The sequence below is a fragment of the Callospermophilus lateralis genome, unplaced genomic scaffold, assembly GCF_048772815.1.
Source record: "Callospermophilus lateralis isolate mCalLat2 unplaced genomic scaffold, mCalLat2.hap1 Scaffold_93, whole genome shotgun sequence".
NCBI lineage: Eukaryota > Metazoa > Chordata > Mammalia > Rodentia > Sciuridae > Callospermophilus > Callospermophilus lateralis.
Genome location: NW_027517451.1, coordinates 2,815,520 through 2,959,698, shown reverse-complemented (window position 1 = coordinate 2,959,698; position 144,179 = coordinate 2,815,520). Strand labels below are relative to the sequence as shown.

Sequence of the window (144,179 nt, the reverse complement as noted above, 5' to 3'; positions counted from 1 at the left end):
CATCTGGGATGTCAGATTTCAGGATTCCTAAGCCCTAAAACCCTGTGTACTTATTATCATAAAGCACAACCCTTGATTAAATTATGGTCTAATTAACTTTTAAACACTATTTTATGACCTGAAGTAATGGTAAGATAATGGTATGATGAGGTTAGTAATATAAATGAACATTTATTGCTGTTTCTGCAGCAATGTGCTGAGCATTAAATTAATGCTCACATTAATCCTCATAAGAAGAAGAAGAAAAAACTATCAAGTTTTACTGAATTGCCCATGTTTTGTTTTGTTTTTACTGTTAGGAGGGGGCTATGAACTGACATTAAACCTAGGTTACCTGATTCTTAGTAAAAATGTTATGGCGGGTAGGACTTACCTAGAGCAAATGATAAGAATGCACTTCAAACAGGCCTGCTATAATTTGGACCTGGAATTTCCTTATAGGCCCATATGTTAAAGGTTTGGTCCTCAGCTCACTGTTCTTAGAGGTGGTGGATGGGATACTAGTGGATGTAAGTTAGGTCATGGGCTTGTGTCCTTCAAGAGGCTAGTGAGACCCTGGCCTCTTTCTTTCTCAGTTTCCTAACTGGTCCACGTTTTAGCCATAGTGTGCTGCCTTGCCACAGGGCCAAAGCAGTGGTGCCAAATGATAAGGAACTGAAACCTCCAATACTATGAGCAAAAACAATTTTTTATCTTATTAACTTTCTTTATTTCAGGTATTTGATACAGCCATGAAACACTGACTAACATAATGCCCAATAAACCAAAAACATGATATCTAAGAACTTACAGAACAAGGAAAGATGGGGATGGACTCAGAATTCACTAAACATTATTAATATGTTTTCCCTTCCCCTTTTCTCAACTCTTTTGCTTTGTATGTTTGCTGACCATATTTTTCCACATAGCCACATATGCCCACAGAAACTTCAATTTATATCTGTTGGCTGAGCAAACATGAACACAAGAATTTCCTTCCTTGTAGTCATACCAGGAAATCTTAAAAGCACTCCCTGAGGAATCATAGGGAAAATTTGAATTTGCTGGGTTACTCATGTGTAGATTCTTGAGTCCAAGGAGAAGGTATTTTATCCACCAGAGTCATGTGGAGTGAGAAGGGGTTAATCACTCTCCTCTAAAAATTGTAGGGGTTAACTTCATTAATTCATTTATAGGAGAATTAGAAAAACAAAACAAAACAAATCAAAAAACAATTTGGAAAGATACGTATATTTTTTAGACTTGAAAAAATGAACAATTTGTGATTTTTTGAAAGATATAACAAAAATGAAATTTTGTTTCATTGTACTTGCATATCTTCTATTTAAAATGATCTTTTAAGATTTTTTAACTTGAAGGAGAAATAATTGAAAGAGAATATAAAAATGAATAACAACTCACAAGAAATTATTTACCAAAAATAATGATACAACTCATTAGTAATTAGTATTGAGTGAAATATTTCATCTTATTTTTCATCACTGTAGAAACATGTAATTAATGACTAAATCAAATAACAATAACTATGTTTTTAAAATTGAGAGATATTTTATATGAATTTTTGCTTTTTTGTTATAGGCCTTACTTTCCAAATTTTGGAGTATCTAGATGTAGTTAAAATTTAGGTACTTTATGCATTAAATCAATTGAAACTTATTTTCAGCTAACATTTCATTAAAATTTGCTTATGCTTCTTCTCACTTTTGTTTGTTTTCCCAACAGATTTCTTCTGGCAAGAATTTCTCACTGGTTTTTATTTATTTTTTTAACTTAAATTTACTTTACATTTTTAAGGTACAGCAGAAATTTCTGATTTTTTGAAACATTCCTTGTTCTTTTAATTGATGTCCTTTGATGATTGCCTCATCTATTTTCTTATGAGCTCTCAGAAACATGTAAATTTATACTGAATTGCTTTTTGACTATTACTGCTCTTTTTATTGCATTTGTTTCATACAATTGCTTTATCATCTTCTCATATGTGTATTAATTGAAGTATGTATATTTACAATAACATGCACAGAACCTAAATGTGCAGTTTTGTGAGTTTTGATAAATGTGTGAATATGTGTCGCTGCAGCTCCTGTTGAGGTACAGAAGATTTGTGTCACCAAAGTAAGTTTCCTATGTTTTTTTCCAATAAGTTTCTCACTACCATCATAAGCAAGATTACTCTGATATCTATTAACATAATTTGTTTTGCATATTTTTAAAATCCACATAAATTAAATGATAGAGACTTGTAATATTATATGTCTAACTGTCACATGAATTTTGGCATTTTGTATAGTTCCAGTTTCTGAATTTAGCCTAGATTTGTTTTTATATTTAAAAATGTGCCTCTTTTTAGATAGTATTTAATTCCGATGTACTGTTTATTCTGTCTGAGACTCTCTGGTTTTAATTAGAGCATTTCATTTGTTTATGTTTAATGTAACCAGTAATGGAGTTGTGCGTGAGCTGGGCATCTTGATGCTAATTGTTTTACTTGTTGTTTGTTTTATTATTCCTTCTTTTCCTGACTTTTGCTTTTTTAGTAGCTTAATTCACCGTTTCTTTGGAAATTTTAGCTATTTCTTTTTTATTACATTGTTCTCTTAATGATTGAATATATGCTAACAATATATTCCAGTCTACTTAAAATTAATGTCCTATTTTTCTACATATATCATGCAAAACTTACAGAGGAATAGGTTTGTTTACTCCAGCTTTTCCAGTTGTTATTATATATTTTAATTCCATAAAGATTAATACCTCCACAGTGTTTGGTAATGAATGTTCTTGCTAGTAATAGTTAATTGAGTTTTAAGAAACATAATTTTAAAAGAAATAATCTTTTGTATTGACTCACATATTTTTAATTTTCAGAGTTATGCATTCCTTCATGCAGTTCCCAATTTCCATCTGGTACCATTCTCCTTCAACCTGAAGAACATTTTTTTTTAAATATTTCTCACATTGCAAGTCTACTTGCAATAAATTCACTCAATATTTTTGTTGGCTATAAACTTAAGGGTTGATTTCTTTTTCTCTAAGTATTTTTAATCATGTTATTCTGTTGTCTCTGGTCTCTGTTATTTCTGAAGAGAAGTCAAGCTTCATTCTAATAATTTTTTCCCCCAGAATATAATGTGCTTTTTCTTTTTGGCTGCTCTTGATATATTTTCTTTATTTTGAGTTGTCAACAGTTTGAATATGATGTGTTTAAGTGTATTTTTCTTCATGCTTATTCTGGTAGTATTCCTTGAAACTCTTAGAAATTGATGTTGATATTGGGAAAAACCTGGCCAATATTCCTTCCTCATCCCTTCTTGTCTCTCCTTCTGGAATTTTAATTATGCTCTCCCACTTGTACAACTTGTACTTGTTCTATTGGTGTTCAGTTTGTTTAACTGTTGTTCAGTGTGTGTCATAGTGTATGTTTTTTTTTATGAACATGTTTTCAAATTCACCAAATCTTCTCATGTTTAAAAGTCTCCATTAAACCCCTATAATATTTTTTTATTTTAAATATTGTATTTTCTATTGCTAGGGTTCCCACTTGAATCTTCTTTGTATAGTTTTCATATCTCTTCTGACCCATTATATACATTTTTGAGTGTGTGTGGTGTGTGTGTGTGTAGAACTGAGAATTGAACCCAGTGGTGGTCTACCATTGATCTTTACTCTAGGTTCTGTTTATTTCTTATTTTAAAACAGGGTCTTACTGAGTTGCTCAGGCTGGCCTCAAACTTGTGATCCTCCTGTCTTAGGCTTCCAATCAGTGAAACTGCAGAATTGCACCACTGTCCAGGGTTCATTATGTTTATTCTTAGTGAAAAATAATTAATATATTTATAAATTTTGTTTTCAGTTCTTGTCTGCTAATTCCAGTATTTGATATTTTTGAGGTTTGATTCTATTAACTGTTTTATTATCTCTTGATAACTTCTTAAATAAATATTGTTGATGATTAAAACTTGAATAATATTGACTTATTATTATTATTATTATTATTATTATTATTATTATTATTTGTTCTGGCGATTGAACTCAGGGGTGCTTTATCACTGAGCTACATCCATAGTTCTTTTTATTTTCTATTTTTACATTTAAAGGTAAGAAGGATGCTCTTGGATTTAAATTTATTTTTCATCAGCCTCTGCAGATGCTGGGATTACAGGTGTGTGACACCATGCCCAGCTTGAATAATAATAATAATAATAATTATTATTATTATTATTATTATTATTATTATTATTTAACCAGGCATTGAACTCAGGGGCACTTGACCACTAAGCCACATCCTGAGCCCTATTTTGTATTTTATTCAGAAATAGGGCCTCAATTTGTTGTTTAGTGCCTTGCTTTTGCTGAGGCTGGCTTTGAACTTGTGATCCTCCTGCTTCAGCCTCCTAAGTCTCTGGGATTATAGATATGTGCCATCACACCCAGCAATCATGATTAATTCTTAAATAATAATCTTGAATACATGGATTATATATTATTGGCTATTCTCATAACTAGCATTTTTATAATTAAATTTTTTACTTTAATTTTTTTTCTTTTGTCATTCCCAATCCCTTCCTGTCATTTTCTTTTGTCTAATCCACTGAACATCTGTTCTACTCCAACACCCCCTACCCCAATGTTGTGTGTTAACATCTGTATATGTGAAAGAACATCCAACCTTGACTTGTTACTGACAATTTTCAACTAGATACCTATATTATGGACAATGAGATATGGTACATAGTATGTGTTTTATTTTTTTTCATGAAGAGTATTGAGATTTTTTTTCTAGTAATCAATTAAATTATTGAACATCTTCTTGACTGTCAGGGTGATCTAATATGCCTTTCTTCTTAGTCCAGTGAACTAATACTTAGTCAGGAAAATAATACTTAATCCCCTAACATGTTCTTCTGAGGACCTTATTAAAGCTAAAGATTTTAGTGAAGTCATGAACATGGAAGAATTTGTACTTCAAACTATGTTTACAGCATATGCATAATTTAATAAAATTTCTGCTGGACTTCTTTTCTTGCTTGTTTTGTTGTTGCTATTATTTTTTTACTATAAAAGAGTCATTCAAAGACTAAATGAGTATCTGTATGTAAATTTTGAGAATTCTTTCTTTATGGCTTTTACTTTTCCGAGTTTTTACTTTTCTCAGTTTTCAGCTACTCCAACTTCAAATTCTGGTTTTAGCATAGCAAGACTGCCACTCAGGCTTGAGGTTCATTCACTACCACCCCTGCGAGACATGAGGGTACCTTTGGGGAAAAAAGCTAGTTAAATGTGAATTTCCCCTAGTGTTATTTTCTGTCAATTGTTGCTCATCTACAGTTTCTGCCTCCTTTCAAACATTTGCTTGTTAACGTTTTCCAGAGATAGTAATTCTTATGATAGGACGATTAGTCCAGTAAGTGCTACTGTCATTACTGCAAGAAAAAATATAGAGTTCCTTCTGAGTATGTTCTTTCTGAAAAAAAAAATCACCAATATGCTGCCACAAATGTCATTAGACCTATTTTCTATGTTTAAATAAAAAGTTTAGAAGGAAAAAACTGAAAGAATAGAGGAACCCATAATGTCATAGCAGCTCCTTGATAGTGAATTAAAATAGCATATCTGCTGTAGCAAACCATGAAAGAACCCTGATAGGAAGCCCAGAAGGCCAGCAACCCATGTGAAAACTGAAAACATTATTTAGAATAGAAAAAGAATTAATAAAAGCAACAGATGTTAGTAGCATCTAAAAAGTGGTGACTGAGTAGGGGAAGGAAATCCCCTTTCCAATGAGTTGAAAGAAATTCTCACACCTAGTTTAAGAAAATCAGATACTGGTAAATTCATAATCTAAGCAGAAGATAAACTAAGAAAGAATGAGCTGCACCAGTGCAGGAGAAAACCTTGGCACTCCCCAGTGGAGATAAGGGGGAAGAGGCAATGGCTTGAAAAGACTCTTTGTTTAAACTCTCCACGTGGCAGACTAGGAATTCCTACAGGCTACCTTTGTTTTTCCTATTTTACTATTTTTTTTTTATTTTTAAATTTTTCTTTCTGTGATTTTCCTTTCCTTTCCCTTCCTCCCTCCCTCCCTCCCTCCCTCCCTCCCTTCCTTATTTCCATGCTTTCTTTCTTTCTTCCTTTATTTTTTTTCACACTTGCTTTATTTTTGAATACTCAAGACCAACCAGACACTTAAGCTCGGCTGTTTGCTGGATTGATGAATGTCCATACTGTGAATAAGGCTGAGTATAGAAATGAGACTGCAGCTCAAACTAGAGAAAAACTAAGTGTGGCCACTCATTCAGACTGTAATATGGAGAAGAGAAGGATGTTTTCATTTGAACTTGGTGGTTTGAACTCTGTGAAAAAGATTATAGCTGATGGGGAGACTGAGAATAATTAGGGTCAGACAAAAAGCAGGGAGCACTGTACCACCTCCCCCGCACACTGTCTGAGGCTGTTGAAATGAGTGGGTAGAATTCAACCTGGGCCTGTCTGTAAGCAGAGCAGATGAGAGGATTTGCAAGTGTCCCTGCTAGACTTGCTGTCCCAACCCTACACCCAATACCAAAGCCATTTCTAGCAACCAACTGAGCTATAACACCCTAAATGTGCTTTAAGCAGATAATGCTAACAAGGAGAGAATGGATCTTAGCATTAAAACTCCTCTAACAAGTTTGGGTCAGAGCTTAGAACAAATAAAATGACTTTGGTATCACCCAGTCTTGTTCACAGAAAATTGTGAAATCAAAACCCTGGAAAGAAAGGACTCTATTTCAAAAACCTCAGCAAGAATAAATCAGAATCTCTATATGACTGATATTACATTAACTGTTTGGTATTAATTGATTCCTAGTGTGTTCCCATATTTTGTGTTAAAGTTCCATCCAATTTTACATATTTCATCAATTAATTGTATTTTCTCTTTATACCTCTTTTCTTCCTTTCCATCTCCATTGCCTTCCCCACTCCTTCATACTTTATATATTCCTCATTTAAACATTTGCCTCCTTTCCCTTCCCCACCACTTTCCTTCTTTTTTCTCTCCATTTTCTTTATTTTTCACCCCTCTTTTCTTTCTAATTCATCTTATTATAATATCCTTAACACTTTATTCTAAATTATTTTTTACTCTTGGTTCTCTTTGGTCATTAAACTTGTAAAAATTATTGTTAATAAATTTTATAGCATATGTTGAACAATGAATGATTTTACAACTGTTATTGGCAGTTACTCTTTCCTTTCAAAGTGGTACTGTGTTGCTTTCAAAGTAACACTTTCATTATGACAATCAGATATGCTGAAATTAAGAAATATCCACAATGTAGGGCTTACAATAAAAAGATACTAACTCACTAAAAAACCTCACATGAAAGAAGAAGAGCAGTCTATATCAACATATGTCTAAATATAGTATCCCAAAATATATGAAGAAACTGTCCAAGAAATCACCTCCAAAAATTTATAATTATCCCACTATGTAAATACACAGGTACTAATGTGGATGTTATGCCAGATAAATAAATCAAAAGGTTTTTGATAAAAATGATCATTGAACTGAAAGAATATCTAGGGAATGAAGAAAGAGATAAAATAAAGGAAGTGAAAAAGGACCTCAATAGAAAGAGAGAGAGGTATTTTGAAAAAGAGCCAGTCAGAAATCCTGGAAAAGAAAGACTTGTTAAATCAAATTAAAAATGCAGTTGAAAGTTAACAATATATTAGATCATGTAGAAGACATAATTTTATGTTTTGAAGACAAGGTATATGAAATTGAATACTTAATCAATAGTAAAGAAAATAAGATACCATGACCAGAATATACAGAATATTAAGAGACCAAATTTAAAGAATCATTGGCATGAATGAGGGATGTGAAATATAGGCTAATGGCATAAATAAACTTTTCATAGAAATAATAACAGAACTACTTCCAAACTTGGGAATGAGATAAATAAATATCCACATACAGGAGGTATTCAGAAACCCCAATAGATAATATTAAAAATAAAACTCTCCATGACACATTATAATTATAATCAAATATATAGAACGAGGATATAGTTGTAATAGCCTAAAGAGAAAAACCATCAAGTTGTATTTAGAGGAAACCAATATGAACAATTTCTGAATTCTGAGCAGAAACTCAAAAACATAAGAGAACATAGAATGAGGTGTTTGTAAGAAAATAATTGTGAACCAAGATTGTTTTATACAGAAAAGCTATATTGCAGAATCAAAGTAGAAATAAAAACATTCAAACACGAGCATAAATTTAGAAAATTTATGACTATGAGTCAAGAACTACAGAAAATACTTTAAAAATTACTACTTACAAAAGAAGTTAAAAACAAACTCAAACCAAGGAATGGACAAATCTCATTAGAAGAGCTGATATCAAATATGAGTTAGGATTACATTGAATATTAGAAACAGAAAAGAATGGCAATAAATAATAAACATCTCTCTATATAACACTGGAAGTAATGGTCTCAACTCAATTAAAAGACATGGAGTGGCAGAGTGGATTAAAAAATGAGATGTGAATTATATGTGATCTTCAAGAGACTCATCTCTTAGGAAAAGACATCCATAACTGAAAGAAGAATGTTAGAACTGATATTTCATTCAATGGATCCTGAAAGCAAAGAGGAGTAGCTATTCTCATATCTTAATAAAGAAGACATAAAAATCAAAATTAATTAGAAGAGATAAAGGAAATCCTTTTATCTTGGTAAAAAGAGAAATCCTTGAAGAAGATATAATGATAGTAAATATTTATGACCCAAACATTGGTGAGCCTAATTAAATAAAACAAAGGCTACTCAGTATAAAGACTCAGTAACACCTAAATACAACAATAATGGGTGATTATACCATACCTCTAATACCAATGCATAGGTTATCTAGCTATAAAATAGTAAAGACTCTTAAGATCTAAAATACATATATAGATGAGTCAAAAGGACCTAACAGGTATTTATACAATATTTCACCAAACAACATCTAAATTCTCTTTTTTTATTTGCTTCTTATGGAACTTTTTCCAAAACAGATGACATTTTAGGTCCCAAAGTAAGTCATAGCAAATACAATATAACTGATACCATTTCTGCCAGCTTATCAAATCATAATTTAATTAAATTAGAAATCATAACAAGAAAAACTATATAAACACAAGGTGAGTGAGCTATACCCCTTTAATGATAAATATATTATCAATGGAATGAGGAAAGAAATTTAAAAATTTCTAGAATCAGACCAGCATAGATATACAACATACCAGGATCTCTGGGACACTCTGAAAGTGGTTCTAATAGGAAACTTTATAGTTATGGATGTCTGCCTAAAAACTTCAGAAAGATTCCAAATAAACAACTTAATAGTATATCTCAAGGTCCTAGAAAAATAAATTCCAAAGCCATAAAAAGGAAGAAAATTATTAAGATTAGAGCAAAAAATATTGAGAATTTAAAAATTCCAAAAATCAATGAAACAGAGTTGTTCATTGAAACAAAAAATAAGATTTATAAATTCTTAGTCAAACTAACAAAAAGAAAGAAAGAAGACCCAAATTGACATTAGAGATGAAAAAGAAGATATCACCACCGTTAACTCTGAACTTCAGAGTAAGATTAGGGATTACTTTGACAAGTTTTAATCCAATATATTGGAATATTTACAAGAAATGGACACACAGATCTTACCAAAATTTAACCAAGAAGATATAGAAAACCTAAAGAGAGCAATAATAAGCAGTAAGATTGAAGCAGTTATTGATAAAAGTGCTTCCAACAAACATAGCCCAAGACTAGATAGATTCTTAGCTTAATTAAATGATACCTTTAAAGAAAACTAATGTTAATGCTCCTCAAATTATTCCATAAAAAGTAAATGGAGGAAAATACTCCCAAATTCATTCTGTAAGACAAGTGTAATACTGATACCAAAATCATATTTAAATCAAGAAAAGGAAATTATATAAGATTATACCTGATGAACATAAATTAAAAGTTCTTAATATAAATCAAGGTAATCAACAGTCAAAAGCACATTAAGAAGATTATACATCAGGAAAAAGTTAGTTTTATTATAATAATGCAAGAATGATTCAATATATATATATATATATATATATATATATATATATATATATATATATATATATATCAAAAAGTATGAGTTTAATCAATAAAAATAAGGACAAAATCACATCAGGATCTCAATAGAGGCAGGAAAAATCTTATCATAAAATACAGCATGAATTCAAGTTTAAAAAAACTGAAGAAATTAGACACATAAAACTAATCTCAACATCATAATAGCTACATAAGCTAACCCCAAATTCAACACCACACTGGATGGCAAAAAACTTAAAGCACACACTAAAATCAGCAACAAAACAGTGATGTCTATTCTCACCACTCTTAATAAATATACTACATGAAAAGTTAGTCACAACAATTATTATTTTTTTAAAGAGAGAGAGAGAGAGAGAGAGAGAGAGAGAATTTCAATATTTATTTTTCAGTTTTTGGCGGACACAACATCTTTGTTTGTATGTGTTGCTGAGGATCAAACCCGGGCCACACGCATGCCAGGCGAGCATGCTATGGCTTGAGCCACATTCCTAGCCCCAAACAACAATTATTTAAGAGAAGAAAATAAGGATATAAATAAGAAAGAAGAAAGTTAAATTATCAATCTTTGCAGATGTTGTGATTCTATACTTATAACACAAAAACCTCTAATAATATTTCTAGAACTAATAAATTTAGTAAAGTAGCAGGATATTAAAACCATCCCATTCACAATAATCTCAAAATAAATAAATAAATAAATAAATAAATACAATACCTAACAAAAGAGGTGAAAGACCTATACAATAAAAACTACAGAACACTAAAGAAAGAAATTGAATAAGACTTTAGAAAATGAAAAGATCTCCCATGTTCTTGGATAGGCTGAATTAATATTGTCAAATGGCCATAGTACCAAAAGCATTATACAGATTTAATACAATTCCTGTTAAAATCCCAATGACATTCTTCATAGACCAAAAAAAAAAAAAAACAATAATGAAATACATTTGGAAAAAAATAAGAGACTCAGAAATAAGAATACTCAAGTTAATTCTTACCATGAAGAAAGAGTAAGGCAAAAGGCATCATAATATCAGATCTTAAACTATAACACAGAGCTATAGTAACAATAGTAACAAAAATAGCATGTTATTGACACCAAAATAGACATGTAGACCAATGGTACAGAATAGAAGATACAGAGACAAACCCACATAAATACGATTATCTCATACTGGACAAACATGCCAAAAACATACACTGGAGAAAAGATAGCCTCTTCAACAAATGGCGCTGGGAAAACTGGAAATCCATATGTAGCAAAATGAAATTAAATCACTATTTCTCACCATGCATAAAGCTAAACTCAAAGTGGATCAAGGACCTAGGAATTAAACCAGAGATAACTGCACCTAATAGAAGAAAAAGTAGGCCCAAATCTTCATTAAGTGGTCCTAGGACCTGACTTCCTTAACAAGGCCCTTAAGCACAAGAAGTATAATCAAGAATTGATAATGGGACGGAATCAAACTAAAAATCTCCACAAAGGAAACAATCAATAACATGAAGAGAGAACCTACAGAATGGAAGAAAATCTTTACCACAGGAACCTCAGATAGATAATTGATCTTCAGGATATATAAAAATCTCAAAAAACTTAACACCATGATTTTATTCTCTTTAAATGCTGAGTAATGTTCCATTGTGTATATATACCAAAGTTTCCCTATCTATTAATCTACTGAAGGGCATCTAGGTTGGTTCCACAGTTTAGCTATTGTGAGTTGTGATGCTATAAACATCGATATGGCTGTGTCCCTGTAGTATGCTGTTTTTAAGACCTTTGGTTATTAACCAAGGAGTGGGATAGCTACATGGCCTTTGCAGGTAAATGAATAGAGTTGGAGAATATAATGCTAAGTGAAGCAAGCCAATCCCTGAATGTTTTCTTTGATATGAGGATATTGACTCATAATGCTAATGCAGACGGGGAGGAAGCATGGGAGGAATGAAAGAACTTTTAGATAGAAAAAAGGGGAGGAGTGAGAGGGAGGGGGAAAGGGGGTAGAAATTATGTTGGAATGAGTTAGACATCATTACCTTAGTACATGTATGAAGACACAAATGGTATAAAAATACCTTGTGTACATGTGACTTGAAAAATTGTGTTCTATATGTGTAATATAAAATGAATTACATTCTGCCATCATGTATAACAAATTAGAATAAATAATTTTAAAAAACTTAACACCAAAACCAAAAATAATCAAATTAATAAATGGACCACAGAACTTAACAACTTAACTTCCCCAAAGAAGCAATACAGCTAACCAAAATACATATAAAAAAATGTTCATCATCTCTAGCAATTAGAGAACTGCAAATCGAAACTACTCTAAAATTTCATCTTATGCCCATCAGAAAGGCAATTATCAAGAATACAAGCAGCAATAATTGCTGGCGAGGATGTAGGGTGAAAAGCTCACTCATAGTTGCTGGTGGGATGGCAAATTGGTGCAATCACTATGGAAATCAGCATGGAGATTCCTTAGAAAATTTGGAATATAACCACCATTTGACCCAGTTACCTCACTCCTCAGTTTATACTCAAAGACCTTAAAATCAGCATATTACAGGGACACAGCAATGTCAATATCAATGTTTATAACAGCTCAATTTACAAAAGCTAAACTATGGAACAAAACTGGATGCTCTTCAAGAGATGAATGTATAAAGAAAATGTAATATATATATATAATATATATATATATATATATATTATATATATGTAATATATATCTATTATATATATTTATATATTTTATAAATATAATATATATAGTATGTATATATATATATACATACAAACACATATATACATATATATATATATATATATATATATATATATATATATATATATATATATACTCACACAATGAAGTGTTACTCAGCCATGAAAAAGAATAAAATTATGACATTTGCAGGGAAATGGATGGAGCTTGAAAATATCATGCTAAGCAAAATAAACAACCACCCCCATAAGCCAGAGGCTGAATGTTTTCTCTGATAAGTGGATTCTGGTCCATAATGGGGAGTGTGTAGGGAAGAATGAAGGAACTTTGGATTGGGCAAGGGGGAGTGAGGGGAATGGAGGGGGTGGAGGGTGAAAAGACTATGGACGGTGACAGACTTTATTACCCTACCTACATGTATGACTATCACTCTGCAGCATGTTCAGCCATAGGAATGAGAAGCTGTGTACCATTTGTGTGCAATGTATCAAAATGTATTCTACAGTCATGTGTAACTAATTAGAACAAATTTTAAAAAAAGATTACTGAAGAAAGAAGAGGGGTGCCAAGTTGGCAGAGTACAGAAGGTAACTTTCCAAACTGCTCTGTGGCAAAGGACTGAGAAAGAGGACAAGGAGCTTCTCTTTGTAATCAGTAAAAACAAACAAGACCAAACAAAAAGTCCTATTAGCATTTAACTCTCAGAACAACCAAGGGACACAGAGGGTTCAATAGAATAAAATAAACAAAAAATAAACAACAACAACAATAACAACAAACAAAAAACACTGCCAGCTCTGGCTGCTGCCAATGTGGATCCACTGTGAGCTGGTCTGAGGGACAGAGACTAAGAGAACCTGCATTTTGGCTGGCACCGAGGTGTGTCTTGAAATGGAGATGACAGTGATCTGAAACATTGTCAAGCCAATCCTGTGGGTGGCTGCATTTTGCTTTCATGTGAGAGAAATGCTGAGCCTCTCCCAGTGACCTGCAGGGTCAGCCACCATCTTTTTCTGTTGTGCTACTGGGGTCAGTGCATGTGGATCCAAACCCAGGTGCCTATACCTGTTTAATTCCAGCTGGGCCCAAAAATCTGAACTGGCAAAGATCTGTGAGGTGACCTAGAGTGTGATTAAAAAAAAAAAAAAGGTGAAATTCAGGTGTGGAAAGTGTTGTATTCAGGGGAATTTAAGACACTCAGACCCTAGAGATCCTAGGTATATTTCATTTTTTGCATCTTGTGGTTGGCAGGACCAGTTGGGGATGACAAGGGACTTGATTAGGCGAGAAAAAGTGGGCTCTGGGACTGAATCCAGATGGCCAAGATATGGGAGCCATGGGAGGTTGAAAGACATGAAGAACTGGCTTGTCCACCACTTGAGTTGAATGCAGGGGACATTCAATTGATGAAAATGTCCAGTGCAGACCAGAAGCACCTGGGGTATGGAGGAGTGCTGGTTTAAAAGTTTCACCAAACATCATTACAGAAAGCACCAGGGGTTGAACTAGACCCAAACCCAACCTCTAGGACCTCCACCTCTGGGAACCCCTTTCTATACAGAGACCATTTGCTGTGAGTGAAGTTCACAAAACCCTCCAACCCACCACATTTCCTACTACTGAGAACATCAGCTGAGAATAGACAACAAAAAGAAGAAATTGAGAGTCGCTGACTCCTACTCTTACACATAATACATACAATAAGAACAAACAGAAAGAAAGACAATTGGGAACTGACAACTGATATATAGTATACACAATTTTTGACCATCACTATGGAAATAATCCCTAATCTTCCCCCAAGAACCTTTTCTATTTTGGGGGGGGAGAGTTCTTTTTAAATATCCATGACAGTAGAGTATATATTATTGACATATTATACATATGCAAAGTATAATTCTCTTCTGTTTTTCAAATTGAGAACAAACAAGACATAGAGTTCTAGGAAAATAAATTATTAATAATTATAAATTAAAAAAATTATTTTTTTCTGTTAAACTTTTGTGTGCTGAATGGTCCATGGACACTTGAACAGATACATATTTGTCTCACTCTTTTTATTCCAAACATTTTTTTTTAAATGTAGTTATTGTCTTGACTGTCTTTTGAGACCTAGGGTCTTTTAGAAGTATGTGTTGGTTTTGTTTTATATTGTTCCTTTGATTCCTTTATATTGTTTTTCTCCAATTTATCTTGATTCTCTTCTTCTCTTTTGCTTACAGCCAAATTCTATTGTTTTCTTTCATTATCCCTTTAACTCTTTACTCCTACAGTCTCTCATCCTCCCTATCAATTATTACATTCTACATCTCTTCTGCATTCTCCCTGTACACGTTTTTGATATTGACATAGCAAACCATTTTGTAAATAAAATTTCTACTGTTGGCAATTGCCTACCATACCATTTCTATTTATAGTGCAAATTAACATTGAATACAAATAACCAAATACAAATAACCAAATTTCTAATAAAACACTGACACAACACATAAAAAAATACATTAAAAGGATAGTGCACTATGATCAAGTTTGTTTCATTGCAGGGATTCAAGTTTGGTTCAACACATGAAATCAATAAATGTAATTCATCAGCATTGATAAGACTTCAAAGATGAAAATCACATGATTATATCAGTAGAGAAATGAAGAAAAACCAAAAGCATCCTTAAAAAAACTGAAACAAGCCAGGGATGCCTTCTTCTTTCACCAATTTTATACAATATAGTCCTGGAAACACTAGCCAAAGCAATTAGGAAAAAGAAAAAAAAATAACGAGATGCAAATAGGAGAAGAAGAGCTCAAACTTCTGCTTTTGACCCATGACTTGTTCCTATATTTAGAAGACCCAAAAAATTTCACCAGGAAACTATTAGAACCTATAAACGAATTCAACCATGTATCAGGATATAAAATTAACACCATAAATCAATTGTGTTTCGGTATACCAATAATGAATCAAGTGAAAGAGAACTTAAGAAAACTATCCCATTCACAATAACCATAAAAAAACTGGAACTCAAATCCGGGAAATCAGTATAACAAAAGAGGTGAAAGCCCTCTACAATGAAAGTTACAGAAAACTAAAGAAAGAAATTGAAGAAGATCTTAGAAGATGAAAAGATCTCCCATGTTCTTGGATAGGCAGAATTAATGTTATCAAAATGGCAAATATATCAAAAACACTATACAGATTTAATTAAATTCCTATTAAATTCCAGTGATATTCTTTATAGAAACATAAAAATCGATCATAAAACTATTTGGAAAAATAAGTGGTGCAGAATAGGCAAAGCAATCCTTAGTAAGAAAAGTGAAGCAGGAAGCATCACAATACTAGACCTTAAATTGTACTACTTAATTAAAGTAACAACAACAACAACAACAACAAAAAGTGGTATTAGAACCCAAATGACATGAAGACCAATGGAACAGAAGACTCAGAGAGACAAAACCCATATAAATATGATTATTTCATATTGGACAAAGGTGTCATGAACTATACATTGTAGAAAAGATATCCTCTTCAAAAATGATACTGGGAAAACTGGAAATGCATATGTAGCAGACCAAAATTTAACCTATATCTCTTACCATGCACAAAAATCAACTAAAAATGCATCCAAAACCTAGGCATTGAAACCCTATAGCTTCTAGAAGAAAAAATAGGTCAAACTCTCCATCATGTCAGCCTAGGAACCAACTTCATCAAGACTCCCAAAGCACATAAAGTAAAATCAAGAATCAATGAATGGGAATGATATCAAACTAAAAAGCTTCTTCACAGCAAATGAAATACTCAATAAAATGAAGAGAGAACCTACAGAATTAGAGACAATCTTTGCCACCTGTACCTCAGATATAGATTAATTCCCAGGATATATAAAGAACTCAAAAACTGAACATCAAAAATACAAATAACCCCAACAAATGGGCAAAGGAACTGAATTGGTACTTCACAGAAGAAATGCAAATGGTCAAAAAATATGAAATGATGAACAATTGAAAACATAGGTGCAACAGACACTAGTATTGCTGTATGTATAAACGTGGCTGTATAACCAATGTGATCCTGCAATCTGTACACATGGAAAAATAAGAATTCATACCCCATTTGAATCAAATGTATGATATGTCAAGATCATTGTACTGTCTTGAGCAACTATAAAAATAAAACACCAAGGTTAGGAAATAAAACTAAGAATTAATATATTATAAGGCATTGAATTAAAAAAGCATTTATATAGTAAAGGAAACAAGTGTATGAAGAGTGAGCCTATAAAATGGAAGAAAATCTTTGCCAGTTACACTCTGACAGAAGATTAGTATCTAGAATATATAAAGAACTCAAAAAGCAACACACAAACACATAAAAGGAATAATCCAATCAGTAAATAGGCAGATTAACAAAACAGACATTTCTGAAAATAAGATACACATGGCCAACAAATTTAAAAAAAATCAACATCCTTATCAAGGAAGGAAATGGAAATCAAAACTACACTGAGATTTCATATTACTCCATTTAAAATGCAAACATCAAGAATACAAGTAATAACATATACTAGAAATGATGCAGGAGTAAAAGAAACACTTATCCCCTGATGCTGAGATTGCAAATTAGTAAAACTAATATAGAAATTAGTGTAAAGTTTCCTCAAAAGATAGAAATGGGCCAACCATAAGATGCAGATATACCATATTCTCAGTATTTAGCATAAAGAATTAAAGTAAGCACACTATAAAAAAATGTAGTAAAATTCACAATAACCAAGTTTTTTTGTCAGCTATTTTATTGCTGGAACTAAAAGTTCTAACCAGAACAACTTATAAAGGAGGAACAGTTTATTTGAGGGCTCATGCACGGTTTCAGAGGTCATAGTACATAGAAAGCCAGCTCCATTCGTCTGGGCTCAAAGTGAAGCTCAACGTCATGGAGGGAGAAGCTCACATCATGATGACCAGGAAGCAGAGAGAGTCTCCTTTCTGGAGATACAAAATACATACCCCATAGCCACGCCCCCAGTGAATGAGTTCCTCCCACCACACCCACCTGCCTTCAATCATTACTCAGTTAATCCCATCAGGTGTTGACTCAATCATTAGATTAAGGCTACAGCCCAATCATTTCTCCTCCAAAACTTCTTGCATTGTCTCACATGTGAGATTTTGGGGGACACTTTACATCCAATCTATAACACAAGATATGAAACCAGGCTAGGGTGTCTTTTAATCAATGACAAGATAAAAATATGTGTTACATATACACAATGGAGCTTTACTCACCCATTAAAAAAGAGTTAAATTATGTCATTTGCTGAAAAATAGACAGAACTGGAGAACATGTTCTAAGTGAAATAAACCCGACTCAAAATGTCAAAGGTCATATGTTTTCTATGTGGAAGCTAGAGGAAAAAAAGGCGGGATTAAAGGATCTCCTGCAAATAGAAGGGAGACAGATGTAACAGAGGATAGAGATTCTGGGAAAGGAGAAACAGAAGGAAAGGGGATGTATGGGGGGAATGAAATAGAATACATTATACTACATGCAGAAATAAATAAAACCCAACAAATCCTACTATTTTATGTAATTAAAATTAACTAAGAAAATTATCTTTAATAATTGAAGAGCGTGGAGAAAATAAAATTTTGTTATCCTTTTTGTTTTTTTTAAAAACTAATTTTCGTGGCACTTTAGTTTAGAATATTAATGAACAAAGTTCTATTCTTCTAGGGACACCTTTGTCATATCAGAGATATATGATTAAAGTTTTAAAACAAATGTCAAATATTTATTTTTGGATCCAGATATTTTTATGTAGTAAATTTTTTTTCTAGCTATAATAATTCACTTAGTACCTTTTCTTCAATACTTATTTTCCAATAAAGTAACATTGCATATACTTATAGTTGGAACATATGGTATAATAAAATGGAGATTGCCCTTGGATTCAATTTGACCTGAGGTTTATTTATTTATTTATTTGTTTGTTTATTTATTTATTTATTTATTTTAGTTGTAGTTGGACCCAATACCTTTATTTATTTATATGTGGTCCTGAGAATGGAACCCAAGGCTCTGCACATACTAGGCAAGAGCCCTACCATTGAGACACAACCCCAGCCTGTTGACCTGAGTTTTTATATCATACTTACCTTTATGAGCTAAATAACACTAAATATGTTAATATACCTGACCTTTAGATTTTTTATCTATAAAAATAGAGATAGTATCATCTATTTGTATAAAATAATGTTAACTTGAATGAATCTTTGTAATACAAAGTAAACACAAAATTATCATTATTATTTTTTATATCCTATAATATGCAATGCATATTTGTGTATATATATATATATCAAATTACCAATGTATGTTTACTATAATATTTACTATGCAGTGACATTATTAATTATCTACTAGGCATTTAAATGCTCTTGTCCAATTTTCATTTTTGTAAGTAGCCATAGGTGAGCAATAATTATAGTCTGGTTCTTAAAGTAGATATGCCAAATGAGGTAGCTAAGCATGGTGTTCTTTAACATAAATAGAGGACTAATCTAGCATCAATAATAAGACTTCCATTTTTTTCTTTTCAGTTTTATATAGATACATTTTCAGTTTATTAACATTAAAAACAGTTTTGGTCATAAAATTGGTTACATAAAACTGTCTAATTCAAATGCAAAAATTTATGTAGACACAACCTGGGTTACTTTAAGATAAAGAGCCATTATCTACAGTGCAGGATAGTACAGACCCAAATTAATAAAAGGGGTAAAAGACTGTAAGGTTATAGGCATTAACATTAAAGCCTGGTACTCTTGATTTAAGAGTAGTGAGACTGCTTAAAATCAAGACTTAAAAATTAAAGTTAAATTTAAAAGGCCAAGGAAAGCAATATTTGGCTCTTGTCTTCCAAGTCAGTCTGAATCCAGGGAACAGGGAACTTCTCTAAAGAGCTTTGAAACTCTGGGCCACATAACCTCCTGCTCAGGGAGATTAATGAGACAACTGGAGGACCAGAAAACCAATCGGTGAACTTGCTATGAAGAGGAGTCATTGGAGAAGAGAAACATCACTGATGCTTCCAAGGGAAGTCACATGGTGAGCCAGACCTTGACCCATCCTACTGAAAATGGCACTAGCAGAATTAAGAAGCTGCTTTCAAGTTCCCCCAAGAGTGACGCCCATGGGAACTCAGATGACTCTTAACAATAGATAGAAACAAAAGTCAGTTTGACCTGCTTCATCTTAACACCTAGCAAAAACAGTTAAAACAAGCACAGCCATTTCTGGGCATTAAAATATATAAAATAATAGTAGTTAAATGTAACTTAAGAAATACATTGTGTTAGTCCTGAAGAATAAGTAAGACTAGAGGCTAAAAAGAGAGATTCTTAGGAAGGAATGCCTAATAAATATCAAGTCAAACTGCTAAGTCAGAAGATTTTTAGTTAAAGGCCTACAGATCTTCCTAACCATCTACATAGATAGGATTAAGGTTTGCTAATATAATCATCTAGCTCTAAGTACCAGAATAAAGGGGTCACTAGTAAACACAGAGGTTATACCAATAAAAAAGATATTTTACAAAATCAGATGACATTAAGTAGCTTAACTACATCTTATGAGGATGGACATCTGTGACATTAAAAAATAAATGTTGTATTTACATATCCCTGATAACTCTGACAATGTTAATGGTTTACATTCCCAAATAAAAGCCTTGTCCTCTCCAGCCTTGTTGTGGGAACAACTTCTCAGCCCTCACACCTCGTGGTGAGAGATTATTGGCTTCTGTCACCATGATATTCATTGACATGTTCCAGATGCTGCAACATTTATTTTGTACTCATGTCTTTTTGTTTATCTCTCATAGAAATGTCCATCCTCGGATGACGTTACAACCAGTTCTTTCCCAGGCAGACATTTACCTATCTGACCCAACTTCTAAAAAGGAACTTCAAAACTTCTTGCTCCACCTCACCTTGCCCCCTCTCAGCTCAAAGCAGCCAGAATAGTTGTTGCCCCTTCTCTTTACAGCAGTAAGGAGTTCCTAAAATTAGAAGTGGGAGTGAAGCCACATAGACAAGGGTCAGATTCAGAGAATGGAGGAATTGAAATGTTAATATCCTTAGAGCCCTTTCTCCACCCAATCAAGACAACCTGCCCCTGATCCAACCTGTTGCTAAGGCAACCTGTCCCAGGAATTACCCCTCCCTACAAGGAGTTATAAAGTTGCTAATTAATGTGTTCTGGGCTGCTCCATCCTGCCTTTCCCCCTTAAGCCCACCTGTTTCCCACCTTTGGGCATCCCACTGAGCATTTCGTGGGCCTAGTCATCTGAGCAGGAAGGAAAGAGATAAGGGAAAGAGAGCAGGAGAACAAAGGAAGCCTAGGACATATAAAAAAGCAAAACACCCTCACTTCTTGGGATACCGGGATACCAGCTATGGCTGGAAGAAGTCTATGTTACCCCTTTTCAAATAAGCCCTGCTTTATATGCCACCCCCCAAAAAAATCAATGTAGAATATAGAATTAAATCTTCTCAAAAGAGTTTAAATTTATATACAATTATGTGCTGCAAAGTAATGTTACAGTTAATAATAGATTGATAGTCCTATGCGATTATAATAGAGCTGAAAATTTCCTATCACCTAGTGATATACTTGAAGAAAATTAAATAGAAAAGTAAACCGAAGAGCACAGAAAATTCACAGTGGAGAGGTTAGTAGTAGCTTTTACAGACCAAAGGACTTCTTCACCCAAAGGCTTTCTTCAGTAAAGAGCAATGTTGATGATGTATTACTTGTTTACAAGCAAATTCATCATTTTTTTTTAAAGAAACACACACACTAAGCAAACCAGTGTAAACTTATTTCTGAAAAGTAACACTTCCACAAGAGAAGCCTCAGGCAGTCCTTTCAGGAGGATTCCAGAAGAACCCATTTTTACAATATAACAGTCTCATGTCTGTTACTGCCCCCTAAAGACCTTCTAATGGGACAATATATGGACGAGGAAGATAGAGATACTGATGATCTGATAGAAATATTGATGATCTGAATCCTGTGTAGTCTTGGCTTAATGTGCATGTTTGTATCTTATTTTTAACAAAATTTTTTAAAGTAAAGAAAAAAAGGTTTGGACAAAGTTCATATAAAAATACAAAAAACAAAAATATTTTGTACAGCTCTATAATGTATGTGCTAAGATGTGTTACAAAAGAACTGAAAAGATTAAAAATTAATAAAGTAAAAGATCACAATAAGCAACCTTGATTTTTTTGAAGAAATAAAATACTTTTTTACATTGCATGAATTATATTTCAAAATTAAAACAATCTTGTGATTTAGGAATACACATGCAATGTATACTATTTATTTTTTAACAAAAGCAGATCCATTAATTTATGTAATTTAGTAGTAAGTGGAACACTTACTACTGCCAGAAACTTTGCACATATATTCTTTCTTTTCTTTCTATTCCTTCTTTGTTTGTTCTGTTTGTATATACATGACAATAGAGAGTATTTTGTAATATTATATATATATATATATATATATATATATATATGGAGTATAACTTATTCTAGTTAGGATCCTATTCTTGTGGCTGTATATGATGTAGAATTATACTTGTCATATATTTGTGTGTGAACATAGGAAATGTAAGCATGATTAATTCTATGGTCTTTCCTATTACCATTCCACCTCCCTTCCCTTCATTCCCCTTTGTCTAATTCAATGGACTTCTATTCCCCTCCCCACCCTCCCTTATTATGGGTTAGTATCCACATATCAGAGAGAAAATTTGGCTTTTTTTTTTATTTGGGGGGATTGGCTTATTTCACTTAACATGATATTTTCCAGTTCCTTCCATTTAGTGGCAAATGGCATAATTTCATTCTTTATACCTGAATAATATTCAATTGTGTATACCAAATTTTTTTTTATCCATTCGTCTGTTGAAGGGAACCTAGTTTGTTTCCATAACTTGGATATTCTTAATTGAGTTCCTATAAACATTGAGGTGGCTGGGTCAGCTGTAGAATGCTGATTTTAAGTCCTTTGGGTATAAACCCAGGAGTGGAATAACTGGGTCAAATGGTGGTTTCATTTCAAGTTTATTAAGGAATCTCCACACTGCTTTCCATAGTGATTGTACCAATTTGCAGTCCCACCAGCAATGTATGAGTGTACCTTTTCCCCCATACCCATGCTAACATTTATTTTTACTTGTATTCTTGTTAATTGCCATTCTGACTGGAGTGAGATATAATCTCAGTGTAGTTGTAATTTGCATTACTCTAATTGCTAGAGATATTAAACATTTAGAAAATATTTTTAAAGTAAATTTATTGTCAGGTGTTTCTAAAGTCTACAGTAATGAATGGTAGCATCCTAGTACTTTACATTCATTCATTGCTCACTCACCACTCCTCAGAAACAACTTCCTATCCTGCTAGCTCCATTTAAAGTAAGAGCCTATAAAGATGTGCCGTTTTAAAATTTATACTGTATGTTTTTTACTATACCTTTTCTCTGTTTAGATATTCTTAGACACACAAATACCATAGTATTACAATTACTTATAATATTCAGCAAAGTAACAGGTTGTATGGGTTTGTGGCCTAGGAGTCATACACCTTAGGAAGGTTGTGGCCTAGGAGTCATACACCTTAGGAAGGTTGTAGCCTGTGCCATCTAGATTTGTTTAACTACACTCTGTGACATTTACATAATGACAAGTCACCTCTATATACATTTCTCAGAGAATATCCTTGTCATTAAGTGATGCATGATTATATGCACATGAGGGGAGAGAGAGAGGTTTGCATTCTTACTTATTCTATAATCTTCTGCTTGTGTGCTGCTTTAAACTATTAAAATATACCTTCAGAGTAAGATCAAATCTTAAATATTAAAAAATCCACCTAATAAATATTAATCTTTACAATAAAAGACCTAATGATGAGAAATTTATATTATTATTGTGTTTGTGACTTTGGATTTGGCTGCACATTTCAGAGGGCTATAAGATCCCAGGTGACTCTCATCAAGGAAAATCACCTATGAGAACACTGAAATCATAGTAGAAATACAATAAATAACTTGCTAAGTCATTTCCAATTGATTGGAAGTTTTCATTTAATGTAAGTGATAGTTAAATTTCATCATACTCATTCTATCAATACCTCTTAATTATTGCAAAGGTAAACTATGATTCCCAAGGTCTTTGTTTTTGTCACTCTTCTTATTTGATCCCTAATGATATAGTTGTATATTGTTCTTTCTTGTGTTTCCTGAATTCAAACTCATTTCTCCAAAGTTTCTGTAGATGATGAATATCAAATTTGTACCATTGATATGGTAAGTCCTTTATTTCTCAATAAAATAAAAGCATCAACGATATGGTAGAGAAATTCCAGAGAACCAAAAGAAAAATTAAAACTAAAAGATAAAGAAAAAATTATACCCTATAGTAAAATTAGCTAAATTTTCACTGCATAAAGCACTTTCTTTACAATTTAGCAGAATAACATTCTATTCAACACTTCCAACATTTTTCAGAAGTCAATTCTTTCATTGTCTGTGGAAAAGAAAAAGATGAATTCTGGCAAGAAGCTCTTACATGCAGCCAGAATCTCATCTTCTAACTTTAGAGTCTTATCAGGGTTCTTATACCATATGTACAATTTTATATGACTGATTATAGGTGCACTTATTCCTAGGCATTTTTTGTTTCTTTTGTTGCATTCTGAATAAAATTTTCATGATTACATAGTAACATTGTAAATGATGTAGAATTTGAGAAGTATCTTCCAAGACTTAAAAATTTAAATTAATTTTCTATAAAAGAGTGACACTAATGTATATTATAAACTATATTGCAATAATATAGACCAAAGAATCATAACATGAACAAAATCTGAATTCATATTTATGTTCATTTTGGTATTGCTAAGAGCAACAGAAAGGTCTATCTAAATTCAATCATGTGAAAAATAACATTAGACGTGAATGGATGAAACTCACCAATTTAAACTTAGAAATTGGGACTGATGGCACAATTCATGTGTGCATAATGTGCTGGGTACTGGGTTACAACCTTAGCAACACAAAAAAAAGATGATGTTAAGGAGAAAATTATGCTGAAAATAAAGAAGAATTTAAAAATATGGATCATTCTTCCACCTATAAATACACTTAACAAAAAACTAATGTTATAAGTGTCTTCTTTTAAAGTAAAAAAATGAGTAGACTGACTAAGAAACATTGCACAATTTAGAAAATATCTACCTTTAATCAGTACAAAATTCTAGATTACACTGGGCATTAGATCTATGTTGAGCAAAGTACCACATTTGGGACCAAATTTCCAAAGGCCAGAATAACCCTCAGTAAAGAAAAATGTGGGAGAAGTGGTCCGCATGTATCTAAGGCACAGAAAATGTCTGATTTTCTAGGTATCATGAATATATTCCCAACAGTTTCATGAGCTGGGATAAATGAAAAGAAGTAGCCAAATGTCAAAGGTGCCAGTTCATCTCAAGACATTATCAGCATATTTTCTCAACTGTTCTTGCTGGCAGTATTGTATTGTGGGTGTAGCAGTGTAAAATAAAGTGAATCACCAATACCTTGAGTGAGATTTTAGACCTTCCAGAGCCCTGTCCCAACTCTGCTGACCACAGTAATAACTCCACAACTACCGAATGCTTCTAAAATAAATTTGTTTGTGCATTGAGTTTTTCAAATTTAACAATTTTTTTTTTCAAGTTATTATCTTCTGAAGTTTCCAATTTTAGATGCAAAGGTAACTGAGCATGTGCAAATATCTGTAAATTGCAAACAAATAAATTTGCATTCTTTTTCTAGGATTTTATGGACTATAGTTTCTAACAGTCATTCACAATAGAAGTCAGAAAATAAAATCCCTATTTATTCCCAAGATATCATTACACAACACTCTTACACTGGCTACTTTGCATAAACTTGTCTCAGGGATTTAATGCATAAATCAAGTAAATTTCCTGCAGCCTGTACAGTGCTTTTGGAATGGCTATTATAATAATCAAGTAGTCATACATCTAGTGGTAATATTAGGGTTACTAATTACAACAAACTGTGTTTTGCTTCGAAAATGATGATGCAATTCAAAAGTAATGTGTTATAAAAGAAATCTCAAGAAAAAGTAAGTAAAGCAACATGGAAATATACATGGGTCCTGATACAGGGAGTGAATGAAAGTAAATCATATGCATATCAATTTGTGAATTGTGGATAAAAAGATACATCCTATGATGTATCATTTCTGAAGAAAGAGGAATATAACAATTTTGAATGAAAATTTACTTCAAAATACACATCATGTTCTACATCAATATACTTTTATAGTTGTTAAACTGAGTCAATTACTATAGAAATATTAGGGTTAGTACTCAATATTCTCTGAAGTTCATTTTGAGTATTCAGAAATGAATATCTATGTCAAGAAAATGAATATTTCTGAGAAATATCTTGTGAAAAACTGATTATAAATCCACACAGATGGACATAAAAGAATCAAGGTAATATAAGTATATGACACATATATTTCATGTTTGCAAATCCAAACTATATATATATATATATATAAATACATTAAAATATAATAGTATGTATGCCAATTGAAATTCATAATGGGATATATATCCTTCACATATGTACCCAAAATATATATTTTCCTCTACATTTTTTCATGTATAATCTTGATGAAGTATAAAGCACACCACAGGTTGAATTGTCAGTTATCTCAGTGTATTGGGGGGCAGTGAGCTCTTCATGAAATTCGTATTTTTCAAAGTGAGATTACTCTCAAGAATATACCTGTGATAGCAGTAGGATTATATATATGTATATAGAAATATACATTGTGACCCAGGCGACAGAGACAGGGAGTCAGGAAGTTACATATTTGTTAATTTTGAAAATTCATGGAGAAGTAAAACGAGAAAAATGTGTGACAGGTTTTATAATATGTATCTCTGATGAAGAAAAAGGCAAATCCAAGTATACACCATGCCTCCTATCAAACGTTTCTACTTCTATTTTTTAGGATTATTTTTATCAATGTTAGGATAAGGAGTCAAAGTCTAGTAGGTTATGGGTTAGTGTCAGAGATTCAATATTTCAAATGGAAAAACAGAAAATGAGTCTAATATATATGCAAACATGTGGCACATAAAAATCTTCCACTGTCATCCACCACAATGCCTTGACATTACTATCACCCCAAATAAGACACAATGAGAGGAGAAGAGGAAAAAAATCTGTGAATACATATCTGGAATTGGAAATTCTGAGGAGCTCACAAACTTGGGTGTGGCCGAAGAGATCCCAAAAGTAGAGGACAGGGTAAACATTCCACAAACCTAGGAGCTTTGATGGCCTAATGACTTCTTGACTATCTGCCTCTGACATTTGTGCACTAGAAATATAGCTTTGTGCTTTTTCTTCCTTTGTAGTGAGACCATCAAACCTTGGTCTGAGTCTATGTGAACAGGAGGACATGGGTTCATATTTTCCAATATGAACAGGAGGAAGCAGAGCTGAATCCTCTCTTTGTAGGTAACTGTGGCTGTTGGGGTATGAATGTCTCCCTGGGTGGATTGTGAAGCCTTTGGCTCACGCTCCAGTTTTAATGGCATTTCTTGCAGCTTCCCTGGAAATTTGGTGTTTGTTTTTGAAATACAAAGAGGTCAACCGGGACACAGTGCTGGAGGGAGCTCTGTCACGTGGGGTGAGTCAGGGTCTGAAGGAAAACACACAAACTGGGCTGCTATCCCATATATCTTTCCCACTTGAGTGTAGCAACTTGATTCTGAGCATCGCACCAAATCCTCTCCCCTCAACAACATGCCTTTATATTTTAGGGTCTGCTGGCTGCACCTTGTCAGTCACATGTCATTTGGAAGCCATTGACAGAACCACAGGGGCCCACCACAGATGTTGGATCCACACCTGGACTCCATTTCTCCACGTCCAGTTCCCTGCTGGCTCCTAATCACTGGCATCTCTGTTCTTCACTATGATCATGAATTCCACTCAGTCAAAAATGTCACTCGCTGGTTCAGTCATGATGACCAGCAGGATATCTAAACGTTCTCCAGGGATTTCTGCTCATGGGATTCTCAAAAACTTCATGGTATTAGCCTAGACATATTTCACGAATGATGAAGTTGGCACTGTGGGTTTTGATTCATTCAGGAGCCATTAGGTGTTGAGGAATCTGCTTTCAGTAAAAGCTCTGGAAATCGCACACAGGCAAGACGTTTCAAGGAGTGGCGAAAGGTCACAGGAATCCAGGCCCATTGGGGTCTAAAATATGAGGTTCATGTGAGTTTTGACTCTCAACTATAGCTGAGAAGCAAAATCAGGTGAAATCCTGGCTGAGATTCCCAGTGCTGTAGAGAAAGCCACCCTCTGCCTAGATCTCAATTTACAAAGGCTCCTCTAATGCCTGGCCTTGTAAAATCCCAACTCAATTCATGGCAATAGTTTTCTGAGATCAGTTCCAGAACTCAGTCTCTAATGGCATCACACCAGAGTTCAAGCTGAGGTGGACCCAGCCATTTTTTCCAACCAAAACACAAAAGACCGCAATTCTAACAAAAACACTCCCACATGGCCCTCATCTTCTTCCATACAGACACTCATCATAACATTCTGGCTGGGGGTTTGCATAGGGGGAGCAGTCTAAGATGGTGTGCAAAGTAAGCTCTCATGCCCATCATATGCCAAATGTCTTGGTAGCCTGGACACCCTTCCTGAGAAATAGGATGCCGAAGTCCGGCTGTAGCAAAATAACTGGGGGGTGACGAATAACTTGTTTACATTGATACAGCAGGAATGGAAGCCGTTTATTGTAGAATAAGAGCGGTATTTAAACATTTTACACAGCCTATCTAATTAGCATAAAATAGATACAGCAGTCAACCAATAAGGAATCTCCACACTTAATGGCTCACTTTTGTTACTTCACAAACCACTCCCTCTGGCATTTTACCAGGCACCGTGCAGACTTGTTTACAGACTCTAACATTTCTCTGGCAAAATAACAGGTGCCAATCTGACTTGTTTACAGACCTTAACATTTCCCCCTTTTGTTTAATTTAAATAACGACCATAGTGTTTTTTACAGAAACACCATAAATAACCTGCTAGAAACAGAAAGGGAGGATACAAAATGTCACAATACCAAGCCAACTGATGGCTCCATGCAAGAAGCCTTTGGAAAAATTATACCAGCAATGACACCATTTGTAAAGATATCAAGTTACAATTTGTTGTAAATTATAGTTTGTTGTCTCAGTCCAGATAAAACAGTGTCTCAATAGATTAACTCACAGACCAGGTAAATCACAGTCCAGGTAAGTTCTGCAGGCAGCTAGCTTAAGTTGTAGCAGTAGAAACAGCAACAGCTCCGAAGTCTGGTTGGGTTCTCAGCAACACTGTAAATTCTTTCACCTTTGTTTTCACCGGCACTGGGATGAAGGCAGGAACTCCAGATAGCTAAAAAATATCCTGTAGCATTTCACTAAGAAAACAACCTTCTGAACAATTTAGTACATTATTTCAAGGTTTTTTACATTTTAAACAAGCCTTAATAGTGTTCATTATTCATCAGCTTCCAGGTGTGGAAGAACCAATGTAGTCACTGGCATTGGAAATGATCAAACTTCAGGAATGCCAGTAGCATCTTCTGCCAGCTGTAGCATTCCGGGCAGCCCCAGATGGCCCTGGGGAGAGTCCCAGACTCAAACTGCTTCCGGGCACAGGGAGCAAGAGCCTGCAAGACTGTGCCTCCAGGTCAGGTCTAGATTTGGGCTCGCAGTGGTGTTCCGCTCCCCCCGGGCAGGGGGGCGAGGAAGAGCCGGTAACTGCCCCTTGGAAAATTCTTGCTGCGCCATGATCAGCTTGGGCAGGTGGCAGCTGCCTTGTTGATTCACGCATCCTCTGGTATTGAAAAGTATTCAGTAATAGCTTTTTGCTGTAACTTTTTTCCTGATAATCCTTCTTCTTCTGAACTTTCTCTTTCTTTCTGACTAGAGTTTCTGGGATTTTATCAACACATGCCCTAACTATTCTTGGTTCCACTGGGGTGCCTTTTTCCCTTATCAATTTACTTCTCACCCCTTCCATATTTTCGTCACAAAGACAATACAACATTTCAAGACAAAACAAGACGCAAACATACTGTATCAATCTTCTCCATTTTCTCAAAATGGCCATTTTTCCTCTCGCCCTATCTGCCTAGGGACGAGAAGATTGCTCCCATCGAATCTATAGATGGGCAGCTTTTTTCATCACTTACCCCCAAGTGTCCCAGGGCTCCCCATAACGGGCCACCATCTGCCGCAGTCCGGCTGTAGCAAAATAACTGGGCGTGACAAATAACTTGTGTACATTGATACAGCAGGAATGGAAGCTGTTTAGTGTAGAATAAGAGCGGTATTTACACAATTTACCCAGCCTATCTAATTAGCATAAAATAGATACAGCAGTCAACCAATAAGGAATATCCACACTTAATGGCTCGCTTTTGTTACTTCACAAACCACTCCCTCTGGCATATTGCCAGACACCCTGCAGACTTGTTTACAGACTCTAACATTTCTCTGGCAAAATAACAGGTGCCAATCTGACTTGTTCACAGACCTTAACAATAAAAGAGATAAAATGGGCCTGTAGTTAATACTGCTCTGCTTCTCAAATTAGAGGCCTCCTGCCTGCCAGGGGTAGATTCTTTATGTGTACTGGACTCATGAACAAACCCAAACACCTGTGTGCTAGTTACTGGATGGCTTGAAACAATTCATTTGACCAAGAGGATCCCTGTTCTTACTTCATACGGGTCAGGAGCCTGACCAGAGGAAGGCAAGAGATTTCATCCAATAGTACACTTCTTTTTCAACCTTTTAGATTAGGATGGACACATGGGAATTTTCTTGAGTTTCCTGGGGTGCTGAGAATGTAATTCACAGCCACACACAGGGCCAAAAGTCTGATTCAGACACAGCTTTTACAAAGCACTTTACCTCAAAGGCACAGATTAGGCCTCTTCATTTCCATTTGAAACTGTTTTCTTGAGGATTCCCCAAGGAATGCCCCAAGGCAAACACCTCCCTGACATTCAGGGGAACAGAACAATAGGGAAGAAAGAAGCCTGGAGAAAAACTTGGCTTTAATTGAACACTGTGGCACTGACAGCTCCTAATCATGCAACTTGGGTTGCCATCTATCCAAGCAGGGATTCTCCAGAGAGATCCTTACCATTCATGATAATTTTTTAGTTTTCTGAGATGCTTGGCATTCCCTTCAGCAATACAGTCCATGGGCATGTCACATAGGATGAAGGTGATACACATCTTGGACACAAAGCCAGGCACCCCTTCAGAGAGTGGCCAAAATTCAGGAAGAATACAGGAACTTAGGATCTTGGTAGGTGTTGCCCATCTGCAAGGCAAGCAGGAGTCCATTCATAAATTGGCCATGAGGAGTCCTGCAAAGATTTCCACTAGACAGGACACATTCACGGCTGCATTCTTCTCTCTACTCTCTGTAAACACAAACCCAGTGGGATCCACTGACATAGAAAGACTCACTAGTCAACAGTCCATTTCAAAACAACCACAACAACAACAAAAAAACGTTTTTCCTTCATGTTCTCAGAACATAAGACAAAATGACAAATTGAAACACACACCAACTAAGACACACAAACCGCCCCTGTATTTGGTCTGCATCTATCCACTCTGTCCTCTGAGTAGTGGGTGAAAATATGTTCCCCAGCTGTGGCCTGCCCTGTCTCAGCTCTGGTCTCCTTGGCTGTCTCTGTGTAGTTGTCAGGAGCCTGCAATGAGCCAACACTTCTTTCTCAGGAAAGGTCCCTGTTCAGACCATTCAAGGCATTTGGCTATCCACACATCACTAGGTGCCAAGAAAGGATGACTCTGGCCTTGGTACAGACAAACAAGTGAGCCCACTGAGACTGGAACTGCCTCTGGGTGCCTTGCCTCCTGAATCCCAAGTTCAGAGAGTTCCATCACCAAGGAAGTGACGTGAGGTCACTTCCTTCAGGGAAGTGAATGAGGTCACTGCCTTGGTAACCACTTTGTCCTAACAGTTGTTTCCAAGAGTCCCATTAGATGGAGCCTGCCCCACCTTCCTGTGACATTTTCACAAGACATAAAGCTCTATATACCCTAGGAGCCTGGGATCAGCAATCCACACAGGCCTGATTGTGTTTATCTTCCCTGCATTGAGAAGAGAGAGGCTGATTCAGTCACATCCCTTCATCCTGACTGGGTTGTTGGCCATGGAAGATGACTTTAGACCTCACAGGTCCTACCTAGCTGCCTACATTTGCTCCAGGGATCATTTCTGCATCTTCCTTTGAGCTTCTCAGAAGCTGTAGGATTTCCTACATACCTGTATGGCAAGATCAACTCAGGACCTGCTGTTATGTGAAAATTGATTGAGGGAACAGAGTATGGTTAAGGGTCATATCATGTTCGATTTAGATTAGGAGTCATTCTGCTGGATGAATACGGGTATTGGGCAACTGGGATATTTGTAAGAATGTAAGGTGAAATGTAAGTATGAAAATAGAAAACTAGGTAAGATCTGAAGCACAAAAGGGTGTTGGGCCCTTGATTTAGATACATAGTTTTCAATTATGTTCTACAGAGATGAATCCTCTAAATCCATATACAATGGCATAACATCTTGTGCCTGGGACTACTGAATGTAAAAGAGAACTTCCAGTGAAATAGAGAGAGTAGGCAGGATTCCAGACTAGGGTAAGGAAGAAGAGTGAGTTTAGGATTTGGACAAAAGGCCCTTTTTGCAATCCAATGAATTTCTATTAGAGTGTAAATGGGAAAGTCAGCACACAAGAAGAGTCAGTCACAACAAGGCACTTTGGGAAATAGATATCAATAGGGATGTTAGGAGATTGGGCAAAGTATAAAATGAGTGATAGGATCAGGGATATTTTCAACAGGGGGATGGTTGAATACACTATTCTAGGAAGAAACAAGTGTATACTCACCATAGGATTGAAATTTGAAAACAATAGGCAATGCAGACATAGATGATTTTAGTAATCCATGCTGTCATTAAAATTAGGCTTTGGTAGAATCATAAGATAAGTGTGAGTTTTGCATTTTGTGTCCAGAATATGATGTGATGAAAAGAATACATGGAGCAGGTGACATGCGTATTTCTTCCACCATTTCTGGGAGCATGTTTTGAAACTCTATTATTTAGAGTTTGGGGATAAAAATAGGTGTACCCTGGGTCTACGTACATAGAGATGATGCATGAATAGACCATATGGTGAATAAAAAGTATAATAGTTTAATATTTTAAATAATGGATTGAAATGATATTTTCAAAAATACATGAAATCTGGTATTCACATACAAACATTCAATCCAAGTAGTCATACATCTCCTGGTTATATTAGGGATACTAATTACAACAAACTGTGTTTGAGTTTTGCTTTGAAAAGGATGATGGAATTCAAAAGTAATGTGTTATAAAAGAAATCTCATGAAAAAGCAAGTAAAGCAACATGGAGATATACATGGTTTCTGATACAGGGAGTGAATGAAAGTGAATCATATGCATATCAATTTGTGAATTGTGGATAAAAAGATACATCCTATGATGTATCATTTCTGAAGAAAGAGGAATGTAACAATTTTGAAGGAAAATTTACTACACATTACACACCATGTCCCATATGAATATACTTTCATAGATGTTAAACTGTGTCACTTATTGTAGAAACATTATGGTTAGTACTCAATATTCGCTGAAGTTCTCTGAGTATTCAGAAATGAATATGTATGTCAATAAAATGAATATTTCTGAGAAATATATTGTGAAAAGTTGATTGTAAATCCACACAGATGGACATGAAAGAATCAAGGTAGTATGAGTATATGACACATATATTTCATGTTTGCAAATCCAAACTACATATATATGTATATTTAATACATTATATATTTAATACATTATTAAATATATATATTTAATACATTAAAATGTAATAGTATGTATGCCAATTGAAATTCATAATGGGATATATATCCTTCCCATATGCACCCAAAATTTTTATTTTCTTCTACATTGTTTCATGTATAAACTTGATGAAGTATAAAGCACACCACAGCTTGAATTGTCAGTTACCTCAGTGTATTGGGGGGCAGTGAGCTCTTCATGAAATTCGTATTTTTCAAAGTGAGAGTACTCTCAAGAATATACCTGTGATGGCAGTAGGATTATATATATGTATATAGAAATATACATTGTGACCCAGGCGACAGAGACAGGGAGTCAGGAAGTTACATATTTGTTAATTTTGAAAATTCATGGAGAAGTAAAACGAGAAAAATGTGTGACATGTTTTATAATATGTATCTCTGATGAAGAAAAAGGCAAATCCAAGTATACACCATGCCTCCTATCAAATGTTTCTACTTCTATTTTTTAGGATTATTTTTATCGATGTTAGGATAAGGAGTCAAAGTCTAGTAGGTTATGGGTTAGTGTCAGAGATTCAATATTTCAAATGGAAAAACAGAAAATGAGTCTAATATATATGCAAACATGTGGCACATAAAAATCTTCCACTGTCATCCACCACAATGCCTTGACATTACTATCACCCCAAATAAGACACAATGAGAGGAGAAGAGGAAAAAAATCTGTGAATACATATCTGGAATTGGAAATTCTGAGGAGCTCACAAACTTGGGTGTGGCCGAAGAGATCCCAAAAGTAGAGGACAGGGTAAACATTCCACAAACCTAGGAGCTTTGATGGCCTAATGACTTCTTGACTATCTGCCTCTGACATTTGTGCACTAGAAATATAGCTTTGTGCTTTTTCTTCCTTTGTAGTGAGACCATCAAACCTTGGTCTGAGTCTATGTGAACAGGAGGACATGGGTTCATATTTTCCAATATGAACAGGAAGAAGCAGAGCTGAATCCTCTCTTTGTAGGTAACTGTGGCTGTTGGGGTATGAATGTCTCCCTGGGTGGATTGTGAAGCCTTTGGCTCACCCTCCAGTTTTAATGGCATTTCTTGCAGCTTCCCTGGAAATTTGGTGTTTGTTTTTGAAATTCAAAGAGGTCAACTAGAACACAGTGCTGGAGGGAGCTCTGTCACTTGGGGTGAGTCAGGGTCTGAAGGAAAACACACAACTGGGCTGCTATCCATATATCTTTCCCACTTGACCGTAGCAACTTGATTCTGATATCGCACCAAATCCTCTCCCCATAACAACATGCCTTTATATTCTAGGGTCTCCTGGCTGCACCTTGTCAGTCACATGTCATTTGGAAGCCATTGACAGAACCACAGGGGCCCACCACAGATGTTGGATCACACACCTGGACTCCATTACTCCACGCCCAGTTCCCTGCTGGCTCCTACTCACTGGCATCTCTGTTCTTCACCATGGTCATGAATTCCACTCAGTCAAAAATGTCACTCGCTGGTTCAGTCATGATGAGCAGCAGGACATCTAAAGCTTCTCCAGGGATTTCTTCTCATGGGATTCTCAAAAACTTCATGGTATTGGCCTAACCATATTTGAAGAATGAAGAAGTTGGCACTGTGGGTTTTGATTCATTCAGGAGCCATTAAATGATGAGGAATCTGCTTTCAGTAAAAGCTCTGGAGATTGCACACAGGCAAGACTTTTCAAGGAGTGGCAAAAGGTCACAGGAATCTAGGCCCATTGGGGTCTAAAATATGAGGTTCATGTGAGTTTTGGCTATCAACTATAGCTGAAAAGGTTTTAACAGCAAAATCATGTGAAATCCTGGCTGAGATTTTTAGTGCTGTAGAGAAAGCCACCCTTGGCCTTGATAGACCCAACCTGATCTTTTATTAAAATTGGGAGCCATCTTGCCACAAAGCCATGAAAAGATAATTTCAGCTTTACTATAAATTACTGCAAATTCTGAACCTGCTTGAAATGCCTGCCCGTGCCTTGAACTCACCCATGCCTGGTTCTCTGACCAGATAGCAGCCCTCTCTGAAACTTAGTGACACCTCATAAATATTGTCCTTCCCTGGCCAGAAAACGACCCTCTCTGAGGCTCTAATGGTTCTCATAAATTCTGATGTTGGGGCCAGCAAAAAATGTAAACTACCATTAGTGTGATGCTTGTCAGAGTTCTGTTATCTCTAACCCCCCTTTGTGTAACTTTCTGGGCTATAAAGCTGGGCTGTAGGAAAGGTGGGGCTGCTGTCTTGTTCCTGCCGTTTTGGGAGGGAGAAGCAGCCCAGCCGGTCGAAATAATAAGCTTGCTTTAATTTGATTTTAATTGGAGTCGGTGGTCTTTTCTTGCGTCCTGGTCTAACAGCCTAGATCTCAGTTTCCAAAGGCTCCTCTAATGCCTGGCCTTGTAAAATCCCAACTCAATTCATGGCAATAGTTTTCTGAGATTCATTCCAGAACTCACTCTCTAATGGCATCACACCAGAGTTCAAGCTGATGTAGACCCAGTCAACTTTTCCAACCAAAACACAAAAGACCTCAATTCTAACAAAAACACTCCCACATGGCCCTCATCTTCTTCCATACAGACACTCATCATAACATTCTGGCTGGGGGTTTCCACAGGGGGAGCAGTCTAAGATGGTGTGCAAAGTAAGCTCTCATGCCCATCATATGCCAAATGTCTTGGTGGCCTAGACACCCTTCCTGAGAAATAGGAGAGATAAAATTGGCCTGTAGTTAATACTGCTCTGCTTCTCAAATTAGAGGCCTTCTGCCTGCCAGGGGTAGATTCTTTATGTGTACTGGACTCATGAACAAACCCAAACACCTGTGTGCTAGTTACTGGATGGCTTAAAACAATTCATTTGACCAAGAGGATCCCTGTTCTTACTTCATACGGGTCAGGAGCCTGACCAGAGGAAGGCAAGAGACTTCATCCAATATTACACTTCTTTTTCAACCTTTTAGATTAGGATGGACACATGGGATTTTTCTTGAGTTGCCTGGGGTGCTGAGAATATAATTCACAGCCACACACAGGGCCAAGAATCTGATTCAGACACAGCTTTTACAAAGCACTTTACCTCAAAGGCACAGATTAGGCCTCTTCATTTCCAATTGAAACTGTTTTCTTGAGGATTCCCCAAGGAATGCCCCAAGGCAAACACCTCCCTGACATTCAGGGGAACAGAACAATAGGGAAGAAAGAAGCCTGGAGAAAAACTTGGCTTTAATTGAACACTGTGGCACTGACAGCTCCTAATCATGCAACTTGGGTTGCCATCTATCCAAGCAGGGATTCTCCAGAGAGATCCTTACCAGTCATGCTAATTTTTTAATTTTCTTAGATGCTTGGCATTCCCTTCAGCAATACAGTCCATGGGCATGTCACACAGCTTGAAGGTGGTACACATCTTGGACACAAAACCACGAACCCCTTCAGAGAGTGGCCAAAATTCAGGAAGAATACAGGAACTTAGGATCTTGGTAGGTGTTGCCCATCTGCATGGCAAGCAGCAGTCCATTCATAAATTGGCCATGAGAAGTCCTGCTAAGATTTCCACTAGACAGGACACATTCACATCTGCATTCTTCTCTCTACTCTCTGTAAACACAAACCCAGTGGGATCCACTGACATAGAAAGACTCACTAGTCAACAGTCCATTTCAAACCAAATACAACAACAACAGAAAAACTTTTTTCCTTCATGTTCTCAGAACATGAAACAAAATGACAATTTGAAACACACACCCACTAAGACACACAAACCGCCCCTGTATTTGGTCTGCATCTATCCACTCTGTCCTCTGAGTGGTGGGTAAAAATATGTTCCCCAGCTGTGGCCTGCCCTGTCTCAGCTCTGGTCTCCTTGGCCATCTCTGTGTAGTTGTCAGGAGCCAGCAATGAGCCAACACTTCTTTCTCAGGAAAGGTCCTTGTTCAGACCATTTAAGGCATTTAGCTCTCCACACATCACTAGGTGCCAAGAAAGGATGACTCTGGCCTTGGTACAGACAAACAAGTGAGCCCACTGAGACTGGAACTGCCTCTGGGTGCCTTGTCTCCTGGATCCCAAGTTCAGAGAGTTCCATCACCAAGGAAGTGACGTGAGGTCACTTCCTTCAGGAAAGTGAATGAGGTCACTGCCTTGGCAACCACTTTGTCCTAACAATTGTTTCCAAGGGTCCCATGAGATGGAGGCTGCCCCACCTTCCTGTGACATTTTCACAAGACATAAAGCTCTATATACCCTAGGAGCCTGGGATCAGCAATCCACACAAGCCTGATTGTGTTTATCTTCCCTGCATTGAGAAGAGAGAGGCTGATTCAGCCACATCCCTTCATCCTGACTGGGTTGTTGGCCATGGAAGATGACTTTAGACCTCACAGGTCCTACCTAGCTGCCTACATTTGCTCCAGGGATCATTTCTGCATCTACCTTTGAGCTTCTCATGAGCTGTAGGATTCCCTACATACCTGTATGGCAAGATCAACTCAGGACCTGCTGTTATGTGAAAATTGATTGAGGGAACAGAGTATGGTTAAGGGTCATATCATGTTCGATTTGGGTTAGGAGTCATTCTGCTGGATGAATACTGGTATTGGTCAACTGGGATATTTATAAGAATGTAAGGTGAAATGTAAGTATGAAAATAGAAAACTAGGCAAGATCTGAAGCACACAAGGGTATTGGGCCCTTGATTTGGATACATAGTTTTGAATTATGTTCTGCAGAGATGAATCCTCTAAATCCATATACAATGGCATGAGATCTTGTACCTGGCACTACTGAATGTAAAAGAGAACTTCCAGTGAAATAGAGAGAGTAGGCAGGATTCCAGACTAGGGTAAGGAAAAAGAGTGAGTTTAGGATTTGGACAAAAGGCCCTTTTTGCAATCCAATAAATTTCTATTAAAGTGTAAATGGGAATGTCAGCACACAAGAAGAGTCAGTAACAACAAGGCACTTGGGGAAAAGATATCAATAGGGATCTTAGGAGATTGGGCAAGGTATAAAATGAGTGATAGGATCAGGGATATTTTCAACAGGGGGATGGTTGAATACACTATGCTAGGAAGAAACAAGTGTATACTCACCATAGAATTGAAATTTGAAAACAATAGGCAATGCAGACTCAGATGATTTTACTAATCTATGGTGTCATTAAAATTAGGCTTTGGTAGAATCATAAGATAAGTGTGAGTTTTGCATTTTGTGTCCAGAAGATGATGTGATGTAAAGAACACATGGAGCAGGTGACATGCGTATTTCTTCCACCATTTCAGGGAGCATGTTTTGAAGCCCTATCATTTAGAGTTTGGGGATAAAAATAGGTGTATCCTGGGTCTACGTATATAGAGATGATGCATGAATAGACCATACGGTGAATAAAATGTAAAATAGTTTACTATTTTAAATAATGGATTGAAATGAGATTTTTCAAAAATACATGAAATCTGGTATTCACATACAAACATTCAATCCAAGTAGTCATACATCTAGTGGTAATATTACGATTACTAATTACAACAAACTGTGTTTGAGTTTTGCTTCGAAAATGATATTAGGATAGTACGTGGCACATCACAAATACTCACAAGTGTTAGCTATTTCTTATTTACATATCAATTACATGTGGAAGAACATTTCTTCTGATCTTTGCTCTAGATCTGAGAGCAGATGATCTAGCTGGAATAGCACAGTTGACACTGGATTGTGTGTAGTGATTTCTTTCTTATCCTTGTTAGTCTTCAGATTTTATGAATTTATTTGACTTGTTCTTATATTACACTATGAAATTGGATATGTTAATTCTTCACTTAGAAATCTTCCTTTTAATGCAATGGCTCAATTTACAACTATCATGGTTTTATCTTTGATGCAAAAACATGCACCCTTTTTCATCTAACCTGGGAGCTATATATGGAATGATATTATTTTAGTATTTGATCTTCTTTTATGTTTATTATTTCTTCACTCATTGATATAGATTCTCTAGCCATTTGTTTACTAGAGCATGATAACCTCTAGAACTGAAAATTCAGTCATTCATTCAATAAAATATTTCTTCAACAAAGATCTGTTTATTTCTTGTGCATACTACAAAAGGAACAGTTCTCACACCTTTCAGGATGCTTATTGTGTAGTCAGCAAGACAGAGCCAAAAACACATGATTATGATTAGAGATGTGCACCAATGTCATAGGTTGGCAAAAAGAAGGGCTGAGGGGGTTCAATAAATCTAGCCAGATTTAGGACTCACTGAGTATGTAGGAGTTGACCATGCAGCGAGAGAGCACATCATAGACCATTCTGAAACACCTTAAATAGGCACCTTTCTATGTAATCTATGATCTTAATTACAGCCATCTTCCTTCATCATGGAGCACAATGTTTGACATTCTACCTTGAATTAAACAAGAAATTCAGACTTGCAATCACTGCCTCCATATTAAATTGTTCAAAGCATAATGATTACATTAAACCTTACTGTGTAGTCTCAGGCAAAAAGATTGTTGGTAAGGAATGCAGCATCAGCCCTACCATTTCAACTGAAAGATCTAGATGAAGACAGGTTATAAAATTGACTCACCCCAAAGTAACAACAAGTTTGATATCAACTTGGGAAAAAATAATCTTAACATCAAAAAGACTTTGAAAGTTGTAAAGCAATCGTCTTTTGACTGTCAAAAAAAGGGTAGTAAAGAGGTAAGACATAAAAGAGGTAACATTCTTGGGGGTTTTGGAAGGTGGGGTAGAGTGGGTTCTTTTTTTGTCTTTTTTGGAACTAGGGGTCGAATCCAGGATTTTGCAAATGCAAGGCAGACACTTTGCGACTGAGCTACATCCCAACCCAACATTCTTAATATATAAAGAAAAATTTTAATTGTAATAACCAAAGCAGAATACATGAGAGGAACAGACAACATGAGCAAGTGTGCGTGCGTGCGCACACTCACACACACACACATACACACACACACACACACACACACACACATTTAAAAATATCCGTTAAACATATAAAAAAGATACTCAACTTTATTTTTAATAAAAAAACATAAATTAAAGCTACTGTTGGTGAGTCTTAGGGGAAATAGGTACTTATTAATCACTGGTGGGAATAGAAAAATGGTACAGTTCCTTTGGAGGGAAATTGAGCATTCTCTAACAACATATAAGTACATGTTTTTTCCTTAGCAATCCCATTCCTGAGAATTAACTCTGAAGATGCACATGCAAAATACAGGAAAAAGAGGGGGAAACACTTGCATATACACCAGATTCTCTGTTGAGGTGTTTTTTATAATGATAAAAAGTTAGAAATAATGTAACTGCTATATGAAGATTGACTGAATAAACTATGATACATAGGATGCTGTAGAAAATAATTCAGAAAATATCCATGAACTAATGAGTGATTTTTCAGAATATATTATTAGCAGAATTTATCAAGGTAGTTCACATTAGCAGGTTAAGGGGAAAGATTTCATAATGTTGGCAACAATGCAGAAAAAGTTCTCAGTTAAGTTTGAAATACAGCCTTGATTTTAAACAATTCTTGGCAAAGAACAGAAAAACATCCTTAACTTGATAAAACATGGCTACATGACATTTACAGCCCAAAATCATTTAATGATAAATTTGAACAAAACAAGAGTGTCTATTACTTCTTTTCATCAGAATTGTTTTGGAAGCCCTAGCTCCTGCACTAGGATAAGAAAAATGAAATATAAAAGGGGGGATGTTCTTTATTTGCATATTTATGAATATATAGAGAATATGCAAAAAAAAACTATTCATAACTCATTAATAAGATAATGCGGTTTCTGGGTATAAAATCTGTACAGACAAATCAATTCTATCTCAAACAAGTAATAGTTGCTTAGAAAATGAACTATTATAATATTTATAGTAGTATTAAATAATATCAAGGACCTTATTATAAATTCAACAAAAGAAATATAAGAATTTTATGTAGAAAATAAACCTTTGTTGAAAGAAAGGAAAGAATATCAAAAGGAAAAGGAAACTGGAGTAATCTTGAAATTAGGGAAAAAGATGAAAGAGTGACTTAATATTTGTTATGGTTGATGAGATGTTGAATTGTACGTTCTTTTACTTTTTTCATTTCTCTTGATTGAATTGTTTATGAGAATGCATTTTATAAAAACAGTGAAGTCATTATTCTTTTTTTCATTTGTTCATAATAGTTATTCTTGACATTGGATTCATTTGGACTAATTATAAATGCATGGAATATAATTTGCTCCAATTCAGTCCCTTCACCCTCCCCATCCTCCCTCCCACTGTTTCCTTTGATCCACTTTACTGATCTATTTATTTACATTTTTTTAAAATTAACATCTTATAGATATTCAAAATGATGATTTTCATTATAGTATATTCACATATGTGCATTGGAAAGTTAGTTTGGGTTCATTCCACAGTTTTTCCCTACCCACTCCCCATTCCCTTCTTTTTCTTTCATTGATTTTATTTTTTTAAATACATGACAATGGAGTGTATTACAATTCTTATTACACATATAGAGCACAATGTTTTATATCTTTGTATAAAGCATATTCACGCCAATTCACGTTATACATGTACTTGTATTTTTTGCATTACAATTCTTATTACACATATATGCCACAATTTTTCATATCTCTGTTTCTATATAATGTAGGTTGACAGCCAATTTGTGTCTCAGACATGTACTTTGGATAATGATGTCCATCATATTCGTTCCACATTCATTAGGAGGATAATCCCCTGCCTCCTCCCTTTCCCTCACTCCCCTCTTCCCTATCTAGAATCCATCTATTCATCCCATGTTCCTCCTCCCTACCCTATTATGAGTCAGCCTCCTTATATCAGAGAAAACATTTGGCATTTGTTTTTTGGGGATTGGCTAACTTCACTTAGCATTATCTTCTCCAACGCCATCCATTTACCTGCAAATGCCATGATTTTATTCTCTTTTAAAAAAGTTCATTGTGTATATATGCCACATTTTTAAAAGTCCATTCATCCACTGAAGGGCATGTAGGTTGGCTCCACAGTTTAGCTATTGTGAATTGTGCTGCTATAAACACTGATGTGGCTGTGTCCCTATAGTATGTTGTTTTTAAGACCTTTGAGTATAGTCCAAGGAGAGCAATAGCTCGGTCAAATGGTGGTTCCATTCCCAGATTTCCAAAGAATCTCCATACTGCTTTCCAGATTGGCTACACCAATTTGCAGTCCCACCAGCAATGTATGAGTATGCCTTTTTCCCCACATCCTTGCCAACACTTATTGTTGTTTGTCTTCATAATAGCTGCCATTCTGATTAGAGTTGTATCTTAGTTTTGATTTGCATTTCTCTGATTGCTAGAGATGTTGAAATTTTTTTCATATATTTGTTGATTGATTGTATATCCTCTTCTGAGAAGTGTTTGCTCAAGTCATTGGCCCATTATTTGATTGGGTTACTTGTTTTTTCAGTGCTTAGCTTTTTGAGTTCTTTATATACCCTAGAGATTAGTGTTCTATCTGATGTGTGAGGGGTAAAGATTTTCTCCCAGGATGTAGGCTCTCTGTTCACCTCATGGATTGTTTCTTTTGCTGAGAAAAAAACTTTTTAGTTTGAATCCATCCCATTTATTGATTCCTGGTTTTAATTCTTGTGCCATAGGAGTCTTATTAAGGAAGTTGGGGCCTAACCCATATGATGAAGATTAGGGCCTACCTTTTTCTTCTGTTAGACACAGAGTCTCTGGCTTAATTCCTAGGTCCTTGATCCATTTTAAATTAAGTTTTGTGCATGGTGAGAGTTATGAGTTTAATTTCATTTTGTTGCATATGGATTTCCAGTTTTCCCAGCACCATTTGTTGAAAATGCTATCTCTATTCTGTACCATTGGTCTACCAGTCTGTTTTAGTGCCAATACCATGCTATTTTTGTTACTATTGCTCTGTAGTATAGTTTAAGGTCTCATATAGCGATACTCCCTGCTTCACTCTTCTTGCTAAGGATTTCTTTAGCTATTCTTGGTCTCTTATTTTTCCAGATGAATTTCATGATTGCTTTTTCTATTTTTATGAGGAATGCCATTGAGATTTTGATTGGAATTGCATTAAATCTATATAGTGCTTTTGGTAGTAAGGTCATTTTGATAATATTAATTCTGCCTATCCCAAGAGCAAGGTAGATCTTTCCAGAAATAGTAAATGAATTCAGCAAAGGAGCAGGATATAAATCAACACCCATAAATCAAAGGCATTTCTGTATATCAGTGACAAAGCCTCTGAGAAGGAAATGAGGAAAACTGCCCCATTTACAGTAACCTCAAAAAAAATAAGATACTTGAGAATCAACGAAAGAAGTCAAAGATCTATACAATGAAAACTACAGAACCCTAAACAGAGAAATCAAAGAAGATCTTAGAAGATGGAAAGATCTACACATTCCCTTCTTAAAAGGAGAAAGGGAGGAGGAGGGAGGGAGAGGGGGAAGGTGGGCAGGGTCAGATCAGAATATGATAGCCCAAAGGCTGGGGTTTTGGCCTGCTGAGAACTTCTAACTGAAGGAGATTGGATTCCCGAAAGCAACCTCAGCAGCAAAGCCTCTGCCCTCCTCCTGCCCTCCTGTCCTTCACCCTTCTCTCCCAAAGCCTTCTCTCATAAAACCTAGAAAGCTCTCTCTCTCTCTCTCTCTCTCTCTCTCTCTCTCTCTCTCTCTCTCTCCTACCCTCCCTGTTATTCCCTTCCTGTCCCCTTACCCTCCCTTCCCCCCTCCCTTAAAAACCCTCATTCCAGACAGGACCTGCCTTAGGTCCAGAAGGAAAGAAGGCTATACAGAGAGGCCAAGAAAAATCTGACCAGACAGGGCTTGCTAGGACCCTGGCAGCCTTTTACCATTAGCTCACACCCCCTTTCCAGTCATTTATACATGGCCATCCATTCTTCATGGAACATAAACATAAAAACAGGAGTTTTCCCTGGATCTGTAGGTCTTTATTTCTGAAGGCTTTTAGGTCAAATAAAGTTCTATTAAATAAATGTTATGATTTTTAAAATGTAAAGAAATATACTAGTTCATAAATTAGAAGAAGCAATTTATAAAGATAGACTCTTTCTGAAACTCATCTGAATTTTTATTGCAGTTCCTGGACCTTTTATACAGCTATAGAATTATGATACTGTATTAGTGATAAGAGGATAAACAGTCCGGTAAGACAGAAAACTCAGAAAGTGATTGCCACATGATTTATGATTGAGGTGGGACTGCAGATCAGTGGTGGAAAATGTCAGTCTTTTTAATGAGTAGTGCTGAGACAATTGAGTATGTGAAATTGAATGAAATTAAAGCTCCTCCTATACACCATAGACAATAATTCTGTGTGACATATAGAATTAAGTGTGAATGGCAAAACAATAAAATGCTTTCAAGATAATACCTTTATGATTTTGGAGTGGGGGTAAGTTTTCTTAAATATAACATAAGCACTGATTGTAAAGGAAGATATTAAGAAATTTGATATTACTAGCAGTAAGTATTTATCATAATCAGAAGACACCATGGCAGACAAAAGTCATTCTTAACATTCAAAACTAATACTTGGTGTTAGAAGTTAGCAATGGTTCCTATCTTTTGGAAGAGTGAATTGAATAGGGTGTGGGGAAGGACACTCCCAGGAGGCTGATCATATCTTTCCTAGATCTGATGCTAGTTATACAGGTGTATTCACTTTGTGAAAGTTCAGCAAACTGTGCTAACAATTTGTACATTTTAAAATGTATATGCTCTACTTCAACAAAAAGTCTTTATAAAAGAAAACTACTAAGAAGCTATTTGTAAAACATTTGTCCAGCAAAATAATAGAGACCTCCTACAACTCAATAAGATAGACATCTCAATAAAAAAATCGAGCAAAATATTTGAACACACTTCAGAAAAGAGAAAATTATTTATTTGATTTATTCGAAAAGGTGCTCAACCTTATTAATCTTCAGAGGAATGCAAATTAAAATGATTGATCGCTTTATACTAAAATTGGCTAACATGAAGAATCTGAGAAAACAGTACCTAGTGAGGATGTGGAGCAATGGGAACACTACTGCACTTGGGCTAGGAATAAAAATTGGCACAACCACCTTGAGAAATGGATTGTCATTATGTAGTAGGTATGGAGGTAACATGCCAGGTGACTTAGTGATTCCTCTGTTTCAGAAATGGGTGCTTATGGGCACCAGAAGATGTTCAGAAGAGTATTTATAATAGCCTTGTTAACTATATCCAAACACTTGAAGTAATTCAAATATCTATCAACACAAGAATTTGTACATAAACTGTAGCATATTTATACAGCCATGTACTACATAATAGAATGAACTTTTCTGCAGAAAAATTCATATATGATATACATACATGTGAATATGTATGTACATAAATATAAATGTATACATAGTCACATTTTTCATAAAATTTCAGAAGTGTTTCTTAGCTCTCTGAAGTTCATCCCAGATGTCCAGGTACAAGCCCCTCTTCTAAAAGTACCCTCATTTGTCAATCAAAGGAGATGCATAAAAAAGGTATTATGTATATATTTAATGATATCAGCCTGAGTCCATTTAGATTTGTTAATGCAACAGTGGAATGCAGCCTCCAGGCCTTCCCATTCTTGCATTTGTCTGTCATAACATTTCCCTTCTGCAAGAATAAAAATCATTGATTTTTGACACCTCTATAGAGTTTTGCATCTGTCATCACTATACAAGTTCAGAACATTTCCATCACCTCCCCAAATTTCCTCAAGCCACATTTGCCATCAATCAAATGTGTATTTTCAAATATAGTGTGTTAATTGCTTCATGTATTTCAAATAACTCATCATTAAAAGTAGCATAACACATTGATGAATAGAAACTTGAAAAACATCAACCAAAATCTTTTGTTAAATGTATTTTGAGGTTCTGTATACATACTTGATTAAAATCAGCTTATTTGCATCTGTTCTCTATTGGTAGTTTCAAAAAAGGGAACATACTGAAGAGTTGATTTCTTCCTTCATATGTTCTTGGTGGGTAAATGTTGTCATGTTGTTCTGGGTGGGTTTTTAGTTTTAAAAATTTTAGTTGGTTTTGGGGAAAATGTTCAGTTATACAAATGGCCCTTTTATATGGCAGTCTGTATAGTACTAATTTCTGAGAATAAATCATACAAAATAGAATGAAGAATAGAAGTTAGACTATATAGTTAAATTAAAACATAAATATCAAATTGTAAATTATTCTTTATTAGGAGTAACTAAAGGAAAGAATGTATTGATCAACTCTGATATTAAATGTCTCAGACTTTAGAACAGAATAACAAGTATTTTAAAAGCTTTTCTTGTCTTTGTTCTACCACTTCATATTAAGATGCTGAGTATAATATAGAAGTACATATGGAATATAAATATTATGTGAGCATATTATACTCTTATGTATAATTGGGCTTTCTCAAGTGATGTTTTTAACAAACTTTTATTATACATACTATACACTATTATTATAGAAATTATTATTTCTGCTTAAAGGTGATTGTATTTTTGGGAAATGCAGATATATTATGTGTAAAATTAAATACTTTCTAAAAAAGTATAAATCAGATGTTCATGAATTTTGGAAATAAAAATACATAATGCCTAGCTAGTTCTTAAGAGGTAGACTGTATCTTCTGTTTGTCAAAGTATTTACTCTGAATTATTGGTGGAGCTAACTTTTATTGAGGTTTCTCTGTTGCCAGGCACTTTATTACCAAGATTGCCATCAGAACCGGGAAGGACATTACTATCAGGATTGAGAAAATTGGTCTGAAAGACGCTGGACAGTGCATCAATCCCTATATTACATTTAGTGTAAAGGGTAAATAACTGGCAAATTGCATTATGTTTTTTCTCATATGGGACAAAGTTTTTGACAGGGGATGGTCTTGTATATGTGACAACTTACTTTAATGCATTCTATAATGAGGCAAAATCCTAGAAGAGATCATAACAGAACATAGTTCTGAAAGACTTACAAAATATATTTCCTACTTGCTTTTGAGTTTGTATAGATTTTTGCTCTTCAGATTCCAGCTAACGTGCGGACTAAACATACCCATTGTCCTTAACAGCAGCTACAGCCTTCAGGATGTAGATTAACAATAGCACTCCTCACCTTCGATGGGTGTGTAGTTTTCTACACAAAGCCCCATGTCCTGTTTTCCCATCTCTCCTGCTTCAGCCCCTCTTCTTCCTGTGCTACTGAGGTATCAACATAGGTGAGTCCTACAGAGGCCGATGAAAATCAGGGGACAGGGAAGTAGGGTGCATCCATAACATCCATGCCCTGAAAGCAATCCCGTGGGATGATGATGTGATTAAGGAATAAATTATACCATTTTACAGAAATAACTATAGTTAGTACAAATGGCTTATTTTAATCTGTAGTTTTGCACCAAAGGAACAGATCGGTGCTGAAATTAAATGGAGGAACTTTTATCAATTGCAGAAATAAAGTCAGATCCATGGGTTCATTAGTGCTAATTAAAAGAAAAATATGACCACAAAGAAAAAGATTTATTTAAAGAACATAATCCACAGCACTAATACTGGTACACTTTTAAATTCTGATGTTACCAGTTATCAAATATAAAGTGTACTGGAAAATATTTACATTGTTTGATAGACCATTTGTAAAACTGCATACTCATTCAGAAAGTATACTTAAAACACAAAAACATTTAATGATGTTGTAAATGTTAAGTTACCTTTGCATATGTTAAACTGAAATATTTTTATGTAAATATTTTTAATTATTAAATTTACTAAATTGTTTTTGAGCTTTTTGAGACACATAAATGAATAATACATAAACACTGAGTAGTTATTAATGAGTCCATGTTGAATTTGATTAAACTGAGATTTTAAAACCCAGAAAATTAAAACTATATATAACGTACCATCTGGTTGTTGTAAATTCAGGGTATGTTTTAAACAGTATAACCAGAATTTAGATAATATATATGAAAAATTATTCATTAACAAAAGGGTTTTTGTTGGCTGTTCTCATCCATTTTTGGTTCTTAACAGGGAAATTATAAGGTTAGGTTTAAAGGCTTTTCTAAATAAGCCATATACTTGATCAAAGTTAGAAATTGGTGGCAGAGCTCCATTGTGGCAAATTATATACTCCAGATTTTTTTTTTTTTTTTGCATAGAAAAATATAGTGGGCTATTCCCTAAAGAAAACATGTTTGTTCTTTTTCCACTTCACTATGAATATCAAGTTTTGTCAACTTGGCCATGTAAAGGCTTCCTTGTCCCCTTCATGAGGTCTCCTATCCAGTCTATATTCATTTCTCTCCACATACCCCATGAACTTCAACAACTCTCACATACTTGCTCACACCAAATAGGAATCTCTTAGCCTGAGAATCTCCTCTCAGCTCTTTCCATGCCTCTTTAGGAACTGTAACCTTTGCAGTTTCTAGATTTTCCGTCTGTATATGTGAATGCTCATAAGCAGAAACTTATTTGTTTCTCCAGATCTGAATGGCATAGATTTAACTCCTATGCAAGATACTCCTGTGGCTTCAAGAAAAGAAGATACATATGTTCATTTTAATGTGGACATTGAGCTCCAGAAGCATATTGAAAAATTAACCAAAGGTTTGTAATTATCAGTTACTGACTTCTTAAGGACTTCTTAAGGACAGTACTTATCTGGGTTTGTGTTGATAGTGTACTTAACACAAGATCTTATGTCACATAGTTATGAATATTGACTTAAAGTCAAATCAACAATTTTTTTTAAATATGAGAATTAGCAGTTGCATTATCTAGTTGTGTAATAATGTGGTTAAATATTATTTGACAGGGAAGTTTTTCTCATAATACAGAGTTAAGGAAGCAGGTTCTCTAATAATTACCTTAAGTCCTTTTTGGAACCTAATGATTACTTTCTAACAGTTAAAGAATTATTATTTTTTCTTTCAATAAGGTATATTGGGTAAAAAGATACTATAACTGGCAGTTAGTTTGTAATAATATGGAAAGGACAATCTGGGCATGGTGGTTTCAGGAGAGAGAGAAATAAAATAACAAAGGAACTCTTTTAAATTTCTATTCTAATATAGGTGCTTATTGAAACCATTTTTATAGGTACTGCTGATACTTAAGTAACTTCTGTTTTTCTTGTGGTATTTAATATTTTATATTCTTTGGTAGTTTATGATTCTACCTGTGTACATAACTTACATTCTTGCTATACAATTTTGTTGTACTTTGTAGAATTAAATGATATGGAGAAATGTCACTCAGACATGGTAGAAAAGCTTGGAGTGACAGCCACAGTGAGTTATCAACAGTTGTGTCATCAGACTGTTTGACACATGTTACTTTGTAAAATCATAGGCTTCTGGTGACACATAAGAAATGTGTGGTCTCTGGCTTATGTGGTTTGTTTTAATTCCTTAGGTGCAGCTATCTTCTTTGAATTCAAACACTACAAGCCTAAAAAAAGGGTTACCAGCACCAAGTGTTTTGCTTTCATGGAGATGGATGAGATTAAACCTGGGCCAATTGTAATAGAACTGTAAGTGACATACATATAGGATTCATACTGTTCTAATGGTTACTAGTTCATGTTTCTTCTTAGTCCCTCTTATCTAGAATGTAACATTGGAGTAAATCAATCATCAAAGTATTTTAAACAATCATCTTTCTATTGTGGTTACAGATACAAGAAACCCAATGACTTTAAAAGAAAGAAATTGCAGTTATTGACCAAGAAACCACTTTATCTTCATCTACATCAAACTTTGCACAAGGAATGATTCTGACATGAGTAATGTGGAATTTCTGTGAATTTTACCACTCAGTAGAAACCATCATAGCTCTGGGTAGCATATTCATTCTTCAGGAGGCAGGAAGTAAGCCATACCTATAGGCCAGTGAGTCCATTGCAAAGCTGTACCACAGAACTAAAGTCCAGCACCTCATTGTTATGACTCCTTTGGATACAAGGTTTATTGTAGATTTTGAAACATGTTTTTACTTTTCTATTAATTGTGCAATTAATAGTCTTTTTCCTAATTTACCACTGTTCCTACTTTGCTTCCTGGAACAATACTGCTGTGGTAGGTATGCTCATCTTCAAACTTTAAAATACAGCAATAAGAATGTGCTAGAGTTTACACATTTGCTCACTTTTGCTCCAATATGGTCTTTTGATTTGAATTAACTTCAAACTTTTGAATTGAATTGGGTAGGATAGTACCAGATTGCTTTGAAAGGAAATTGGATCAGTTATGGTCTGTCTTATAGGCTGTTCCTTAGAGCTGGCCTAAATTCACCCTCATCTGATAGTTCTACTTAGAAATAGTGTGCCTTGACCAGATCAATATCTTATATGGGAGTGCCCCCCAGATTGTAGCTGTGATTTTTTTCCAGATGACCAGATTGTTTTTCTGAAAGTGAGCATATTTTTAGTCATGTTGATTAGTTGTTCTACATCACATTGCTATTGTTTCTAGGGTTAACATTAATGATTCTAGGGTTAATATTAAAACCATCTCTCTCAGAATAATTACAAATTTTGGGGTGGGTTTAAACCATGTCATCTAAAAATAATTGAGTCAGATGCTAATGAGATACTGCAGGAACAACTGCTGTTTTTCTGACAACTGATTGTGAAACCTTAAAACCTGCATACCTTGTCTTTATAAAGTGATGAGTATGCAAAATCTGGAAAGATATTCTATTTTTTTTAATATAGGTAGATACAACTGCCATTTATTTCCTATTTAGATATAATGACATTCATATGAAAATATGCAGGTCATTAGCCTATTATAATTTCACCATTTACATTACTTTTAACTTAATGATGAGACATAAATAAAACTTTCATAGTACACAAGGTGGATATTTGAAACAAAGAACAAAGATTTGTGAGGAGCTTTTTTGTGGGTTACATGTAGAACCCATGTATTTTAATATTCACTATTTTAAATGAACAATGCATGAAGGGAATGCAATACTTGGCCTATTTTTAAACTAGTGTAAACCCTAATCATACCATCTGTTTGCTTTTTAAAATGAATAACAGTTATTTTAGCCCTTGCACTTCAAGAGATCTAGTCTTTAATTTTTCAGTTGTCTGTTAGGTCAATTTTGGTTACTAGATGAATGTTAATAAAACTATATGAGCCTGAAAGAATTCTCAACCAAATTTAGTCTTTTCTTTCATCTGGATTGGGTTAATTTCACAAGTGCAAAAATAGTTCAGTCTACAGTAGTTCTAGGAAATGAAGAATTTGCCTTAATAAAATGTTCATTCAACTGAAACTCTGAGTAGTCAAAATTTCCAGACTGTAAACTTCTCAAGAGAAGGGCCTCATCTTTTCCATGTCATGTAAACTTTCCAAGGTGCTTGGCAGCACTCTGTACCCTGTGGAGTACTCAGTACCTTTTTGTTTGATGTTACTGATGTTTGAAGTTGCCCCCTTAAAATCATTAAAATGTAGCAAAACGGATACATTGTTCTTTCTGTTTTTTCATAGACTATAAAACATGTATATCAAAGTGATAATTTAAAAAAAAAAACCTTTTTTTTGGTTGTAGATGGACACAGTACCTTTATATTTATATGTGGTGCTGAGGATCAAACCCAGTGCCTCACACGCAACCCCAGCCCCTCAAAGTGATCATTTATATGAAGAAACATTTAGCATCCTTCACATAAGAATGCTTTTTTTTAAACCTCTATTTATTTATGTGATGCTGAGGATTAAACCCAGGGCCTTGCCTGTGCTAGGCAAGTACTCTACCACTGAGCCACAACCCCAGCTGCCACCAAAGAATGGGGTTATATGAAAAAAAAGAGGATGCTTTGTATGAATGTCTTTCATCAGCATTAAACAAACTTAAATTGAACATTGTCATCAGCTTAGCTTTAATTCAGACCTGAATGACCAAACCTCCCCTGCCAAAAAAGGTGGTTTTATCTTGAAGCAATTAACACAAAACAATCTGTATCTCACAAATTAGTTGTTTAAATTTACTTTCTAGTGTGGGAGGGGATGAGTCACTGGACAATAATTACAACTATAGCAGTAATACTTTCAGGTTGAAACACTACTGCTTCACAAATGAAATGATTTTAGTAACTATACTCAAACACAATTTGCTGGAGAGGACTTCTAAAACTTTTGAGATACAAAAGTATAATTGAATCAAGGGACAGTATTCTCTCACAATCGGTATATGGGCAGCTACCTTGGGCTTTGCTACAGAAGTGGTACAATCAGATGGATGTAAGGAGAGTCACCTATGGGTGGGTTCAGAACTGCTCAGATAAACTACGTAGAACACGTTATAGCTTACTAATAGAATAAATACAAAAAAGGCTTAGAGGGAAAACTACTGTTGCTTTGAATAAAAAAATAAATCTGCCTTTCCTTGAAAATCTATCTTCCTAGCTGACATCACCTTTATTTAAATTCTATTTTAAAATTAGAAGTTATAGTAACTTCAGCATTGCCTTGTGTCCTGTAGAGGTTGAAAGATACATTCAAAATTGGTGTTTGTGACTTAAATTTTATTTTACATGGTTAAAAATGGCATAAGCTATTATATGATTTTCCTCTTACACACAGCTGCTGCTTCTGATATTAAATGGAGGCTATGTAGATTGAATTCTTCTAACGGACTCAAATTCTTTTTGATTTGAGTCATCTTCAGTAGTTTAGAGATTTTGTTTCACAGAGATTTTGTTTCACACTGAAGCTTTTGCCCCTATTTTGAGAATACTTAGGGGACATAAAAAGAACAATGATATGTTCTAGGTTTCAACAATCCTATTACTTTCTAGAACTTTAAAGAATGGAAGAATATGGTCTAGCAGTAAACAAAAGTACCAGGCTTTTATAATTTTATTTAAATCTTAAACCTCTTAAAATGTACTGTTAAAATTGCTGTAATTAAAATTACAGCTCTGGAGATCTAGTTCTTAGAAACATTGTTTTAAAGACAGTAGTTACCGATTCAGGACTTGCTTTAATTGATTTTTAAATAAAATATATTTGAGTATCTGTAAAAAAAAGAATTTAATTCAGCCCATAGTTGCTGATTAAAGACATTATAAGCCTTAGAGTTTCATTCATTCTTTCTCAGAGGAATATACTTTTCTAATTTTTTTATCATATTTCTTGAAAATCAGTGGCAAGGTATGGGAAAGAGAAGAGTGTGTGTGTACATTTTTTAAAAGAAATTTCCTTATTTTTTATAGACATTACATACCACCCTATATTTTACTGTTATAATGCAATAATGGCAAAAGCAGTAGAACTTCAGGTCAAACAACTCTTGCTACTAATGTAAACTCATTCTCAGAAAACCATTCTCACATGGACAGTGGTTAGAAAAAAGTACATGAATGTGCTACAAAAATAGAGCCACAAGACTTCTCACAAGTATAAGTCCACAGTTGACCAAGGTCCAGCCTCCTTAACAGTGAGCAACAGGAAATATGCTGTCAAGTCACCATCTTCAGTTCTGAGAGTGAGTTTACATGCTTCCCCAATGGCACAAAGTCTCATGACGATCCAATGAATCAACAGACACTTGGGAAATATTAATAAACAATTTTTTATGAACTATTGAAACAAAGAACTTCAGCAAGAAGGAAAATGAAGTTTATGATCTTTGAGTAAACATTTTTAGCATAACAGTCTCTGCGACCAGATATTTAAAGAGAAAAATCAAGCTTATAAAACACCATTTCTCTGTTATCAACTGGAATACACTAAAAATAGGATAATGGAAATAACATGTTCTTAAAGCATTTCCACAGGAAATGTCCATAATTATGACATTCTAAATCATTTAGCAATTGTATATGCTACATTAACTAAAACAAAGGTATTCCTTATTGAACATTTTAAAGTTGGAAGGATACTCTAGTTTAAGTGGGGGATATTTAGGGGGAAAATATTTTGGCTCCAAATGTATACTGCGCCAAGGCAGCTTCATTCTAAAAACATACACCATTTAAAATAAACTTTTATATTTTGAAGCCAATAATCCTTCAACACAATGAATAGTTCATAGTCCACTTTCTGACTAAGTGTCAGAGGTTAATTTTATGGGCCCTGTTTTAAGGCCTGTGAACAGCCCTCACTACTCTGAGAACCGGGTGTAGGTGGAGGTTCATCTTTAAAGCCTGAAGACATTAATTCTTTTGCAGCAGGTGGTGGCCCATAGTCTTGGGGACCATGAGTTGGAGGTGGTAATGGGGCACCAGGAATGAAGTATTCTCTTGGGCCAAATGAGCCTAAAGGTCTAAATGGTGCAGGTCCTGGAAAAAAATCACGAGAGTCAAAAGGCAAATCCCATTGTCAAGGTGGAACACCTGGTGCATATTCTCTGAAGCCTATTGGTGGACGCATACCAGGACCTGGAAAATAAAAAGGAAGTTATGTAAATACCCAGAAATTTCTGAACTTGGGTGATTTCAAGTATGTTAATATAGTCTTTAATTTCTCCCAAGCCTAGAACATCAACTGGTGAACATCCTGACTTGCCAGATGAGGCAAACTGAAATGGAACAAGTTTAGGTTATAGCCTGGCCAACCAGCCATGAAGCAACATATTAAGGATTTAACCATGGCTATACCTAGCTCCAGGCTTATCTTTTTTCTTTCCCTACTATATAATTGCAGAATTATTTCTATCTCACAAGAGCTCCATTTATATTTGGAAGTACTATATTACCATGACAAGATGATAGATTATGAAATAAGAACTTTACTACATCAAAGAAATTTTGATAAAAGGAAATCCCACTATTTATTACTGTATCCATTAAAAATTCATGAAGCATTTCAGCATGGACTTTACACATGCCATCAGAATCAAGGTGCATGCCCTCCTGGAAAAGGCCTTCCACAGCCACCTAATTAAATCAGCAACATTTATTAGGTCACTGTTAAATCCTCCTCTTTAACACTTCCCTCTGACTTTTCTCAAGGTAAGGAGGGTTTGACTTTTCCTTTTCTATATTCTATAACCTACTGCTTATGCTTCCATTATGGGTGATTACAAACTTTATGCTATAGGATTTTCATATCTGTGACAAAATTTTAAGTTATGTCATGTGTCTCATCCACCTTTCCATCTATTGCAGTGCATATCAACATATTTTCAACAAACATCTGCAGAAGTAATATTTCTGGCTTTTCTCAATATAGCCCCTTATCCTTGTCTATGAGATAGCTATTGCCTATCTCAGTATAAGATTATGTAGTGTCCCATATGTCCCAGAAAACTGGAGGAAAAGTTAAAATGTACTCAGCTGTATCCTTTCATTGTTAAAACCTGAGATAGCAACCAACTGTTTTAGCAAGCAATAGAAATGAAAGATGAATGTGATTTATAAGTCAATCACTACTGTTCAGATCATCATACCAAATGGTGGCGGAATTGGCCAAGGCCCAAAAGGCCCACCGAGCTGAAATGGCGGTCCATACCAAAAGGGAGGTGGTGGAGGCCGTCCCATCGGGGGTCCCATAGGGGGGCCCATGAAGGGTACCCCTGAGAAAGGAGGGGGCCCTTTCATAGCCATATTAACCTGCAATTTAAGATTTGAAAGCAGTTAAAAGTGTTAAAATTCCTATGTATTAAGACAAAGTACCAACAGCGATAAAAGCTAAAACCCAAAACAGGCACCTGTCCACAGAACACCATCAGTGCAACAAAACTCTACCCACCCCTCCTGTGTATTCCCATTGACAGCTTACAGAAGTTAGAAGGATTCCACAAGAGGGAGCAGTTTGTTACTGATTATATCTGCACAGGAAAGGGAAAGGCAAGAGGACTGGCAGAGGTTATTAACAGAGGTGATTTCTGACCAGTATGTCATGCTGTATTCACTACAACCTATTTCAAAGGGAGTCCCCCCCTCCCCATCACTTCCCTTTCATCACAATAGCTCATTACTTCCATATTAAGAATGAACAGAATAAAATGAAAAATCTATTCTCTACCCATGTAATAATAGCTACTATTCAGAGTATCTTCAGTAAGTCTTTCATATATTATTCAACCTCTGAGATCTTTAAGTAGACTGTCTTGTTTTAAATAAGAAGGAACAAAAGCAAATGGATTATCATAATTGTTGAAGGCCACACTGCATATTAAAGGGTCTCAATCCCAGGTTTGCCTCCAAGCCATGCTTTTCCCACCTCTACTCCTCTCTAACAATGGGTCTTTGCTCTCTTTTAAATATTCTACTACAAAGGGGTTTGGGGGTCTTATCTAAGCTGCCCTTAGATTGCTCCAGAGATGTATATTCCTGGAATATGTATACACTGGAACTTGAGAAGTATTTTCCAACACAATGCTATATACACAAATTAGGAAGACAAGGCTTTAATATTTACTTTCATTTACTGTACACCATTTGAGATATTTATTTATCATTTCCTATGAGTAGTGGGTTTGAAACTAAACAATTAAAAATTTATTTTATTACAGAGATGCAGAAGACCTACCAGATATAATAACAACACAGTTACAAGAGAATACACTTATGTGAACAAATGAGACCATTGCTTGGGACTGGCTCAAGAGGTCATTTCAGATTATCACTGTTGCACAGAAACAGTATTTCACTTTCAGAAAATCTGATACCAATCTAATTCAAATCACTCAAAATAGGGTTTGCTCAAATGGAGGAATTCTTAAATAGCATTCTTCCAATCAAAAATAAAAATGATGAATTATATAATTTTTAATGAATTTACTCTGCCTTAGAACATTCAACACAAAACACCATATAAAGTTAGAGTGATAACTTTTCACATTCTGTAGTTCATTATAGTTGTACACACTTAAACCATATTTCCAAGTTAAGGAGAAAAGTAAGCTCAATATTGCATGCAGTTTAAAGCAAACAAGATCAGTGTCATGCTCTGAATATCCTTCCCAGAAATGCACAGAATAAAACCCAATTCAGTTCTCAACCTCTAAGTACTTACTCCAACTGGATGCTCAGTCAAAGAAGTAATGGTAGAAACTGAGGGGGTCTCAGGTTCTTGGGGAACAGTTTGCTTTTTAAAAACCAAATGGGATAGTACAAATAGAACACAAAGAAGGATAAAGCAAAGAGCAAGTACTGTAGGAAAGCTACATGTTCTTGCACGACCACGTGATTCACAGTAACTACAGAACTTACCTTGCCCTCATCCGTCACCTTAGCTGGAAAAGAACTTTTGGAGCTGCTGTTCATGTGAGCTGGAACACATCCTGGGTCTGTTAGAGATCAAAGAATGGATTCAGACTTATTCTAACATGAAAAGAATAAAAATCCTGCATCCACAATTACAGATTCTTTGAAATTACTTGGTCTCTTTACCAGAGGCAACGGGTTTCCCAGATGCCTCAGAAGACCATTGAGTACGAGGTAAAGGTCCATCCATTGACCCTTGGGAAAGAAAGATCAGAGCCCTTGTATGTATTTTTCAGAAGAAATAAAGCACTGGTGGACAGGTCAGGGTTCAACAATAACTAGAAAGCAACATTAAAAATGGATTGCCCAGGGGTTGGGGTCATAGCTCAGTTGTAGAGTGTTTGCCTAGCATGTGTGAGGCACTGGGTTTGATTCTCAGCACCACACCATCTACAATTAAAAATATTTTTTTTAAAAAACGGGTTGCCCAATACGTAAATCACAATTTATGAAGAGACTTAAGTAAAATAAAGAACTGCCTTGGGTTGATAGAACAGCAAATTAATACGTACTGGTCCTAAACTTTTAGCTATAGACTTGAAGTATGTGTAGGTTGGCTTTTCTTTAGTCTGTATAACCTGACTTCCAATCTTACCAAGACTACAGTCCTATTTAGAATTGGAAATAAGACTCAGTATTTCATATTGGAAATATGTATGCTACATAAAGTTTAAGGCTACTTTTATAATATTTGGGAAAGGAACACCATAGAGATTTAATTTAAAGATAAAGGTTTACACTTCACAGTGTAAAATTTAAAAGAAAAAAACAATACAGGGACCTCCAGAAAAAAAAATGTTTTCTATTCTAGAACAGATTTTACAGAAATCATTCACTAAGATAAAGTAAGAAATTATCTTCTATATATTGTACAGGCCCAAATTCTATGTTTTCATTAGAATATTCAAAAGGGAAAATAAAACAAAACCTTGAAGCAGTTTACTATAAATCAACATGTGAATGCTCACCAAATCCATTTCTAGGCATATCTCTTTGATTAAGAGTAGCAGAAGGAGGTCTCCCAGCTGGCTCTGCTGTCAGTGGAGGGGAACATTCTCCACCACTCACGGGGGATGGACCAAAAGAGCCATTATGGCTCAGTGGACCTAAAGACAACAATGCCGTGTTACTACTTTAAGGCAGCCTTCTCCCTGACACCAACCCCGACACCTCCCGCTTTAGCAAATCATTCAGATTATTTCATAACCTTTACGCACAGAAATAAAAAGTAATTTACATACATTCTGCACCAAGAAATAAAATAGCTCCTTTTACAAAGGGCCCCCTACCTCTCCGAGGAGGATTTTGTAAATTTGGTCTCCCCGGCATTAGTTTTACAATCACAGGTTCATCTTGCCGCATTGCCATCTTTTGGGTCATTTCCAGTAGTCTTGAATATTGAGAAAGAATGGGCTGAATTATGAAACAGCAATCATAGATAATATCTAGCATAACCTTAAAATACTATAAAACATACAGTAAGACACAAAAATCACATACTTCTGTCTCAAATTAGCAGCTTCCCTTTTCTCTTCAGCTATAGCTCTTTCTGCAGAACGAGCTTTGAGCTATTAAAGAGAAAATATTCAAATTCAGTTGCGGTAGGCTATGCAAAAAATAAAGAAAAGGGGGAAAAAATCTTACCCAATTATCATGAGCTTTCTTCTCATGCGTAGCAATCTGAAAAAGACAACACATTAAAAAAATGTTTTTAGGGACTCATTATAATAGCCTATAATTGTCTGTATTAGATATCAAAGAATTCTGCAACTACAGGACAGTATTAATTACTACCTGGTTTTTAAATGAGCGCTCAGTTTTCTGTAATTCTTCTTCCAACTCTTCAATTCTCCGCCTAAGAATTACAACAATTGAATAAAATTTGAAACATTCTGACCATTTTCCCTTTATTCCATCAGCTATACTTTTAAAGACTTTTATCATACATAAGAAAAACATTTCTATAGTTATATGAATCCAGTGTGATCAAAACTAATACTACAGGCCAGGTGCAATGCCACATGCCAGTAATCCCAATGATTGGGAAGCTGAGGCAGGAGGATCACAAGTTCGCGGTCAGTCTCAGCAATTAAGTGGGAACCTATGCAACTGAGAACCTGTCTCAAAGTAAAAAAAAAAAAGGTCTAAGGATGTAGCTTAGTAGTAAAGCACCAAAAATAAATAAATAAATAAATAAATAAATAAATAAATAAATAAATAAATAAATAAAATAAAAACCTAATACTAATAACTTCTTTATCATTTAATTGCTAGAGATTCTGAATTGATAAATTATAATTTATAATTATAACTTAACTGTTCATCAGTGTGTTCTCAAGTAATTCTGCTAGAAATATCTTCCTCCTTAAAACTTTTTTTCTTTTTTTCAAATTATATCCATAGAAGATTTCCAAGGTCTATCAAATGCCACACTTTTGTGGGTCTTGATATAACACACAGCAAACTGATTTCTTAAAGAATTACTACAACATACAAAACCCCCAGAACTGTTTGCATTGACCAAGTTCCCTATGGTCTTGCCCATTGGGTACAAGTAAATTTTTGTTAACATTTTTCATTTGTTAAGTTGAAATTTATTTTTTCTCCTGTGTGAATTGAATGTGTTCATATCCTCTCGTTATTTATACTTCCATGCTATTTTCTTCTATCTCCATAATGTAAAAAAAAAAAAGATTAAAAAGAAAGCTAACACTAATTCATTAGACATTGACACCCTCCTTTAGAAACTGAACTCACTTGTAATTTTTAACTTCCTGTACAGCGGAAACCACCTTTTCATCTGCAGCTGACAGCTGCTGCTCTTTTTCTAGTCTCTCACATTCTTCTTGACTCAGTTTCCTAAAATAAAGCCAGTTATCAAATCAAAAGTTTCCCTTTGTTAATATCACTTCCCACAATTCTATAAAATGCTTAGGCACATAAAATGGGAATTCAAACCTGCAATTTCATAAATCAAACTCTGGCAAATCACATACATTTTCTAACTTCTCCTCTTAATTCTCTACTTACCAGTAAATAAAATAAATGTGAAAACAACATGTGCCCCAAGGGCAAGTCTCCTGTGTGTAAGATGATAAAAACTCACTTTACTTCAATGTGGAAGATCAGGACTGATCAACCTAACATAATTAAACATATTAGGATAAAGCAGGGGATAATTCTTTTCTCGTTTCTGCCATGGGTAGGACACTAAGTATATCTTTGTCATGGAGGAACTCTTTTCTCAATCCAAGACTGGTACCATAATAAAGATATAGTCAGTCAAAGAAAAAATCTTCTAGAATATGTCTTTTAGCTATGCAATTAACCACAGAACATTTTTCACACTTTAGATATCTATTTCAAAAGAATTGTAAATTAAGCAAAAAGACAAATCTGAGTTTTGATAATGTCTATCAACCAGAAAAAGAAGCCAAACTTACCCACTATCAGAGTATTATCTACTGACAAGTTTTAACTCTGATCATGAAACTCAAGATGTTCATCTACTGACACAAAGGTAGCCACATTTAATGATTTAAAAAATACTATTTTCTGCTATCCTTGTACTACTTTAGCCATAGTTCCAATTCAAAAGATAATTAACTTGAAACTTAATTTTCCATAAATCAGAAGAACTACAGTAAAAAAGGATTACTGATACGAAACAGAAAAAGGGGATTATATATTCTTATATAGCTTCTCATTTAATTCTTCAGCAAGTATTTTATGAGTGGCTATAATATACTAGTTACCTTGTAAGATGCTAAAGAATAAAAGAGCTCACTGTTTCAGGTATAAATGATGCCTAAATGAATATAATAATTTTCCCCACTGGCTTAAGAAGGAATATGGAGAAAACTGAATCTTGAAGAAAAGAGAGAATTTTGTTTCCAATTATCAAAGAGTTAGTCTGAGAGCACTAAGAACAATCCAAACATCTTTATAAGAATATAAAATTGTGTTTGAAGGGATCCAAGCTAAAAAGTCAGTGAAGATATATGTATGTGGCCAAGATCCATTAAAAAAAGGAATCTCAGAATTACAAGTAAGGCTGGCACTTTAAGGTACTTTTCTCCTATTGAAGATAACACAAAGATATGAGTCTGAACCAAGCCTTCATTAAATTCCTGGGCTTACAGGAAAAAAGAGGCTACCAATAAAGGGACCCTTAATAAAAACCCTAGCCTTTGAGTTTAGATTAGAAAGTACTGCACACTTAAGTGATGAACAGGCAAAAAATCCAAAAGGAACAATACTGAAACATTGAAAAGACAAGTCATTTTTGAATTATCTTAATTGCTAAGTTTAAAGTGGCAATCTTACTAAAGTAACCTCAACACTTTTCTATAAGAAGATAACTTCGTCTCATCTATAATTATCACAACAATGTTGGCCAATCAAAACTGACCAGGCACTCCATAAGACAAAATTCTGTGAGAAAAAATCCCACAGAAAAGGAAACCAGCTAATGGGGTTATCCACACATGTTTTAAAATCACTGTGCTTTATATAGTCAAAAAGTAAAGTCAAGATTATGAATTTCAGGGCTGGGAATATAGTTTAGTTGGTAGAGTGCTGCCTTGCATGCACAAGGCTCTGGGTTCAAACCCCAGCACCACAAAAGAGGAAAAAAAAGATTATGAATTTTGTCAAAGGATTAGAAACTATAAAACCAAGAAATAGTTGGGTGTGGTGACCTACCTACAGTCGAAGATACTCAGGAGGCAGAGGCAGAATTATGAGATTAAAGATAGCTTGGAAAGCAGTAAGACCCTAGTCCCTTATGAGAAAGAGCAAGGAGTCTGGGGAGGTAGCTCAATAGTAGAGCACATGGCTCAAGGTCCTGGGTTTGAGCTGTAGTACTGAAATAGGACTGGGGTTGTGGCTCAGTGGTGAAGCACGGGCCCCACATGTGTGGGGCAATGGGATCAGTCCTCAACACCACATAAAATAAATAAAATATTGTGTCGGGCTGGGGATGTGGCTCAAGCGGTAGCGTGCTTGCCTGGCATGCGTGCAGCCTGGATTCAATCCTCAGCACCCCATACAAACAAAGATGTTGTGTCTGCCAAAAACTAAAAAATAAATATTAAAATTCTCTTTCTCTCTCTCTTAAAAAAATCCTATAAAAAATAAAATATTGTGTCCATCTACAACTAAAATAATATTTTAAACCCTGAATTTTTTAAAATCCTAAACTCAATGAATGATTTTAGCAGCAGATTTGGGAAGTAAAATAAATCCTAGCGCTTTTAACACAGGTCAGAAGAAAATATCCAGAAGAAGTAAACCAAGAATGTAGGAGGCAGGAGAAATCAAATTCTAATATGCATTATTATAATCAGAAGAGAGAATGAGGTAAAATCAACATTTAGAAAAAGACTCGAAAATTCAAGAAGTGTTTAATGGTCCCAAGCAACATAACTGCAAGAGGAAAAGTGGGTGGGGTGGGGAAAACTACACCTAGGCACTTCCCAATACAACTGTTAAAAAAACAGAGAAAGGACTACAGAAACTAGGGGAGGGATAAGACCAAACAACAATGATAATGGACTCCTTAAAGAAAAAATTTAAAACAGATGGTAATTAATTGGATATTTTTAAATTGCTAAAACTAAGTAACAGTCAAAATTCAGTAGCCAAAAGAAAGATTCTTTAAAAATGGAAACTGGTTTTAACTCTAATCATGAAGTTCATGTCATAATAACCTAATACAGATTATAAAGGTAGCAATATTTAGTGAATAAAATACTATTCTGTTTATCCTTGTACTACCTTTGATACAATAATCAAATCTATCATTAAAGGACAATGTTCAAATAGAATGAAAGTAATTTCAAATAAGAAACCAACAGTGTAGAATGCAGAACTACAGAAACTTTAAATATGTGTATAAATTGAATGAATGTCTTGTGAAGTTAACAGTATATGAAGTACTAACATACAATGCCACAACAGTTATCTGATTCAGGAGCTACTTAAAGCCCATAAAAAAATAATAAACCTATTAATCTATGTCAGGTTTTTATTAAATCCAGAATATATACCATGGCCTTTAAATTATGAGAAGATGAATAAAATTATAATTATATAATTATAATTCCATTATAATTTATGATTACATCGAGCTTATACAGGGGATGAGGAAAATAATTAAAAATATTTAAACTATTAGAAAGATACAAGGAAGAAAAAAAGAACAGGTCATCAAATAGAAAGCACATTCTTCATAAACCACAGGCACATATTGACATGGACAGACTTATATTTTAGAAAGTCCACTCAAGCGGCTATAGAGAAAACTACTAAGAATTTAAAATAAGCTATATACAAATATAAAAAATGGAGAATGAAGACAGATGATCTAGGTTAGAAACAGAAAAGATGACAGAGGCATGAACTAACATAGTACCTGAGGATGAGTAAAAAGAGTACAAACCACAGATGATGACTGAATGAATTTTGGAGGAGTTGAGAAAAATAGTGCTACAATTTAATTGCATTACAAAGAAAATTAATTGCCATTTAGGTCATTCAGATTACTAGTAGGGACAGAGAAAACAAGTGTTCTTTTAAAAAAAAAGTGATAAAATGAGAAATGTTTCTTTGAAACAGGCCAAGAATTTAGAACTGGCCTGAACAAAAATTTGAGATTCTAAAAAGGTCGCTTGGAGATCACAGAATTTTAGAAAAGTTAATGGAAAGGTTTCAATATTTAATGCATTAATTAGGCAGCAGAAGTCAAAATACCTAAAAATAGTTAGGTCTGTAAGAAGGTCTGTCTTTGCTTTACAAGATATATATATATATATATATAGATAGATATAGATAGATAGATATATATATAGATAGATATAGATAGATAGATATATGCCAAAGAGTAAAATCAGGTGCAAACAAATAAAATCTGACACAACCTATTTTTAGAGAATTCAAGTATTTTGTGGATTAAAAACTTCAAATGAACTTTCAAAAATAACTAGCTCCACACTGAGAAGATTAATATATAAATACATACTACAAACAAGTACTTCTGTAATCATAACTCCTAAGGTCCTTGCCACAGTTCAATTTTGTGTGAACATCTGAGATATTCAAGTACAAAACTTGTACCATCAATAAGTAAATATTATTCCTTTTTGAAGTTTTTATTCTACTAAAACATGTCATTCCAAAATCACTCAGTATTTTTAAAGGTCCAGAGTTAGAGATACAAGTTCAAAACATTAGAATTACATAACTGATCACAATGAAAGGTAATTAAAATAAATAGGGGGATCATAGAAAGGGTCTAGAACTTTGAGAGGTATTTCCACATCAGTGACTGTTAATACCATTTTACCACTTCCTGCCTTCATATGAATTTGACAATTGATTACGATGTCCTCACAGCCTTAGTTTATGTTTCCAACTACCTCAGGACTCTTAAGACTGACGATGGAAAGAAAAATGCAACTTACAGGAAACAAAACACAAAGGAAAAAAGACAAATCTCTACTTATTACAACTAGAAGAAATTGTAAATAATCTTAAGAAAAGATAAAATTATCTATTAGTTTACACAGTGATAACAATAACAAACAATGAAAATCTTACTTTTGTATTGCCATCTCATCTTTCTGGTAGAGTTCATTTAAAATCTCCACTTTCTGCCTTAGAGTTTTGCATTCCTCTTCCAGTCCAACTTTAGAAGACTGTAGTGAATTGCAGTCACCTTCTTCTAATTTCTTTATTTGGTCTGTAAAGGATAAAACAGCTTATCTCTATATGTGTACAAGGACTTAAGAACTTGTTTGAGGGAGTAGTGCCAAGAAAAGTAAGAAGCATGAAAGCAAGAAGCCATTCTTTATCTTTCCAATAAAATTTTAAGTCTTTCCAACATGGCAATTTCTTCTCAAGAAGAACCCACCTTCTAGATTACATTTTGTGGACATCGAGGCTCTTAGCTTAGGTTGTAAAAGTTTTAGATCCTCTTCAACTACTGATATTGTAGTTTGTGTCTAAAAATTGCAGAAAAGAGAGGTATTCTCAAAAGTGAGGCACAGGAAGGATTCACAGGCACTATGGGACTCTTACAAAGAACTATACCCGAGAGACATCCATCATCTGCTTAATTTGATCTTTGATCTTCTCATTCCGATCACCTAAAAAACATAAGACTTTAGCTTTTTCTTTCCTTACTTTTAACTCTATATTCTCCTAACTTCCCCAAACTAAATAATGATTGTGTTCAAACACCAGAAGAAAAAAAAAATCAATTAAATAACTAAACTGATTAGACTAGTGACTTTTAATTAAGAGAATTGCAAGCTTAGATTTAAAAAAAAAAAGAGAGAGAGGTGAATTTCAGGCGGGGGTTGTGGCTCAGTGGTAGAGTGCTCACCTAGTATGTGTGAGGCACCGAGTTTGATCCTCAGCATAAAAATAAATAAAAGTACTGTGTCTGTCTTAAAAACAAAACAAAAAAAGGTAAATTTCTAGTTTGCACAACTAAAATGTTATCTATGCTATTCTTGTAAGATAAAAGCTTTCTTCTCTCTCAGATCTATCTTCACCTGGGCAAGTAAGTGTCTTATTTAGAAAGATTCAATCCTCTATTTTCTCCCTGAATCTACTACCAGGTGTGGTTTGAAATACTTGCTATGTAAGCAATATCCAACTTGGGAGAAAACATCTGGAAATATTTTCCTCATCAGTAAACACTGTTACACTCCCTCTCTCTAGCTTTCTGATAGTCTCTAGCCTCTGTTCTCACAGCCTTAGTTTATGGTTCCAACTACCTCCGGACTCTTAAGACTGACTGTGGACCTTAAAACCATAGAGCCATAGAGATGATGATTATCAAAATCAACTATCATCTGCATAAGTTAAGAAACAAATTTCTCTTACTGTACAATGTTCAATACTCTAAGTATTGTATAGGATGTGACTATTATAGCTTCAGTGTACTTACTAGTTTTCAATGGGATAGAAAAAGTCAGTGTTCTTCACATGCCTATTGCTACATTATACCCCAGCAACCCACCTCTGCCAATGCAACAGACATATCTATAGATCCAGTGATATGTGTCTACAACCCTGAAGCTTAAGAAGAAAATCAGCCAGCTGAAAAGTGGCATCTGTATAAATACTTAATTAAAGACAGGAAAGCAAAAAAAGGATTCAACCTCCCTGAGACTGATCTTACCTGCTACCTCTCCGTTGGTTAATTCATCTGACTCATCTTCTCTATTTTGATCCTCAGATTCAGATTCACATTGTAACCGATTCAACTGTGTGATATAATTAGTCAAAGCCTAGAAAAGAAGCAAAAGGTTGGAAGACTCTCGATTTTAATTCAGAAGATTTCAGGAGAATTCATGAGATGAAACATGTATTTGGAGTATAAACTTACATTAATAGTATTATCTTTGTGATTAAGAGCTACAAGTAAATCTTTCTGGGACTTCTCAAATGATTTGATTTGTTCACTGAGTTCAGCATGTGATGTACTCCAGTCTTTGACTTCTTGCTGCAACTGAAAAGTCAAAACACATGAATTCCTGTGGGTTAGGGAGGGGTTTCTGCACTGGATACATCAGGACTACAAGACTTAGACAAAGAAATAGAGAACCATACTCCTCGGTGGCCTGCCTCAATCGAGGGGGTTGAGACCTTGGTTAAGGAAGAGGGCCGAGTGGCCCCAACTCTCACAGCTGCAGAAAGAACATCAGAGCTCTCAGGAAGTTGACCCTGTTTATTTCATTCCCAAGAAAACTGCTGCCAATTCAAATAATTTACCTCCAGCAGGAATGGCTGGGCACATATGACTGTCTCCTAAATTTAGATTCCTTATCATGTAATCTTCCCTTGGCCAGTGAATCAGTAACTACTCAAAAGAGGATCATAAAATACTTAATTTTCTCATTTAAAAAGTTTCATTGAGGCTATACAAGTTAATAACTGATTGACATTTGATAAGAAAAGCAATAATCCAAAAATCCAAAACAGATGGAGAACATATATATGCACTCAATTTAGGGAGCATGTTTAAACTTTGCATATCTAGAAAAGGTCCTACATGAATATTCCTTACCTCAGAAACAGATCCAAGAAAGATACAAGATAATGATATTCCCTTCTCTAGTTTACATTATGCATGACATCAAATTTTCTTTACCTGCTCTTTCGTCTTCGTAAGCATGGTATTTTTTTCCTGAAGCTGACAGCATTCCAACTTCACCTTCTCTTCACGAAGCTTAGCTTCATTAAAGACAATTTGAAGCTAATGCAAAACACTAGAGTTAGTGAATTAATTCCAAAGAAAAAACAAAGTTATACTTTCCCAAACCAGACATCATATAGTTCTCATTTTTTGCACATTTTAGCACACTTCAAATTTTTGGTCTGCAACAAAACTAAGATGTAGAATTAATATCCCATTATGCCAACTATCCCATTAGCAAGAGTTGGCAGCTTTACCTCTGAAAATTCAGAAGTATTCACTGAAATGACATCTTTAAGCTTCTCTATAGATTTCTTATTTTCCATTATCTGCCAGGTGAAAACAGAACACAAAATATGCATTAGGATCTCAGTAGAAATAGTGATATATGTGTGTGTGTGTGTGTGTGTGTGTGTGTATGTGTGTATGTGTGTGTGTGTGTACACACATATATATACTAAAAAAGATAAACACAACAAAATATTTGTCAAGCCATCCCATTACATTTCAGGTAAATGCAGGGGATCCAGCTTTGGACTAAGCAAAAAATCAAGAACTGAAAGAGATGAGGAAAAATGAAGTCATAAATATTTCATGGCATCCACAACCTTACTGTTTATGAGATAACCAGAAAAAAAGGTCAAAGTATAGAAAATCATAATGCAATAATAAAATGTTTTAAAGCATAGAAAATTAATTAATTACTGTTTCAAATAAACCAGTTCAAATTAGTAATTTTTTTTCTAGTGATTTAGAAAAAAATTTCCCAAGATAATTTTTAAAATTTTCTTATCTGAAGTAAAAAATGATAAAATTTAAGGGAGAATAGACTAATCTCACATACAGAAGAATTCCAAAAAATTTATAAAGATATTCGCTCCTTAAGGAAGTGGACATAACTCCGCAATCTTTGTTTGCAATGCCTGGGATTGAATCCTGAGCCTCATGCATGCTAGGCAAGTGCTCTACCATGAGCTGCATCCTGAGCTCGTAACTCTTCATACTTTAACTGTGGGCTGTGCATGGTAACTTCCAAAGAACATAATATGAAAAGGATTGGAAAGAATTTTTACAGTGGAGAAATCTGATAAATACTACCTCAGCTAGGTGATCAAGCTTACTTGGGGGTAGGATATTTCAGAACACACTCTCTACTATCTTTTGCAACTTTTATGTAATTACAGAAACTTATAGAAATTGAAAATAAAATATGTAAGTAAATTTTTTTTAAGTACAGAAAATTTATTAATTCATTACTCTTTCAAGTAAAAAGTAAACAAATACTGTTCAATTGGACAATAGTTTTTTAGTTGATCTGCATGTTTCCAAGGGCAGAGCAAAGCAGTATGAAAATTATCCAAGGTTGAGAATAAAAATATTTCCTAGGCCCATAAAAATAATTCGTTGTATCAGTACTTAAAAGTTCCACAAAATGGGCACAGAAGTGGGTTCAACTTCCTTGACTCCTAATCTTACTTTAGTTAACAGCTGGACTAAGTTCAACTTAACCAATTTTACAAAATATTTCAAAAGCCAAATTATAGCAACACTTAGCAGCAAAACTCTTACCAAGTCATGATACTTAGCATTCTGTTCTCTTTCAGATTCTAACATAACATGAAGACTTTTAGCTCTCTCATCCAGAAATTCTTTAGCTTTTTCAAGAAGCTTTATTTTATCCTGGGAAAAAAAGGTGTCAAGATTACTCACTCATTACATTTACTTTTGAGTTTAGAATGTAATTCCCCCAAAAGAAGGAATTTTTACCTTATATTTAGTTGCTTCATCAGAAAGAATCATATTTTGTTTCATGGTTTCTTGGATCTGTTTCTTTGATTCCTTCATCTATGTAAATAAAGCATTCAGAATTAAGATACACAAATTATAGTGCTACTATACAAGTTACTTCCAGACAAGTGACCCTTTCCAGAAGAAAGCAGTACTTAATACATATGACTGCTTAGAATATGAATGATTTGTAGGAAATAATGAAATAAAAATTTTAAAATACGATTTTTAAATTAAAACAGGTAGAAATGATTCAAGCTAGAACCAAGGGAGAAAGAAACAAAAAAATGATTATACCTTCTGTTCATACTTTGAAAATTTCTGTATCAGTTCTTCATCTTCTTTCATGAAATTGATTATCTTTTGGGCAATTTGCTGTTCAGTGACTAAAAGGGGAAAATACACAAGATTATTATAATCACTAAATGAAATTCAATTACTCAATCTACTAAAAGCAAAGACATGTTATATGGTACTATGAGGAAATACTTCTTAGCATAACTATTATGCTTTTAAAAAGCAATCTATGCTTATTAGCAATGAGTATAAAATTATTAAAATTTAAGAAAAATATAAGAACAATGATATTTTGCTGGGCGCGGTGGTGCACACCTGTAATCCCAGTGGCTCAGGAGGCTGAGCCAGAAGGATCCCAAGTTCAAAGCCAGCCTCAGCAAGAGCGAGACACTAAGCAACTAAGTGAGACTTGGTCTCTAAATATAGGGGGTTGGGGATGTGGCTCAGTAGAGTGCCCCAGAGTTCAATCCCAGGTACCCCTCCCATCCAAAATGATATTTCAATTTAAGCTTATTTCACAGATGGGAAATACAGTAAAGTGTTGTAGCTTGATATTCCTCCCTTCTCAAAACACTTTCTTTTCAGAAAATGGAATCATTTAATTCTTTGCAAAGAAAAACAGAAATGAAAGCATACTGATTCACATTAACATTCTTTAAATTATCTACTCAATTACTTAATGCATGATTAAATCATTAGCATAGAAATACTCTTCAAATGTAATACATCTGCATTACATCAATATTCAAAGTTAATCTGCCCCAAATTAAAACTTATCATCTCCCTATCCACAATTTGTTCCTCCTCTTTATCTCCTATCTCAGAGTTGGAACCATCATCATCTATTCAGTTATCCATGCTAGCAACCTAAGAATAGTAAAATTTTCAGGAGGTAAAAAAGTAATAGACATTAAAAGTCACTGTATCTACTTCTAACATACATAAAACACACATCAAACACCAATACAATACAAGTTTAAGAAACCTAAACATTTACCTTGATATACTCTATCTTTTACCTAGAAGAGAGAAAAAAGATTAAATTTGATGTCAAACATCTGCTCAATAGAAACAGCATTCCTAAAACAACAGTCAGAATCATAACCAAGTGAGAATTTAATAACATTCTTGTTCAGAATAATAAATTTATAGGATTAAAAATAAATAAAGGTTAACAAGCATTTTAAATTTAATTGGTAGTGATATTTCATAAATAGGCTCTGACATAAAAACACTAAAATATGTACCTTATTTCACAGTAAAGATGTGTGTGTGTATGTGTGTGTGTGTGTGTGTGTGTGCGTGTACTCAAAATCATTTACTTGAGAATTCTAAATAACCAGGATAAAGTCTAGAAACAATGACTATTCAAAAGGAATCTGAGGAAACAATATTAAAGGCATAATCTTTGTACTAAGATATGCCACTTTCACTCACCAGAAAACATCTTAGAACTTCAATTTAAATTTGGCTATTGGCTGAATTTAGAAACTAAGAGGCTACATCATCTTATTTCTACAAACCACTAAATATATAGCAAGAAATCTGAAAGGGAAGACTACTAGAAGAAAATGCACAAGCAACAAGAGAAATGACAATTAACATATTCTGGAAAGGACAAAAACAATCATTTCCTAAAGACAGCAATAAACTGCCTGATAATAAAACCTAAGCAGAAATTTTTAAAAACATCACTAAATTTCTTTGTAACTTAGCATATACTTGTCCTTTCAAATGTTATAAATGGTGATGGGATACTCAGATGTGTCCATGGATCATCCATGGAATCTTCGTAATAGGAAATTGCTTTCAGAAAACTCCAACACAGAAAGAAATGGCATTTCTTTAATGTCATAGCCTTGCTAACCTTTTACTCAAAATGACAACAGAGGAAAATGGAAAGTAGCATAAAAGCAGTCATCTAAGGAAGAGACTAAAGCTCCAAAGTCAAATGCTGAAACTGAGGAGCAACAGCTAGGAACCAGATCCCACATAACCTAGTGAAAAGAGAAACAGGTACTGGGGTTCTTGAAATGAAAGAAACAAGAGAGAAATATAAAGTGTTTTCATGTTTTTCCCTTCTCTTTATCCTTCTATTTCCTTTTTCCTTTTAGCTGAGAAAAAGTTCAATGAGATTAGAAAATTCCTCACAGGAATCCAGGCAAATGATTCTTCTATTTAAGAAGGGAATACTTTTTAAGAGATTTTACACTCAATTGTACAAGGATAGGAAACTTATCTTAACAATGATATGTCTGATATAATTAAGAAATCAGAAAAAGAACACCCAGATTTGAAAAGATTTGTATCCAATGCTTTTGGCCTCTTTAACTGTTAGGCTTTTCATATGCAAAGTCCATTTACCTAAAATAATTTTCTTCCAATTATGTTAAATAACTATGAAACAGAATGACCTACAGTATAAACATAAGTATGTATAAGGTTATATATATACGCTTATACATATATGTACACACATACTTACACAGAGATAGACTAATTCTGCTCAGAAAAAAAAAGACTTAATGAACAAAACATTTAATGGATTTTTGGACAACACATAATCTATACTTCCAAATAAAAAGGTATTTTCTGAACATATGATCAAATCATAAAATCTGGGAAAAATATATATAAAAGACTGGAAAAATTATCTCATCTTCTTTTTCTCATTTTACTGTATTTCTTTGTAGCATTTCCCCCTGTTTATATGTGTTTATATTAACATACAGTTCATCAACATTTAAATCTTAGTTTCTGCTTTTTTTTCCACTTCACATTTAATTGTGAGCATTTTCTGTACCTCAAAGCTTTTAAATAGATAAATCTGCCTACTATTCCATTAAGCGAACATACAATAACCCCTAAATGAATTATGTTGTGCTAAGTCTTCAATCTAATACACTGTTCCACTGAAAAACATTACCAAAATTTTTAAAGCATAGTTATTTCTTTAATATAGATTACTAGACATATATGCTACATAAAAGGATATTTATCTAACCTATCCCATCTTTTATCCCACTTTTAAGACTTCTGATACGTATGAAACTACTGGTCAGGACGGCTGTAAGAATTACCAGTTCTACCAAATGCACCCACACTAAATTATTTTATAAGGTTAGTTTGACTTAAACCACTAATTTGTGTTTTAGCAACTGAAAAGGAAAAAAAGGGGGGGCAGTGACTATATAAAATAATCCTTGTGCTTATGTGCTAAGGTATAAGTAAGTTAATTTACTCACAACAAGAACAGTTCTCCAAAAGAAAATGACAAAGGATACCAATCCAAAGAAAACAGTGAAAACTACAGGCTCCCATGGTAGTCCATAAAAATCAGGCCCAGGTTGATACTCATCAGGCAATGTAGTAAACAGCTGAAACAGACAAATTAGAAGAAATGGGAAACCTTAAATTTATAACAAAACAGTCACAAAGAATCATGGCAATTCTAAACCAACCTCCTCGTCAGAAATCCACCTCCTCAATATTTTCCAATAGCTTCTTCAAGAGAAAGGATACTGGCAGTCTCATATTTTTTGTTCACTTGCAGTGTTTTCAAGTATAATGAATCTAAATATTTTTTAAAAATTTATTTATGTATCTTTAGTTTCAGGTGGACACATTATTTTGTTTTTATATGGTGCTAAGGATCAAACGCTTAACCCTAACCCTAACCCTGACCATAACCCTAAACCTAACCCGAACCCTAACCCTAACCCTGTGCCTCATGCATGCTAGGCAAGCGCTCTACCACTGAACCACAACCCCAGCCTGAATCTAAATACTTTACATTGAGCATACATTTCCAGTTTGTAACAGGCCCTATATCATCACATTGTCTAACACCTGGCTAGAATCCCTCTGGATCATTCTTTTCTCTTAGATAACCTGGTTTTTATAATTTAAAAAATTCATTTAAGACAAAAACTTAAATATATGAAAGAACTAATTAATTTTATGGCAACAAATAAAAACAATGAAACAATAAAAAGATTTCAAGCCCCTTTAGGTATCATTTGATAAGCTAGAAGAATACCTTACTATTCTGAAAAGTGTTTAAATGAAGAAAAGGAATCAAATATTTATCTCCTGCCTTAACTATACAAACCAAATATCTGTGTAAAGAATAATCAATCATAGCCAGGCGCCGTGGCACACACTTGTAATCCCAGTAGCTAGGGAGGCTGAGGAGGGAGGATAGCAAGTTCAAAGTCAGCCTCAGCAAAAGGGAATTGCTAAGCAACTCAGTGAAACACTGTATATAAATAAAATACAAAATAGTGCTGGGGATATGGCTCACTAGCCAAGTGCCCCTGAGTTTAATCCCCAGTACCCCCCCCCCCAAAAAAAAAAAAAAAAGAAAAGAATAATCAAATTTTTATTTGTGTAGGCATCCCAGCCTTTAAATGAAGAAAGAAAAATCCCACCAACTCAGACCATTGCTATTTTGCAACCTATAATATATTAGCAAATCTCGCCAACGTCACTGTTGACTAGTAGTCAACATCAAAGGAGAGGACATGCATATGTCAATGCAATATTTCCTATTAAGTTTTCATAAGAAACAGAATTGAACCTAAACCTGACTACCAATTTCCAAGAAAATATAAAGCAACAGAGAGAGGCTGAGGTTGTTAGCTCAGCACTTGCCTAGAATGCATGGAGCCCGAGGTTCAATCCCCAGCACCACCAAAAAAAAAAAAAAAAAAGGCAATAGAGAAAACAGGTTAAATTGTTGTACCAGGGGGATGTTATTTATTCACCAAAACTAAAATATATCCTAGAAGTCCCACAAACATATTTTTTTCAATTATTGCAAAAAGTTACAACAAAAGGAGAAATCAATAGATAGTAACTTATATGAGACTTGTTCTCCCACTGAAAGCAACCAGAAAGTTGGAATATATATATTATTATTATTATTTTATTTTTTTTTTTGTACCAGGGATTGAACTCAAGAGCATTTGATCACTGGGCCACATCCCCAGTCTCAGCCCCATTTTGTATTTTATTTAGAGACAGGATCTCACTGAGTTACTTAGAACCTCACTTTTGCTAAGGCTGGCTTTGAACTCGTGATCCTCTCTCAGCCTCCCGAGCCACTAGGATATTAAGGCATGTGCCACCATGCCCAGTCAAAATATATTTTTAATGAGCTATTTTTCAGATAGAAAGCCACAAGGGACATGCAACTGTCACCCCTAAGAGCAGGAGAACAAATAGGTGAGCATTCTATCTTGAGGCACCCTCTAGACATCAGTTTGGGAAGGGGAACCCAAATGGGACCTAACAGTCTCACTGAGGAGAAAGAGACCAGAGTTCCAGGAGATTAAGCAGCCAAAAACATGTAGAGAAAACTACCAGAAAGATGGGAGCCACAAAGAAAAAGAGTTCCAGAAATCTGCATAAAGGTGGTCTTCAGTTTGGGGCTACATTCTAAGCAGTACCTGCGAGGGCCAAGAACAACTATAAGCTAACCAATCCCACAGTTGGCACTGAGTTGGGAGAAGTCTGGATTCCAGCTAGCCAGAGAGAGTTGACATACAAAAACAGTATGGTCAACAAGCTCATGAAGAAGTATTTGATCCAGGCATGATGGCACATGTCTGTAATCCCAGCAACTCAGAAGGTTGAGGTAAGAGGATCCCAAGTTTGAGTCTGGCAACTTATCAAGAACCTAAGCAAGTTAGTGAGACCCTATCTCAAAAAAAAAGTTCACTCAATATCATTAATTATCAGGAAATAAACTCACAAAGACATACCCACTAAAATGGCCCAAGTGCTAGTGAAGATGAAGTCAAGTGGAAGTCTCCTAAATTGCTGGTGGAAGTATAAAATGATTGTGGTCATTTTTTAGCATGGCTTGACAGTATCACATAAGATAAAAACATACATTAAACGTAGGAGGCAATTGCACGCCTAGATATGAGTCCACTTATGGGGCATATATATGAAATAGTACTGTAGGAAAAATGAATCTATAGTTTAAAAAAAAAAAGTTATCAGTGGTTGCCTGGAACAGGTGGTGAAGGAACTCACTGGGAAGGATCCCAAGGAAACCCCTTTTCTAGTGAAAAAACTGTTCTATATCTTGATTATGGTAGTTTTTACATGGGTATCTACATTTGTTAAAACTCAGAGTGCGATTGCTTTGGCAGCACATATAATAAAATTGGGACAATACAGAAAAAATTACCATGGTCCCTGAGCAAGGATGACACCCACATTTGTGAAGCATTCCATAGTTTTGTGGAAACAACCCTTCAACAGATGAATGGATAAAGAAACTGTGGTACATATACAAAATGAAATGTTACTTATAGCATTAAAAGAGAAAAAAATTATGGCATCTGCGGTGAATGGGAATATCAGGCTAAGAGAAGTAAGCCAATCCCAAAAACCAAAAGCTGTATGTTCTCTCTGAAAGTGGATGCTGACCCATAATGGGGGTGAGGTGGGTGGCAAGGGGCATGGAAAGAATGGAGGAACTTTGATTGGGCAAAGGGGAGGTAGGACAGGCGAGAGGGCATAGGGATAGAAAAGATGGTGGAATGAGATGAACCTCATTACCCGAGGTACATGTAGGACTACTACACGTGTTGTGTACAACTAGGAAAAGTTTTGTTCCATTTATGTACAATGAATCAAAATGCATTCTGCTATCATGTATAACCAATTAGAACAAATTAAAAAAAAACTCACTGATATTGGCTATCAAGGAATTACTGTTAAGTTGGGTGATGGCCCGTGGGTTCATTATACTATTCTCTATGCTTTTCTTTAAAGCTTTTCTAATTAAATTTATTTTTAATTAGTACATAGAAATAAACATTATAATTATTGAAGTAGGTAACATGACATTTTGATGCATGTATACACTATGTAAAGTTTAAATCAGGTTAAATATATCTACCTCCTCAAGCATCATTTATGGTAAAACTTTCACAATCTTTTCTTCTAGTATTCTGAAATGTACAGTATGTTATGGTTACCTATAGTCCCCTACTATTCTCTCTGCTCTTATTTGAAAGTTTCCATGATAAAAATACTAAAAATAATTTTTAAATTAAGATATAACTTCAAATATTTAAAGGATTTCTATGTAGAAAAGAATTCAACTTTATAGAGGAAATCATGTGGAGGAAAATTTGGAGTCAATACAAGGATGAACTAGACAACAGAAGAACATATAGCCTTGTAAGAGAGTGACTCATGCTAGGAAATACTGGGTGTACAGGCCTCATAACTATTCGTCAGGGCCACAGTAAAGAAAATTACAGCAATGAGTGAGAAACTAGACTAAGAGCCTTCCAAGGTTTCTTCTAACACTAAGAATCTACTAAGATTCCATTGATCAATGAATCTGATTGGTGCACATCTCCCAAAAACATCAGAGCCTATTACTCTCCAGTCCTATCAGATATCATACTACTTGTTTAAGATTTTACATTGACTTGTTCATAATTTTTGCATATATTTGTTAAGTCCTTTTCTTAAGGCTTTCAAAAATCACAATCATGCCTTACACCTGTAGACTCTTTTAGTCCTCGCACAATGTCCTGTACATACTGGGCCATCAAAATGCCTTTTTGAAGGCTCCTTTCAAATCAGTCTCGTAACATTGTGCCTCTTCTTTGCCACTCACGTCAATGTCTTACCTATCACCGCAAAATCACTGACCATACCTGCACCACATTCGTGTACCCCGACCTAGACCTAGAGGAGGGCTCTGTGCATACCTAAAAATATAAATAAAGAAATCCTTCCCATATCATGAGGCTGTAAACTTTCCAAGTGATGTTGATTCATTCTGATAATCAAATTATGACTGTGGAAGACTGGGCTTTAATCACTGGAAATATCATTATTCTAACTGCCTGGCTTGTACATACTCCTTACCCAGGTGGCTGCCACCACCATGAACAAACATGGAGCCAACTGAAAAATGATTCATTTCTCCCCATCACATCTTTTCCACCCTGGTGGTCTTTCCTCCCCAGGTATTCATTGTCTTTATACCACCTCTGACTGCCTACATGAGAATTAGGGGGTGCGTGGGGGTAAAAACCCTACAAAATGCCAGACACCTCACCAGACACTTTACCTTGTCAAATCATTTAATTCTTATGATTGAAGTAAGCATTATCTACATTTTTCAGATGGGGAATCTGATATTCAAAAGTTTAGTTATTTGCCCAAACTTCTAAATGATAACCTTGGGATTTGAAACCAGATCTACCTGGCTTCAAAATCTATACATTTTACAATGAAAACAACATCATCACTTTTCTTACACAAGTCTTGAAATAACACAACCTACAGGAAACAACTTCAATTGAGAAGGATTACTGTAACAATGGCCCTAGGACCATCTTATCCTCCAATCTCTAAAAGCTTTCTCATTCCTATAATTAAACTCTAAAAGTCCAATATCAACAAATACCATGAGGGAGAGGTAAGTCCTAAAATGCTTAGATAAGCTTCTAGACGGATTAAATGTCTTGTTTGGATCATGATTTTCTTTAGAAAGGTCAGCCTTAAGTGACTCTTTCTAAGAAACAGATCTAACCTAATTCCTTTCATTCTTAAAACTTTCTAAGGATCCCCACTATTAATGGTCTAATGCTACTTTGGCTCATGACTTCCTTTAAGATTTGCTGGCCTCTCCAACAGACCATCCCCATCCAACTTCACACTTTATACAACACCAACTATTCACCTTCTCCTGGCCTCCCCAAATATCCTTTTCTTCATGTTTCCATTTCTCTGAACACATTTCTTCTGACTGCCAGGTTCCCCCACCATCCTCCACCCCAGCCTGTCTAATCAACAACAAACCACATGTCACACTTCTGTTTGCCCTTTGCCTGTGCTTCAAACACATCTCAACTACTTTCTGACCTTATTGATCACCCTTCCAACCATAATAAATGCATTTATGGACAATAATGTTCTACCATCAAATAAATACCTCTCTTTCTGCCATTATCTTACTGTGTTTCAAGTGAATGCTATTATCTCCCTGCCAGAATGAAAGGTTCTGAGGGGAAGAACCAAGTTTTTACAGGTGTACAAATGTCCAGCCTTGGTAGACAGCAAATCTTCCTCATATGCTAAACTAAGTAGCCATTAAGCCACACCCCAATGACTTTTGTTTTAGGAGCTATCTACTCAAAGGGTCAGGAGTCATTTTCATAAAGACATTTTAAGTTCTTCACTTCATGACCAGAAGCCACTTAAAAACTAATAAATAATCAACATTCTAATTGAAGAAACTATGTCAAACTTACCATCTTAGTGAAATAAAGCAAGAATGAATATAACAAGGAAAGCACGTTGTCCAAAAGGGTGGCATCTGCTGGCTCTTCCACCTTTGTCTCCTTTAGTTGGTTTTCTGTATCAGCATCATCAACAGGAGTACCTTCTGTTATAAGTAGCTCTAAAATTGAAAGGGGAAATGGCTATTTTATTTTATGCTATAGAATAAGAATTGTCTCTCTTCAGTTTCAATATTCATCAAGTGTTTCACTAAATATATAAGTCACAGTGCCTGGAATATGTGGCTCTCCTAAAGACAATTAACACAGAGAAGAAAACTTCAAAATCCTAATTAGAGCTGTCAGACCCTTCAATTATAAAATGAACAAACTCCAGTCTACTCTCCACTACTTCCATGGCCATACAACTGCTATCAGAACAATATTTACTAATGGAAAATTTTTAAAACCAGAGATATATAGACAGGGTCACATTCAACAAACATGGATTTTTACTCTGTGGTAAAAATTTTAGGAAAGCTGAAAGAGAGGAAGTCTTGGTTTGCAGATTTACAGGTGGAATGAGCCAAGGCTTAACACAGCATCTGGCACCTGGCAGAGATACTCAACAACTATTTAATGAGTAGACAGATGACAGCTATTTAAAAAGAACACAGTAATACCAAGAGAGACTAAAGGGAATTGGGTACAGACCTGCATTGAGGCTCTGTGAATGAGGTAGAATTCCAGTTAGACCTGAGAGCTTGTAGGGGTGGAATTTCAATATGAGTTACATGAGCCTGGGGTACGTTTGATTAAACAGCTAGAAGTCCAACATGCAGTTATTAAAAAGTTGGACCAGTTGGGCTGGGGATGTGGCTCGAGCGGTAGTGCGCTCGTCTGGCCGTGCGGCCAGGGTTCGATCTTCAGCACCACATAAAAAAAAAAAAAAAAGATGTTGTGTCCGCCGATAACTAAAAAATAAATATTAAAACTCTCTCTCTCTCTAAAAAAAAAAGGAAGTTGGACCAGTTGCCTCTAAGTTCTTTCTCAACCCTGAGATTCCATTCACTACTATTTTTTTAAGCTTTTGCCTAATTTTTAATTTTTTTTTTTTTTTAGTTTTTGATGGACCTTTATTTTATTTATTTGTATGCAGTGCAGAGAATCAAACCCAGTGCCACACATGTTAGACAAGCACTCTACCACTGAGCTAAAACCCCAGGCCCTCCATTCACTATTGGTCTATGAATTTGACTGCTGGTGAAGTCTGCCCATTGGTTCAGCATCTCAGCACCTGAGACACATTAAATGACATTTGGGAAGATTTTACCTATAAAGGTGATTGACATCATTTTGTGGTGGAACCTAAAAGGCCAGGGAAATAATTCATGCTTAATTTTGTAAGCCAAGTTTTCCCTAATCTTGAAAGTTTTGGAGCATGAAAATAACAAATCTTAATGGTGCGTGATTCATTTTCAGAACCTTATGGAGTTAAACACAGTTCAGAAGTCAGTAGTGTTCATATATGGATGCAATGTCTTCTGGAAAATGGGAGAACTGATATGTTATTCCTTCTCAAATTAACTGAATCCCCCCTGCTATGAGTTCTCCTACACTCTGTGTGTGCAGATGGGGGCGGGGTCAGGATCAGTGCTGCTAAGCCCTGCACTGGTGCAGGATAATGCTATAGCTATGCTTACAGACCAGAACCTTTAAAAACACAAAATACAGTAATTATGGCTTCATAGTACCATACTGGATGGATAAAATAAAACAATTAGTCATCATCTAATTTACTGATAAAATGAGAGTGAGCAACACAAAAGTAGAATGCTATTGATGCCATTATTGGGGATTTTTTTGAAAAATTGTTTCTCATCTCCCACTGGATACTGTGCACTATGATGAAGTATTCATAAGTGTCAGTCTAAAATGGATTACAGTTCTGTACTGTTTCCTGTAAGTATATAGTATAAAGATCTGGACCATTGACTGCATTTGAAAAAGTTTAATTACCATGTCCAGGAAGCAAGTCAAAACAGGACTTGAGCTATATTACATTCCATTTAGAAGAAAAGGGAAAAAACACAGAATTTATGAGACTATGAACAGTGATTCTCAAGCTAACTTATACCAGGCCAGACTTTCCTGGAAGGCCTGCTAAACACAGATTGTGGGTCCCACCCCCAGAGTTTCTGGTGCTGTTGGTCTGGTGGAAAATTACAGTTTTAGAGCATAAGGCCTTTGAAGAATAATATTTTAGTTGTAAATGGTTTACACAAGCTAGTCATAGCTAAACATTTGCTTTTAGGTGAGTTATAGTCTCTGGCCTATTTTTGATTTCTAGTCATCTTTATTCTTGATTTTCTCTCACTTAAGAGATTTTTTTTTTGAACTCACATGTACCTATATTACTCTCTGCTCTATTTTGTACCTTTGGCAACAAATATCCTTGAAAGCCTTCATTATGATAATGCCTCTACTTTGTAGAGAAAAATTGGCAAGCTTTACCTGGGTCTACTTTCTCAGTATTTGGGATCTGAGACACTTCTAAGACACCCATGTCCTCAGTCACAGGTTGACTCAAGAGGCTGGGCTCTTCAGGATGGTTCATATTTAAATGATGACTCAGGAGGCGAGGCTCTTCATGAAGATTTCTATTAAGATGATTTGTGTTCTCTTTAGGAAAATCATCTTCATTGGGTGGCTGCATCTCTACAGGGGAGAAGAATGCATTGAGCCAGCTGGATGACACTATCTACCCCCACTTAAGCCCAATGATCAGCACTCCCCCTCAGCACACAGCTCCAGATACCTCAACACTGCCCTCCTTGTCCTGGCATGCACCCATGAAAACAACTGGGCAAGGATACAGGAGGGTTAATTGTTTTCATCCCATTTAAAGGATGACTGAACTATACAGTCAAATTTATAAAGAAGCCTTTAATCCAAAGTATTTCATAAACAAATACATTTATGATAGAGGCTTCAATAACTTAACTTCCCTTGGCAAACCAACATACACCCACATGAATAAATGTGCAGAAGAGAATTCTGGTCCAGAACAAAAATGTGAAATGTCTATTCTGCTCAGAAATAACAGGAACTCTCATCTACAAGTGTGCTGGTCTCACTGAGCCAGTATAGAGAAGGGAATTCCTTAAGTCTAGCTTGCTAATGTGACTTTCAAATATGTTCCAAGTAACCTAGGAGCCAAATGGTGAACCTATCTCCTTCCTGAGCTCAGGACATAGACCAATAGGATCCAGAGCAAAGATTATCTCTTTACAGCTTCATATTCTACCCTGAACATTCACTTGTACTTTGCATTCTTATCCAAAATATATCTGCTTTGATTAAATGTACAACTGTTTTCTTCCCCAAATTATCAGGTAAAATTAGCATTCTTGGGATGTAAATTTTCGAATGGCTTTATGTCCTTCTGGAACTCTTATCATATAATCTCAGTTGAAATATTTCATTTTGAAAAACAATGGATAGAGATGATCAAATATGAAATCAGGAAACAGAAAGCTTTTATCAGGATATTGGCTCATTGTCAGTTTGACGAATATTTAATTGAAAGGCTTCTATGTGTCAAGCACTACATTATAAGGCTTGTCATCCTGGTTCCATCCTTGATTAATATGAATGCAAGGACCTTAGAACCCAGAGGAGTAAAACCAGAATAAGTGACCTCTCCCCCAAGAGACTGGAAATAGCATGGTATCCACAAAAGATAAATGCTGGGGAGGGGAATTCAGGCAAGCTATCCATTAAAAGTTATTCTAGGGCTAGGCTTGAGTGACAGAGCACTTGCCTAGTGCAGGTGAGGCACTGGGTTCGATCCTCAGCACCACATAAAAAGAGATTAAATTGTAAAAAAAAAAAAAAAAAAGTTATGCTAGTCACTCCACACCTACATGATCTAGTACAGATATTTTATGATTAAGAAATTATGTTTAATAAAGCGCTTTTATAATTTTAACATAAAATCTGTACTGTTAACAGGTCTACTTTTGTGCATTAGTTTCTCATTTATATCTTTCTCTTTAACTTTTTATAAAATTTCTCTTTGAACATGCTAACCAATCCCAACTGTCCTAAAGGAAAAAAGAATAAGCAATGTCCTTTCATGCTCTAGCCCAAAAGAATGAATAAAGGAATATATGGGGCTCCTGAGTCAGCCTTCTTTCTCCTTTAGGCACATGGAAACCGAACAGAACTTTACAATAATACACAAAAACACCTGGATGGAACAACTCCTTTTCTCCAGCTCAAGCCGCAAGCAGGTATTTACCTTCAGCTTTAGTCCAGATTTCCTGTAGAGGAGGCGCTGTTATCAATGGAGCAGTCTCCTCCACTGTGGAGTGCTTGTACCTCACAAAATAGATCAAGTATTGGATATCATCAAGCACTGCAGCCTCTTCAAATATGTTACTTTCCTTTATTCCTATGTCTCTAATATCATTCACACGATTATCAAGCATTTGCTCTGCTATGCTCAAAATGTGTGACTCAGAGGCACGGAAGACCTTATCTAGAACTTTTTCCACGTTATAGGGCAGGCTCTCCTGCTGTGCCGACTTCAGCTTTAATGACATTTCCTGCAACATGGCTTCCAGTTCTTGGACATCAAAGTACTTCAGGAAGCGTTGCAAGGACTTTTGTTCTGTAAAGAAGCTGCGGATTATGGGCAAGTCTTCCTCCTGATCGCTAAGCTCTGGCTTTAGGGCTATATGTGGACTCTGTGGGAGTACATCATCTTTAAGATCTGCATAAGCAGGGCCCTGGCTTTCTGCATCCATGATATGCCCTATGTCCTCAAGGTCCTCTTTTGAGATTTCTTTTCCAGTAGCCTTTTCTGTAGACCCTGAAGTGTTCAGATGTTCCTTAGGGTTGTCTTTTTCAAGATCATCAGAATTTTTATCCTGAAATACTTCACTTATCCCTGAAGTCTGAGTGTTTTCCTCATCACTTCCGTCAAAGAGTCCCTGGGCTTCCTCATCTGCCAGAGGACTTTCCTCCTTTCCCATTTCCATATCACCTCGTTCCTTGTCCATCATGTCTACCCTTTTGGCTGTGGTTTCACTTTTCTTAAAAATCTCCCAAATTATACTCATTTCTTGTTTGTTTTCTTTGGTTTCCAGATCAGGATTCATAGTCTCTAAAATTGCTTTCTCAAGAACGTGCTGGTTAACATTCTGAATCCCAGAATGTTTTTCTTTTGACTGTTTTGCACTTACAGCATTTTCATCCTCCAGTAGCTCTTCAGGGGGATAATAATCCTCCTCTACTGATGCTGGCCTTTCGGTATGGAGACCCGGTACTTCTACCTCGTCAGTTTGCTCTGTTTTTTTAATTTCCTGTGTCCCCTGTGTTGCCTTATGCTGAATCAATTCTTCAGCCAAGGACTGCTCTTTACCCTTGTCCTTGGAGAGCCCTATCTTCTCATTTACATGACTAACTGTAACAATCACATCTCTTTCTTGTTGCCAAGAAAAATTTTTTCTGGGACTGTGGACCTCTTCTTCTGGTTCTCTTAACAAACCAATTCCATCTGGAGAGGAGAATCCAGATTGATTTTCAGTTTTCAGAACTAGTCCCTCTTTAATTTCCTGAGGTTGATGCTCCACTGAGTCTATGTGCAGGGTTGGTGTATTTACTGAACCTGGCTCCTCCATTCCATCTTCGGATGCATCATTTTGATTATCTCCCAGGAATGTTGCAATACCCAAGGATTCTGGTGGTTTACTCTGTTCTTGGGTCATCAGACTCCCTACAGCTTTATGTAGAGATTTATTCTCTAAGCTATCTTCCAAAATCTTCTCTCCAGGTGAAGAGAGTTCTTCATTCACTTCTTTTGAGTCTTTTGAGATATGGATAACTGCTTCTTTTAGGTCATTCTCTTTGTTTTCAAAGGCTGATTTTAATGTGTCCTTGCCCTTTTCAACAGCTGGCAATGAGCTGAGTTTATTTCTTTGGGGAGAAGTATATGCAATCATCCCTTCTATCTTCTCATCCTCTAATTCTGAAACATCTTGCATCAGGTGCTTCTTAGGCTCCTGAACATCTGTCTCTTTTCCTTTAATATGAAGTTCGATGTCCACTTTTGGCTCTTCATCATTATCTGTCTTAGAGGTTTCCACAAAAAGACCATATTCTGCACTTTCAGGATAAATATAATCTGTTGCTGCTTGTGGTTTCTTCTGTTTTCTATCTGGAACTAAAGCTTCCTCATCTTCTTTTTCTTCTTCTGAATAAGAATTCCCCAAATCCATCATATCTGTTTTCTCGTCACCACCTGTGCCAATAAATAAAGTATCCTCCAAGGTTGTCAGTATATTTTTGTCATCATCCTTGATGCCTGGGGGCAGAGTTACCTCAACCTTATCTTCTTCATTTGAATTCTGCTCTTCACCTATTGAATATTTCTCCACTCCAAACTCCACTGGGAATTTCATGCCTTCTTCACTTATAAAGGTTAGTAATGGGAGCTCCCCAAAGCTTTCCTCATTCTCCTCTTCTTCCTTATCAAATGCATAATAATCAGCATCCAATTCCTCATCATCAAAATCTTCGTCTAATGAAGTCACCAGTCTGGTCGTCTCATAATCAGACACAAGTGCATCAGCAGTATAGCCAAATTTGGTTTTCAAGTCTAATGTCATTTCTTTTTTCAAAAGTGTATAAGCATTAGTCTTCTGTTCGTTTGAGACCTGAGAACTGTTGCTGGTTTTGTTGTTTTCACTTTCTGGCACTTTCAATTCATCTTGTAGTATTTCTTCAAAGGGTTCAAATGAAGTTTGTTCACCTTGAGCATTATCTGTTTGACTATCTGCATGAGGATGGTTCTTCTGAGCCAGAAATTGTTCCTCAAGATCCATAGTGTTTTCTGAGAATGCACTTTCAATTTGCTCTGAGTTTGCTACTACTGGTTTAGGTTCAGGTTCAACATCCTGGGAGACTTCAGGAAATTGTTCCACTTTTTCTATAGCTTTCTCAGAATCTTCATTTGCAGAATCATACAATTCCAAAAATCCTAGAAGTTTTTCTACACTATAATTATCAAAATCATCTCTTCCACCATCAAAACAGACAAAATCTGTCTCCTGTAAGGAAAAGGAAAACATTAGTGTGTCAATAACAAAGTGTCACAAAAGCAAACTCATCCATGCTCCCAAATTCAGGATTGGTTCTAAAGAATCTTTAGGGTTAACCACATTACCCTCCTCCAATCCCCATTGGCTAACTCCTTCTATGGCTGAGTATATCTGTCTTTTTCTAGACTACAGTGTTAGAAAGTCTATTCTTTCTTTCTTTCTTTTTTTAACATGGGTCATATTCTTTAAAAAGCATAATGAGTAAAAATGGTGACAATTTGGTCTCCAACAGCCTGACTCTTGGGTCTCTCTCAATTTGCTCTGAGCATAAGTAGGGAAAGGCAAGGTATCACTTGTAGGATTCTCCAGCTCTAAAATCTACACCTATGTTTCAGGAATTTAATTCTTAATCATTTGCTCAGGAGAAGCTGGAAGATCCTGCAGCATTGAGAAAGATGAATCAGTTTTAAAGTATCTTACTGAGATACAAGTACATTTGATGGAATAAAGAATGATATTAAGGAGGCTCCTCACATTATAATTACCACAAGAACAAACTGAAAACAAGATTCAACAAGTTATACACCTTCCTCTTCATCAGGGTTTCACAGTCACTAAGACCTCTCTCAGGACTATCTATATATTTATTTAGTCTTCCTTCTTGCCACTAGTAAGCAAATTGACATATAAAAGGAGCCATAGTATGAATGGAATTTTTTTTTTAAATTTCCATCTCCTAATTAAATCTTCATAATATTCTGTGGGGGTTCTGGGGGTGGGGGAGGCAGTTCAATGTAGTAGGGATGAGTGATTTCCTCTCCCCATCACATGCATTTCTAAGCCATGAGGGATGCATGTAATGGGAAACATAATGAAAAGGCAGAGTTCAAAACAAATGAGTTCTCTGTAATCAGTGAACTGCTGTCACAGCTTAAATCCCAAGAACTAACTCTCTTTACCAACAATGAAGTCCAACAAGCAACAGAAGTGATTTTATGGCCCCTGAGATTATGAAGAAATTTTAGGAACAGCAACAACAAACAGGATGACTTTATCCATTCACCCCATCTAATCTAAGAACTATCCTAGCCTAGCAGCTTGCATATTCTACAGCCACTACAAAGAGCTGCCCAAAGATGTTTCAATGTTGGTGGGCATCAATTACTACACAATTTAAAACTCTAGAAAATAATCAGCTGAAGTGAGAATTCTAGAACACGAAATCCTTTCAGTCACAAAATCAATTTAAGTCAGAGCACAATACAGGAATGCTGTATAAAGGAAGCAGTTGGGGCCTTAAAAGATCTGAGACTGAACATCACCTGAAACACTCAGGTCCCCTTTTCCAAATCTATAACATGACTACGATCCCATATATGACTAAGAATAAGAAAACCTTTGTAAGTACGTATTTCTAGCCTAGTATAAAAGTTAGAGTTTATTAATTTAACCTAAATATACTTAAAATGTCTAATAACTATCCAATGAGTAGTTTTCAAGTTGGAATACCTCCTTTTGCCTGTAAAATGAAATTATTTACCTCTTAAATTTAATAGCCAAGTACAAATATATTACATTATTTATTTTTCACATATAAAACAGAAGAGAAAAGCCCTATAGTTGAGTAAACAGCCTTCTATAAGAATATCTGTTTCAATATATTAGAAAACTCTCAGATTATAATATAATCACCCTTGAATGCCTTTCAAACTTTTTTTTATAGGTAGTCTGATTTCAAATGAAAATCTGATACACAAATGTTATAAACACATTATAAAACTTTCAGAAGCAGTTAACTGAATATAATGGGTGGATTTATAAGCCAGTTTACAATTGAGAACAAAAAAGAAATCCATAACTTACATCTGTTGAAATTTGTAGCTCTTCTTTAGTATATTCACAAACTACCTTGATGAAATCTTTCGGAAAATATCCAAACATATGGTCAACCTATAGTGCAAAGGAGACAAATATAAAATAAATTCTGTACAAGGAATATAAATAAGAGATTCTCAGAAGTGGCAGGAAATATACACATAATAGATAGGTATATGGTATAACCAAGAAATAAAGTTGCTATAACAATTACACTGAGATTATTATTCCAAATAAAAATTAAGTACAGAACTGTTAAAACAACATTTCCAACCACTGAAGTTCTTTTTTACATTTAGCTTAATTCTCAACACAGAGCATATGAAGTTAAGACTTCTGAAGTAAATAAAAGATCTGCATAGGAGATTATTGTATATTATATGGTTAAAACTATATAAATCAAAGCTGGTTATAAATGCAATTCCAAATAACCTCTAGCAAGAATTTACCTGTACATTTTGTAGCATTGCTCATAAACCAATATTTATGTCTTTCTTAACCAATACACAACAGTCATGAAAATTAATAAGTAAAAACAATACAAAATCTCTAAAATGTATTACCACTATAGCAAATGTATTGATAGTATATGCTTTCCTAGCTTTTTCCAAATCTACTTTTACAAGTACTTGGGGAGAAAATAAAATTACAATATAATGCATACTAAACCACATATCAAGCTTCAGTTTCACCCAAAATAAATCCTCTGCAGAAAAGAACCCCATTTATTTTCAGCACCAACAGCTAAATTATATGAAGTTACATAAAGTGTACAAAAGGTATATAAAGTTCCCCTTGAGAAAGACACTCTTATTACTAACTACTGACTAAAAGGAACAGAAGATTCTTGCCAATAATTAAAGGAAACTGATAGGCAAATCAAACGCCCATAAAAGAAAATTAAAAAAGGCATCTTATCACTAACTCTAAAATATCCCCATTCATGAATGTTCTTGTTATATCTAGAAACCATCTGAGAGCCAGTATTAGTGGTAGAATACTGCCATGAAGATTAGATAAGACGGAGCAATTAAAAGCTTCATCACTGGCAGATAAAGTCTGAGACTCTAGAAAATCAACAACATTGCAGAATGAAAACTAAAAACTCAAAAGGAGAATCATTTTGAAAACTAAAGAGTTTTTAATTTCCTAAGTATAACATTCATGACATGAGAGGCGAGTCTGAGGGGAAATACACTTTTCCCTTCTGATGAAAATTCTATTAAGGTTAAATTTGGAAAAGGAAAAAAAAACCAGAGATGTATGGAGAAAGGAATCACATTTATCTCTTCTTAATCTGTCAATTGAGACCATAGATTATATAAAGCTCCATAATTACACACTGGGTGGTATCCCATTTCTTGTGATATGAAAAAAAAATGATGCAGAATCACGGAGGCTCATGACTGGAAATAATTTTTATACCTAATTTTGCTTCCATACATCATCCCTGCCGAGGTGCTGCTGATTTGATTTGTGGGTGGGGAGCAAAGAACTGCCACAAGAGAACAAATTCTGCATAAGCTACTATCAGAACAAATGTACTTAAGTGCCACTGCCCTGAAAGGAAATATTCAAAAGGAAGATGGATTAGACAGGGGTCCTTTCCTAACTGAGTTTTTCACTTTATAGGAAGCTAAGATAAAACACAACCTGACTGAAGGCAAAGAAGACAAATGAATGCCACAGGAGCAATGCAAACAAAGTGCCACCCAAACACTCATCAGTCAGCAAAGATCCTTTCTGGTCAGGTGCTGAAAGCAGGGCTCCTCAGGAAGACAGGATGAGTGCTGCCACCCAGAATGGCAAGAGTCCTAGGGATGAACATAGTTAACAGGCTACAATGTGACAGGAGAAAATGTAAATCAAGCCCATTTATCCAAAAGTTCAAAGAAGGGGAGAAAGACGACTATTGTATGAAAAATGCCACTTAGGTACATGGAAAAACAGTTCCAAGTTTAAAGATTACGAATCCTATTTGGTATACTTGAAAGAAACAATAGATGGTTCTTTATATGGAGTACTACAACTGGGACTCTGTCTAAATATAAAGTTTGTACCTAAAGGCACTAAGTTTCAAGATCATCCCCTAAGAATCAGAAATGGCAACAAAATGAAACTAGTTTTCCCATAGGGATTACTCTTATTTTCTGCTGTGTGGTATTTTATTTAGGGTGAGAACTTTCAGGGATGCAACCCGGAATGTCTCTAAACTGGAACATTCCTACAGTCATCAAAGACCCTTGCTACTATTTTAAGTAAACAATCCACATATCACATTTAAATGAAAAGGACAATACTCATAAGTCTCTCAATGAGGTCACTCCTAGTGAATCTCCCCATTTAAAATATCAAAGCATGATATAAACAATGTCATGTCTTTCATCAGAAGATCCATACAACTGGCTAGAAGTAGAACCCCTGGGGGAACCTTCAGGCATAGATTATAGGAAAAGCAGGAAATGGATGACCCAGAAGTTGCAAAAAAGAAAAAAAAGCACATAATGAACATAATATTCTGCTTTTTTAGAGTAAAAACAGCACAAATGATTAGGTAAAATACACAAAAAATCAACTTTAAATATTCATGCCTGAGTTACTATCTTAGACTTAATTTACAGGATTAACTCTAATGTTCTTGAATCCTTCCCTTTTGAAGCAGCAAAGCTAAGAATTGTCAGGTTTTCACCATGACAACCTTTATGATGTGTAGAGCCTTCTGGAACTTGATGTGAGGGGTAGCAACCACAACCAGTTCAGTTCTGTTTCAGAAAGTCTACTGACTTTCTATGCTGTGCCAGGCCTAAGGCATGTTAGGAGCACAGGGCCTGGCAAAGAGGATAGGTTAACTCTACAAAGACCCCAAGAAATCAGTCATTTAAATCTACACTGCTGAAAAACCCATCAAAAGTAAGAATATAACACCTGTCAAACTTTTACTTACACTTCTGGCCCAAAGTTCTGGTGATACCTCTGCCAGTTTATAGTAGACATATACAGGGTCACGTTTTTTAAAATTCACAAAACGACAATCTGGGCCTCTGAAATCTTCAAGAGCTTCACCTCGGTACATTAACACTGTATATGAACATTGAAAAAAGAAAAACAAACATTAGAATTTGATTTTTCACAATCCACATTGACCCATCAGGAAATATGAATCCCACTATGAACAAAAATCAAGTTTTTCCAGTACTCTCTGGAATCACTTTTAATTCACCTGCTCAAAGTATCTAAAATTCTTTGAGATTTTATTGCTATAAAATACAATATTCCCTGCAATTAGACAAGGGAAAAGGAAACTTCTCTATTTTTCTTTGTGCTGAGAAATAAAAAGCAATGTGGCTACCACCAATCATGGCTGGTTTCAGTGAAACTCTTGGTTCTTGCAGGCCTCAATTTTTTTCTTTTTCATAATCATAAAAACCTTCATTTTGCAAATATGTAAATCCAAGTGTAGACACGGACAGGCTTAAGTATGGCTTCATGCAGAGGTAATAGGGAGGGAAGAGGGAAGAATATCCAGGAACCCCCAAGGGGTTAATTAACTTGAACTAACCGCTAAAACACATTACCTTTAAGTGGCTGCAAGTGCTACCATGCAGCCATAAACACTGTCAATTTCATTTGCAGCAGAGTTGCTGTCTCTGTGTTCAGGATCTGGGTAAATTACCAGGAAATGTATTTTCTCTGAGCAAATATTGTTGACTATATCCAACATTAAGATTGTTTCAAAACATCCTCATTTGTATTTTTTTTTAATAAACAAAATCAAAAGTGGGTATCCTATCTGACAAGGAACAAGTTTAACCATGAGAAAAGGTCAGGCAATACCTTCATGCTTAAAATGCAGGACTAGAATCACAATTGATCTAGAAACTGGTAGAAGCAACATTTTTCTTTTGGTTGACCAAATACACAGTTTCTGATTTAAGATGAAATGGACAATAGATGTATGTAAAAAGCACAAAGAAGAAATGGAAATAACACTTTTTCTAAAGGCCAATTAGCAGTAAAATACACAAGAATGTGTGTTTTATAAAAATATATGTCTGAGGAACAAACACAGATTTGGAGAGGGTAACTTGTTATTTTGAAGCTAAAATAGGACTATTTTCAAAACTGTCAGCATCCTAATTCATATATAATTAAGAGGCCAAGTTGAAGGTGAGAGACACTTTAAGGTGGGGAATTCTCATCACAAGTGGAAATGGCAATGTTTCTCTTGTTCCCCCTTAGGTCATAGAGGATTTACAAATCAGTAATATATTAGGTGACAACATAATGCATACTATGGAGCACCTATTTAGTTATTTTTATTGGAGCACTTATTTAGAAGGCACACAAGGACACCTGACATACACACCTCACTACTTCCTACAACACAACACAGACCCACCTGTTGTGTTTGGTCACATCTGTTTGGACACAGGCCATTTCTCAAGTTATGTTACCCCACTGAACCTTACCAACACCATGTCTTAGTACCGAAGAAGCATCAGTGATGAGATTGTCCAGGTAGCCCACGTAGGATAGCGCTTGATAGCCAAGAATAGCAAACATTCTACCATGCTGGAAGCCTGATTTTGTTCACCCCAAACTGAAAGGAAATATCATGGCAGCTGCTTTGCTTGTCTGAGTGTTTATTTACCCCAGCCTTAGGGTTACCTCTAGGAACTGCTTAACATATATTGGAGACATCTTTTTTCTTTATTGGAGTGGAACAAACAATTCAAATTATAAAATTTGTTTTTGGTAACACCAATTTAGGCATAAAGAGCTCAATGGTAAACTTCTTGGCCTTTTAGCATGAATATTTTAAAATATGTACTGCTTACAATTTATGGACAACACTGTCATCAAGTTACAAGGTTACTAGAAACCAAGCGGGAGGCCATAAGAAGTATTCTGGGCCAGTAAATATATAGAGGAAAGAGGTTCCAACAACACTAGCGACTGAGTCTAAAACTGAATTGGCTTATAAAAATCTTGGAGCATTTATTATTGTTATTGCAACAAACCTCTTCATCTGAATCTGAATGGCTACATCCTCCCCACCACCCACCTCCAATCCAGGACTGGGAAGCAATTCTGTCCGCTTCCTGCGCACAGAAGAGGCTGCAGTTCCCAGGTGGCCAGTGCAGATCCTTGGCCTCTTTCAAAAGCAAAAGATTACTGGACCGCCTGCTACCCTACCTCAAATATGAAGGGAGGCTTCTATGCACAGAAATGAAAGGATTGAAGCAGAGTCAGGGCCGAGACCTCGGAACACAATGCATGCCTGGACTCAGTGCTCTTCCCAAGCCTAAACTCTAGTCCCTGTTAAAAGGCAAAACCAGCCCAATCCCCAGTGCAGCAAAAGGACAAAGGGGCCAGTGAGCCTTTCCCAAGGAGCCCCACCATCAACCTGCCACTGGGATTAGGGCCACCGAGCCCTGGAGAGCATCTGCCCTGATACTGCACCAGCCCAGGTCCCTGTGGCGGGGGCAGAAAAGCGCTCTGCTACAGCGTGGGGAGCCCCGGGCGCGTGGCGCGCAACCCCATCACCCACTGAGATCCTAGGCAAATCCTGGAAGGGAATAATCTGAGAGCTGTCCCTGGGGAATCCTGTTTCCCAACCCCCGCCTCAGTCAGTAGAGAAAAATAAAACGCTGGCAACAAGTGGGAGTCGAAGCCCCCCGCAACCCGAGCGGGCTGGCCGGGGTGCCGGCAGAGCCGGAGGGGACACACTCAGGGTCCCGAGGCTCTTGTCACTCCTGCGCCCCACCCATCGTCCTGCAACCCCCTAGCCCAGCCCGCGGGGCTGGGGACTGGGGGGGATCGGAGCCCCATGCAGCCCTGAAGAGCCACCGCGGAGACCCCGGGCCGCCCGCCCGCCTGCGCACTCACTGCTGCATTCGTTGTCTGCACAGAACTTGTGCTTCCAGAAGCGCCGGCTGGTGCTCGGGTCCAGTTGGCCCAGCACTCGCCAGGTCGGACTGAGCACGAACAGCCAGAAGAGCAGCCCCGGTGCTGCAGCCATGTTGTGGTCACATCGGGGAGCCGGTGACGCTGTGGAGTAGGCTGCTGCGGGCGTCGGGGCTCAGGGGGCAGGTGGGTAGCCAGGCGCGGAGGGGCGGTGCCCGGGAAGGCCTCAGCCTTTCCCGGTTGACACGTCAGCAGGGATATATGGGGGTTGATGCATTGGCTCTACTGGGGAACGCACGGAGCCAGAGCTCCCCGTCCTTCTCTACTGGAGACCTTCTCCTCAACTGAAGACCTTCTCCTCTAGTCGCTGCCGTGGCAACTAGGACTCTCTCTCGTCCAATCACCTGCCTTTGCTTCTGAGCCCTCAGAAGCCACCCTCTGCGTGATTCCATTTGTCACCCACCCATCCCCCGCCACTCCGCCAACTGGTCCTTTCTGGCTTTCCTCAACGTCTCATTTCTGGTCCATCCTGAACTAGCCTACTCCACTACTCCACTTCACCATCACTCCCATCCCCCATTCCAGGTCTGGTACCTCCTTTTCTGAACTACCAAATCCCACCCATGACTTGTGAGAGCTAGTCTATGGTTCCAAGCTCCCTCCCCTTCAAACTCCTAGAGGTTCCTTGAAGCCCCACCCCAAGATCCCTCTGATTAGGAAAGGGGAAAGTGGGAAAGTGAATGGAACTGTGAGTGAGGGTGTAAACTGGAGACTATGGCCTGCTTTTTTTAAGGCGGGGACAAGTGAGGGCAGAGAGATGGACAGTAGTCTTCGGGCTAAGATCTTGAGATTCTTATCTTTATCCATAAGGGAAGAAATCATTTAATTCAACAGCATATTTTTAACTTTCATTTTGTGCTACCATTCTTGCCAGATGCTGGACAAAGCCCTAGCATGGTGTGGATGAAAATCAAAAGACAAGATATCTGGTCCTGGTCCGAAAAAGTCCACAACTTAGTGGGAACCAACTGTCAAAACCGAGTGTCAGAGAAGAAAGCTATTAGCTAACATTTCTTGAACACTTTCTTTATCTCCAGTTGTTATTCTGAAGGTTTTATACATATCAATTCATTTAATCTTCATAACAATAGTACCTTACAGTAGTAGTAGGTCCTATTCCAATCCTTATTTTAGAGTAAATTGAGGCAGTCACACATCCAGTGAGTAATGGAGCTAAGTTTCAAACCCAAGGAGTAGACTCCTTTTCATCACAACCCATCAACTAACAAGCAAATGTTGTACTTTCTGACAAGAGGAGCAAAATCTGATTTAAATCATAATATAGCTGAATTACTGATATGTACAGTTAAGGGGGGGGAAAGCACAAGCTAGCCAGCCCAAGGAAGAGTGTCTGCAATACATCCTTGGTGGAGCCATTCTCATTTGTCTGTGACCAAGGGCTTGTTACTATAGTCTCTGCTAAAGTTATTCATCAACCTGCAACAATGAACCCATCAGTTGTTTCCCCAAATTAACTGAATCTTTAAAACTTAGAGAAAAGAATGTAGTCCACCATGTTCATAATGTTAAATAAAGAAAACAATGGAAAAAAGGTGTGCACAAACATTTGTGTACAGGGGCCATGAGAAGTCCCCGTTGGTCCAGTGTACTTCTGTGCTTTCTGGAGAACCAGTGGATCATAGAGAGGAACTGAGTCATTCTTCATTTCTTTTCTACCATGTATTTATTATGTTATAAAATGTATCTAGTAGGCATCTCTAACAACATGTTGAAAACTGAACTCATTTTACTCTCAAAATCTGCTCCTTTCAGTCTTCCCTATCTCAGAAATAAGAATGACAATTTAATTCCCATTATCCAGGTGCTCAAAGCCCAAAACTTACAAACCATCTTTGATCTCTTTTCTCTCACATTCCAACTCCAGTCCATTAGACAATATTATGTCTTTATTTTTATAATTTTATTGAGATATAGTTGACCTACAATAAATTGTAAATATTTAAGGTGTACAATTTGATAAGTTTTGACATGAATATACCCATGAGACTATCACCAAAATCAAAAGAGTCTTTCATCCTTCTTTGTAATCCCTCCCCTCTCCTTTTATGGCTGTCTCCAAACATCTCCTGTCATTATAGATTGTTTTGCATTTTCTAGAATTTGATATAAATTATACAGCATTTTATTTATTTGTTTTTCTGACTTCCTTCTTTCCAAGTAAGCATTTGAAACAGGCCCAGAATCTGACCACTCCTCTGCATCTGCTAAGCCAATATACAGGCCAAACCCACATCATAAGTTACCTGAATGATTTGTATAGCCTTCTTCTGTCCTTGCTTCTGCCCTCATTTTCCCCCAATATCTATTGTCCTGATGGCAACTAGAGTGATATTTTTAAATATAAATTTGTCTCTCTCTCTTCAAAATCTTCCTGTAGCTTCCCATTTCCAAATAAAAGGCAATGAGTTTAGCCAGGCCTGGTCGTACTCATCTGTAATCCCAGAAGCTCAGGAGGCTGTCAGGAGGATCCTGAGTTCAAAGCCAGCCTCAGAAATGTAGTGATTCCCTAAGCAACTCAGTGAGACCCTATCTCTAAATAAAATATTTTAAAAAGGACTGTGGGTGTTGCTCAGTGTTTAAGTGCCTCTGGGGGTTCAATCTCTGGTATCAGGAAAAAAAAAGGAAAAAAAAAAGCCATGACTTTATTATGGACTGCCCTGCCTTATTATGGACTGCTCTTAATCAATGTGACTCCCCTCATCCTTTTCTCCCCATTTCCTAACATTCTTCTCTTGCTCTGTTCCATTTAAATACACCAAGCCCACCCCTGCTTCAGAGCATTTACACTTGCAACTTTGCCTTAACCTTAACTCCCCAAATCATCTGACTAGCTAACTACCCCCTCACTTTATCATGTCTTTGTAACAGTGGCATTTCATGTGATAAAGGCCTTCCCTGGCCACCCTACACAAAATAGAGCCTCTTGCCATGACTATCAAGCCCATCACCCTTCTTTCTCTTCAGACTTGCCTTACCACTTTAGACTTCTCTTACTACTTGCCTTACATTTGTTTATCTACTTGACTGCTCCAACCCAACCTCAAACACAATTTCCAACACGAGCAGGAAATTAGTTGTTTTGTTCACTACTGTTAAATCAGTGACTAGGGAAATGCCTAGAATGTATGAGAGAGTTAACAAATGATTTGTTGGATAAACTCATGGTTCCAATGATATTATAAATATACTACACTATTAACCTAAACACATATATTAACTATTAAGCCCCCATATATAAATAGTAATGAGAGGACATAAGCTATGGGAACAAGGCATTTAAGGTCCACCTCTCAGCAGCATGCATCCTCAACTCCAGGAATGTACCCCTGAATGTTTGTGTTGAATAAAAACATAGTTGTTGTGGAGAGTAGTTGTTTGGTTACATGATACTGGAATATTTAAGCAGATCTTTAAAAACTAGTTTTAATTTTTTCTTATTTTTCTTATTATAGAATATGGTATGTTGTAGAATTTTTCTTATTATAAAATGGAGATTAATGATAATTCATTGGTGGAAAAATCGGAATAGCAAAATGATCTAATTGCATATTCTTGATATTTACTTTGACTCATAATCAGATATAATTTTAAATGCATAGTTAGTGCTTCCAGTTACTGAATAACTAGCTGCTTAGTTTGTAGAGTTTTCAATATTTTGATTTATCAGTATCATTTTTTAAACTTATTGCTTTAAAGACATATTAACTAGTCTGGTGGATAATGAGAAGAAAATTTCTCAACTGGCCACAATAAGGTAGTGGTAGTTCTTTCTACCAGGATACATACAATTAGTGGATGAATCAGCATTCACTTTTACTCATAGCATTTAAATATGTGGCATTGATGTTTAATATAAGGTTATGTTAAAAACCTTCAGAAAAGTAACAGAATAGAATGTGGTGGTGATTCTTGGCATGGAGATAAATAATCTCAAGTGCATTATTCTTTAATACCTCAAAGGGAATTCTTACGGGGTAAGGGTTGAGTAATTGTTAAAGGTAAATGTATCCAGTTTGGGTGGAGGGGACATAAAATTGTAAGTATAAAGGGTTCCTAATGTCAGAGTACAATCTAAATGAGACAAGAAAAACATATCTGAAACAATTAATTGGCAGCATAATAACATATACCATTGGAAACTTGTGAAGGCACTTGCCTAGGAGCATTCAGAAGGCCTAACATTGCTGTTACCATCTATTGTAAATGATGTGCCAGAGAATAGTGTTAAACATTATGGAGGACTAAATCTCTCCAAGAGGGGCAACAGATTTACCCTCGCATATGAAACATTGGAAAAAAGTGGACAAAATACAAACAACAACAGTTCTCAGATATTAGATAATAAGCAGCATAAGAGTGACCTCTAAGATAAAGTTAAGCATGAGAGATGAGTGCTAGGATTATCCCAATTTACTCCCTGGAAAGAATTTTTCAGGCCACATTCAGAGAAGGGAAACTCAAATAGAAAATCTCGTGAGTTGAAGAGATGGATTTTAAAGTCTGAAGAGACCGATGCAGCTAGAAGTCACAGATCAGAGTAAAGGAGAGAGTAGAGAACTGCAGAGGGAAAGAGAGTGTGTACATGTACTAGCTCTCTAGACATCTATGGAGAGTTCCCCTGAAGTCTGTGGCTAAGCAACAATGGGCACACATGTAAGGCCAGAGAAAGAATCTTCAGAAAGGAACAGGATGGAAGGTGGTGCTGATTGTTGGCATGGAGATCAATTTATGTAATCACCAGCTGGAATGGAAAATCTATAATAAAAGGGCATCAAGTAACACAGTCAGTAAAAGGCAAAAATTAGCCCAAAATTGAAGGTAATTCCTGTCTAGCAGAATCTTAAAAAGATAAAAATGTTTCCAAGATAGTTCAGAAAAAAGCTGTACACAGCTCAAGAATATTTAAAAGAATACAAAATATGTTTCCAAGATAGTTCAGCAAAAAGCTGTACACAGCTCAAGAATATTTAAAAGAATACAAAATATCCAATACTCAACAAGGTAAATTCACAATGTTTGGAATCCAATAAAAATGTATGAGGCATGCAAAGAGGTAGGAAAATATAACCCATGTTGAAAAGAAAATTAATAGAAATGATCATTAATTACACTGTGATAGAGTTATTATACAAGGACATTAATACAGTTGTATACCATATGTTCAAGATGCTATGGAAAAGCATAAGCATGTAAAGGAGAAAAAAGAAGATATAAAAGTGATCTAATTCAAACTCAGATAAAACAATGGCTAAGGTGAAAATTACACTGAATGAGATTAACAGCAAATTCTACATTGAAGAAGTCAATATCAGCAAACTGAATATGCAGTGATAAAGACTCCCCAAAATGAAACACAGCTTCAACCAGTCCAATATATGTGTTATGGTAGTTCCTAAAAGAGGTGAGAAAAACACATTTGAAGAAATAATAAATAAAAATGTTCCATATCTGTGAACACTCAGATTCAAAAAGCTCAATGAACAAGAAAAATGATAAAGATGACACAAATATACACTAAATGCTTAAAACCAGTGCTAAGAAAAAAATTGAAAAGCATCTACAGAAAACAGATACCATTATGTACAAAGGAGTGAGAGTAAAATCTCAAAATTCATTCAAGAACCATGCAAACCAGAAAACAGTACATGAATATTTTCAAGTGCTGAAAGAAAAAAAACACTGACATCCTAGAATTGCATTCCAAATGAAAATATATTTCAAAATGATGTAGTCTTTAATGCAAAAGAATTAAGTTGAACCCTACCCCACATAAAAATTACCTCAAAATGGACCACAGACATAAATGTAAGAACTCAAAATGGACAACACATATATATGTAAGAACCAAAACCAAATGTAAGAAAGCATAAGTAAATCTTGGAGTAGACAATGACTTCGTAGTTAAGACACCAAAGGCCCAAGCAACAAAAGAAAAAATAATAAAGTAATAAACTTCATCAAATTTAAAACTTTTAAAGGCTACCATCGAAGAAAGTGAAAATACAATCATAGAAGAAAATATTTACAATTCATGTAGTTAGAATATAACTACCTAGAATATATAAGCAATTCTTATTGCTCAATATGAAAAGACAAATGGCAAGAAATTAGAATAGACATTTCTCCCAAGAAAATAAGCAAAAGCCAATAAGCAAATGAAACGATACCCAGCACCATTAGGGAAATGTACAACCTCAGTGAGATACTACTTCACATCTATTAAGATGGTTATAATCAAAAAGGTAATTAATAAGTTGGCAAGGATGTGGATCAATGGGAGCCCTCACACACTACTGGTAGGGATAGACTACAGACCTAAATGTAGCAGCTAAACCTCTACAACTTCTGGAAGAAAATATAAAAAGCTGCTTGGCAGAGACTCTCTCAGCCTCATGCTCTCTTTTTTCTCTCTCTCAGAAATAGATCAGACTTAAAAACTTTGTCTCATGCTGGGCGTGGTGGTACATACCTGTAATACCAGTGGCTCAAGAGGCTGAGGCAGGGGGATTGCAAATTCAAAGCCAGCCTCAGCAAAAGTGAGGCACTAAGCAACTCAGTGAGACCCTGTCTCTAAATAAAATACAAAATAGGACTGGGGATGTGGCTCAGTGGTGGTATGCCCCTGAGTTCAATCCCCAGTACTAAAAACAACAACAACAACAAACTTTGTCTATTCTATATTCATTGTTATGGAAATGCAAAGGTAAGCTGACAGACTAGGACAAAGTATTGGCAAAACATATATCTCTCAAGAGAATGATATCTAAGATACACAAATGATTCTTGCAACTTACTAATAAGAAAAATGACCCAATTTGAAAGGATGGGCAGAAGATTTTTTTCTTCACCAAAGTAGATACAAATATGGTGAATGTGCACATGAAAGGATATCCAACATAATTTGAAATGTAAATCAAAACTGCAGTGTTATTACACATACAGTAGGATGGACAAAATTTAAGACTGATCATAACAAATGTTGACAAAGATGAAGACTATGGTATCTCTCTTAGAACTGCAGACTATAACATGTAGTACAAACAATGGCACAAACTGTTAGAAAACTGTTTGGCAGTAGCTTTAAAAATTAAATCACATCTGTCGAGATATTTACTCCAGAGAAATAAAAGCATACATCCACACTGAGACTTGTGCACAACTATTCATGGTGGTTTTATTTGTAATAGTCAAAAAATCCCCAATGTTGGACTGTGGGAACACGTCATGCCTCAGAACCCTTATACTCATATTAACCATATAGTAGACATTTGATTACTAACTATTCCATGGATGTAGAGATTGATTTTTTTACTGTTAATAGAACTTTTCTTTTATTAAATATAACAGCCAACAGAAAATCACATATAGCACAATGAATTATCACAATGTAAACATATCCACTAAACCCTAACCCAGGTCAAGAAATTGGACATCAAATGCACCTTCATGAGCCCTCTCTCATTGCTCCCCTAATTATTCCCTCCTCTCCCCCAGAGTTAGGCACTATTTTAACTTCTAATAACAAGGATTAGTTTTGCCTGTTTTGTTACTTTATTCAGTGTAATCATACACATGTGTTCTTTGGTGTGTGGCTTTTTTAGCTCCATATGTATTTTTATAAGATTTATCCAAGTTGTTGAATGTGAATGTACTTCTTATTTTCATTGCTTAATAATTTTCCACTGTATAAATATAACCTGGTTTCCTTAAAAAAAATCCCCAATGTATATCAATAGGAAAATAGATAATAAATTTTGGAAACATACTTAGCAAGAATAAAGAACTATTGATAATAGCAAAAACAGGGAGATTCTGAATGAAATAAACTAGACAAAAAGTAATATGCATTGAAAAATTTGTTTTTTTTTGTACTCCCTAGTACAAATATCCAAGGGTGCTCTACTGCTGAGCTACATCCCCAGCCCTTTTTTTATTTTATTTATTCATTTATTATTATTATTATTATTACTATTATTATTTTTTGCTATCAGAGATGGAACTCTTGGGAACTCAACCACTGAGCCACATCCCCAGCCCTCTTTTGTATTTTATTTAGAGATAGGTCCCACTAAGTTACTCAGGGCCTCCTTAAGTTGCTAAGGTTGGCTTTGAACTCCTAATTCTCCTGTTTCACCATTCTGAGCCACTGGGATTACAGGTGTGTGCCACCATGCCCAGTTTAGTTTTTATTTTGAAACAGAGTCTGGCTCAGTTCCCCAAGTTTACCTCAAACTTGCGATCCTCCAGCCTCAGCCTCCTAAATATCTGGGATTACAGACTCTGCCACCACCTCCCAGCAGATTCAGTTATATTTAAAGGTAGAAAGTTATAAACCAGGTGAATCCTAGTAAAGGTCTTAGTAAAAAATTAATAAAAATAAGAGCACTATGCTTGGTCACAATATGGTAAGTCAGAAAATGACAACAAATATCAATTTTCTTTCAGGTTGACCAGAACAATATCATTTCTCAATGGATTTCAAAGGGTCTCCTTCCTTCTTTCCTTGCCCTCCCTCCCTCCCTCCCTTCCTTCCTTTCTGAGTTTTGGTGTGTGTGTGTGTGTGTGTGTGTGTGTGTGTGTGTGTGTGTACATCATCTTCTGTGCCAGTGTAAGAGGTTTAGGCAATGGATCAACCTTTACACCTGTGCCTAAGGACCCCAATCTTGGATCTATCTCCAAGGGTGGAGGTGACTCTAGATCCTCATTATAATCTCAAGAGTGGGAACTCCTAAAAAATAAACAGGTCTTTCTTGGTAACACCAGTTTCCTCTTTGGTAAGAGTTAGTGTAGTGGGAGGGTGGCAAGGGCCCTACCCTGCCACAAAATAAATGCTAAAATGTATTTTGGTACAAATTGTAAACACTAAAGAGTTAAAAGTAAGAGATGAGTCTTGGGATTTGAGTTAGACATGGATAAGTACATAGGATTCAGATTCTAAAAAGAGAATAAAAGGCAAGTGAATTAAACAGCATAAGAAAGACTCAGCAGAAAGAAATATGTTTAAAGGACAGTAAAGACACCTCATTTTGCTAAGAGGAAAGGATTCTATAAAGGATGACATATTTGTGTGCTTAGGTCAGATTATGAAATTCCTTGAAAATCAAGCATAAGGATTTAGACTTAATAGAATAAAAATGCAGAAAATATTAGACTTTAAGTAAAGGGATCATATAACTTAAGTGGAATTTAAACAAGTATCTTGTCCTTAAATCCAGGGAAGATGGAGTTTTAGGCTGGGCATGACCAGTAGGGCTGAGGCATTCCCCACAATTAAAAAGTCATGTCGAAGTGTACTGAACTAATGGGAGTGAGTCATATACAAGGCAAGGTCTTCTGCCAGCATCTACTGTTTGTCTAGCCCTGACAAATATTATTCCACTTTCAACTGTACAAAGAAAGAAACTCAAACATCTGAAATTGCCACTAATATATGACATGTATATGAGTTCCTGTTTCTGGTTCTGCCTAATTTATCTTGGCATTCTTTTCATGGAGATCAAATATTTGGTGTGTTGAAATAAATGCAGAACAGATAATGGGGACATGTGGCCTATACATCTCAATTTCCACAGTGCACTGTTTGGCTTTTTTTTAATATTTATTTTTTAGTTTTCAGCAGACACAACATCTTTGTTTGTATGTGGTGCCGAGGATCGAACCCGGGCCGCACGCATGCCAGGCAAGCATGCTACCACTTGAGCCACATCCCCAGCCCTGCACTGTTTGGCTTGATCCATTTAGTTTTCAGAAATATAAATTACTTCCTTACCAGAACAATAGCAGAAGTAAGGAATATAGCCAAAAGAATTGTAGTAAGAGTCAGAAGTCTAATTGTGTGACTATAGGCAAATCATTAACTTTTCTGAGTCTCAGATATTTCATCTATACAAATATGGGTCAAAGTTAAAATTGTATAGTTCATTTTTTAAGAAGAAAATGAGATAATATATGAAAGATTGCCCATTTATGTGGTTTAAATAATTAAACAGCAAAATCCTGGCTGTTACAGCCAATATAGACAATTGACGAAGCAACAAAAGTCTTGGCAATAAATGCTTTCATCACTAAGGAGCCATTTTTAGATAGTGCCTACTCTGAAAACTGTTCTCTTCTCACTGAAACAAAGTAAGGCTGATAACATCCTCCCAAAGTGTGCTTGGAAGATCACAAGCACCTCTTGGAGGAGCCAGGGAGAGTGGAGGAGAAAATATGTTCTTTGGGATAACATATAGTCTACCAGAGCATACATTGAAGCAAAGCAAGCCCTCCTGAATCTTCAGCATTTTAACTGATGCATGCAGTACAAAATTATAAACAGGATCATAAACACTATTATGAAGACTACACTCAGTGGGGGACACTGATCAAACATATATGGGAAAGTAAGTTCTCTGCAATTAGTATGAAAGCTCAGTCTTACACAAATCCACATGAAATTTGAAATGGTTTGGAATACATAAGAGGATCAGTGAATGACATCAAACCCAAATGATGAAATAGAGAATCTGAACATGATCTTTCTCTTATTTCTCACTGATCCCTTAGAACCACCAATAGAAATATAATATTAACTCTACAAGTAAATTAAATTTCCTAGAAGTCATATTTTAAAAAGTAAGACAGATGAGCTTCATTTAATAATACATTTTACATAATTCAATATATTCAAAATGTCATCCTTTTAACTTGTAATCAAAATAAAAATATAACTGTTATTTTACACTCTTCATAATAAGTCTTTGATATCTGACTTATGGCACATCTCAGTTCAAACTGGGCACATTTAAAGACAGTCGCAGCATAAGAAAGTAGGGATTGTAAATTAACACTAGGCCGTATCATACATTTGCACTTATTTTAAAGAAAAGCCAAGTTTAAACGTATGTTTTAGGTTTTAAAATATTTTTGGCCAACCTCTCTTGATACTTACGCAGAAGTGAGAAAAGATGATTGAAGGTATCTCAACATCCCTCTTTTTTTTCACTCAGAGGTTAAGATTTCTGTTGCAATAGCTAGGGATTGCATTGTCATTTCAGATGAATCTCAAGTCTGTAATCAAAAAGTGTAAATCATCATTAGGTTCCTACACTTGTCATTCTTTTATTATTTTTCATTTTTATCTTAAATATATTTACTTCTTGACAAATGTAAAGAAATAAAGAATTATATTTAAATGGTTAATAAAACAATTTGACTGCATAAAATCCCTTTTCATTTTAGGTAGACCTACTGGTACAAACAAGTCACCTGGGTGGTCTATTTTTCTTTGGTAACAGCTTTCCTTTTGTCTCCTAGAAACTTGTGTTCTTTGGGGACAAACGGCTTAAGTGAGACTGGGAGGCATCATCAACTGAGAACTATTTATGAACATCTCCTCACTCTTTGAAATTCTTGAAGAAGAATTGCAGAGAACCATTCATTCCTCTGAGAAAGAAGCACATGCTAGTGAGTTGGCAGCTCGGATTGCTGAAAGAAACCTCAGTTATTTCAGGAAACAAAATGCGCGCAACAGACAAAAATTAACTGAGAAGGAGCTTAGATTTGAACTTGTAGAAAAAGATCCCTATGATGCACTGGATGTTTCCAACTGAGCAATGGGCAGAAAGCCTTCTCCAAATGGGCCCTCACCAATAGGTCAGCCTTCATCTGAAAGGAGACCTCCTCATTTTGAAAAGAGTGGTCCACTCACACTCTCACCTTTCACTCCAGTGGGAGGAGGAAGAGGGTCAAGGGGCCCTGGAGAATCCTCTGGACCATGCGACTAGCAGTAAAGGAAGAGAATCCAGCTGTCATAAGTTCACTGATTTTCAGAGAGCACCTTCTCAGACTGGGCCCTTCTCTCCTCCAGGGGAACAGGCCAGCAGGCTGATGATCCCTCCGCCAGGCCAACCATATTCTTCTGATCCACGTCTTCCTCTACAAAGGCAAGATAGGTTTTACTCAAATTGTGGTAGAGCATCGCGACCAGCAGAACACAGAATTCCTAATATGCCTCCTTTGGATAAATGGGATGGGCCTATGTCTTTACAAAGGCAATCCAGTAGAAAGGAGACCATAGTCGATCTCGGGGACTCTGATGTGCCTGATTCACCTCTCCATGCTGAAAACCAAGCAACTGGCTCTGGCTCTGTGTTGGCACCTTTCCCTACAGTCAGAGGTGCCTTGTTTCCAGTTGACCCAACGAGTCAGTTCATGAGAAGAGGACCTTTTTTTTTTCCTCCACCTCTCCGAGGAAACTTGTATGGGAACCTGGAGATTATTTTCCACCTGGCCCGCGACCCACTCCATTTCCAATGCGAAGTGTCTATGCACGGAGGGGGTTTTCCTCACAATCTTCCCCCAAGAGCTGGAATTCAGGCCTCTACACCCGCATTCTGAAAGTACAAGTGAGTTCCCTGAAGGGTTCCTTCCACCTGCAAATGAGCCTGTTACTCAACATCCAGAACCAATCAAGAAACCTCATACTGTTGCTCTCTCTTCAAATGTAATTTGACTTTTCTCTCATTTTTAGTTTTTAAGTAACTGCTTTTACTTCAGTAATTGACTATACTTTGGCTCCAATTGAAGCTCCATGAAACTATAATTCTTAAGATAGCATTTTGTAAATAAAGATGGTTTACATAGGAAGCTTACGAGTAAATTATTCCTATTTTGTTTTATTCCAGAGTACAGCATTTAATCTGATGAAGCCACTATTACATAAACAAGAATGGGAGTTCTAGCTACTTGTAATCTAGCTGATGGAAATATATTTTAAACTCCCAACAAAGAAGTGTATTTAGTATGACTGTAGCAAATGTGAAGTGACTTTAGGCTTAATGAAAAATTGTCACTGATTTTCAGACCGGTTGGGCATATCAGCTAGTTTTTCCATATCAGAATAACTAGAGCATGGGAGGACTAAAGGAGAGAACACAACTAAACATGTCACGGAAATAGGAGATCTCAACTACAAAGAAAAATGAAGACCTCTTTTTTATATTGGTTGCTGAAAACATTACATAGCTCTTGAGATATCATATTTCCTACATTAGATTCAAGTGAGTTATGAACTCCCATTTTTACCCCATATACAGATTGCACAATCACACTGTTTACACATCCACATTTTTACAAAATGCCATATTAGTAACTGTTGTATTCTGCTACCTTTTCTATCCTCTACTATCCCCCCTCTCCTGCCCTCCCATCTTCTCTCTCTATCCCATCTGCTGTAATTTAACGTTTGGGAAATGGAAACCACACTTTAAACTCACTCTGCTCCCCTTTTTCCCTTCAGTCAAATTACTCATCATCTTCTTCTACTTCTCCTCCTCCTTCTCTTCTTCCTCCTCCTCCTTATACCTTTAATTCATTCATCATACACTCATGCATTGGTTCATTCATTCCTTTCACATATGGTGTTGGGGATCCAACTCAGGACCTTTGAAAGTGCGAAGCCAGCACTCTAGTGCTGAGCCAAAACCCCAGCACCTGTCTTTTTGATTTTATGACTGTTTATATGAAATTCAGAATTGCATTCTGCTATGGTTCACGGATGTGTGGATTGACCTAGTCCTTGTTTTCTGGGAGACTTTTGGAAAATATATATGAATTATTAGGAGATTGAAATGAAGAAACAAAGAGGAAATTCCCCAATTTCTTATTCTTAGATTCCATACTCTGACTCTGCCTACCTACTATAAAAACTTTTAAACTCTTACTCCCCATTTCTATATCATTGCCAACAAGTGAACATTCACTGCCCTACAACAAACCAGAGAACTCACATTGAACAATGTTTCCCCAGTAGAGACCAAGACACAATTCTTATTAAAAAAAATACCTTAGTCATGAATTAGTAGTGAAAGCTTTATTTGAGTGTTAAATGTGCTCTAATTATGTGTTTGTGTGTTTGTTGATATGTGTGTGTATGTGTGTGTGTGTGTGGGTGTGTGTGCTTGTGTGTAAAACATGCACTGAGGTGTAAAATAAATGCAGGATTGCAACGGCCTTCTTAAAAATAAGAAGCAGCTTTATCACATTTGAAGCCCAGTGAAGAATCCGCCTGATACTTGACCTACAATTAATTGAAATGTGAAAAATTCAGGCCTAAAAAAACAAAGCCAACATACAGAATAAATCTAATCAGTCTGTCTCACCTGATTAGATGTCCCCTGCCATGGGCTGTGTAAAATACATGGAGGATCCTGCACTGATTGTTATCTAGTATGACTTCTGCCTGAACTACTGTTGGAGAATAGTTGCTGATATACTGCGGTTCTTATACCAGTAAACTGGAATGAAGGTAATTTCAGACTGCAAAGGAATAAATTGATTTTACTAACTGGTTTTTGGAAAACACTGCCATGAAAAAATATCAACATGTTCATAAAGGCATCTACATGTCTCTCCACAGGGGTTTTACTTAATGGGGGAGGGGGTGAGGTCTGGATATAACTTAATTGTCCATTAGTAGGTAGAACAATATAATGGGAATCACAGTGCACATACCGGTTTGAACTTAATCTAGGTAACATGGATTCATCTCTGTGTAATAGGCCTGCTTCTGAAAAACACAATGTAGAGCTCCAAAAGCAGAACGATACTTTCAGAATACCATGTTCTGTTTGTAAATAGAGAGACAGATAGACATACAGAAATCAAAAATCTGAAAACGGTCTGGAAGTGTACATTTCAATAACTTACAATGTCAGTAGTGGGGGATTAATAGCAGACCAAGAAGACTGTATCTGCATGCGAAATGGTTCAATTTTTAAAGAGTTTTTTAAATGACAATGGACAAAAAATTCAAAGGGTTACAGTAAGTGTTGAGGAGTGACTTGGTAAAAGGAGCACAGAGGTGAGAAAGGATTAAGTAGAGTTCAATAGAACCAGGTATAATATCTGTACACAGGACTCCATGAACAGGAGCAAAGGGGAAACTTAAAGAAATCATAAGGACTAAGGAGAGATCAGGATTAGGGGGGCTTGTAGGAAGAGCTGGAAAAAACCAAAGCATGCAATGGGCAGAAAATGTGGAAGAAAAGGCCTCACAGGGGGTAAACTGATCCATCTCTCCCTGGTAGTTCAACTGTATGAATAACAGAGAGGCCGGGTAAGTGGGAAAGTACTTGGAAACTCTGTTCATACAGTCAACAGAAAGTGCCACCAGAGTGAAAAAAGTAAACCTAGTAAGGCAGCTTAGCCCCTTCCCCTTGGTGTTTTATGCCAGCTATCTTTCCTACTGTGCCTCTGTTCATCTACACTGATATGTGTTAGGTCCAAAGGCAGTGACAAACATTGTTACATGTATTGATGAATCCTGCCAATTCCACAAAGCGCAGCCATTTTACTTAGTGTTCTCCATACCTTCTTTTCGACTCTCATCTCATTTGAAGAAACACTTTCAGAGGAAAGAAGTTCTCCGTAAGCCACATGTGTCCTTAAGTAAACTATGAATTGAGTGCTATCTCAAGGAGTTTGGGCTGATTCCTCCACATGGCCCGTGAAACCTAGAAAAGTGTCATGCACCAACAGGCAGTACATCTTCACTGAGTCCTGTTCTTTGCACACCACGGTCACCTTATTGTCCATTTAATGGTCAGAAAAAACAGTGTTTCAGTGAGTATCCTTCTTAGTAGTAGGACTAAAGTGTTTTGGACTCGCATGTTCAGATACTGAAAAGGCTCAGGGAAGTCCACTTGAAAGCTGGTCATTCGATACAGGTGCTGGAGACGAAAACAAGCTACTCTCTTTTGGCAACTTTTAGACAGTGATACAGCTCTGGCCATGTAAGTGTAAATAACAACAGGTCTAATCATGCATGGTGGCCTGTGGGCTTGGAACTTGCATGCTTACAAAACCAGTGATTACTTGTGCATCTTCTCCTTTGAACCTCACATGTGACTCATCAACAAGTCAAGTGTTAACTTGGGAGGAAAACAATATGTTGGGATGTCCTTTTTGTACATCAAGCCATGAACTCTTTGTCTTAACATCAACAATATAATGCACGTTCAGGAGTTACATCCATTTCAGAGAGTCATATCCATTTTTCTCTTGGCTACATATTTATAAGGACCAGCCAGCTTCCTTAGATGTTTTCAAGCCCATGAAAAGACAAAAAAAAAAAATCTGAAAGAAGAGTTTGAAGAATTTTCAACAATACTAGTCTAGAAATGCTGACCTGAAAACCACCTAAAGTTTTCAACTCCTTCTTTTTAGAAACATTAGCTGTGCCATGCTTTTCAAAAATGACTTGTCATAACTGATTAATGCCCATGTTAGCAACTGTTCTGAAATTACTTTGAAAGTAGACTAATGTGAGAGTTTCTCTATAGAGATGATTCAAATTACTTGCATTGGAAGTGGCAGCAGGTCTGGGGATGTTGTAGCTCAGTGGCAGTGACCTTGCCTAGCTTGGGGCTGGCCTGCCATGGACTTTCACCCCAAACACTTGCAAGAAAAGAAAAGGGAGGGAAGGGAGAGAGAAAGTTGGAAGGGAGGGAGGAAAAGTTGGAGGGATGGAGGAAGGTAGAAATGAAGGAAGAAGAAAAGGAGAAAAACCGGGAAGGGAGGAAGGAAGCAAGGAAGGAAGGAAATAGGGAGAGCACAAGGGCAGGGAAAGGACTGAGTCACTCAAACAAAAGGCAAGGGACACAAAGACCAATATAGGCCATAAAAGCTGTTTGAACAGTTTAGACAGCTTTAGAATTTGAGTGACATCAAACTGAATGTTATTATGACTGGATGGAATCTTCCTACTAAGCCCCGCCTTGGCCTGGCCTAAACCAAATCAAGGGGTGTGTGGCATGGAGAGGAATTCTCTCCGGCTGGAGTGGGAGGGACCTAAACCTGTGGCACTTGAGGATGCACTGGGTAGGGAAGGGGACAAGACTCCCCTGATGGGCCGTTGAGCACAACAAGGCTCCTGGGAGCCCTTGATCACGGCTTCCACCGCCATACACCCAACACCCGCCATACGCTCAGCCCCTGAAGGGGATCACAGTGGTCTGCTCCGTTGCCTGGTGCAGGTTGGAGTTCCTGACCAAACACCTGAGTGTCCACAGCCTGTGTTGGCCTGCCTGGGCAGGCAGTGGTTGTGGTGGCAAGAGCCAAAGCCGTCTTGGCGTGATGGAGGAGCCAAGGGCTGCCTCTCAGCCATACTAGTGGGTGGTTCTGGAAGAAGCACCCAGGGTTGTGGCAGCATTGTCCAAAGACATGGAGCCAGGCCATCTTCCTTATGGCTTTCCTTGGGAGTTGGTGATGTGCACAGCTCTTGGATTTTTTGCTGTTCTCTCACTTTTCTGGAGAAGTTTTCAGTCGGTTCGTAGCAGGCTTTACGTGGGAAGAGAAAAAAAGCTGGCTCTAAGTCTTGCTGGACTTATTGAAAAAAAATGTGGACTTTTTGAAAAAGTTAGCCTTGTTGAAAAAGAACATGAAGGCTTAGACTCATCTTTAAAGGATTGCAGGTTTGAGAAGGGTTCAAGGGAAGCACAACATCTGGAGGCAACCTACGAAAAGCTGCATAGGTCCGAATCCAGCCATGGCATTGAAATGCTCTTTCCAGAAGAAGAGCTCAAAGCACAGAAGGCTAAACATGGTCAACAGGATGAAACGATGGCACATCTGTCAAGAAGGATACAGTCCCTCCAAGGTAAATCTAAATCCCTTGGATCACAAATAGCTGAAGCTAGAACAAACTGGAGACTCTTTTAAGTGAATGAGGAAGAACTGAAGCTGGCAATCAAAGAGGTTTTGAAGGAAGGATCCCAACTTCCGCAAACGCAGAGACCAACAATACAAGGAGAAGCTGAACCACAGAGGGAACAAGGAGGTGTCCAATGTAAAGCAAAAATCACATTAGAGGACTCTAAAGTAGCTGGAGAACAAGTTCTAAGGGACACAGAAAATCACATCGAGTCTCTGAGTGAATGCTTGCTGAAGATGAAGGATAGGTCTTCTCCAAGCCTGGGAGCCCAAAGGGATGGTGGTCACCTGGAATTGGGAAGGACGAGTCAACCAGAAATTGGTGCTCACTTGGAGGATGAGTCCAAAGGAGCTTTGAGGAACCTGGTTTATGGTGCTAAGCTAAAGGCCTCCTTAGGAATCTTGGAAGAAGGAAGAAATCAAAAATGTAGTTACTCATCTGAAGTGGAGGAAACCACGGAAGACCTTCCAGAACACCTTAAAAGTCTGCAGACTCAACAGGCATCCTTGCAGTCAGAAAATGCACAGCTGCAATGTGAGAATGAGACCCTACAGAAGAACTTTAAAGTCATGATGGAACGCTATCAAAAACATATGATGAAACTGCACAGGAAATTAAGAGTGGAGGAAAACTACCGGGTGGAGCAAGAGGAGAAACTTTCCAAAGTCGAAGAAATGTTGAGCCATACAATGGAAGAGCTGGAGACCTACAGAAAGAGAGCCCAATATCTTGAAGAAGAACTGCAGAGAACCATTCATTCCTGTCTGGGGAAGATTATTTCCTCTGAGAAAGAAGCACATGCTAGTGAGTTGGCAGCTCGGATTGCTGAAAGAAACCTCAGTTATTTCAGGAAACAAAATGTGCGCAACAGACAAAAATTAACTGAGAAGGAGCTTAGATTTGAACTTGTAGAAAAAGATCCCTATGATGCACTGGATGTTTCCAACTCAGCAATGGGCAGAAAGCCTTCTCCAAATGGGCCCTCACCAATAGGTCAGCCTTCATCTGAAAGGAGACCTCCTCATTTCGAAAAGAGTGGTCCACTCACACTCTCACCTTTCACTCCAGTGGGAGGAGGAAGAGGGTCAAGGGGCCCTGGAGAATCCTCTGGACCATGCTACTAGCAGTAAAGGAAGAGAATCCAGCTGTCATAAGTTCACTGATTTTCAGAGAGCACCTTCTCAGACTGGTCCCCTCTCTCCTCCAGGGAAACAGGCCAGCAGGCTGATGATCCCTCCGCCAGGCCAACCATATTCTTCTGATCCACTACCTTTCTCATCTGAAGTGGAGGAAACCACGGAAGACCTTACAGAACACCTTAGAAGTCTGCAGACTCAACAGGCATCCTTGCAGTCAGAAAATGCACAGCTGCAAAGTGAGAATGAGACCCTACAGAAGAACTTTAAGTATATTTAGTTATGTTTCAGAGCCAGACACCAAATCAAGCAAAAAAAAAAAAAAAGAAATGAAAAGAAAAGAGCCTAAGAAATCAATGATAAAAAGTAAAGGGACTAAATTTTTCCCCACATTCATTTCCAACTCTTCAAACTTTCACAAGTGTTGAAGGAAATGCCTTCACCTTCTCCACAGCACTTACAGAAAGCTAAGATGAATGTATCAATTCTGTTCAATATTTTCTAAGATGTCACACTGTGCAAAGAAAGCCTTCTAAAATCAATCCCTTATAAGTGTATAAGTTTATACACAAAATTTGAATGTAATAAGGAGTAGAAAATCGAGTTAACATCTGATGCATTAACAAAAGCCAAAATATTTTTACTTCTAGGGTAATAACTTTCTTGTTTCTGTTTAAGAATTGCTTAAAGTGGTAACCAACCACTTTGATTTTTTACTCCTATAACATAATTGCTACACTTGAATGAGAACACTGTCTACCATATAACAGATGTTCAATAAATTAGTTTGTTACTTTTCTTTAAATTACCACACCTGTTTTCACTTCTGACCTCCAGCCCTAGAATATATGGCATCATTCATTCAACAATGTCAAGTTTGAGTTCAATTAACCCTTCTCAATTACAATTCAACTACTGTATTAAAAGAAACTTCATTAAACTGCTTTTATAAGTTCCTTTCTAGTTTTTATTAGCTAATTAATAAGTACCAATAATTTCTCAAGCTGGAAATCTCCACTACCAGCAGCAATGCTGGGTGAAACACTGCTAACTTGAGTATCAGAAAATTATTCTTAAGGGTTACATACAAATTAACATGAATCTCAGAACAACCCCATAAGGTAGTTATAATTTCCATCTTCTGAAAAAGCAGTTAAGTACAGGAAGGTTAATTAACAGTCAAAATCATACTGCTAAGTGGCAGAGCTAGGACACAACTTAGGTACTGTGACCCCAGAGGCAGTGTTCTGGGATCTACTTACTTTCAGTTCTCATATCAAATCATCTATTTTTATATGAGGGTGCCTGTTGAACAACCACTCTGAAATTCTGTAGTAGTCCTTAAACAGAACTGCTTCAGTTTATTGTTTCCTGGGGCACAAAAAGAATCTGCCAGGGACATGAAAGAATCTGCTATGGCCATGTCTTACAATGACAGTGCCCACCTTAAAGGTTAATGCACCCTCCAGCTCCTTACTGTAGTAGTGTTTTTATTAAGCTCGTATTTGTTAAAATACTCTGGTATTCTCTTTCATCTTCTTGCCTACAGAGATTATTTCGTTTTATTTAGATTAAAAACATATTCTACATGTTTATGATCCAAATTGTATGGAAACACATCCTTTGGCTGGTCTGTTCAAAACTTATCTCCCTCAAGCTTTCCAAGGGACAGTTTATCACACCCTGAAATTCCAGACTGTTCATCTCTCTAGTCATTCAATTACATTTCAACCATATCTTCTTGTCTTTACCTTTTCTTGCCTTTTTAGCAGTTTGCCCTGAAGTTACACACCAGATAAACATCTCAAGGTGGTACACAGTCTTACAGAGCTAACACACATGTTCTCTAAAAGCTGCTCTGGTTCATAAACTTTATCTCAGATGGGGTCCTTGGTGTTGTAAAATTCCAAATTTAAAATGAATCTGACACCCCAAATGGAAAAACATAGGGAGGGAAAGGCAAATTATATATACTATACCCCATCTTCACAAAAGAAATTTTAACAAAGTAAGAGAAAATGTCTTTTCATGAATCATCTATCCATTTGTCATGACTATGCTTAAGTCATCCAAATTCTACAACATAGTGACAAAATTTCAAACTCCTGTTATGACTTTAACTTCCTCAGATTAAAAAAGAATAAAGATTCTATTAGTTTTGTGCATGGCAAGTACACACAGATACAGACACAAACCCCATTCCCTGTGTTTATGGTTTAATGAAGCAAGAAAGACCAAAAAGGCTATCTTCAATCATCTATCTATACATGGTACACAAACTAGTCCTTTAGCATCTTAAAATTGATCTGATATGAAAAGGCTGACTCAGACAAATCAGTTGGATATTTAAAGAATACACAGTAGGTGTAGGACTGTAAGACCTTCTCAAGTAAAGGTCATAATTTTTTCCATTCAGAAAACGAAGTTTAAAAAAAAAAAAAAAAACACTGTTCCATCTGCTTGGAACGCACTCACCCTGCACCCCAATCCCTGTTCTGGCTGGTACTACTTTTGTTTTAGGCCTTGATTTAAATACACACTTCTCTTTTCCAAATTGAATCGAATCCTCAAAGCATACTTCCATATATTCTATTTTGGACTCTATCTCAATTGGAAATTTTATATTTATACTTGATTTGCTTTATGGGGACAAGGACCAGATTTCTTTTTTGTTACTATACCTAGCACTGCTCAACCTACACAAAGTACTCAATTAAATGACTGAATGACTAAGCATTACATGGTACATAAGTGGATTGCCTTGATATCAAAACACCTCAGTAATTTAACAGCTTTGGAATAAAACAAAAGGCATATCCCCTAAAATAACAATGAAATTGGCTACCAAATTAACAATCAAATATTGTGTTTCTTCACAGGCACAAGATTATCAAGCCACTGTCTTCCCTAAAAATTAATTGGCTCATTGGTAGAGCAATGCCTGGCATGCCCAAGGCTCTGGGGTTCAATCTCCAGCACCACAAAAGAACAAACAAAAAGCCCTATCTGCCTCAAAAAAAGTGATGAATTTCTTAAATCATGTACAACTGCAAATGCTGGGGATATAGCTCAGTAGGTAAGGTGCTTCCCTTGCATACACAAGGCACTGGGTTCAATCCCCAGCACCATAAATAAATAAATCCTGTAGAGCTCCAACTACAAAATGCTTCTTAAAATCCACTGCAGAAGTGCTAGATGCCATCGATACCTTCTCCGTTCCATGAGAATGAATTAAGATTTTTTACTGACCAGTCACAAATATGGCATGGTATCACTGTGTTTTACTATCTGATCTTCTCTTCTTTAGAGCCATCTCAATTGGGCTGCCCCACCCCCCAAATTTCTAACTAAGACAGCAACAGGAAAATAAATATGTTGCATAAGTTTAAGAAGTAAAGGATGGGAACAAGCAAATACCTAACAGAACACAAAAACCATTTAGCAACTTGTCCACTGGGACTGAGTAGCTACTAACGACTTCAAAACCAGAGCACGCACTAACTTATATGAGATCTGATCCTCTGAAAACAGCACAATATTAGACTCATCATCTGTCCATATGTATCTCAAACCATGAAGAAACTACCTTGGACTCTGTGTACAATTAAAAAATACACCAATGTGGCTATTCTCTAAAAAAAAAAAAAAAAAAAAACTCTTAAATTCTGAGTCCTTCAAGCAAAATCTTCAGAGAATATTTTGATGAATGCATTCTTCCTACCCAATTAACTATATAACTGATTTCAGTCAGTTACAACTTTAGATGTTTATAACATGTTGGTTCTTAATGGGTTGATATGTGATTATGAAATACACCAAGGGAATCATAAACCACTGTTCTTAATGAAGTATTTTTATCAGTCAAAACTGCCATTAGTCCTCTTCATATTAAGTAAGTATTACACTGGAAATTTTAACGTTTCCTTTTAAAGCAATTTAAAATAATATATACCCTTTTACTAATATAATGTCACTTAAAAACAACACTAGTTACTCCCTACCTTAAGGAGGAACATTAATAAATTTACCCTGTCTGGAATAAATTTTCTTGAAGAGGTTTAGTTATAGATAACCTTTGGGAACTGCTCCACAAGAAAACATCACAATGTTAAACATACATTTTACTTATGTATATTTATATTGTCACTCCCTACTAAAAACTTAAAATCTTGCACAAGCCGTACTCCCTACTAGACAGACACACAAACACATACACACCTCTAATACTGGTAACTTTCTCACACTTGATTTCTAAATTCATATCTTAACTGTAACTTGCCCAAATATGATACAGCGAATCAAATGTCAGAAAGGTATGCCTACTAAAGACAAGTAAAATTTTACTCTATTTTCTTCAAGTCCTAGACATTATCTGTACTTTACAGTAGTATCAAATGAGCTATGGTTTCACATAATTATTGTCAATTACAATGTAATTTCAAACAACCAATAAATAATGTGATCACTAAAATTTATTTAGTTAAGATGGATGCAGATAGATCCATCAACAAAGACTCATGTCATTGACCACGTAACATTTTGTTCCAACATGTCTTTTTTTAAAACTTTGGGAAATTGCATTGTGACACAGGTTATTTGTTATGTTTACAGAACTGGGGATTGAACTCAGGGCCTTGTATATGCTAGACAAGTGCTCTACTCCTGAGCTAGATCCCCTAGCCCTGTGAGAAATAGCATTCAAATGACACAGAAGTTAGTATGAAAACTTCCTCCAGAATTTATCCAGACCTTAAGCACTATTTCATGGATGAACTCCACAGTACAGGCAAATACCATGACCATGACCATGACAGCCTTGAACTTGCAATCTCAGCCTCCAGAGTAGCTGGGATTACAGGCATTTGCCACTGTGCCCATCAAGAAATAAGCTTTTTAAAAAACTTAAATGTCATACAAATGCAGATAAACAAAAGCAATAAGGGAAAAAAAAGAGATTTTTAAAGAAATGACTATCCGGAAATATATACCACTTGTGCAGAATGCAACTATATAAAATGAAGAAAATATTTTTGTCAAGTTAAAACATTCAAAAAGACCAGTATGACCACATGTACCACAGCTATAAAGAGGAAACAACACACCTTCAGGTGCCGTGAGTACATTACATAACAAGATTTGGCCTTTTAGTTCATTATCTATGCATATCAAGATCTGCAAAATTAACATTAAAAGTCCTTTGCCCACAATTAAATCATATCCCATCTTACTCACACATCATTCTTTCTAACAGTAGCTGTCCATCTACAAAGATAAATCCATTTTTTTTTTCTTTTTGGCAAGGCTGGGGGTTGAACTTGGGCCCTCATGCAAGCACTCTACCATTGCTACATCCCCAGACCACTAGGATATTATCTTACTTTTCTATCATATTTAAATGGTATTTCAGAGCATGTCTACTAAAACTACACATTTTATAGGAACATTTTCACTTAAGATACAACCTCAAGCAACTAAAACCTGATCGGCCAACTTCAATTTCTACTCTAAAGCAACATATACTATAACCAAGAAAAAGAATCCACATTAAAATGTCACCTGGCAAGTCAAAGATGGCCTACTTCGAACTATTCAAATTTTAAATTTTTATAACTTGAGCGTCCACTTGCAAAATTCTTAACAAGTGGCAGAAAAGCTACAATTAGAAAAAGCATCCATTTTTCAGATAAAGTACTTACTTAAGGATGGTTTTTGCGCTACTTCAGTCTTCAAATCAAATGGAATAACCAACTTCCTGGCCCAACATCACATCCATCTCATCAGCAACTCTCTGAGCCACACTCATTGCAGCCACTCTCCTGGGTTGGGTACAGGCAACTCCTCTCTTGGGTCCTGGTAATGATCGCATATACTCCACACACCACTGTTGAATCTATCAAATAATTTCACATTTAAATTAATTCTATTCTGCTGCATATCAACTATGTTTAATATAAAGCACTTTTATCTCATTCCAATAATATAAAATAAAATTCAATTAGACAAGTGACAGAGAATTATTTATAACAAAAACTTAACATATCATATTATAACTCCTTAAACATATATAATTTAGATAGAAAAATATCCAAAAAGAGGTCATGTGTAACAAGGATGTGATGTGATTACATTCTGTGCACTAGGTCCACATAAGCTTTGCTTGGTATGCTCCCAGTGTTTAAGTGGTCCCATCATTAACTATCTGTCTACCCAATGAAAAAAAAATCCTACTTGAAACAAATTCTACTTAATAACAAAAATGTTAGTTTCCAATAAGTACAGCATCAAAATTCATACAATGAGTTACAATATGCAGATACAAGTATCTTTTAATTCAATTCAAATTCTGTAAGGCAGCAGAAGCCAAATCCTAGCACCTACTAGTACTCCAATCCATCTTTCAGGAATGTTATGCACAGTGGCAACACTTTAGGTACTATCTTTAAAGTAATTACCAGTCTCAAATTCAATATGGACTACAGCGATAGCACTTTGCTGAGTAAGGTCAATCAAGGGGAAAGGGGAAAGAGAAAACCTCAACCACAAGATGGTTGTCAGGATGATAGCATATTTCCTTCCTAATTATCCACACACTCATAGATTCTCTCATTTTATGGTTCTTCTCGAGTGACTTAACTGAAAAAAAACCATGGGAAAAAAGCAAATGACCATAGCATAAAACTGGAATCTACTGCTACAAGGACATGATTTGTCTTCACCAAAGCTTCCAAAAGCCTATCAGGTGCTAATGCTATAGAAAAAACAAAGGGTATTGGGGTACACTATGTGTACAATGACATCTGATAAATAGTATTGATTATTGCATTATTATTACATTTTAGTTAGGTTACTTTTTAATTTGGAAATAACTTGTAACTGGAGAAACAAATGAAAGATGATTATGTTGCTTCTCTGAGAACATAATAATATTTTTACATGGTTTTAAATGAACAAAATACTTCATTAAAATAGCAGAGTCTTCCTGGTATTGCAAACCAACAGACCTACGTTAAGTGGTCTTCTTATGAGGTTTTAATTATCTACCCTCATTTTACCAATCCTCAAAAGTACTGACTTACAGATTAAAAATACTTAAAAATTAATTCGTAATTCTTAAGGCAAGATTATTCACATTTTTAAAAATTTCACTCCAGTGAAATTGATAATTTAAAAATATATAGTTTTGGTTAATTTAGAAGTTCTCTTTTAGAACCCCTTATACTGTTAAAATAAATGAGGATACCAAACAATTAATACATTTATTATATTTGGAAGTTAAAACTGAAAAGCAGCCAAATTGTTTACTAATTACTAGTAACAACTTATCTTCTATTTTTAAAATGTATATTTTTCAAATAAAATAATACTTGGCTAGTAGAGCACATTTTATTATTTTTACGTATCTCTCACGTCTAGCTTATTGGAAGAAACCTCAATTCTGTCTCTACATTCAGTATGTTGCAATATTTTGTTTTGTATGAAAAATACTAAGAAATTCTTGGACCCTGGAAAGGGTTTCAGAGATTTTTAAGGGTTCCCAAAACAGCTTATGATAAGGCATCTACTCAAACTTTCTAAGGAAATATAATTTGGAAGGGATGCATATCCTGAAAGATGTGGGCGACTGGTCTGCTCAAAGTAGGCATCTGCTCTGCTCTTCCTTCCTCCACTTGAGGCTATTTTCCCAAAACCTAATCCTTGTTCCTTGGGGCTTTCCAGTTTTATATATTGTCCTGAGTAGCCTTTTCTATTCTCTTAAATTCCAACATTGCCTGCAACAGAACAAAGTCAATCCTAACTCTAGCTCCTACCCCCTAACCTGGTAGTCACATCTCCTTCTGAATAATGAATATTTTATTGGTATCTCAAATTCATCAAGTTCAAAGCAAAACCATTTCTCACCTTCCTTCAAGTTCCTTTAATTCTTCCCATGTCCCCTATTCAGTGACAGTAAAAAACAGACTCCATTCTTTGTTCCTCATTCCCACTAACCTTGCACACAAAGTCAATACTTCTGTTAGGATCTCCTATATGGTCTTTCATGACTGAACATTTTAATGAAAATTTGTGTCACTCCCCTCCAATTAAAAACTCTGATGGCTTCCTTACCTATGGCGAGAGGTAGTAAGGCTCAACCTAGGGCTCCAGTCTCACCTACCCCACCAGCCCTTCACACACCCTGCACACTAGTCAAAGTGTGCAGTGTTCCCTTCTCTAAACTTGTACCCTCACTCATGTTTTTCCTCTGACTGAACTAGCTTCAATTTCTCAAATATAGGAATAGTATGTGCACACCAAGCACAATGCAAAATGTCTTTTCTATGGCTCTTTCAAAAGTTAAAGTCATTATTTCAAATTAGGTTTGATTTCATTTTCTGATAGGCAGGGATAACCAAAACAATGGCTAAGTACTCTTTATTAGGTTTGTGTCCAAGTTTGGTAACAGTATACTAAAAAGCATTTGGATGAAATTTACTGATTAAACTTTCTAGTTTCCCTTTCACATCCCCAAAATTCCCTGCAGTCTTCAATATTCACATAAAGTAACCCCTGAAAGCATGTGTAATCCAAATCATCACAAGCCTCTTACGCCTTGAATCGATTACATTATCCACACTAACTACTAATAAAAACTCCTCTGAACCACATCAGACCACAGATCAGCAGTATGAAATAAATATAACTGGTTATTGAAAAGGGACAAAATTGTTAATGCTGAACTTACCTAAATCCAGAAACTATTTAACCCAGAGCAGCCCACTAAACCAGAGTTCTCTCATTAATCTAAGCCGCATTCTGGTCCTTCATAAAATGTGATTACTTTCCCTGCAGAGTTGTATACAAACTTAAAATGATATAATACATGTAAAGTACACAATGCCTGATTAATTAACAGGTGTGTTAATATTCTACAAACCAGTAAAACAGTTGATATAATTATTTAAAATACTCTGACAATGCTCCATTTTGTCCTACTGTATTAGATGTGAAACATCTATAAAAATATATAGTATGTACCATTTAATTAGTATAGTGATATAATTAATTAGTATTACATTATTCCCAATGTATCTGAATGCACATGTGTTCATTTCATTGAAATATTTGCAAATTTGAAAACATGGGACTTAATGAAATAGATTAGCATAATTAAGAGTTATAGACTTGCATGTTTCTAAAACTTTTTAAAATTTTGTTTAATTAAAACAAAAGGCTACAGTTTCTTTTCCTAACATCAGAACTAAGTTTTCCTTCACTTGAAAATAGTACTCACTAAAGTTCAGTCTTCAATAAAAGCTTTTCAATTTTGGTTGCTGTAGTAGCTTTCGAAAAGCCTCCAGAGAATACTCAAATTGACTTGCAGTCCATATAACTTAAAAGAAGATAGTTAACCTCACTCGGGGGAAAACACACACACACACACACACACACACACACAAACACACACACACACACAGACACACACACAATTAAAAATTACCCCAGGGCTGGGGATGTGGCTCAAGCGGTAGCGCGCTCGCCTGGCATGCGTGCGGCCCGGGTTCGATCCTCAGCACCACATACAGACAAACATGTTGTGTACGCCGAGTGCTAAAAAAAAAAAATAAAATAAATGTTAAAAAATTCTCTCTCTCTCTCCCTCTCTTTCTCACTCTTTAAAAAAAAAAAAAAATTACCCCAGGTTCATTTTTTTCACCTATTAGATCTGTAAAAACTCCAATCCAGTGATACTCCCAAACATGCTCTCACACTTGCTTATGGAAAGGTAAACTGACAGGTTACTTATGAAGGGAAGGCAATTTGGCTACATGTATTTTAACTGCAAATGATATCCTGGCCCAAGTTTCCATTTCTACAAACATACCTGCCCATGTGAAGCCTACATATCTATTAACAGAAGCCCAGTAAATAATGACTCATCCATGTTTGAAAAATATCCTAGATGTCTTATTACAAACATACCAACAACAGTATTTAGGTCTGGCATGAGGTAGGGATGACTACATATGCCTTCTACTTTGTGAAAGAATAGGTAATATTCAGTTCCAAACAACTATAATAAAAAGAAAAAAGAAAAAGTAACTGACCTGTGTTGTCTTACCAGACCCAGTCTCGCCAACCAGCACAAATGACTGATGTCTAACCAGGATATCTGTAAACCTATCCTCGTACTCCCAAACAGGGAGCTGAAGTCGTTTCTTTAGAATATCATAGTATCGAGGTGTATGTGGTAAATTGGTGAATGGATTAATGCACTGTGGAAGTGATGTGTTTCCTGCATGTCCAGTGTGTGTTGAATGAGCAGAATGTGTTGAATGTGTTGAATGAGCCGAGTGGGTTGAATGAGCTGAATGGGAAGCTTTCAAAGGTGGTAATCCAGCACTGATAAGCATAGCTTTGGTTGAAGCTCGCAATTCCTTCTCCTTTTCTTTCTCCCTCTCCCGCTCTCGATCTCCTCTATCACGTTCTAGGTGCCGATCTTTAGACTGATCTTCACGATCCCGGTCTCGATCTCATTCTTTCCTATGAATGAAAATTTTAGAATTCAGATTCTAAATTTTAAGCATAATGTTTGAGGCAAAATTATAGTCATAAGAGCACAAATGTTCACTAAACTAATGAAAAAATTAATGTAAAATTTCAATGAATTACATAACTATTAGAAATAACAATCAAGAATTTCCCACACTCCACCATAAACTTTTTCCTTCCTTGATTGATGCCTCAAATTATCTTACTACAAACTTCAACATCCTAAGAAATAAATCTGTAAAAGAAAATCTATTTCCACAACAGAAGTCAGAGACTGCAACTGGAGTGGGGAAGACAGACATAAATTGTGCAAGATAGCCCCACAATCTTTCCTAGATTCTCCTTCAAGCTGCACTTTGCTTTATGTTCTAATGCTAAATGAAAAGAACACAGTACAATGTTACACACAGTATCACAAGTAATACAAATATGAATTAGAGGATTATCTGCAAGTTTGCTTTCTTAATTATACTTTCCAGTACTTCCTCAATTTTATTCAGTAAGTGTATACTGCTTTACAAGAAAAATGAAAATTCAAAAACACTTTTATTCCTTTGCTTTCAGTGTCTACTCTTGCATTTAGCCTTTGGGGATAGTAAAACACTGGAAGTACAAGGTAAATCCGCATATACTGGCCAACCATAAATGAAATATAGCCGAATTAAAGATAGCTTCATTTTACTGCTGTTTTAAAAATGCTAAAATTATGCAGGCAGCCATTTTATTAAACTTAGGCCAGTTTTAAGTAGCCAATTATGATATCTACTTCTAGTTACTAGATTGTCACAATACAATGATAACCTTAATTAATCTAGGTGAGGAAACCTGACAAGCAGCAAGACAAAGGGCTGTATCTGGTGGCGTCTGAGGGCCTGGTGACAGAAATAAAATAATCTTTGCTTGCTCATTTTACTAATCCACTTTATTTCAGACAAACTCCTATAGCAAAGAAGGAGTTTGTAGCAAAGAAACTTGCCACAAGGTGTTGGGACCCAGATTAAAAATAATGAGGACCAACAGGAAGCTAAATGTGTCATTGCTTCTTATTCACAATACACAAATGAGTACAAGTTTCCTGTGCTCTAAGTATCAGTAGCAGAGAAAGAGCAGTCATTCTCCATAATGGTACATCAATGGGGCAATAGTAAATTCTTGACAGACCACAGCTAAAATACTAAACCCAGCACTGAGTCAGAATGGTCCATTTACAGAAATGGTAAACTGACCAATCAAATCGGATCTTTTCCTTCTTAAAATATGCCATTCTATTCCATTAAAAAAAAAAAGACTTAAGAGGGAAAATCCTTGTTTTAAACAGGTGATTTTTTTCCTTCTTCCATTTCAATGTCCACATGCTACAGAATTATAGGGCATACAAGCAAGAAAGTTTTACTCAAAACCAAATCTGAAAAATGACTAACCATAAAATGAAGTCTCACAATTCAAAATTTTAGAGTCCTGACCTATCTTTGAAATATGCTATCAACTATCTACTTTCTTTCTCTCCTTCTACCTTATCATAGTGCTCAACAAATCTAATAAGCATTCATATTAGCCCAAAATGTGTATGGGGAATACTTTACAATTGGGCAAGCAGAAATATGCTCACCAAGTGAGAAGCACTATAGTCACAAATAATTCAGAGTAGCCATCTGAAAGATAATGGTACACAAAACTAGAGTGAACCCTTTAAGAACATCTGGTCTAAATGAAAAGGATTGTTTCCAATACTCATACCGTCATGGGGGAGAAAAGAAGGACCGAGAAAAGAAAATGTTTAATAAATTCCTCTTGTACTTCTCACATAATATCAGATATTTAAGATGTGGACCAAAAATTCAATAGTTACAAAACTGGGGGGAAGAGGGCTTATGGAAAAAGTAAACTATGTATTACATACTCTTGTAGTCCTGTGCCAACAAAGAATGGTTTCCAGAGATCAACTTCATCCATAGCTTCATTAAAAAAAACAACAACTCTACAACACAGGAAGCAAATATCAAATACATTCTGAAGACACAAAGATTAGGAGCTGACCAAGAAATGCAAGCAATAATAGTATAGAAAGAAAAGGGATATAACCATAGGTAAGGCATAAGCCTCAATTTATTAGTTTGCATAGTGAAAAGTATTAGTAAGATTAAAGTAAGAAAGTAACAGAGAAGACTCTATAGGGTCATGGAAAAAAGGAAACAGGCAGATGTAGAAAACAATTCAATCACCTAGAAATACTGCCTTATGGTTCAAGCTATCTATCTTAAATAGAATAGGGAGGATAAAAATTAAGTCTGTTAAGTGGGAACTTAAACCCTCTGCTTCATAAATATGTATAGGCTTGTACTTATGCATATTTTCTTTTTTAAATATGTATTTTTGTCAAGCACAAAAATTGTATGATTCTATACAATTTTTCAGCTCAATTCTGGCTCAGCACTTAAGGTAGCTATATAACAGTATTTCTTTTCTCATCTAAAAACATGCTATTAATGCCTTGTGAGGTATTGAAAAGATTAAATGAATTAACACAAGAAAGTGTTGTCTAACTCTGAAAATGCCCAGTAAATGTTGGTTACTATTAAAGTGTTTTTTTTTTTTAAGTTAGAATTACCATGTTAAAGCCAGGCATGGAGGGACATGTCTGTAATCCCAGCGACTCAGGAGTCTAAGCCAGTTCACAAGTTCAAAGCCAGCCTCAGCAACTTAGCAAACCCTATCTCAAAATAAAAAATAAAAAGGGCTGGGGAAGTGGCCCAGTGGTTAAGCAGCCCTGGATTCAATCCCTGGTATGGTGGGGGTGGGGTGGGGATTTAAAATTCACAAGGGATAATAGATATTAAAATGCTGCAAATGAAGATGTAAGCTGGTCATCAAAATCAGAATATTTTTAACACACACTGCTTTTCTGACAATCTTATTTCCACAAGCTTCCAATCCCATGAGTGTGTAAATATGTATACATAAGGATGTTCATGATACTTTTAGTCTATAAAAATGACAACTGGGAAACCACCTAAACAGCAAGGAACAGGATACTGGGTAAGTTATGATATACCTTTACAAGTGGAGTACTACACAGCCAATGAAAAGGATAGTTAATGACATCTGAGCAAAACTAAGAACACAATAGAGATTCTACTGATATTCGTGTTATACTTCATAGTCATGAGTAAAAATGCCAAGACTGTCCAAAATTGTTCATCACAAAATGTTTTTCGTAGATTTCCAGGAATTTGCCCTTTCTGTTTTGTTTCTGCAACTTTCTTCACCTATCATATAGGACTGTCATAAAAATGTGTTTATACATGTAAAAAGTCTGGAAGTGTCACGTATACTTTATGTGCTCTATTTGTATTATATCAATGCATATAATAATAAACAACCAATGTACTGATCAGGAAATATTGAAAAGCCAACATCTAGTGTGTTTTTCACACTTCATAGAGGTTTGTTTTGTTGTTAGTAACATTATATTGAAGACTCTATAGGGTCATGGAAAAAAGGAAAGAGGCAGAATACGTAAGAGACCTATAACTTCTCCACCTGCTCCCAAACAAAAAATATGCCAGGAGTAAATAAACCCTTATATAGTATAAGAGCAAGAACATGGATAAAATCTCCCACTAAATAAATTACCCTCCCTTCTTAGTACTAGAGAAATGGGACAATCATGTTTAACAAAAGAGTTCACAAAAGTGATATGCCTGTGCTCTCAAACAAATATGCCTCCTAACTATCAGCACTAAAACACGACCACTAAAACACGACGACAACAACAACAACAAAAACACTACAGGTTTGTTGGTCATTCAACAAGTTACTTAAAATTATCAAATGGGGGAAATTTGATATTTCACACCTTGAGCCATAATGAACTTCAGAAGTCCACTGCTAAAGAAAACTAGCCCTGTGAGAAATAGCACTCAAATGACACAGAAGTTAGTTCGAAAACTTCCTCCAGAATTTATCCAGGCCTTAAGCACTATTTCATGGATGAACTCCACAATACAGGCAAATCTCAAATATTATGGGGAATCAGAGACCCAAAAAATCCACTTAGGATATCTGTTTTGGAGCATTCATCTAAGTGTATCATGAGACTATTAATCCCAAGGAAAGCCATTTTAAATGGTGCATATACACAATAAACCTGATGAGTCAATTCTCCAGTATACTTTGATCCAACCTGACCTCTTACTGGAGATATTAGCTGCATCTTAGCCAACGACAAGCAATTTTATTTTTACTTGAAAGGAAATCAAGAACCAAGTGTTCCCTGCTTTACCAACCTATTATAAATGTCACTAAAACAAGCTGTAATGATTCTAAGTACAGTATCAGGCTGTGTGTCAGAGAGCGGAAATTCAAAAAGCAGCATTCCAGATCCCACTATAAAACTGTTAACTTGAAAAATCCACTTAACTCCACCCCGTCTGCATTTCTCATTTCTTGAGTCTCCATTTCTCATTTCTTGAATGGAGTTGATTATACTCTTTTGAAAGTTGTTTCCAACTCTAAGGGTCTGTGACAGAGTTTAAACGTGCTCATGTTTTTTGAGGGAGCAGTCTAAGATGCTGTGTTATGTTATTGTATGATTACTATACCTAATATCATAATTTCTAAAAAACCTACAAAAATAAAAACACAGGATAAATATTTCTGTATTCAACAATTAAATATATGTAAGGTATCAAAAAGTACATCCCATTCTGGTTTATACTCCACCTTGACAGTAAAGATTACGTGGAAAACTGATGAAATTATGCAAGGTATTTGGACATTCGAACTTTTGTTTGAGGTTTTTCTTTTTGCCTAATTATCCAGAGAATTATGCTTTTCAAGAGTGAAAACATGCACTGACTGGACCAGAAAATGACTGTGATACAATTACTCAAGTTAACTGCTAAATTCCTCCGTACCTTTAGGGAAAGGCTAAGAAAAAGGAATCCGGAACACTAGAATCTTGTATTTCTCAACCTCCACATGGCAATATTTTGCCATGAGCATGAAAACCACTTCTCGAATAAGGTCTCCGTATTTCAAAAGCTCCTTCAAATAAAAACTTAGGGGGGGGGGAGGGGAAGTATGCCTGCCAACTCCTAGCCCTAGCACCGTCTTCACCAAAGCAGGAAATAAAGGATATGGCGGGAGAGTGGGCGGCCGACGGAAGTTTGCCTGCCATCTACTCCGTAGTGTTTGAATGGACGGAGGGACGCGCTCTCCCGCCACGCTGCGCCCCTGGGCGCCGGGACCCCGGCCCACTAGGCAGCCGCCCGGTGCCTTCCTCCCGCAGGCCTCCGCTGCCCCTGCCCAGGGACTCCGCGCTCAACTCCCGCCACCCCCGCCGCAGCCCACAGGAGAACCCACGCGCTCCCCGCCCTCGCGGCCCAGCGCAGTCCCCTTCCCAGGCCCTCGGCCCGGAACCCGGTGCCCTTGGGCGCGAACGCCCTCCCCCACCCTCGCCAGGCCTCTGTCGGGAACCGAGGCCATGAGGTCCGCGCTCTGCTCCTGCTCCGCTCTGTCCAAAGTGGCTCTGGCAGGCTGGGCCTGGCAGAGGCGGCGCCCTGGTGGCCGCCACAGGCCTCTCCACCTCCCGACCGGGCCCCGCCAACATCCCAGGCGCCCTTGCCGGGCCGAACCGGCGCCACTCCACCCGGACCGCCGCTGAACGGAGCCCCAAAGAAAACAAAGGCTCGGGCTCCGCGACCTGCTCGGCCACGCAAGTCGTGGCCCGCTCCCCGCCCGGACCCCAACAAAGCCCGAGCCGCTGCCTCGCGCCCCCGGCCTGGCTTACCCATCGTCCCGGCACGCTTCTTGCCGGAGGGGTAATCCTCCCCCAGGTCCAACCGGTGCCGCTGGGACATCTTCGCACTCTTCCGGAAACAGGAGCTAAAATGGCGGCGACGACGAGGGCTGGGCCTGCGCGCGCGCTTCCGCAGCGTGCGTGCGGGCGTGCTGCGCGTGCACGCTACCCAGAGGCGGGAACTTCGGTCCCACCAGCCACGGGATTGGTCATAACGCGCTCCTCTCCTCCCGCCCTGTTCCTCCTCCCGAGCGGGGATGCGCCTGGTGGCCTTGACACTGCATTTCAACCTCTCCTTTGGGAAGTTGAAAAAGTACAGTCCTAGTTAGGAAGGCTTACCCATCTGTATCACCTAGATTTAGGAAAATCTGAGATCCAAGGAGGCTGATAAACTGATGACGATCATACAGCCAATAAGTGGCAAAGGAAAAATTGGAACACAACTATTTAATAACTCCAGAACTTGCAGGCTTGCGCCAGACATTAGTTGCAATGAGAAAACTGAGGGGAAAAGAGAGTTAAGACTTGCCATAATTCACTTTGTCCTGTTTTAACCTAGTACAGACATGTATGCAAGCTGTAGATAGATGTTTTTACTAGAAAATTATCTATAGGGTCACTATTCGCTTTATTTTACTCTTTTTTTTCCTGTGTGCCTTTTATGGACTTTCACACCTTTAGCCCTACCTCCGTCCTCAATCTGTACAGCAACCTTGCAAGGTATTTCATAGACGGACGTTAACGCTAAGGAAGATCAATAAATCACACAGCCATTATGGCTGCCCCTAAAGAGAGCAAATTGGTGGGGCAGGATGACCCTTAAGACATGGGGGAAGAATCTGTCTGCTTTGCTCATTGCATTCATTCTCAAAGAAGAGAAAAAGGTCTCTGGACTAACCCAAGCAGGGTTAACCCTTATAATTTTTTTTAACTTTTAATTTTTTGCTGTGCCAGGGATTAAAACTAGGGCTTTGTGCATTCTGGGTGAACACTGTTATCAATTGAGCTGCATCCCCAGCCACAGTCTCTGTCTTTCACAGGAGCCTGTTTGATTGCTCCCCTGAAGACTGTTACTCTGGTTCTCAGCAGATTCTCAGAACTGAACTAGCTAAGATAAATACAACTGAAACTGATAAGAGGACTTTTATTTTTACACCAAATCCACCTACCAAAATTGGCACAAAGAAAAGTGAATATCCTTTTTTTTTACTTATAAAATATTCAGTACAGCTTTCCACCCTACATCGACATTGACTACATGTATTGTCTTTTGTCAGAGATCATGATAAATAATTACTGGATTGTAATCCTGAAAAAGTTACCAGCTGATTTTCTGCCCTGTTTTTACCAATGAGAGGAACCTGCAATCTCCTTGGTAATACCATGTTCACATAGCCAATTAGTGTCAAAAACAGAATCAATATCCAGATTTCATACTTACTAGTCTAGTCCCAGGTTCCAGGTTCTGTTTTGGAGCTGCTATGAAGTACTCTAAAAATGTGGAGAAATAGAAGAATAATGAAGAATTCTACATGCAGATATTCCCCAACATAAGAGAATCAACCTCTCAATAATGTACAAGGAGACTTGGTAAAAGGGGGACGGAAATCAAGAATGAGATTTTTCCCTTGGACATTGGGCCTGTCTGAAGAAAACTATCTTAACCAATTGTGTTGTGACCTGAATGATTGAAGAAAGGATAGTGGCCTTTCTGAAATCCAGAATTTAAGAGCTACAGAGGTCCAGAGTCTACCAGGATCATTTTCCCCACATCATGCTCTTCTTTGCAGTAGAGGTTTTTAATTCAATACAAAGCTAGAATGAGATGGAGCCAATTTCCTAGTCTATATGTGTGACAAATGCTGAAAGTGGCACAAGATTAACAAATTAGTTGAAGTATAGATCTTAAAAGATTTTTTTCCTGTGTCTCTAAATCAAAATTCATACTTTATTTGAAATGAAGCTTCTTTAGAATTCAATAATAAATAAGGTTCTTTTATTTCTCTGTATTTAAGATGAAAAGTTGGGATGTATGACAACATACTAGAAAAATTTTAAAAACAATTTTTATTTTAGGGAAGCTTACAAAGACTATATATTTGGAATATGAAATCATTATAATTATTTTCTAGTGTGTTGAGCTAATAATTCTAATACCAGTTTGCTAAAGCTAAAAAATATATTCTTTTCAAAGTAAATATCTATTTCCAAAACAAAAACATAAAGTGAAAAGTAAGGCATAATAATCTGCTTAATTCTGTATTTTGTATGGGTAAAAAATATGCTTAAAAGGTAAGGTACTAGGTAAACATACTTGCTTTTCTAATAATGTGAGTTTACTTTTAAGTAAAACCTATCAGGCTTTGCTATTTTACCTAACCTTAGAATCATGTGTTTGATATAATCCAGATATCTAACACCAAACAATAAAAACATCTGTGACAATAAAAGCATGTAACAGTTGTGGAATTGTTTAATTTGGGAGAAAATGACTATGTTTAATAATCACATGTGCATGAATTTATTTCTCCTATTTGTTGAGAAACTTTTATACTTTGCAAGTGGTGTCTTTTTTTTTTTTTTTTTTCGAAGCATCAACTTATGTTGTGAGAGAGCTTTATAGAAAATATTCTGAAATGCATGTTTTGGAATTGGCTCACTCGTTTGGTGTTAGAGCCTTGTCATGGTCCACCTGTTTTGCTTAGGCTTAAATTATATAAAAATAACAACATTTTAAAGAAAGCACAATCTTACTTGTTGTACCCAAACATGATAAAATGCTTAAAATTCAAGAAGAGCTCTATGCAGGTTGTACCTCTCAGTCACCCAGTCTCCTTTCACATATCTGTTCATGTTGACAGACTGTGTCATAATACATCAACAGAAAGATCAGCACAGAAGAACAAAATTTCATCGCCTGACAGCAAGAGGAAAACTGATTTTCAGTATTAAATTAGTAAAAATATACCATTACCTCACTTCCAATAAGTCTACTATCTTTAAAAAATAAGGTGTCTGTTATAATCACAAATATATGCAAAGGCAGGGAAGTTTGTTTATGTCTTTAGTGTTACCCTTTGACTGACAGCCTATTTTCATTTTCTCTTTCATATGTTATTTTATTTTCAGTATATCTTGGGAGCAGTTTAGAGAATTTTTAAAAAGTAATTTCTTAATGAGACATGTAAAAATATATCTGCCAAATGTTTTGAAGACTGTCTCTTCTATGCTAATCAGCAGCAAAAATCTACTGACCATGGAAATGAAAAGGGGCATTTAAGCTTCTGATACAAGTTCACTATCTTTTTCTTATAACATGTTTCCTATGTTTGGATCTCAGTAGAAATTTAACAATACTTGTAATAAACAATGTCTTTTGCAGCCTAGGGCATCATCTGCCACTTCAGGCTTAATTTTGTACCCATTTGAACCCCTTACAACATATGCACTTCTCTTTTGTCTATTATCCTAGAGTTGTGCTATTCCCAAATATTGACATCATCTACTTTTATCAGCATTAACTGCTCCACAGCTTCCCAGCCTCATGCTCAGCTCTATTTCTTCCTATTGATTATCCTCCTCACTCCAGCAGGTAGCTAGCCAGCGAGGCTGTCCTGAGAAATAGCTTCCAATCACTTTATACGCACAATTCTCATGGAATTGTTTAAAGAAGATATTAGCCTCAATACAAATCAGTGAACCTCATTTAGTCAATACTGCACAATTCCGCTGTTGGCACCCTGTCACATGTTAGTCTTTACAGTGAGCTGCCTTACCCAATCTGCACATTAGCCATAGTATTTAGTTTCATATTAAAATGAAGCTGGGTTTTTCACTTTTGCTTTTCTTTTTGAAATCTTTTCAGTGCACTTTTTACATCACCTCACTGAGCCATGTGATAGTAATATATTTTGAAATATAAAAACCTGAGATTAAATGTTTGATTTTTGACAGTGTTCTTAAATATAATAAATTCAAAAGGAAATACTGTTAAGTTAAAATGGAGTGTTTTTCATTAAGTCCAATCAAATGGTAGACAACAAAGGATCTTTTATTTGAGAATATGAAGTGAAAATGAAAACCAGAAAACCTTTACTAAGAAAAGGTCCAGCTAAATTATATTGGAAGGAGGTCTCCAGATTGAGCTTGGGTGTTTCTTTAGCTAAAAATGAATTAAACTAAGATATGCTATGAAGAAATATTTTACAAAGAAGCAAAAACTTAATGCTTTTTGGAGATGAAAATAAGTTCTAAGAACAGTTGACTTTGAAAATAATTCTAAAGAAAGATCACATATGAAAAAAATTGCCATAGCATCTGATCTTTTCTTATAATCATAACAGGGATATGTTTGGGGTAAAGTAATGCTAGCCCCTCTTTCTCTTCTATAGCAATGCTGTAAAATTCTAGAGGGAGTGTTTACATTTCAGAATCACTCCTCCTTAACCTACTGGTTTATGATAGCTAATGAGATGACATCCAAATGTTGAAAACAGGGAAATTCAAATGAAAATTTAAATGTGAAATACAATATAATGAAATAACTAAGCAACATAATACTGCTCTAAATGTTTGTGCAAATATTGCAAAATAAACTGCAATACATTAAAATTCTTCAGTGGTTGTGTAATACATAAGTGAAGGTTTACATATAAAAACTTGATCTATCAAATAAGGAATCTTTATATCTATCATTTTATCCTGATTTTTACTTGGAAACATCACTAACTTCTCAGAGTGCACTTAGAAAAGTGGTCATTAAATCTGCTTCCATTTTTTTTGTAAAATGAAATAGGTAAGAATAAAGCATACTGATCAAAACAGTCCTTTACAATAAAATGTATCTTATGAGTGTAGTGGCTGAGTTGAAGAAAAGATTTGAGGTATATAACTATCAGAAAACATAATTTCAGTTTTGGAGACTTTTCAGGGCTGTATAATCTCACATTTTAATTAAAGGTAAGAGTTGAACAAAATTACTATATTAAACAGAAGGTGATAGTAAGTAATAGAAGATAATGGTAGCAATTAAAATTGCATAACAAATTATTGTACATATCTCAAGATTTCTCTTTTTGACTATGGAAGGTTAAAGGTGATTTCTGTGTGACCTTTACATTCTTTTATTTTCCCTTTAAATATCACTAGTTAGGAGCTGAAGCTCTGAAGCCCAGGTAGAAAAGACACGCTAAAAGATGGCCAGTCTGTCCTTACCGTACATCTTCTCACACATTTATTGCAAACTGACACTCATATAACAGGCTCTTTTTTTTTTTATCCCACAAAGATTCAACAAAGAACAATTCAGGTACCAAGGGAAAATCACACTCCAGGAAAGAGAAAAATGCTATAACTGCATATTCAGACAGCATGAAAGCAAGTATGGCAAAGAAAATTGTATTATTTGTGTGTGTGCAACAGCATTTTATCATTAGAAAGAGATCAATAATGTAATTATGATAGTATTAAATATAATTTTTACATGTGTGCATGTATGTAAATATTACAAGTGATGCAGAAATAAACAATCCAGTCCAAGTTGAAACGCAGAAACCTTAGGCTTTTTCAATTTAAAATCATCTTTGATTAACATGTCTGTATATAAGTAATCTCTACCACCTAAATTATGTGTTTCATGATAGTCCATTATTATCTGATATTTTTATAATAAGAAAAATTGTATGTTTTATCTATTGACTTAAACATGAACATTCCCTATGAAAAAAACATAACCACAAACAATGGACACAAATTAGGAAACTAGGATAGGTTTTTGTTTGAAGCTAATCAGAAAAAAAAAAGTAAATATTTCAGGTAAATAACTGAAGATGATGATATTTTCCCAAAAATACTTCCTAAATTAACAATTATATTCTAAGTGCAAGTAAGTTTTGGTTTCAAATTATGCCAAAGCATAAACTCCTTCAACAATGATGTTCCATGGTAAATTTCTAAAGGACTAATTTTTTAAATTGTTTTATTTTGATCAAAATATAAAAGAAAATTATTTTTTTTTCAGTATACTAAGACCCATCCATGAAGAAAACATAATTTTGAATTTGATTAACTTTAGGGATCTAGAGTGACCACTTGAATTGATTACCATAAAATGCATATCGTTTCACTGCATTAGTTTTAGTAGCAAAAATTCTACAGTAAATCCAAAGGTTTCAAATAAATCTTTCTGCAAACATTAAGATGTGTATAATCTAGTCAGAAAGATTATTACAGAGCAAAAATTAACTTTAAAAATAATATTAAATTCTATAAGATATAATTTTTAAGTCATGATTTAACACATTCAACCTAAACACACACACACACACACACACACACACACACACATTCATGCACATGATCTTTTGTCAGATGACATTCTGTTTTTATTGTTAAAATAAGCTCAAAAGGAACACATTAAACTTATTATTATATGTCATCCATGTCATTGTGTGACTCCTAAAATGTGTAAACATTTTCAGTTTAATCCTAGTGTTATACATTAAACAATGGTAGTATTATCGTTTTTAATTTTAATAACGTAGAAATATTTGTAAACATCACCTGACAATATATCTAACCAAATTCTAAGACAACTATATTTAACTTAAGATATATAATCAAGCTATACAGTTAATTGAGATTTATTTCATAATGCTTTATTTACTATTCTTATATGCCGCAGTCTCTGGCTGGGCACAAATCACGAGTCACCACACAGCTTGTAGATTCCAACAGCAATCCTTTATTCCCCAACTCACACCAGCCGTCTACAAACACGTTCTGGGGGAATACACGTTCTCTGCCCAAATCCACACTCTGCCCTAATCCACAACTCTGCCCAAATCCACTACTCTGCCCAAATCCACTACTCTGCCCAAATCCACTCCGCATGGGCTTCTGTCTCCCAAAATATACTGTCTGACCCTAAGAACTCAAGAGGAATTCAGCAGCAGGATAAGCCCTATTCTAAAGGGGGAACACCCTAATCTCCTATTATGCTAAACTGACCTATTCTAAAGGGGGAACACCCTAATCTCCTATTATGCTAAACCGCCCTATTCTAAAGGGGGAACACCCTAAACAGGGATCCTGCCCTGGTCCTTGAGCAAGGTCACCTTTCAGAAGTCCTTCCACTAGACAGCATGGGAGTAAGCTGGCAAGGAATTTGTCATACCTACTTGGCTGATGGCTCCCAGCACTTATATTTAGAGAAAAATACACATAAGAGGACATTAGGGAAATTAATATTAGGTCTCTTGTCCTTAGAGTAACTTTATGCATCTATTACCATCTGTGGAAAGACAATATACCTATACATAATTTAGAATAAACAGTAAGGGTGTTTGTGTGCGTGCATGTGTGTGAATGTGTGTGTGTGTAGAAATAAAGGAAAGGTATTAAAGACCAGATATTAACATCTTTGAAAATGAGTATAAAGGTATTATGTTATTATATATAGAAATGTCAATGACAATTTTTATACTTCTCTCTCTCTTTTTCTCTTTCAAACTATATGTGTGTGTGCACAGCCACTAAAAAATGCATTTTGAATATAAAAGGAAAACAGCTGCATGGATATTTAAATTCAGACACTTTGATTAAAATTACTAAATTAGAATTTAAGTCCATTGGGGTTTAAAATTATGAACTAACGTTTTTATAAAATAGAGATAAACATTACAACATTGTTTAAAGATTTTCCAATAAAACTTTTCATGTAAATATTTGTATTGTTATACCTTATTGTATTATGAAATATTCTAAAAGGCTTATTAAATGCCATGAAATAAACATGCAAGTGTCATATTTTTAATCATAAAGATCAAGTCTCTAAACAAAGATAAAGTTCCTTATCATTTGATTCAGAAATAATTGAAAAAAACTCGTCTAATTTTTATGTATATCTAATTGGTGGCTTTCAAATTTGTCACTTTTTTCAATATTCTAGAAATGAAGAGGAAATTACAAAGGGCTACATGTCAAGATTTTATATAACTCCCTAACAGTTAATGTCTTGGTTGCCTTTAAGACTATGCATTTAAATAGTTATAACCTCAGTAATGTCAGTGCTATAGCATTCAAGTGATGTTATTAAGTGCCTTCCAGGGAAAAAAGCACCTCATAGTGCCATTTACTAATACCTGACAATGTAGATTCCTGAAACCTTTAATTTATACATGTATAGACATATGTGTGTATGTGTGTGTGTGTGTGTGTGTGTGTGTGTAATGATCCCTATTTAAACTTCAAGGATAGTAGTATGGTTGTTATGAAGTTGAGAGAAAGCAGATGACAAAAGGTATCTGTTACTCTCAAGTAGACATACTCATTTCCTAATTCTTAGTTAATTAACCAGGATGACTATCCCTACACCTGCCTCCCATCAAAATGGTGAACTAATGACTCGGTGGAATCAGAGCAAGTTACAGAGAGAGGAGGGATACTGAAGAGAGGAATACCTTTTTCTGGATCCACAAAGGGTTGAGGGCCTAATTATTTTTAAGTATAACCCAGCCAACCTCTTCTCATGCTTAACTGCATTAAGTGACACTATTTGTGATGCCCAGTGTGCTGAAACTGAGCAGGTTGCTGTCAGTTTAAAAATGACTATAATAAAAGTGACCATGAAGACGGATCTTGTGATTTTGCGTTTCTAATCAGTCATCTGTGAAGAACACTTTTGCTTTGATTCAGCAGACTGGTGACAGCCATGATTGATAGTGCACGAGGATGAAAAAAGGTTATTAACTGTCTTCCTATTAAGCTCAATGTATTACCCCTCTTGGTGCGTCTCATACTTTAAGTTAAAGTACTTACTCAGGTAAGGTCAAGAATGAACTCTATGGAGATGGTATCCATCCTGCTGAGAATGAGCAAGGCATTCTTGCATTTATTTTTTTAAAATGTAGCATTTAAACTACACTTAATTCCTACTATCTTATTCATTAGCCAAAAAAAGAGAAATTTCCTCCAACAGCATACATATTAAAAGCACTAAAGGTATGGAAAATAGCTCTACATGTAAAGATTAGAATGTGCAGCTAACCAGCAACATGTGTGTAGCATGCAGGATCTCTATTTAAAAAGAGGCTCACTATCTTGTATAAAAGGTGGACAATAAAATTAATTGATGATTAAAAATAAATACAAAATGCAAAAATTGATTTAATTTTCAAATAATTGATAAATGGCAAGTTTATGATAAACAATAATTTTCTAAAAATTCTAAAAAACTCAGATGATGTATTAAAATACCTGAATATTTGTTCTGGTTTAAAGGTATTAACTTATTAACCTCATCTAGTTTAATTTTTAGAATTAGAAATACTTCATTTAGACAATATCTATATGTGTCCATGGCTATCATACTATATATACACATACACAAATAATATTACAGATCCTAAGGTATCTAAGGTTTTCCTGAAGACCTGCCATTAAATAGTACAGTAAGGTTTTAATAGCTAACATATTTCCTGTGTTCCCATATTCTTACAAAAGCTAAAATGTATGAAAATATTCTTCATTTTACTTCTCCTTTAAAAGAATTTAAATTTACAGATTTGGCTCTAGGAGACAGCAGATTAAAATATGCATTTTAAGTTAAAATCATAGTATTACATTTCTTCATATGTTTACTACTATAAAGATTTCACCATGTGTCAAAGGCAATGTGAAATGAATTGACCAAAGATATTTAAGAATACCAATAACTTAGCATTTAGGTAGCTATTTAAACTATTACCAAGTTTCAGTTCTATGTGCTTGAACGTTCTTCATTAGGCAATGGTGGCAGAATATTATTATTAAAATATTATCAGAATATTATGAGAGTTTTGATGCAAGGAAAAATCATATTATGCCCCAAAGTTGTCTCTAGTATATCTTGACCTGTTTCTCCAATGTCATTTGTTATACCCACTTTTTGTCTGTAACAAATTATATTTTGAAAATGTATTGTTTTTATATTGGGATCCATCAACAATAAAATACAGAGAAAGTTAGAAAATGAAGTTCAAGATTTTGTTGATTCTCTTTGGAACTTCAAAAATTGGCTCTGAGTCCTACTCTGCTTAATATGGCAAGAAGCCTTCCCGTTTTCTAGAATTTCACATATGCCAAGTATAATTTTAATACTTATGCACTGAAAGCCTCTTCATAAAAAAATGTTAGATCAATATAAAAGTTGTTTATTTAATGAATTGTGTTTATGTGGAATTGCTGGGAGCCATCAGCCAAGTAGGTATGACAATCTCCTTGCCAGCTTACTCCCATGCTGTCTAGTGGAAGGACTTCTGCAAGGTGACCTTGCTCAAGGACCAGGGCAGGATCCCTGTTTAGGGTGTTCCCCCTTTAGAATAGTGCAGTTTAGCATAATAGGAGATTAGGGTGTTCCCCCTTTAGAATAGGGCGTATCCTGCTGCTGAGTTCCTCTTGAGTTCTTAGGGTCAGACAGTATATTTTGGGAGACAGAAGCCCAGGAGTAGTGGATTTGGGCAGAGTGTGGATTTGGGCAGAGAGTGGATTTGGGCAGAGAACGTGGATTCCCCCAGAACGTGTTTGTAGACGGCCGGTGTGAGATCGGGAATAAAGAATTGCTGTTTGAATCTACAAGCTGTGTGGAGACTTGTGATTCGTGCCCAGCCAGAGACTGCGGCATGGAATGAACTTAAATGTAGATTTTAGAATTTACACAAGATTTCCTCAATAAAGCACATTAACTTCATTATTAAATGGATTTCTCTTTCTGTTATGTCAACAGGCAAATTTGAATTCCACATTTTGGAAATCAATGATGAGATAGGAGATCAAGGGGGCATACTATATATGATGGTCGATGACAGAACTCTATTTGCTTGTATAAATATTTGTCAAACATTTCACAATGAAATTTCAAGTTAATGAGGAATAATAAGTTGTGTGATTCTCAAAAACACTGTTTGCTTTTCAAGTAAAAAAAGAAAAATGCAGTTCCAACCTGTCTCATGGGAATTAACATGATGCTCTGAAATGTTAGTGAAATTCTTATTTTCCTCCATCTGCCCAATTCAGAGCTTCCTAAGGAAATTAAGGAAATACAAAGGCCAGGTAGGCCTGAGAGGAAAACATACATTTTCTCATCTCGTGTTTCTTCCCTTCATGAAATCAAGATCTAGAACACATATTGCACACTACATACAATTTATGAAAGAACAAGGCAAAGACAGTTTCAGGTAAACTTCAGGTCATTTCCAAGGCAATCAGCATAGATTAAAGTGGAGCCATACTTTGCAGAATCCAGCACTGGCAGAGGATAAAATTTTAAAATGCACCATTTTCCTTTATCCTTTTGGAACTCCAGAACAGAATGTTATATTAATGTTATTTAAGCAAAGGACAGAACTGGCAAAGAAATCCCATACTTTTGTGCAAGCCCCTTACATTGGTTCTGAGGTTATTGGACCTGGTTTCATGAACTGCTGGGTCAAAGGGCATGTTTAGTTTGTAATTTCTAGGACTTGGCTTTCTTTTAGTTTGGAACTCTTCCGCGGCCCTTTCAATCTGATATGCCAGTCCCTTCCTTGTCTTCCTCTTCCAGAACCTACTAGGGCACTTGTAGCCAGAGGTGGAGCCCAGTAACTGCAGTCTATTCCCAGACTGCTGTACCTGAGCGCAGTGACCACTCTGCTCTTCCGCCCAGCCCACTCCTGCCTGCAGTGTTGCTGCTGTCACGCCAGCCAGTGATTTGATAGGCTTGTCGGGTTGCCATGGTGTTGACTTCTTGCCTCTGAGGAGCTGCCCAATGACTGGAGGTCTGAGATTGAAGCGGGAAGAGGCAGCGGCCACAGCGAATTTCAGCCGCAGCTGCAGCAGCTAGAAAGAAGCAAGAGGACGAGGTCTTCAGCCTGCGCTCCTTCCTCAGTTACTGCCAGTGAGGGAAGGAAAAGAAGGGGTGGACGGTTGAAATGGTGACCACTGGAGGCCAGAAGACCCAAGTGAGGGGTGTGAGACCCGCTCACGAATCACTCATAAGCACTCTGCATGCGCTGAGAGGAAAAATCTTCCAGAATTCGTTATTATTCACACAGGATGTTACCCCGGGGTGGGTGAGGGAACTAAGAATAAAAAAGGTGTTCAAAGGGTCCTGAGTGGTGGATTCATCTCTTCTTACACTTCACCCTTCACTCTTTTTTTTCAGAAATAAAGAGGTGCTCTACGGAGACCTTTCAATCCTGGAAACTGACTTCTTTCCAGAAAAGAAAGTGCAATTAGACGGCAACCAAGTGAATGAAAATAGTTGCCAGGGCTGGCGGTGGGCGGGCCGGGGGGCTGGGGGTTGCCAGAGAGTGAGTGCATGTGCAATGCACAACCCCAGACGGAAATTGTAAACTAGGAGATGAAAGGGAAAGAAACCGCTTCTGTTATAAATTAGTAAGTAGGTGAAGGTTACGCAAAGAAGAAAAGGGAAAGTAAAGCTGTTAAAAGAATAGAATAAAACCCCTGGGAGTTCAACTCAAAATCCCCCCCCCCCACTCCCCAGTCCAAGGGGAGTAGGGGGAGGAGTAAAAGAGAGCATTCTGGTGTGATGAGAACTCTCCGGAATGTCTGGAGGGGAGGACAGAAGTGCGAGGGTAAGAAGACCCGGGTGCTAAATAAATGGCAGAAGAGAGGGATGGGGGGAGGGGAGGAAGAGGAAAGAAATAGTCCCACGATTCACCGGAGGGACTTAAGAGATTCAGAAGGGTGAGATTCCAGAAGGAGGAAAAGAACAGAAGTTCAGGCTCTTAATGTTCAGAAAGAAAGAAACGACCAGAGTCAGTACCAGAAAAGGAGGAAAAAGGTGCATACTGCAGACAGAGGGCTTGGGGGAGGCAACCATAGTCAAGTGGAGGGAGCCCTAGACCAGGAGCAACTGCTAGGACCCTGGGCAGAAAGGACAGATGATCCTGGAGACCGGCAGTGGACAGGAGCGCCGCCGGACAGGACCAGCAAGCTGGAAGCCAGGTGCCGCGCAGTCCGCGCCCTGGCTCCGGACGGTGACAGGGACTTTTCTGGCAATGTGAAGAGCTGTTCCACCAGCCTGCGGGAGTCACAATTCCCCGTGAGTCCCAAACACACGCCTCACTAACTACTTTACAGCCACTTTCATTGATTTTCTTTAACAAATAAACATAATACTCGTTACAGCAACACTTCCTCTTGCGGCAGCTAGAATGCCATAATTTCTGATTGCTCCATTTCTCTGGACAGCAGTTTTCACATGTCCAAATAAATCGTTTTCCTTCACTTCAGGTTTGGGGAGACTAGTCCTCCTTTCTCTCTATAATTTGAGAATCACCTTTGAGAATAAGTAGAAGACAGACCCATTCACAACTTGTAAACCAAGTAGGGCTCACTCTTCTTTTATTTATTAATTTTTGCTAATCAGACGTAACTTAATTTGGAAGGAAAATGCCGGCCAAGAAATCCACTGGTTTGAATCTGCAGGGAAATTAACACAAGTCTGGCAGGCACACCTAAGCTACTCCCCTGGAGTTGTCTCTAAAAATATCCCTTTAAAAATAAAAGTATTTATTTTAAAGGAGCCCCCTTCAAACGCCATTTGTGCTCGAGGTTCTTCCATACATGTCAAAGGGTTGTTGAATTATTCATTATTGTAATTACTATCATCATTGTCATTATCCCCTTCCATGTGGAAATAATTTTATTATCGTAATTTGATATCTGAAGAATTTCCTGTTAGTCGTTTGATAATCATTTTTTTCTGCTGAAAAGAAAAGTTTTATTTATAAATGAGATAGAGAAAATGTTTTAAATGCTTTGATGTTTGCTATAGATTTCCGTTTATCCAATCGATCAGAATGACAATAAAATCGATTAAAGGTTTAGTGTTTTACAAACAACCATTTTGTGCTTTTTGATTTTACGTTCAGAATGATTTTAATAAAACTAACGTTTTCCTTTAACATTCTCCCTTTAAAAAACCTAAACCTTCATCGTTTTCCCTTTTATTATTCAAAGTTGCCACTTAAAGTTCTCCTAATAGGAAAATACACACAAAACATAAGCAATGGCTGAAATGGTTTAAATTTCATTCTCTTGTTGCTCGAGGTATTTAAATAAAGCCCTTTAAAATCTTGGTGAATTATATGCGATCATTCAGTGATTGCAGAATATTAAATTAAACTTAGATAAATCCGCATTGAAGGAGGCAGCACCCAATCCTGAATTTATTTCCCATTTTCTCCTCTGTGCTCCTCTCTTTGCAATGA

At 36.1% G+C, this 144,179-nt stretch overlaps 1 non-coding gene and 1 pseudogene across 1 annotated transcript; one reads left to right on the top strand and one right to left on the bottom strand.

Moving 5' to 3' along the window:
* Window positions 1–55,102: 55,102 nt before the first annotated feature.
* LOC143637792 (transport and Golgi organization protein 1 homolog) lies at window positions 55,103–94,803 on the bottom strand (annotated as a pseudogene).
* On the top strand, window positions 76,690–76,792 carry LOC143411027 (U6 spliceosomal RNA). The gene has a single exon (XR_013092758.1). It is a non-coding gene; the product is annotated as a U6 spliceosomal RNA (small nuclear RNA).
* Window positions 94,804–144,179: the final 49,376 nt, after the last annotated feature.